A 144,179-nucleotide genomic window follows, 5' to 3' on the forward strand; every position below is an offset into this window, starting at 1 on the left:
GGGTATATAAAGAGGCTATTTCCGGCCAGGAAAGGGTGGCAATAACATACAATATCCGTTTGTTTCTACGAAAAGTGTTCCTCTCTCACATATTTATCGTAATATATTAAGTGGACCAGGAATTAAACCATTATTTTGTATTACCGTAATTAAATTTCCTATAAAAAATTGTTGTTTATTCATTTAAAAAATGTTAAAATTTTGTAGTACCGTTTTTTTTCTCTCCTAAAAATACAAAAAATTAAATTTTATAAATAATTTTTGATGTCCAATAAAAAAAGTATTTGGTTTAAAATGATTTCAAGAACAATGAGCAAATGGGTGTTCAAGTATACATACTGTACCTAAATGCTTAAAATTACTCCCTAAAGTGGAACAGAAAGATGAGTTTCCTGCTGCTGTAATTCATAAATTATCTCACGATAACAATGACATGGGTTTTTAAGGAACCTTTGTGCTTCCTTTCATTATTTTTTTTGCTTTTTATACCTGCTCTGAAGTTACGACATTAATATCATGGCTCTATACATTATCCTAGGAGTACATAATGGGGGTGGAGTTTTAATTTCGTTGAAGTATTTTTTTTACACGAGAAAAACATTTGAACAATAACTATTGTTTTCGCCAAATCCAATTGCCTCGAGCGGGAAAGTTTGTTTTATGTGTGACTACTTTCTCCCATTAAATGGCCGATAAACATTTTCGCTTGCTCAAAGGTTTTCTGCTGAAAGTTGGACGCATCGTTTGGGCTATTATTGCGGGGACTCCTACCCCCTTTTGATCCTGCCGCCCTAATACGAGGCCGCAGTTTTTTCCTATTGTCCGGCAAAAAACACTTATTGGCAACACGCGCTGGGGAAAGCGATATCCACAGCCATTTTTTACGCTTTTTTATTTCCAGAAAGTGGACGACAAATGACCGCCGTTTATTATTTGGATCGCCACTTGGTAGTTATTCCGAGTGGCTCAAGTGGAGGGCGGTGACTTTATTACGTCCACACATCATACCGTGCCTAAGCGATTATAATGATCGTTACGTATCACATTATTATATTTAATATCAATACCGTAGTCATACAGGAGAAAGTGACTAAGTGCATTTTTAACAAAAATGTAATCATTCACAATTTGATATTTTACTAGCTTAATATTGCCCTGAAAAAAATCCCAGAGGATTTTAAACACGGAAGTATAATGTATTGACTTGTTAAAAATGACTAACTGCATCGATGTTAATTTTTTTGCCAAGCAAAAGTGACTTAAATGGCCCTCCTGAACATTTTACGTTTTGTAAGTTGATTTATATTATCCACTGACACTTCGTGATGGAATTGCATTTTAATATATTATTAGATTAAAACCAATATTTTTAGCTTTTCCACTTTATTTTTATTTGACCAGCGACCGGGTTTTTTCGTTACCGAGTCGATGATGTCGGTAACGACGAAACCCGGTCGCTGGTCAAATAAAAATAAAGTGGAAAAGCTAAAAATATTGGTTTTAATCTAATAATATATTTTGTAAGTTGGTCACTTTCTCCTGTACGACTATGATATATTAATAAGAGAACTGATTTTTTTTCAACTTAAGTCGGAATTTTTGTCATGGAGATTTCCAACATTTCAACATTAGAAAAATACTTTTTTAATTCTCGGTTATTGGATAAAAGTTCGTCAGACAATTCCGAGAAAATGTTTCATAACATTTATATTTATCAAACCAGATACGGCGAAGCTTTAACGTAGAAAAGTATAAGTAAAAAAATCCCTGCGATCCGAACTCGAAAGCGATAATGTATCAACATCTATCTATCTATGCTGGAAGGCCACCCTAAGGGGGTGGGGGAGATTGGGAGGGATCAGGAGATGAGGGGACGAGGTGGGTGCAGCGGTCTTCGTAGGGGAGAAGTGGTGATAGGTAAATTCCTTTAATTAATCACGTCCCAATAACCACGCACGCCAACAAGGGTGAATGTATTGGGTGGTAGGAAGGACACGAGGGAAGGACTTGACAAGGGAGATTCTAACATTACTCTGTACGAAAATTTACTCCTAACGGTATGTACAGATATACGCATTGGTATAAAAAATATTAAAGTATGTACTCGTATCTCGTACTGCAGAAAAAAAATTGTATTCACCAAGTAAAATTTAAATTGAAAAAAATACAAGTATGAAGGGTGCCTTTTGATTCCAAAGGAACACATCAATGTTTAAAAATCGGTAAATCATAAATATATGTATTATAAAGTCTTCTTCTGCAAACCCTTATCCGCACCCCAATAGTGCATAGGGCAATGCATCATATAAACGCAGTGTTATCTTAATCGTTAACACATGAAGGAAAGGTGATTAGCCCCATGCTTCAGGTACTAGTCCAGGGTAATATTGAATAAATATTAGAGTGAAAAAATCACTTGTTTAATGAACCTACCCGGAAATTAAACCCAGGATTATTTTCTTTACAGAGAAAAATTAAACAATTTGCAGTTACTTGAAAAATAATTTTCAATGATATTTTTTTTTGTTTAAAACATAAAATTTGGGAAAAAACTACTAACTCACTAATAATTAAGATTCTTTAGAATGCGCGGTGATAAATAATTTTTTATGTTGTATTTTTATCAGTTTAAAACATAGTTTTGGAAAAAGCCTGCCTTCTTATCCCAAATCCTCTCCTTCCCTTAAATCCTACCAGGAGGGCAGAACCTACAATGAGGTGGGGAATTCCATGTTATTCGTATAAACATCGTCAGGTGTTACGCTCTCCTCGATAGATAAACAACATGTTGTCATTGGGACCCCATTGTTTACCAATGTTAACATTGGGTGTAGTTATTATTAGGATACCAGAGCCAATGAGGATGTTTATCATCCCTAATATTATACCACGTGTTTGAATAATTTAAGCACCTCTAAGTTATAATTTTTCTTTGACGTCTATCCATACCGATATAGTTCATATGGCATCGGATTGGATCAACACAATGTTTACTTAATCATTTCTTATATGAAACTCATGTTTTAGCCAAGTTGACATTTTCAATTAACGAAAATCTGTGTTGAAAAGTCGAATGTTGAGCGTATTGTCCTCTCAGGATCTTTAAAAACTATGCTTCTCTGCATGTATGTATGTCCCTACTAGAATCAACATCACACACATACACACACACACACATACACACACACATACACACATACACACATACACACATACACACATACACACATACACACATACATCCTACTACACATCAAAATTTTCTTTTCACATGCATATTTTCTCTCATACATAAATACGTATTTGCTAGATCTACACTAAATATTTTGTACTAACCTTTATGTCTCTGTGGTTAACTATAATTGGCTTGTTTAGTGTTTATTTTTTAATGTTTTGTTTTGTAGTTAACCCCAATACCAAAGACCAATTTTATTTACATGTAAAATTTCTATACCCGTTAATTTATTAAAATTAAGGTCTACAGATATAAGGTGATTAGCAAATTCAGAAAAACTCAAAAAAATAAGAAATGGTATAAGTAAATGAATTTATAAACAAAATTCTTCGCCAGCTTTCATTATTGTCTACGGTTATAGGAGAATTTTTATTGATATCGATATTTTTTATTGAAATCAATTTTGAGTTTTCTATTCAAAATGTTTTGTATCAATTCAATTTTATATCCGTTATCAATAGCAATGTGTTTAACTATAGATAACTCTTCATCGAAATTAATTTTAATTAATGGAATTTAGTAGACTCGAAAAATCAGTATTTCATTTTAACATTAAATGTACCTATTTAAAAAGTAGAGCACTAGAGCGTCCTAAAAAATGGTTTGTCTTTCGTTGGAGTCCTGTTTATTTATTTGTATAATTTTATTTTGGACGTATAGAGAGCGTTTTTTCGTCTTTTTACTCAAATATAAACCTTAAAAATCAACAATACATAAAATATAAGCCATATACAATGCCATTTGTTATTTGCGAGTGGAAAATGTATATTTTTCCAATGAAAGTGATCGGAGACGTCGCTGTTTGTGTATTTGTTTGTTTTTCTCTGAATGTTTAATACGATGTTGCATGTCCGACCTGGCGCCATTGCGCAAACATGTTTTTCCCTCCAATTTTTATCCTCTGCAGCAAACAACAAATACGCTGCAACTGTTCCGCTTATACAGCCTGGTCAAAAGTCATTTCATTTTATTTCTTTCTATCCAATCATGTGGATTGTGAAACTTTTTGTTAAATCTGTAAGAATCGGGTTACCGACATTATCAGACCAGTCTGCATCATCTATCCAGTCTGAATAACTTAATACTGTATAATATATGATTTCTTTTGCATGTTACAAAGAACATCGTGTTTCTTTTTTACAGTACAAGGAACAACATTTTTCCTTTTGCGCGGTATAAAAAATATCACGTTTTCTTTTAGAGTACAAAGGATATCACATTTTATTTCCCATTTCTTGCTCTGACTCTTATCCCCACCAAATAGTGCATAGGGCACTGCATTTTGAATATCCAGTATTAACTTAAACATTAATTAGATGAAAGCAAGATCACCAATCTTGTGCTTTAGGTATAGTAAAAAAATAAAAAATAAATCCCTTAGGATATAATACAAATACATATAATCAGAAATTTCTACCTACAAATCAAACTCAGAACTACATGAATGATTTCTTATCGTTTTAGCCACTACACTATAAAGTTGGACCGAAATTGCATCCTCATTTAATTAATCTTGGTATAGGGGAAATATAATCTAATAACTCAACAGCATTGAATAAAAGACTTCATGGCAAACAAATAAGTCAACCATTTTATTACAGAGATGGACAATTTTTAATAATTTTGTGACATATTCATGGCGCCTGTTTATTATTGCCCCTTTATATAAAATATCTATGTTCATAATAATATATAATTCAGGCATCGCAAATGAACTGGTCGAAGCGTTTATGCAATGGTACAACGGGTTTATTGCAATTTGTAAAAGTTTTAAATTGCATTATCACGGATATGAATTTGCAAAACAGCGAGCGAATAACAAGTTACCGCTTGTTACGGAATCGAGATCAAAATCGAGCAACCTTCATAATTTTATTATTTTCATCATTTTATGCTAGTTGAATTTTTTAGATTTTTCCAATCAAATTGTAACTGCAACATAAATCTAACTTGCACTATTGAAAGACTTTACTAATATAAGAGCTTCGCTTGTTTTTTTTTAAATAAATAAAGAATAAGCCTCTATTTTGATGTTTTTCTAGATGTGAAGAGAAAAAACATCAACAATCAAAATAAATATTTAGCATATGTTTTTACATATTATGTTGGCTAGGATTACCTGGTTTTCAAACCCTTATCACTGCACCGTATAAACGCAGTGTTATCTTGATCGTTAACACATAAAGGGAGTGTGATCAGACCTCCGCTTCAGGTAATATTGAATAAAAATTAGAGTGAAAAATAACTTAAATTTATTTAACTCCCCCTTGGGAATCGAACCCAGGACCTCCTGTACGGTAGCCGATCATGCTGACCATGGAAACTGTCAAACCTGTTTAGGCTTTCTTATTTTGAGCCAAATGTATACAAGCCAAAATAAAAACTTGTTTAATTAAAATCCTTTATGCTACATATTAAAATATTTGTGGAGGTTCTCACCAATAAATTACATTTCCAATATTGCACAAAAAGTCATTTAAATGCAAATCTGATCTGTTTACTCTATTCTATCGAAATGTAATTAAAGTTGCGACAAAATGTGACCAATTCTGTGTTTAACCAATCTGAAATCATTAAATCGCACCGAAACGTATCAATTTTACAAGCAGGAATTCCTGATTATTTAATATCAATTATAATGGAAATGTAACGTTTTGGTGAGGACCTCCACATTTTTGGTACGTAGCTATTTTCCCTTCAGGCATCACGAAAACAATAGTCCCACGCTGTATTAAAGATGTTTTTCTTCCATATCGGACCCTCGAATATTGGCGTACGTAAACACGGCAAAAAATAAAAATAATTGATGCACCCGATGCGCCGGTGCATATCATAACAAAGCAGAGGGGGTGGAAAATGCCCAGTCATCAAAACAGTAAACAGCACTGCACGCCACGAGGGGATGCATTACGGGCGATAATTTTATGCAAGTAATGTTTGCATCTGTGTCTTCTAATGGAAGGTTGCAGTCTTAAACTTAGGTTTAAGACCCAGTATTCAAACTTAATTTATTAACGACATCCGGTCTGTAGTTGACCTGATGAAGAAGTAGTTTTCTTGAAGTGGTATTACACAAAGTAAACTATGAATGATAAGGAGAGTGTTTTATTACCATACCATAGAGATAACAAACAATGTTAATGCTTTTCTATGCAAAATATAAATATAAGCTAACCAGTAAGGTTTGCAATTAACAAACATATCAAAAACCTCCAAACGAAGTTAAAAAAAAATATATAAAACAATAAAAATACAAATAAAATGAACCGTGTTAAAAAAATCGAATTTACTGTAAATGAATTACTATGAAAATATATTAATGCTCAGTAATCATTACGTCACAACTTAATTTTCTCTAAATCCAGGTGACATTTTACGTTATTAATTTTTCATAAAAAACCATTTTTGTATTGAAAAGAATTGTAAAAGTGACGTGGTAACCGGTAAAAAATCTCGGTGAGTGGTTATTTACTAATATTACTAACATTTTTGTAATTAAAATATAAAAGTAAAAATGACTAACTACAAAGTAAATGTATTTTATGTATGAAATGTTAAATGAAACACAGATTTTTTGAGTCTACTAAGTTGTATTTTATTGTTGAAAAAAAACACATCTAAATCAATTTTGTGACAATTGTTTCGCCGAGTTGCGACTTTTTCAAACGAATGTTAGCATTTGTTTGAAAATGCCTTCGTTTAAAAATGCATTCCTTTTGAAAATGCCTCCGTTTGAAAATGCATTCGTTTGAAAATGTCATTACTAGGCGAAAAAAAATATTTTAATGTGGTTTTTAACAATAAAATATAACTCAGTGGATTAAAAAATCAGTGTTTGATTTAACATGTAATACATGAATTGAAATAGAATTCTACAAATTAAACGCCAAATCTTTAAATAAACAAATTAAATGCTTTAAATATGAATATTTTCGAGAATTTATTAACTATCAATTTACATTTTATTTAAAGAAGGGTGCAGGTTTTCAGAGCCTTCCTCCCCCAATGATAAAAGGGTGTGCCATGTTTTGATTCTCCAGATGATGGGCCAATCAATGGATTACTTCTTCCTCTCAGTCCTCGCGCGCCTAACATTTCTGCCAAGTCATCAAAACAGAGCATTCCTTATTTTTCTCTGGCCAATGAACCTGATGAAGGTTTCACGTTTTCATCAAAACAACTCCAAGGAAGATGTGATCTATGAATTCATTCATACAAACGATGGCGTAAGATTTTTTTAGGCCATATATATATATATATATATATATATATATATATATATATATATATATATATATATATATATATATATATATATATATATATATATATATATATATATATATATATATATATATATACATATTTATATATATATATATATATATATATATATATATATATATATATATATATATATATATATATATATATATATATATATATGTATATATATATATATATATATATATATATATATATATATATATATATATATATATATATATATATATATATATATATATATATATATATATATATATATATATATATATATATATATATATATTTATGGATAACATATGTAACAATAATTAATTAAACAATATCCGCTCCCTAGGTGGAGCATATGGAGTCCACAAACTGTCTCCAGGCTTTTCTGTCGGCTGCCAGCTCCTTTGCGTCCTCCCAAGTCAGATCCGCGTCCCGAAGTTCTGACGAGAACTGCCGACGAATTGTCAGCAGTGGTCATAATAAATAAAAATATATTTAATTTTTCGTTAAATACAACCCAAGGTCGCTTTGCTGTGATATATTGTTAATTTTTTTAATAAAACGACAACAAAATTTAGTGCTTGATATTCTGAATGGCATTACTAATGGATTGTACCAACCATATGTATTTTTAGTCCCCCCGACCAATTTTAAATTTATTTATTTGAACACTGAAGTATTTATTTCATTTATAATTATTTAATCTGCATGGATTTACTATGTGGTATCTAAGTAAAATAAAAAAATACCCATTTTACGAAGCCATAAGTATAAGTATTGTTTTTAGGGACTAGTATTTTATACTTATAAAAATAGTTATTTACGGCGCTTGACCAAAAATGTTCCTGTAAGGTTAGAATTATCTTTTTTATTAAAATATCAACAAAAAGCAGTTAAAATTTAAAATAGTTATTATATCATGTTTTCTTGTCAATTTATCACATTTCTGACCTAGACACTCGCTAAAAAAATGCGTAATAGTTATATGTACCATATTATTGGTAAATCAGTAATAGTTATAATTTTATTTTTATAACTCGGTTGAATTTGAACGCCTTTAACGCTTCAAAAGTATGAGTCACACGTCAGTGTTATGATTTGTAGGACTGATTTATACCACAAAAATCAATCTGTTTAAAGCATGCTACGGTTTTCTGAATTTAAAGATTATGTCTGTTTGTTTTCGTTTTATCAGGTGCAAAATATAAGCGCGTCATTATTTGACAAACCATGTAATCTCCCCTCCCTCCGGGTATGCCAACTTTTTTTTTAAATTCGGGGATACATTTAATTAGTATATATGGTATGTTTACATTAAAAAAAACTGAAATGCGGATGGGTTAAGAAAAATAATGAGGTCCGAAAATATCATATAACCCGAAAAATATTATAAGCGTAACATCTCTCCCGTCGATAAAAAATGCAATTTTTCATTTCAGTTTGGAAAACTCTCGTTTTGAAGACAATCGAAAAATCTGTACAACTCGCTCACTCCTTTCAAGAACGTCATAAATCTTAAATCGTCAATTTTCAGTTGTGCATGTTTTCAGAATGCCCAAAAAATGTACTATATCTCAGCGAAAGAGGCATTTTTTTTTCTTTATATTTATCCGCTACAGGGCAGATAGTGATGTTTTTGCATTTTAAATAAAAGATATTGTTAAATTATTTTTTTTTTTAAAACTAAATATTTTTCAAATGAAGAAAAAACCTTCAGGTTTTGCCTTAAAAGATCTGTTGCACAGTAAAAAGTTCAATGTGTGGCTTGATATTTATTTTGAAAACATTGTATTATACTTTTAAACCTTAAAACGTCCTCCTGAAAAATCAAGTTTTTTTTATGACGTTCTTGAAAGGAGTGCGCGAACTGTCCAATACCCTTTGCAACGTTAACTTTTTAATCTTGGGACGTGTTTTGATTGAGGTGCATAATTGGAAACACGCTAAGAGACCGAATAAGCAACACGGAAGTTCGGAAAATATGTATTGTACGGAGGAAATAGACGATAGGATATAGACGACGGCAAAGACGATTCTGGAATGCCTATGTCAATGAAATGCAAGAAAATAGACTAGCCTGAATTGCTCTTCAAGAGTTCCCAGATGGATGAAAACCATCTGGAAGACGACCAAGGCGTGATAGCTGGCAGCCTACATTAGGGATGGATAACATAAAAGACAAATCCGACGATTAATTATAAGTAAGAAGAAGATGAAGAAGCATGACTCCCTATTGTTAAGAAATACATATTTTTACTGATATTAATCTCGTAAATTAATTAATTCTTGTATTATTTGACTTTCATCGAGATATTCAGCAGACGAAGCGAAAAATCAAATCAATATTATCCACCACAATTCCGATTTATCGACTAGGTACGTACAAGTATGCGTAACTCGAGAGACGAGAAACTGAAGATGTCCTAATGTAAGGATGTAGGCGTGTTCTCCGATTGGCTGCTGGGTCGGTAACAAAGTCTAGTAGGCGTGGTCGCCCCATACACCGCCCCCGCCCTCCTCGGGTAGGCGGGACTTATTTAAAACCCCATAAAGGATATCTAATTAAGGATATCATAAAATGAGATATTTAGGTTTTATAAATGTACCTAATATAAAAGCATATATACGTACTAACTATATGTCATCATAAGTGCATATTCTTTATCCTTGGTTGATTTGAAAATTATATCGATAAATATCCATTTGAAAGTTTAGAAAATTGACAGTAATCTATCGTTGTCTAACCAATTTCCTTCTCAATTAAAATATGGAAATCCTTTTTTTTTGTTTTAAATTTTTGACATCTCAACATATATGAAAGTCTGGGGATTTACAGGGCTTGAGATTGTCTTGGGCTTTGATTAAGTGATTACTTTACTTAACCAAGCCTAAGACGGTCGTAAACCCTGTAAATGCACAGACATCCATGTTTTTCTTTATCTATGTTGCGTTGCCATAAAATAATGTTAAATAATAACTCGTTGTTGGAGATAGTTCAGATTAGTGAACAAGTATTTGGACACACTCGAAATGACGTCAAATAAAAAGAATGCGATTGAAAATTCGAATATTCATTTCATTTTTAAAACATTCAACATAAGTAACATACCATAACATTGATTCAATGATATCAAAACACTCTATCAATTTGGTGCTTTTTGACTCCAATTACATCGTGTTACTGTGTCAGACTTGCAAAGTATTACTAAGAATGACTCCAACACCTATTTTGGATGGTTTTGGACAAGTAATGTAGTATTTCAGAAATTTACCTATATGTCAAAGAGTTAAAGTGTTTGGTTGCTGTGTTAAAAGCTGTTGAACTTGCCACATTTTTGCTTATTGAAACTTGCAAATTCAAATTTCAAAGCATTTTGCAGGAAGATGTGGTGCGAGTAAAAAATGATTGATACCTCGGTGGTACATTCAAAGTCATTATAGATGTGATTTTTTTTTTAAAAATTATGCTTTATCTTACTCACGGTATAAACCATTCAAATTAAAAAGTAAAAATTATTACATATAATACAAAAAATATGTCGAGATAAGATTTATTAAGTCTATATAGGTGAGTTTGATATTTTTCGACACAGTTAACGTTTGTAGGTGGATAATCTCTATAGTATACAAAATCGTATTGAATATTGATCTTTACCATACTCCAAAGACGTTTTTTTAAGCAAAGTTCTCATATTCTATGAACTAAATTCATTGCTTATATCAATTTCAACTAGGTGTAGGTAAACAAAATCTCAATTTTATATGTATGATTTAATCCTTCTGCTTGTGATAAATGTATGTACGTTGATAATAACGATTTAAAGTAAATTTGATTAAAGTTTAAATGAATTCTTATATAATTTCAAAAATATATATAAAAATACTTTAAACGTTAAACTAAAAGCGACGTATTGTGCAGTAATATATTTTATACATTCCCAAGGTTTGATTTTGCTAATAAGAAATTGAGTAAAAAAAGCATTCAATTCATATTTACGTTTTACATTTTAACTTTTCATTCACCCATTCTAGGTTTCGAAATAATAAAAAAAATATGTAAAATTAATGATTTCACATTTCATTTACAGATATCTTAAAAATGACGTTTTTTGAGGCGGGAATATGAAAGTCTGGAAATTTACATTTATTTTGTGCGATGAGAAACATTCACCATTTTCTCCATGATTGAACCACGTTTATTTTATTTCTTATTTTTAAATCAGGCGTTTTGCCTTTTAAATAATAATTTTTATTAGTCTTGCATACTTTGATAAATATAAACTTTTTTACTGTCATTAATTGACATTTAAAACACACATAAATTTGTGTGAAATATAACAGTTATTACAGTAGTAATAAAATAATTATCGAAGAATGGTTAATGTTTTAATACAATATTTAATTTAAAACCAGCTTTTGCCTTTGAACTAAATTTCTCATCTTAAAAATAAATTAACAAATTATTGAATAAACATGTATATAAGTTACACGATAGTATGGAGGGAAAACAAATAGCATTAACATTTGTTATACTGTTTAATATTAAACTTAAATAAATAATTTTCAAGTTATGTTTCAAATGTTCGACAAATTGTTGGAATGTTATTTCCATTGAAAATAATAATTTATAACTATACAATATGATGTACTTTCAAATCAGTTATTTGATAGTAGAAAACGGTTTATAGTTATTTTAGAACTATTTTTAAAAAAATGTTTTATTTAATAAATACCACTTTTTCTTAAAATCTACTGTGACACGTGTTTCGATGCATTTTGCATCATTTTCAAACATACGGTATTTGAAAATGATGCGGAATGCATCGAAACACGTGTCACAGTAGATTTTAAGAAATAGTGCTATTTACTAAGTAAAACATTAATTAAAAATGAATAGATATTACCACAATGTGACTGCCGTGTCAATTGATGAAATTTAAAAACTAATTTATAGTATATAAGTATAATATAAGTTTGTATATTAAATTAATAGTTACCATAACATTCCTTATTTAACATTATTTTTTAAATGTTATTTTTATTTAATATAATATTAATTTGACAAATGTTTATTATTTTTATTTCAGTAGGCGTTGTTAAACAGTCGTAGCACCCGAAGACTTCCGAGTTTCTACGTGGGACTTACGAATCACTCTTCTCCCTCTGCGAAATATTGCCACCCACCTATTACCGGCGCTTCATCCCCTTCTGTTACACATTTTCAGTAGCGACGTTTCCACGCTCGCAGCATCACGTGTCTGGGGAGGATTTCAAGATCAACCAAAAAAAAGTTTTCGTAAAACAGAGTGATAAGACTCAGTTGACAGTTGCGGTGATAAGTTTCAGAACAAATATTTTTCATTAATTTATACAATGAACATGAAATAATTTATATTTTGAATGAAAAAAGATCACTTATTTTAATTATCTCGGTAAGTACCTAAATTTAACTATATTTTTTATCTTAAAAAGATTTTGTTTTACAATACAGTCAAACGATTTATAAATATGAGGACATATTGTTTTTATATAGATTTACTGATATTTCTTGGTGGAACAGCATTTTACATAAATTAATTAAGATCCACTAAGTCAGATGATATCGGTTACGACGAAACATAGTCACTGGTCAAATAAAATTAATGTGGAAAAAACAAAAAAACTGTTATTTTATTATATTATTTTTATATTTAATCAATACAATGTTACAAGACATCAAAATTTCTGGACATAATTTTTTTTTTAATATTTTTAATTATAAAACTCATTTTGATTTTAACTAATTTGCTTTTCATTGTATTAATAATAATAATAAAACCCTTTTCCGCACCCCAATGGTGCATAGGGCACTGTGCCATATAACCGCAGTGTTATCTTGATCGTTTACACATGAAGGAAAGGTGATCAGCCATCCGCTTCAGGTACCAGTCCATGGTAATATTGAATAAATATTACAGTGAAAAAATCACTTATATTTTATTTCACCCCCTTGGGAATCGAACCCAAAACGGTAGCCGAGCGTGCTGACCATTACACTACGTAGGCGGACTCATTTCGTTGTATTATTGGGAATATTTAATTTATTTCTTAACTTGCCAACAAGCTTCTATAAATTGAGATAATAATAATACCGCTATATAAATTATTTAAATATTCAATCCAATTTATTAAGGTAATATTTCAATTGTGAGTGTTTTGAGATATTTAAGGCATGTGAATCGAACGAGTGAAGAAAGAACAATAAAAAAATGTGATGATTGTGGTTTGTAATAGAAGCAGGAGAAGACCGAGGAAAACTTAGTATGATCAAGTTTTCAAAACTTGAAAGTGGTCTGGTCTGTGGTCTGTGCCATGAACGTGGAAGAGGCCAAGATTGTTTGCTAAGACAGATTGGTATGGGCTCTGCCGACCCTTGGAAGAGGCCAAGATTGTTTGCTAAGACAGATTGGTATGCGCTCTGCCGACCCTTGCGGAAAGTGCCGTGATGGTTAATTAGTTACTTTATGTTATGAATATGAATAATTAATTAAACTCAATATTGAAGAATAAAAAAATATAAAAAATAAACATCTTCTTTATATTCACTTCAACAACAACTTTTTATCTTAATAACAAAAAAAAATCATCATTAAATGTCTTAATTCATGAAATGACCGTGTTATCTTAAATTCAGATTTATCGTGCAAAACGCGTTAAAGAAATTATCGTATCTGTCGCAAATATCAAATAAAAATTATACGGTTGACCACATTCAAATTTTTGTAATTGTAATATATAATGTTTTGATTTGGTTATCGGATTTTAAATAATTTATTTTAATTTAAGTTGATAGAATTATAACCGGATACATAAAAAAAAACAAACTTTGTGGTACAACATATTGAAATATTGATTACACAATACGTGCATCTTTTGCAAAACTACTGCCAAATATTTTCGAACCTTGACTTGCCTGACTGATATAATTGTGGTTTAAAACAAATATCATATCATAATAAGATAGTAAAAATATTTTTTCCGTTCGAAAAGTGGGTCATGATAATCCATTGCAAATAAAGTTAAAAAAAAACAATTAATGGAGAATAAAATAAAATTTCATTCATTGTACAGAAAATATTATAGCCCAGTATTGAGTCACTTCATTCGCCAGGTGACCACCAGAGGTTACATTTTTGCTCACACAGCACATGTATATAGGATATTTTTTTGATTTTTTAGAATATATATCCAAAAAATGTTTTTATATTTTTTTTAACTCCTAACCTTTTAAAAACTCTTTTCTTTTCAAAACCTTATAATTATTTCTAAGAAAAACTTATTTCTTCAATGCAAACACGGTATTTTAAGAAAAAAGTCAACTACTTAAATGATACCTGGATTTAGAGAAAATCAAGTTGACATTGAACGTATGTTAACATGTATGTTATAATATACTAAATTATTTCACTTATGGTATCGGTATTAACTTTGCAAATTCATCATAATAAGTTTTGAATGGGGAGTTCTCCTAACGATAGTTTAAATTGATACATATGTTGATGGAAGAACTGCTTTCTCGAAACTAGAAGTGTAAATTTAAAACAAAGTATAATTGTTCATTAGAATCAATCAAACCTTTATCTGCACCCCATGGGTCATAGTGCACTGCATCATATAAACGCAGTGTTATCTTGAACGCTAACACACGAAGGAAAGGTGATCAGCCCTCCACTTCAGTTACCAGTCCAGGGTAATATCGAATACATATAAGAGTGAAAAAATCATTTAAATTTGTTTATTGTACTTTAAACGACACAAATAAAATCATCTTCTTCTTTTGGAGTTGAAATGCGATCTCTCGGAAGAATGTGCGACAAAACGATGTATGATAGATGTTCGAATAGTGAAATAAGGAAGGAATGCAAATCTGAGACAAGCATTATCGATAAAATTGAGAAAGGTGTGTTGAGATGGTTTGGACATCTAGAACGAATGAGAGAATAAAAGAACGGTAAAACAAATTTATGAAGCGAATGTTATTGGAAAAAGTAGCAGAGGAAAACTGAGAAAAACTTGGCACGATCAGGTATGCCAAATACTTGAAAGCGGTCAGGTTAGGAGTCGAAACAATCGGTGGGTGTGTATGAGGAGATGCATGAACGTGGAAGAGGCGAGGAATGTTTGCAAAGACAGAGTGATGTGGCGTTCTATTCTCTCTGCCTACCCCTGCAGAGAAGCGGCCTGATGGTAAGTTAGTTAGTAAGTTATCTTCTTCTTTTGTATCAATCCTGTGGATTGGTGTGCAGCAACAAATGACACCTCCTTCGCCACTCAGGTCTATTCTTCGAAACCCTCCTCAATTCTTCATACGTTGAACACCCCATGTTATCATATAAGTCGCAAAGATATTCGCGACGTGAGCGTCCTCTGGCGTTAAATCATAGATAACTAATCAATTTAATCAATCGAAATACAAGCTAATACTCTCCTTATCATTCATCGTTCAATTTGTGTAATACCTATTAAAAACTCTACTTTATGACTACCGGTTTCGGAATGCCCATTCCATCATCCGGTCTGTAGTTGATCTGATGGTGGAATATTTTTCCGAGACCGTTAGTCGTAAAGTAGAGTTTCTAAGTACTATTACTTTAAGTGAACTAGGAATAATAAGGAGAGTGTTATATTACCATACCACAAAGTCAAAATACAATGTAAATGATTTTAATATATAAAATATTATATATATATATATATATATATATATATATATATATATATATATATATATATATATATATATATATAAATATATATATATATATATATATATATATATATATATATATATATATATATATATATATATATATATATATATATATATATATATATATATATATACATATATATACATATATATATATATATATATATATATATATATATATATATATATATATATATATATATATACATATATATATATATATATATATATATATATATATATATATATATATATATATATATATATATATTTATATATATATATATATATATATATATATGTACGCTTGAAAAAAATTTATAGTGCCATGAAACTTATTTTTTCTGCATCAGATTTTTTAATAAATAAAAGTAATAAAATAAATACCGGTTGTCTATTTTAAGTGTTTGTTTGAAACGTAAAATATTGATAATATTATTTTTTATTCTAACTAACTAACTAACTAACCATCACGCCGCTCTCTGAAGGGGTAGGCAGAGAGAATTGAACGCCACACCACTCTGTCTTTGCAAACATTCTTCGCCTCTTCTACATTCATGCATCTCCTCATACATACTCGACGATTATTACAATATTTTTTATTCTCTTTAGTATTAAAATAAAAATAAATAATCTTACTACCGAATTTATTTGACAAGGTATTTCCAAAAGATATCACATCTCGTTTTCATATAAAAAAATGATAAATATAGTTTTCTGCCTCCTGACTTCACCCAATCGTGTAGCAAAAGGTTCAGCATCAAATTTTGAGAGTAACAAAAGTTGTGAGAACTGAAATTATATTATACCTACTACGTTGATAATTATTGGAAACTAATTGATAGACTAATTTTATAAACACAACATTTTGAGTGTGTCAAAATACTTGTTTACAAAATCTGGATTATCTCCAATTACAGGAGTTATTTTCATATTATTTTTTGACATCCCGTAAATGCCCAGACTTCCATATTATTCTTCATCTTTGATGAGATGTCAAAAAATAGTATGAAATTTTATTAATATATATATATATATATATATATATATATATATATATATATATATATATATATATATATATATATATATATATACATGAAGTATATATAATAAATATAGTTTGATTTATGTTTGATCTCAGGGGAGATCAATTATCACGTTACTGCGACGGCGCTTAAAACTCTCAAATGTAAAATTAAAACAGTGATATAAGAAAAGTTGCGACCCCAACCTCATAATTCACCCCTTCTCACGTATCATAAAGCACACGTAGGGCCTATAATTCATGCCACCTCGCCTTAGACCTTTACCGGGGTGAAAAATATCAAATCATCTTTTAAAGTTAACGGGGACGTGGCCATAAAACTCCAGGTATGTCCTTTTGAAATTTGAATTAAACGAAGTCTTGTGAATTCATAGTAATAAAATAAAATAATAATAATAATAATAAATATCATGAAGTTCTTTGAAAAAACACATATTCAAACATGTATAGAGTTTGCGCTTTTGAAAGCTTGGGTGACATAAATACGAGCTTTCATCCTTACTTTAAACTTGTGGAAGAAAGCTTCGAATCTAACAGGATTGCAGAAGGTTGCAGAGATCCCCGCTCAACATGTTTTCAGAATACCTACTTAAAAGCTCTATGGCACATTCGCAAAATGTCATATCAAGAAACGTTTGGCCATAGCGCGAGGGCGAACGATTTCGGACATCTTGATAAATTCCTTTTTGGAAGCTTGTTCTTAGGGTCAACAACTTGAACTCGTATTCCGCTTCGTACAAGTACCGGGATATCGCGAACCTTTAGTATTCCACGTTAGCCGTATCCCGCCAATTTAACCTTCGGCTGTTTATGTTACCCTGGTTTCTACCTCATTGGTAGGATTTGAATAAAATAAGTATGAAGAAACAATATACTTCAATTCCTGGTCCGCCGGTCGTCCTTGAATATTAAATATGTTACGTAGATAGCTAGTTATTCCGTTGTGTATTTTATAAATCAAATTGCTGTATTTTTATATTTGAAATTATAATTATTAATGAATAATGTCGACATAAAATACTACATAGTTTTACAACGGATATATTTTTTAATATTTTTTACGGTATTTTTTATTTAAGATTTAGACTATTTCCGTAGTTCACGATGTAAATTCTATTTCATCCTAATTTTTTAATGCCTTACTTTGTCTTCAGCCTACAATTTATTAAAAATATATATGATATTTTAAAAGTTAATATCACTTACAAACTTTGATATATGATACATGTAAAATTAATATATGTTTTGTGATTAAAATAAAAACGGCAACGTAAATTAATTCATCAGCAATAGTAATTTAAAAAGTTTGTTCATACTTGTATACATTAAGTCAGTTATTAAAAAAAAAATCCATGAACAAATAAAAAGGTCGCAAATTTTTACTTACGTTAATAAAGGTTTTCGTTTATCAGAAATGTACATTTATACTACATATATTAATTGTGAATATCTTTCGTATGTTCTGGTTAAATTATGCAAATGTTTGTGTAAAAATTTAGCAACAAGTATATAATTCATATAAATTTTCAAACCTAGTAAAACGACAAAACGGTCCCATCCCCTTGGTAACAAAGCGATTAAGCCTTTTTATCCGCCAGATTAAATCACGGTCTCGCTGTAAAAATGTTCCAAAATTATTTGCATAATGTAGAATGGGTTCTGGGACATAAATATTCAAAATATTACAAGTTAAACCGCCACAAGCAAAGACATAATCCCGAAAATTAATTCGTTTATCACCCCGAGAGTGTTTTGGGTGCGCATTTATCACCATTATCCCGGGATAAAATCCTCATACTTCAAACCCTATCCAACTTCACTTAATAAATACACGCATGCAAAATAGTATCAGGGTAGCATAAAACTTCGGCGGGTGGAATCGGTACGCCATGCAAAACATGTCTCGGCTTCAGTTTGGCGCCACATGTGACGTAAATATATGCGGTGAAAATATTTATGTCTTCATCAAAACAAATAAAAAATATCTCGTTTTTGTTCTTAAGATAATGATAAATGTTGTTACAATATAGAAAATCCTTTTTTGGAATTTTGTAAAAAAAATATTTAGCCTAATTTTTTCGAGGGGTTTTTCTTTAACACCCACCTGCGTTTACGGTGAAGTTTGCGATGTTTTTTTTTGGATAAATAAATTATTTCACATACCTTTTATTTCCCTGCATGCTGACATTATTTCCCCTACATACGAATATAGATAAAAATACCGTGTAAGTCATTAACGATTACATTTTTTCAACGGAAACCTTTTTGTTTACCCGCTCAGAAAAAAATATTAAAATATTTTTCCCCGAAATTCGTTCATTCCCTTTTTTATCTTTTTCAAATTGAAAGGGTAGATTTTTCAACAAACCAACTTAACGAACTCATTTTTTATGATCATTAGCAAAATTTAGAAGTTTTGAAACGCGTGTAAGAATTATAGCGCAGATTTTAATATTATTTATTATTTTTTATTATTCCCTCTCTAGACTCGGCTATTGTGAAGGTACTAGGGGTTGTAAATTAATATTTGTATAACTTGGTACGCTCCCGCAGCCAAACGATAATACAAGAATATTTAATCAAGTTTCTAGCTTTGACTTAAACTCGTTTCGCGAAATTCATAATTGATGCTTATTAATTAATCAAGGCTTGAACCGCGGTTCAGGATTCACTCTATGAATAATAAATAATTACGAGAGCTGTAATTCGTCATAAAATAAGATACAACAATTCAAAGCAGGAGAAGAATTTTATCCAATATTATTCAAATTTTTACTTTATACAATAAAGTAAAAATAAAAATGTCTATAATTTTAAGTGTAATTTTATAAAATACAAAATAAAGTTTTATGCTCAAAATGTCTGGTTTTGTATGAGATTGGTTTTTCATTCCCGATTTGGAAGGACCCCGACACTGAAATTCGAACAACAACTGTATTAGGAGCGCATGTTTTGTGGAGGGGTATATTGTAAACAGAATTCTACGAAATCGGGTACTGAGCATTCAGAGGGCGCTACAGTGTGTCCTCACGTTTGTAGATGTATAATAAAATCAAATGAAAATGTTTTCCATCTGTGAGTCGATTTGCTTGATAAATTGATAATTTTCTTTGCTTTGTATAGAATTTAATTTTTACTTTTGTTTCAGATACGTTGATTGAAATTATTGGAATATTAAACGGATCCAATCCAAACATAAAATTGTAAGTAAATATCATATTTTATATCAATTGAAGAGCTAATTTATTTTGAACAATAAACAAATAAATTGATACCCAAATAAAATAAGGAATATAATACTAGAATATAAAATTCTGGATATCAAGTAAATAAAATTAATATTACACTCTCCCTTACAATCTTATTAGAAAGCTCACGGGCGAATTGAGTAATCAGTAAAATAAATATTGTGGCACAAAAACGTAGGAGAGGAGAGTTGAAACTTAATTTAGAAAATAAATATTGCCCTAAACAAAACAATTATTGTTTCATCGTCTTTCTTATTATATTATATATGGCATAGATGTTTCTGCTATTAGGGTTTTTGCTTTAGTTTATCATTTAATTCTTGAAAAAAATTCTTGAATTTGAAATAATTATTAAATTTGCTATCCGCTAAATCTTAACTCGTCTGTGAAAATCCAACTTGAGTCTGAAATTTAGAGACTCAACAAACCCATAAAAAAACATTAACTACATTCCCATTAAAAAGATATTCTGCGAAATTCAAACAACAACTGTACCAGGAAAACATAATATTCGAATAGGACTTCTCGCGAATGCTTTTCGCCGACACTACCTAAACCGTTTTCACCAATACTACGTACAAAATGAATATCTTTGTGTGTGTTTGTCCCCGTGTTACTCAACGATTCTCATACCAGTACAATACAGTGGTGGAAATATGCGTCTAGAAAATTAATACGTATTATTAATATTTTTATTATGAAACCCTTTTTTGTATACGTTGATTACTGTCTAATGTGTTTTTGTACCACTTACGTACATACCATAATATTAAAGTTTGTATTTATTTTAATACCTCCTGATTGACGTGATCAAAACAACTTTAATACTTTGTAACGAGAAAATTGTTAATTCACTTCCAGAAAATGCAGGTAGTAAACATGTTTACAATGTCTGGCTGATCGAATACTGCACGCATACAGTCAAACTCGGTAGCGACTTTGTTCCAGCTAACCGGCAATAAGTTCAATACACCCCCAAGCTCATGTTCTCCTGGTTAAAGCGTTCATCTCTTGTGGAACACGTCGTCGAATAAACAAAGCCTGGAAAAAGGCTTTCGTATCGTATTTATTTAACTCAAGGCACAGTCCACTTTCCTAAAAACCAAGTTTCCTAAAAAAATACACAACCATGCGGCCAGACATTAGAAAAACAATTTGGGTAAATTCTTGTTTTATTTCTAGAATATAATAAAAAAGATACGTATATATAACAGTAAAAACTATACCGTTTTCACATAATTATTTTAATAAAATAAATTTTGAAATAATTTTACTTAAATTTAATTTTGATCATTCATTTAATTTAAAATGAAATTTAAATTAAATTAAATTTATGAAATTAAATTCATGTGAATAACAAGAAGGACTTAACTTAGAGATCCTTGTATTGTTTGAAAGTTTTGATGCTCTGTCTATCTTCTCTTAGCCTCCGTGAACTGAAAACTACACAACAACGATACCAGGAGCGCATAAACGAACGGAGGTAAAATGTAAACAAGCAAAATAAGGGTGAATACTAGGGGGTAGAGAGGGGCTGTTGTTGTGTGGTGGGATGCAAGGGGAGATGCTATGTCAAGGTTACTACGAGAAGGAAAGAGAAGGAAGATGTTTGTAGCACTCCCTCTATTTATCACAGGGACAACAGAAGCGTATTATATTATGTGATGTATGGTACATATTAAACATTCTGAATTTTAAAGATAAAAATTACATATAAATTGCCTCATGTTTAGTTCGCATTTATAAATCATTTATAATTATGGAAAAAAATTAAATACATAAAAAGCCATATAAAAACATTGTGGTCTCACTGCTTTGCGGATAATACCGGGATATAAAGATAAAGTTGGTGATTATATCAAATAATGTTTATATTTAAAAAAATGGGAGATGAGAGTTTTTTATGTATATAATGGGCTATATCAGTAAGGGTAAGGGTAGGAAAGTTGATCAATATGATTTTTTTAACCTATGGAATCTTTTGTTTCAGACTTTTGGAGTGAACGTCCTTATTCATTCCCCGCAAATAACAATGAAGAGTATTACCCAGCCTCCACAGAGAACAAAGAAACAAAATCATGCCAATATACCCTGTCCTTTTGAGCAATGTGGAAAATTCACATACGGAAAACTCCCCGATCATTTAACTAAACGCCATGCCTTAACTGGTGAAGAGAGAGAAATAGTAAATGAAAGACAGAGGAAGAGATTTTTCAACGGAGAACTATGTCAAGTAAAGTTTTTGAAAGAATCGGCAATTATGGAATTATGGGGAGACACTTATAATGACCCTAATATTAAAAGGAAAATACACGATGGCTACGCTATGGTAAAGATTCGAATAATACCTATTTCCGCAACGACTAATAGAACAACACCACTTACGGAACAAGATGCCAACATTCTCACTAATTACAACGCGAGAACTGTCACAAAACCGCAGAAAAACGTAAAAAGAAAAAATCAATCCGAGGAAGTTGACGGCGAAAACGATTCCATTATACAGCATGTTACCAAAAGTAAAAGAAGGAGAACATCTTGCGAATCTACTTCTAGTGATGGAGAGGAAAATAATAATTTGGCCCAATCGCCCAACGAAAGCAACGAGATAACAACGGTACCACCTCCTGCGATACGGGAAACGTCTTCCTGTGAATCGGACAGCAGCAATTACTCTTACGAAATAGTTTCCAGACAACCAGAAGCTACCGGAGACGAAAGATTACAAGACTTATTAAATGCAAAATTAGATGATAAGTACAAATACATCATCAACGACATGAAAAAATCCATGACGATGGGGAGAACGCTGAGCTCGAAGAAACAAAGAACCTACCGTACGTACAAGAGGTACGCTAAACGCCTCATCGTGTACCTACAAAAGCAGAACCCTTGCTCCGCTGACGATATCGACGATTTGCTCGGGAAACAAAAATACGTCTCCATGTTTATGGAAGCCATGAACAACTACTTCAAGCCTAAGACAGTGCGGAACTACATCATCGCTTGCATCAAACTGATGGACTCTAGACTTTTCCTCATCGAAACGGATCCACTGTGCAAGGAGAAGGTGGCCCAACTGACTTTAGTATATAATTTGATGCATACTTATCTCGTGGAGTGTATGAAACTATTACCTAAAAAAATCAGACCCTCAAAAGAATTGAATGCAAATTGTATAGCAGAATCAAAAGCAAAGAAGGAATTATTACGAAACGAATATTCAATATTTTGCTAAATAAATTATTTAATCAAATTTTCCGTAAGTTCAAATTCGTGAGCGAAATAAAATCTGTTTTAAATTATTAGGTAGATTGCTTAATTTTGTCAGACAGACATATTTCTCTGCTAAACATTTTGTTAAACCTTTGTCAACTTGTACATGTTAAAGTTAAGTTTTTGTTGTTGTAAATATGTAAATGTAGGTATATTTTGATGAGTGCTCTATGGTAGCTTAAAAATAATAATAAAAAATCAAGCAATAAATATTTCAATTAAAAAAATGTGTATCAAATTTTCGGTATATTTGTAAATTTCTGAACTCAAGCAAATAAAGTTTTAACTGTGTATTACTTTTCTTTATTTTTCCACAAAAATTTTTATTTCTAGGAATCGAAATGTTGATGATTATGTAAATTATTGTAAAAAAATCAATAAAATTAAAAGGGATAAATTATATATAGTATCTTCATATGCATAACTTAACTTACGAATGATATATATTTAGATTTAGTTTTAAAGTTTTACATTATTTTATCAAGTTATTCATACATAAAGTAAGAGAAAAAAATTAAAATGTGTGTTAAATATAATTCGTTATGATTCTTGTTTATAAGTAAATAATTCGTAACTTATGAGTTTATGGTACATGAAATATAAAAATAACACAATATTGCATTATCCTTGTTAAAAGTTTTTATAAATGCATTTATAAATTAAGAATAGTCGCCTCTAATATGGATATCACAATTTGAATAAGTAAAAAGTCGAATCCACATTACAATTTTTTACATGTGAAGCTACAAACGTCTTCTAAATCTGGTTTTATAATAACCTGTGTACATTATAAGAAAAACAATATTCATATACATATGACACATGTTTGAATAATGAAATGCGAAAACAATGTAAGGCTCATTGGCAATAAAAAATAATTAAAGAAAAGAGTATTGAGATGCTGAATTGTGTTAGGAAAGAACATTAAAAATAGTCCATGTGACAATTGTAGTTGGAAGTTGAAGCCGTAAAAACCGACGAATACTTGGCATGATCAAGTGCACCAAATACCTGAAGGGTTCTAACCTTATTAGTAGTCGTAATAATCGGTTGGTACTCGTTTGTATGAGGAGATGCGTGAACATGGAATAAGCGAATAATGTTTGCTAAGTGCGGTGTGGTCTATTCTGTCTGCCTGCCACTGCGGAGAAGTGACGCGATGACAAGTTGGTGAGTTATATAGTGTAGAATATTAGCAACAAATTATATAGGGCGGAACATGTGATTGCAGGATTTAAGGCGTCAAAAAATACATTTAAAATATAATAAAATTCCCCCTTTTGTCGTCGATATTTTTTATGGGTTCTCAAAATCTTCAAAACTAAAACCTACTCAAAAATTATGAATAATCCTTTAAACCGACAAATCTTAGCGAATTCCAGACATTGTTTTTTTTTTTGTCATTATCTTAAAAAACAGGATTTTTTTAAGTAAAGATTTTAAAAAACGTATTGGGTAATTTTTAAATGTTTTGCATGAAAAAACATGAAATAACACAAATTATTCTATTGAAACAATTATGTATGCGTCTATAAAGCAAAAACTCATTTACATTACTGTATAAATAATATATTTTAAAAATATTTATACTTCACATGAAAATAATTTATTAATATATCCATTCATCGTTAAGTATAATATTTATATCTTAATATATAAGTATATATAAATTCATACATATTCGTATAATCTCAAATCGGAAACATAAGCTAGAATTCTCGTTTACATACTACTAGCGCCATCTCGTTTTGAAATTGTAAAACATGTACTAAAACTGTTTTGTGAGGTTCGCATAAATGTTAAGCGTGTGTAAAACCTCACAGGCCTTCGACGCTTTATGTTCTCCTGGTGTTTCGCGTTTTCTTTACCTTCACTTGTTGTTGAAGTGAATTGCGAAATATTTTATTACTTACTGAACTCAAAATCCGAGGCCTTATTTAAATTTTATTGGATATATTTATTTTCATTCCCCCCTCCCTTCTTTTGAAATATAAATGAATAATTAAATTGATGTTTTATTCCTTGTATGTTTTTTTTTATCGATTTCGTAGTTTCGTAGTGTTTTTGTGTATTCTTTAGTTAGTTTTGTTAGTAGGTAAAAATTGACGTCAGTTAGATAAATTCATACCGACCATGCTACCAATTTCCGATCAATGGATTGGCAATACCCGTTACGTTCTATCGACTGATTCGGTTTTTACCAGGATCACATAGCAAACGAGGAGATAACCGATACGAGAATTCATTTCTGATCATCAACTAACTAACCGATATTCTTTTTGACCGGCACTCTTTAAAACCATGAATGTATTAAATAATTTCAAAGAGTAACGATATTCTCATAATGAAGTCATTTACTTATATATATTTGTTAAAAATTGTTTATAAATGATCGTGTTACATATTTTATGAGTGTGTGTGTGTATTGTACTGTTTTCATGAGAAATGCGGTACGATGAAATTCGATCTCCTCAATTTTATGCTTCTCTCGTAGTTGGGATTTCCCATATGAATTGTCAGGTAGTTTTAGAGCGTAGAATTTTTTCAAATATTATTTATTTATTTATTAATAATTTTCTAATTTCATTTTACGAATCACCTGGAATTTCTTGAAAGACTGATTAGTGGAATGAATTTAACATTTGTCTTTTTTCTCGGTAAACAAAAAATTGATCTTACCCTTAATAATATCACGATAATATAAACTCTTGCCACTTTATGAAAAAAAAAACTATTATAAATTGGAGTTTTAATAATAATGTATTTCTTTATTTTTAATTTCAGAAGGAGTGGTTAATTATTTTTACTAATTAGTTCAAAGCGATAGTTGTAAAATAAATATTGAAATACCCTTATCCGCACCCAGTTGGTGCATAGGGCACCAGCCCGAATCGACGCGATACTACATCATATTATATGAAGGTAAGGATATCAAGTTCCATATTCTTCATGGATACCTACAGATGGCGAAATCCCAACCAGTTCCAAACACAGCTGAAAACTTTTTAATTTAATTTAAATGCTCCCATCCTTTAATTAAATTAAAATTAGAATTAAATTATGAAATCAAAGTTTTCTTTCTTCAAGCAATATTCCTCCGGCCTTTTTTGTGGAAGGTAATTTATTAATTACATTTATATTCCATGTAAGTTCGTATATAGTACAAAGCATAATAGTACAACATTTTGGGTGTATCCAAATCCTTGTTCACAAAATAAGGTTTCTCCACTTATAGAAGTTATAGTTTTATATTTGATATCTGAACATACGTGAAAAAGAACTTAAGCGATCATTAAAACTTAAACCAGCCTATGATAGGTCATAAGCTATGTAAATGTCCAGATTTCCCTCTCTATGTTGAGAAGTCAAATATCTAAAATCTGATAAATAATAAAAATCTAAAAGGTCCCTTGAGTCATTTTTTCTTCTTCTTCAAACCCTTATCCGCACTCCAATGATGCATAAGACACTGCATCATATAAACGCAGTGTTGTCATGATCGTCAACACATAAAGAAAATGTGATCATCCCTCCGCTTCAGTTACCAGTCAAGGGTAATATTGAATAAATATTAGAGTGAAAAAATCACTTTTATTTATTTGACCCCCCTGGGAATCGAACCCGGGACCTATAGAACAGTAGCCGAGCGTGCTGACCATTACACTACGGAGGCTGAGACAAATTAGCAAAATTTTATGATTTTTAAAAGTGAACGAATTCGGGGTAAAAGATATAACTGTTATACAGATAGGTAAGCAAATGGACAAGGCATAATAGAAAGGATAAAGAGAATAGCACTGCATACCCGTACTTGTACTAGATTGTGTAATTTCAACGTGCCCTACGTAAAGTGCTCAACTACAATTTTGAGATATTTGGTGTATGCTATCAACTGACCGTTATTTACAAATGTAAAGAAACAAAAAATGGATATCAAATAAATTACGCCTAGTTTTCAGGCGTATAAGACGCTATCTACATCGAATTTTCGAAATGAACTGACCTCCTAAAACGCTAATTACTTTATTTTGACAAAAGCATAAAGTTTTAAAATGATTGAATACATTATTTTATCGTGTTTTTGAATGTATAATACTAGTATAGAATTTTGGATAAAACCGTTAATTAATAAAAAAAAATACATTGAAAAAATCTTCTAAGCTCTCTCTTGTAAAGTAACAAATTTGCAGATAGAGTACTTTACGTACTTTACTCGATTTATACTCTGCTAATGTGTATTAGTCCCTTGTGGTTAAAATAAACCTAGACGTCTTTAATTATTGAGAATAGGCAAACGTTATACTCACAAAACAAAGGAATCGCTCGGGAGATTAACATAAACAATGTATTCTAATTTTGTCTGAACAGTCATTGCTGCCAGAAAGACTATTATAACCTATACTCTCTAAAATTTCATCGCAAAACTATTTGTTAAAGAGAGATTTACATCAGTCCTGTTGAGTGACAAGACTTACTGGAAGATCTTATTTTAAACATAATTATCATTACACGGGCATTTGCAAAAATAAACTGCCAACTTGTCTTTGTAATTTCATTACTTTATTTAAATCCTCGTGAGTAGGCGGAATCTCGACATTTTAGGAATATTTTATTTGCAATGTTAGCATGTTTTTTCACTCTAATATTTATTCAATATTACCCTAGACTGGTGCCTGAAGCGGAGCTTTCCTTCATGTGTTAACGATCAAGATAACACTGCGTTTATATAATGCAGTGCCTTATGCACCATTGAGGTACGTAGAAGGGTTTTTGAATGTTTTGAAAATGTTTGTTAGCATAGCCCGCCCGTTTGATTGCCGTACTGGATTCTCGTGCTCGATTCCAAGCAGGTTCAAAATTAATCAAAGTTATGTTTCACTCTAATATTTATTTAATATTTCCCTGGACTGGTGTACCTGAAGCGTGGGCTGATCGCCTTTCAATCATGTATTGAAAAATCAAGATAACACTGCTTATATACGATGCAGTACCTTATGCACCAGGCGAATGTGGAAGCATAACATAAGCTGAAGACGAAGAAAACTTGATATGAAAAGATTTTCCCTTGAACGAAACACGAAAATTTGTCATATTATTTTTTGACATCTCATCAAAGATGCAGAAGAATATGGAAGTCTGAGCATTTACGGGGCTAGCGACCAAAAGATGTCTCTAATGAAGTTCTAGTGATTCAAGAAACAATGTTTCAAAATTGGTTCATATATATATACATATATATATATAGAACTTACAATAATTTGAGTAGTGTGGTTGTCAATAATAGGTAGAATTGGTGAATGTTACACGTGTGTAAAGTGATCACTTAAACCAGCCTATGACGGTCGTCAGCCCCGTAAATGCCCAGAATTCTATATTCTTCTTCATCTTTGATGAGACATCAAAAAATAAAATGAAAAATACTCCGATAATTGGAGATAATCCTGATTTGTGAACAAGCATTTGGACGCAAAATGTTGTAAATGAAAATTTATAATTTGTTTAAAAAATAAAACACAATCTTAAGGTTCTCTTGTTAAAAAGTGACTTTTTATACGTCATAAAAAAATAATAAATCATGAGGGATAATTTGTAAGAAATTTATAATCCTACCCATTATCAGGTCGGCAAGTTTCGATGAATGTTGCTTTTTTTAAATTTGGCCCTGTGCCTAATTCTGTCCGCCATAACAAGAAGAGAGCAAATCTGTTAATTCCAACATAAAAAAAATATGACTGTACTCACTGACTGTAAAACATATGTTGTATTGAGATTAATTCATCAATAACAACAAAAAATCATGTTAAAATTATTACATGTTGAGTGTGTCCAAATACATGTTTAGAAACCTGGATTATCTCCAATTGTAGGAGTTATTTTTTATATATTTTTTTGACATCTCAACATAGATGAAGAAGAATATGAAAGTCTGGGCATTTACGGAGCTTACGACCATCATAGGTTTGTTGAAGTGATCACTTTACACACGTGTAACATTCACCAATTCTACCCATGATTGACAACCTCACTACTCCAATTCTTGGAACTTCTTTATATATAGTTTAAATCTAATCTAATCTAATTTAAGAGACATCTATGGTGAGATGAAAAAAATACCATGTTTAAATTCATTGATACTATGTTTTTGCAGTGTTTTTTCAGACTCCTAAGGAACTATGGAAAAATTGCAGGATATATATTAATTTTTTATTGTTGTTAAATGTACGGAAACGGTTTTCGTTTATAATAATTCTAACCACATTTCGCACAGTGACGGTAATATACTAAAATATTTTTTAATTCTAACTGGATAAAATTTAAATACAGGGGATAAGAACCACCTTTGTGACTTTAATTGTATGGATTTTTCGTTATAAGGTGATTTTAATTATAATTTGAGAATACTAGTCATGAAAAGTTTCATCAATTGCAGTGGGATTCACCAGTCATTTTGTGGTAATAACTATCCATTTTTAAAAAAATGTTACTAGCAAAATTTCTTATAATCTATTGTGTCATATATTTTAATGCATTTCGTATAAATATCTAACACCGGTGTTTGATAATGTTGCGGAATGCAAAGAATAAAAAAATGGTCTTCAAAAAGTAAAATATAAATTAGAAAATTATTAATGTGAGGGGTTCCTTTATGATTCACAAATAATAAATTGATAAATTATTGACATTATCAAAGAAACAAACCAATGTTTAAAAATCGGTAGGTAAATCATAAATATAGGTATTTTACAGTACAAATAAAAAAATACATTTGAAAACAATGATTCTGAAAAAAAACACGTTTTGTAATTTTGTGAATTTGAAGACCTGAAAAAGAGAAAATCTGTATTGTGACATTCCGTTGAATGTCAATTTTCCAACTATATATTTTTTTTTTTAAATAATTAAAGTAATATGTATTTAAGTTATGTTTTATCAATGCTTGCCATGGTAATTTATTTTTTCTTAAAATAAAACTTATTTATAGAAATGTGAAATAAATGTCTTGCCAAAACTGATTACCTTCCAGAACATTTTCTTTTAAATTACAGAATCCTAGGATCGAGCTGCTTCCAAACAGCATTGTGAAAATAATTAGGTGATTATTCGGTACATTTAGCTAAAACACGGCAAATCGCGTACGTTGGGATTCTCGCAAGGTCTGCCAAAATCCACCCATGACGTTTGCAATGTGAAGTTCACTTCGATCTTGACCTGGTTTTGCACCCAAATCCTAAATAATATTTATGCACCGTAATCCTAAAAGTGTATCATGTAATTGATGTTATCATTAATACATGAAGCTTACTGCAATTAAATCAAATTCAAGTGACAAACTTATTTTGTAAAAAGTGCATATAGGTTATCCTTATCGCCCACTCCTTTCAACAACGTCATATCGCTCACTCCTTTCAAGAACGTCATAAATAAAAAAACTTGATTTTTCAGTAGAACGTTTTTAAAATTTAACAATATAATACAATGTATTAAAAATAAATATCAAGCCACTTATTGAACTTTTTACTGTGCAACAGACTTTTTAGGTAAAACCTGAAGGTTCTTTTCCAATCTGAAAAATATTTATAATATTTAAAAAAATAATTAAAAAATACCTTTTCTTCAAAATGCAAAAACAACACTTTCTGCCCTGTAGCGGGTAAATATTAAGTTTAAAATATGCCACTTTTGCTGTAATATATAGGGTCCGCCATCTAAAGTTTTTTTTTTCAACTAGTGCTTATTTCGTGAATGGTAACATTTAGCTCATGTCTGATGTGACAGATAATTAGTTTTATTCTTCCGCTAAGCGAATATGGTTGTGTTTACGCTTGAACAACGCTGGAAAATATTGCGACATTCGACTTACAGAAGATGCCGATTTTGCCAAAAAAATCATCTTTTCGGATGAAGCTCATTTTGATCTTGGCGGGTATGTAAACAAGCAAAATTGTCGTATTTGGGGCACAAAAAACCCGCACGCATACATTGAAAAGCCGGTACACCCAAAACGAGTCACTGTTTGGTGCGGATTTTGGTCCAGAGGCATAATTGGGCCATTTTTCTTTGAAAATGAGCAAGGAGTGGCCGTTAGTCAATGGCGATCGTTATCGGGCCATGTTGAACGGATTTTTGTTCACAAAAATTGAAGAAGAGGATATTGGCAACATTTGGTTTCAACAGGACGGCGCTACGTGCCACACAGCCGAAGCTACACTCGATGTTTTGCGCCCCATTTTCAAAAAAAAAAAGTTATTTGGCGGACCCTTTAGTACATTTTCTAGGCATTCCGAAAACATGCACAACTGAAAATTGACGATTTTTGATTTATGACGTTCTTGAAAGGAGTGAGCGATATGTCAAAATATTTTATTTTTCAGGAGATCGTATTTAAAGTTTAAGAATATAATAATATGTATAAAAATTAAATATCAAGCCACTTATCGAACTTTATAGTATGCAACAGATCTGTTTAGGTAAAACCTGAAGGTTTTTTATCCATTTGAAAAATATTAAGTACATATATATATATATACATATATATATATATATATATATATATATATATATATATATATATATATATATATATATATATATATATATATATATATATATATATATATATATTTTATATTTATATATATTATGTTTATAAATATATATTTATTTATATATATATATAAAAAATAGTTAAACAATACCTTTTCTTAAAAATGCAATAACAACACTTTCTGCCCTGTATCGGGTAAATGTTAACTTTAAAAAATGCCGCCTTTTCTGAGATATCGTACATTTTCTGGGCATTCCGAAAACATGCACAACTGGAAATTGACGATTTTTGATATATGACGTTGTTGATAGGAGTGAGCGATCTATGTATGCACATTTATATACAGCATATTACCAGTATTTACATTGACCAGTATTTAACAGAAACAACTAAAGAAGAAGTTAATGGTAAATGATGTATGTAAAAATACTACTTTGCATTATTTCTCGTGTACAAAATTGCATTAATCTCAAAAACTATATATGTATTCATTTCTTCTACAACATTATGAGTGTGTTCAAATACTTGTTCACAAATATGATTCACTACACTACACTACACTACTACCATCACGCCGTTTCCCCGCAGGGGTAGGCAGAGAGGATGGAACGCCACACTCTTCTGTCCTGACATACACTCCTCGCCTCCTTCACATCCATACATCTAGTCATACATGCCCTCCGATTACGCAGACTTTTGACACCGCCAGATTTTAGGTTCTGATTGATCTGATCGTGCCAAGTCTTTTTCGGTCGTCCACGTTCTGTTTTCCCTCTCACATTCGCCACATATATTTTCTTAGTCATTCTCTCGCTATCCATTCGCTCCACATGTCCATACCACCGCAAAGAGCTCTTCCTAATCTTTCTAATCTTCCTAATATGATTCATCTCCAATTATAGTAGTTATTTTTCACATTATGTTTTTGACATCTCAACAAAGATGAAGAATATGGAAGTCTGGGCATTTACGGGGCTTACGGCCGGGATTCGGACCTCACATACAAACAAAAGAGTTTCTACCCAATACAAAAAAAAGCTTCCTTCACCTCGCCAATAGACTTCTCTTGTGAAATTCTAGTGATTCAAGTAAAATGTTTCGAAATTGGATCATATATATAGATGTTTCAAGTATTTGAGTAGAGTGGTGGTCAATCATAGGTAGATCAAGTCATAGGCTGGTTTAAGTGATCACTTAAACCAGCCTATGATGGTCGTAAGCCCCGTAAACGCCCAGACTTCCATATTCTTTATTTCTTCTAATTCTATTCAGATCAAATGGTGAATGGGGAGCTGCATATAATCGATACGTTAAGCATTCAGGTACCATTCCAGGGAAGTATTAATCAATCAAATGAACATTTCAGTTAAATGTATCTTCTTAAAAGGCAAGCGATGTTTAACATGAATAACTATAGGAAAAAATCCTTTGTTATTGAAGATAATATATTGCTTCATCGGATCATTTACACTATTTGTAGTAAAATTTACAATAAAGACTGGCAAAGAAATTGGAATCGTTCATTTGTATTCCCGCATCTTTTCTAGTTCCAAAAATTATATTTTTGAATTTTAATCATGGGCAAAATGGTGAACGTTAAATACGTAAAGTAATCATTTAAAGCTTAGACAGGTCGTAAGCCATGTGAATGTCAGATTTCCGATTATCCTTCTCATAAATTGCTATATTTCTCTGGAGACATTTATAATTTTTATCCAATGACCTGCAGTTTCTGAAATCCAGGTTAATTTAATATTGGACAATAGACAAGCCATTAAAAATTCTTTTAAAATGTGATATTGTATAATTAGGAACATGACTTGCATAATGTTTTAGCTAAATGCATGACCTTTCATGTTTTACTTACTAACTGATCTACCCAGCCTTGCCTTGTTCTATGCACTTGATCTGACTATATAAAGGCAGATAATGATTTAAAAATATCGACTGACCATATCTGGACCGTCAATGCAAAGCGTATAGTACTTTGATATAGTGCGCTACATGAATAGATCTACTAATATAAAGCCGCTAGTATAATACAAAGTAATGGTCAAAACGCTTGGTTTATATAATACTACTCCGTAGTGTAATGGTCAAAACGCTTGGCTACCAGACTGGAGATACCGGGCTCGATTTCGATGGTGGGTTTAAATAAATATAAGTGATTTTTCACTCTAGTATTTTTTCAATATTACCCTGGACTAGTTCCCTGAAGCGGAGGGCTAATCACCTTTCTATATTATTTTGAGAAATAAAAAGACTTTGTTTTTTGATCCACTCACATTTTTATTAACAACCAACTAGTTTCGGCAACAACCTGTTACCCTCTTCAGGGTTTATTTATGACTTTTTATTTCTCAAAATAATATATCAATATGATCCACAAAGTTAATGATTTCAATATTCAAAACATGATCACCTTTCGTTCATGTATTAACGATCAAGATAACACTGCGTTTATATGATGCAGTACCCTATGCACCATCGGGTGCGGATGATGGTTTGAATAACGAAGAAATATAAAGCAGTTTAAATCAAAATAATTCACCTTGAATCTCGATAAAATATTTATAACACATACCAAAAGAGTGATTCTTCTTCATTTATGACATTATTCACTCCTCAAAAGTGTTCTTTTTCCCATATCGCTCACTCCTTTCAAGAACGTCATAAATCAAAAATTGTCGATTTTCAGTTATGCATGTTTTCGGAATGCCCAGAAAATGTACTATATCCCAGCAAAAGCGGCATATTTTTAACTTAATATTTACCCGCTACAGGGCAGAAAGTGTTGTTTTTACATTTTGAAGAAAAGGTATTGTTTAATAATTTTTTTGAATATACTTAATATTTTTTAAATGGAGAAAAAACCTTCAGCTTTTACCTAAAAAGATATGTTGCACACTAAAAAGTTGAATAAGTGGCTTGATATTTATTTTTAATACATTGTATTATATTTTTAAACTTTGAAAACGTTCTCCTGAAAAATCAAGTTTTTTGATTTATGACGTTCTTGAAAGGAGTGAGCGATATGTATAAATCATTTAATAATAAATTGCGTTCGAATCTATGGACATCCGAAATTATAAATGAAAATACTCACATAAAAATTTATATCACTGAATCATGAAAGCAAGCATATTTGTTTGATGTTTCATTTGCAAAATATATTTTTTATCTTGCATAATAATAAGTAAGTGGATCAATCATTTTACGGATAAAATAAAATTCTTTATTTACAGCTTCATACAAAAAAAAAAAACACCGACGATTGGTAAACATTATAAATATTTAACAAAAAATCGGTTTAGTTTTTTTGCAATAAGCTATTATAACAAAATATTCGTCTTGTTTAATGAAATGTTTAAAGACAATCAACAAAAAAGTATCTGTCTACTTAGTATCTATCTCTAGAATATTATTGATTTCTTGATCACTCACCGGTCTCGAATCTGCCAAAGAACAAGGTCATACGTAAATCATTTAAAAACTTTTTAAAATAAGTATTATTTTAATAAAAGTGCGATCACCCATTTATCGGTATTTATTAACTTTATTTTTTATTTGTATCAATATTTGATTGAATAAATAAAAGATACATAAAGTAACATAACGACATTCGACAAATGGCAATACATTTGATAGAGTCGCTAGTTAATCGTTATATTAAAATAATTGCCACACATAATTAAAGCATTCCCCAAATTATTTGTTTTAAAAAATACATTACCAAAAAATCTTCACAACCAGTGATTTTAAGGAATACTTTTTAATTTTAGTATTTTTTATGGTAGATAAGTCAAACAATAATTTTTAACTCGCTTAACCTAGAATTAAGAAACCACGGTCCAAAGTCTCGCAGGTGATCATGAAGAAAGGAAGCTAAATTTATACCCAGAATGTTTATGATAATACACTCGACCAAAAGAATTTCAGTTGAGAAATTAAAGGGATTTTCATGGATACTTTAAATCACGATAAATTCTTTACCGAAAAATGAGATATATAAATATATATATATATATATATATATATATATATATATATATATATATATATATATATATATATATATATATATATATATATATATGTATATATATATATATATATATATATATATATATATATATATGTATATATATATATATATATATATATATATATATATATATATATATATATATATATATATATATATATATATATATATATATATATATATAATATATATATATATGTATATATATATAGGTATTATTGCTTGTGTAAGAAAAAAAAATAGAGTCAAACCTAGATATAATAGATCTGGACATAAGATATAATATAGATATAAGAAACATTTTAAAATAAAGCTGGTTCAATGTCAAAAAATCATGAATATAAGACAGACCTTATAAGAGAAAAATATACCGGTCCTCTTGGCTCTGTTAAATCCAGATTCTACTATGTATTACACAGCACCCAATATGTCTCCTGTCTGACACATATATGGCAACACTTTTACAAACATGTATTATTAGCAATATTAATTAATTAAAAAAGAGAAATATTTGTGTTTTTATTATTCACAAAAAAAACATCAATTTCATACTATTTCTCTGAGCCTAAACTGCTCATTATTAGAAATAGGTATCAAATTGTGGTAGAGTGGGTTCGAACCGAGAAACTCTGACCCAAAAGTCCGCAACACTAACCACGGGACCACAACCCGACACAAGTTATTCCAAGTTGTCATAATTCTAGGCCATTTTATGAAGAGCTGAAAAGAAAGTTGATCTGTTTTATGGATGTATAATCATACAAAAAATATATAAATGAATTTAAAAAATAATAAATTTTTGATGTGTTTGACCTGCATGTAAAATCTTCCATTATGCTCGCATTATGCATTATTTTCTTAATCAAAATTTTTTTAAATTTATATTTGAAGCACTAACTTTGTGATTTTCCATTTTATAATTAAAATTTAACCATGTTTTAAAATCATTATAAAAAAGAGGCACACTTTAAAGTGATTTTAAAACAAAGTAACATTTTGACTATTTATATTTTTTATTAAAAAAATAGCTGAAACATTTAACGAAAAAGTTGGCTTTATCACAAATTTTAATAAAACACTTATTTCTCCAATTAATGAGAAATATGTTGCGAAAAGTGTATGGGTGTAGAATGTGGGCAGAATTCTAAGTTTACGAAGCTGAGTAAGCGCAGAAGTCCTGTGACGTCACCGAGTGGTGCTGGATAAAGGCGTGTAGCCTGGAGTCTGGCAACTATCAGGATATCATGAGTAATATTCGTACTTTTCCAGTACTATTCTAACTTGAAATGGTCATTTTATCGGCAGTATGTATGTGCTCCTGGTTGTATTTATCCGGGATCAAAAGATGCCACCCGAACAAAGAGAAAACTAGCAAGAGAAAAGTAAAATAAATAATTATTTGAGGTAGTTTTTGTTTTTTTAAATTCATGTCATTATAAAAAATAAAATAAAAATTTAAACAGTTTGAAAAAAATCATTAAAGATACTAACATATAATAAATTATTGCGATTTTTACCACATTATTTCACGCTGTTTTGTTATAAAAAATTGAACACACGATGAAGTTTATTTTTATAAAATAAATTATTCTTTATTGTTATTTATTTTATTTTTATAATTTAACATAATGCAACAGTGCCGACGTTCCAATATCGTTGAAAAGGCGACACTGCAAACAGAACCTAGCGTCTGCATCGAGTGCATTCGCCTGCACACTATCTACCAAAGCGGAATGCATTATACTATAATACGCATATATAGTAAACTGCAGCAAACTGCATTTTCAACCGATGTATCTCCTCAAACTTCTGCTGCCTTAATTTGCGATTCCTTTTGTGCATTCAAAGGAAACCGAGAGGCCCTCCGAGTTTCCCTTTCAACGGATGTTGTAATGGTTATCAAAGAGAAGGTCGATTACCTTACCGCTTTATGCACTTATATATCTTCGTGTTAAATGCAAGCAATATTGTATATTATTAATAAATGCAATCTGCGAACCTGGCAAGCTCAGATTTGACCGTTTCCTTTGTAGAGAGGAAAGCGCGAGAAATATGTAAATGTTGTTTTTAAAAAATAGAAATATGTGTATTTTTTTTCAAATGTTAATAAATGTTTATTTTAATGTAAAGGTACGGTAAATTATCTTAAATTTAACATAGTCAAAGATAATACGTAGACGAAAATAAAGTTGTTCGATAACAAAAACATAAATAAGTATTTAGAGATTTATTTTTATTTTTATTTCTTTACTTTGCTTATATTACATTTAATACAAACTATTTTTTATATTGAATTTTCATCATATATGTATATATTTACATCTCCTTACATCGTACAACACATTTATTTTTTAAATTCTTTCAGACCATACAATCATACATGGAATCATATATCACAATTTTTGTAAAATATATCAAATTGTTATTCGAACTTTCCAAATAGTAAAGCTTAATTTTACCATCATGTTTTAAATGAGAATTTTATTTTAAATAAGGTTTATTGTATGTATTAGACACTATTTTCTGGTGACTTCTTTCAAACCAAAAATTTTGTAATGTGTGTTATATTTTATTTTAAATAAAACATAATTCAAGGATAGAAATAGTATACATTTGTTCTTTGATATTTATATTTAAATTAATTTTGTAAAATAGAGAAACCGTCGAATTGATAAAATGCTTGTAATTAAATCATATGTGTGCATTCTATTTGAAATAATTAAAGAAACAGCTGTGATAGTTGAATTTTTTGTTTGTTTGTTTCAATTTTAGTACTTTAATTTAAATAAAGAAAACAACCAATAGTTTTTTGTCTCTTACATATTGTATTTGAATTCAATCCCGGCTACAGCACTGCCGCGATCACCAATGGACGGTAAACACAGGGATGAGTGTATATAAAAATAAATACTTGCACAACGCTACCGTGTGTAGCACCACTACTAAGACAGAGCTACAACTTGTTTCCCATACAGTATAAAACAAATGGTTTGACCTAAAACCGGCATTTCATTTCGGTTTATTCAACCAACAAGTTCAAAGCGTCTCCAGGGACTGCCCCTTCATTTGTGTCAAGTGTCAAATAGTATTTCGAGTCACCATGCCTGGTCGTCCGTTGTGGCAGGTATGTGAATAATGTTTTTCTTTTTGTCTCGCGAAAATTGATCTATTGTCACCGTCGACAATGAGATAATAGTGTGGAAAAAGTGTAGTTTGATTTAAATATGCATAAAATAATAACGATGTGTTTTTTTAATCGTCGTTTGTTCCCTGAAAATTTCTGGAAAAATATTGATGAATTGTAGATTTTGTATGGGTATTTATAAAATTGCTTTTATAAAATATGGTGAAAATCAAATACAATGACGAATTTTCGACTTTTTTTATTATGAGGTAAAACAAAAAACATATAAATTAGTTCTCCATTACACACATTGTTAATATTAAACAGAAAAAATATAAATTCCTTAATGTTTAATTGAAATAAAAATATGGTACATATGATTACGTTGTACATACAAAGTGTAAAGTTTGTGGTTTTGTATGTACGTCTGTGCTATTTTGGTTCTTTTATGTCCGCTATAAGAAAATTGGCTGGAACAGTATGGAATATCTTCTGGAGAATGACAATCATAATGTCTTCTATGGTTCGCGCCAAAATTGGACGCAGTGATTCAGCCACTGGCCGCCAGTTGGCATTGAGGTAGGAGTTCGTGCTGTCCTCTGTTGGAAAGGAAACGCATTATTGACATCAACATAAAAAATAAACATTATCATCATATTCCACTTACAAGTGTTATGTTAAACACAAAGTGCATAAGAGCAAATAATACGCTGGTTAACCCAAATATATGGCTTTATAAATATATCTACATAAAAAAAATATTCAGGAGTAAAATAATTTGATGATACTCATTTTGTATAAATCTACCACTGGGGAAAATGAATTATTTCTCTAGTTTGGGAATCTAAATAACAAGAGACGATTTATATGTCAATATTTTTCTTGAAGAAACTTTAATGTTAAGTGCCAATTTCCTATCTAATTACCCAGAAATCAATATGTCGAAGCAACTATTTTCACTTCTAAATATTATCAATGTTGGATAGACAAAACGAGGGTCATTATACGCAAATGGTAAATAATATGCACAACCAACCTAGATAGAATTGAAAATTTTCAAAGATATTCAGGATGTTTGTTTACATTTCGGGAGGAACCGGTTAATGAGTATGCCATCAAAATGTTCCAAAAGTCCAGACTACTTGTAAGTACACATTTTAATAGCCATTCAATATCTAATTAGCCAAATATTGCGAATGCAATCAATTGATTGCTTTCATGTATCTCAATACTTTTTAATAATATTTTAATGAATAATATTTTTTTTTAATAAATTATTTGCTCTATTGGGATAGTATTCATTTACTTCTTTTTACTTCAAGCGAGGGTTTGTTGTTGAACGAACTCATTAATCTCCCCTTTGGAACGCCCAGTTTCGCGCCCTCACCGCTCTCGGCGCTCTCAACTTGAACGTCAAAATACCAGGAGCTCACAACATCGAGGAGGTTGGAAATACAAAATTCACTGATATTCAGCTTGCTCAGCTACTAGCGCCGGCGGCAATGGGTTTCCCTACCGCATGCCAGTGTGATTTTTCCATCAGCCTCTAGATGGCACTAGCATTACTGAATCACGAATTCAAATATGTATGTATGTATTTGCGTATTTCCACAACGTACAGAATTCTCGAGAAGCCGGGTCGAAAATAGGCGAAATATTTATAGACTTGAAGAAGAGTTCTTTTGGCCGATTCCCAAGTAAATTTTGACCACCTACGCTCGCTCTCCTGGCATCGGCAAACGTCATTAAAATATGTTTCCCGCGCCCGATAACTTCAATTTACTCTGTAACGCTTCAATCAACTGCATATAATTTATTATGAGCAAAGCATAAATAAAAACTCGGTTATAACATCCACCACATTATGCTGAAATCTGCCATCTCATATGAATATAAATGCAGCTTCAATTGTGAAAAGGTTTTACGATATTATTATTAACATTAAAAATTGATTTAAAAAAGTGTCGAATGTTTTACATATTATTTTTATATTGTCAAAAATTGATCGTTTATATAATTGCGTATACATATATACTCAAATAAATTACCTAATGCTTTGATACCGTCGAATAAATTGTTCATCCTTAACGTCAATCCTCCAATATTAAATTTTACGTGTGTAGCGGTGACATTAAAAAATGTGAACTCATCTCTTTTATATAATTTCACATCGCTCAGTATATCGATTTCCATATTTGCTGAAAATAAAACAAAATGTTGAACATCAAAGTACTCATGTAATGCATTAACGTGGGTCGAGTAATTTTGATTAATCAAATTATTTTAACTCTCAAAAGGGAATTTCCTTGAACAACAAATAATTTTCATAACCTAAATTCTCTTTTCTTATTTACTTTCAAAACAAAGTTTTCAAACAAAATGGCCAGCCAATACACAATTTGTACATGAGTCTACCAGGCTAGCAGACAGCAGGAGCAGAGAGAGAGATAAGGAAATCTAGTTACAAAGAAGCGGGAAATATAATTTGCTAGAGAGCGCATGCTAGCTACTGACGACATTCCTGACGTTAGTGCTCCGGTAACGGAATATGCGCAAGGCGTCTCAGTATCAGAGCATCATAACAGTAAAGAGATGACATGGAAAATCTAACAAAATACAAGTTCTTTACAACACTCGTGGAGTTACCAGTATCACTATCAGAATTCAGAATGCGTTTAAGTACTTAGTGATAACTTGCGAAACAAACAACATTTTTCGTCTAATTGTCGTCATGTAAAATATAATTATTATATTAATGGTCATACGATAATAATTGTACTAAAATATAGTAATCAATACATGAAAATTAAAGAAATAATTGTACAAAAAGTTAATTTGATTATAAAAAATATTAGGTTCACTGGTACCATCATCACGACACGGCACGGCGAGTATAAATGCATTGAACATCTACTTGCCTGTGACCTAAATAACTTCAATAAATTACTCAAGTGTTACAAACATAAGTAAACATATTTTATTTTATTTCTATTTTACTTACTCGGTTCAAACCAGCATTTCCCCCTACCAAGTAAGGGTACCAAAAGAATTTTCCCTCTAAGATTGTATGTACCTTCGATTCTTAAATGTGGAATTTTGATTCTGGTGAAAAAGTCGTACGTTTTGCTGTCCACCCTGAAGCAAATTAAACTTTAAGTTAAAATTTTGTAAATTTGGACATGCCTTTATTAACTTTTATTTGCCTTTATTTAAAGGCTGTATAGTTGAATAAAAACATATTATAGTTAGAAAAGGGTAAAAGTTACATATAAACAACGTATAAAGAGTAAGCAGTACGTAAATACATTAACATAATAAACGTTAATTTTTTATTATTAATTTTAAATATTTATTATTTAGTGTTAAGTATTTAATGAGTTATATATTTTTAATAGTGGTATTTACAAAGTAAAACATAAATTAAAATGGAGACATATTTACCACAAAGTGATTGCTGAATCAATTAATGAAGTTATAATATTTTATAAAATAGGTAAAACGTTATGTTTTACCTATTTTCTTATGTAATATATTTTTACGTTATACATTTACATATATGTAATATATTTTTCGATATTTTATATGTAATATATTTTTACGTAATTAAGAATAACGTACATTAGAAATAATAACCATAACACGTATAGTAACAAAAATGGGATTGGATACGGCATATCTCTCCGTGGAATTTATATAAAATATTTTCTTCGTTTATGACATTTTAAAAATGTCCCCAAAAACAATTTGAAAAACGGCAGAGCAAATGTCTGCTAATTCTTACAGTAAAACTACTGATAAAGAAAGGATATTTTATTTTATTTTTTCACACTACATTTTAAATTGAGTTTTTCGTCAAAGTTTACATAAATCAAATTTTCTACTGTTTCAAATATTTCACTAAGTATTTCATACCAATAAACAATTTAATGAAAAGTAATATCAAATGAGATACTGTTAAAAATAAAATATTTGGAAGATTGGTTTAAGTATTAACATTAATTAGGACACACGTAAATGAAGTGAAAATATGTTATCAATGTTTGGTGGGGAGTTGCTACCAGTTTATTTGTTAAATATAACTTATTTATAATTTCTGAATATTACTGTACAGGATCTCCCGAATAAAGGTGAAAATTTTTCACTACGGGCAAACAAAAGTACTCACATTATTTATATGAATTTAATAGTCATGTGTAATCAAATCGGAAATTAACGGTAATTAATTGTATTTACATATTTAATTAGCTATGTTGAAATTTAAAAATTAATAATGGATACAATATATTCTAACATACTGAAAGACAAAACGATAAAATTTTGCAGCCAAATTTAATTATGGCAATAACATCATGTAACAAAACATGGATTTGTGCTTTAACATTAAATATGAGTTTTAAGGAAATCATTACTTATTTTCAAAATTTACTTAAAAACGTGTATGCTATTTTTACCATTGAAGCATTTGAAATAAGTCAATCGTATTATTCTAATCAACGTAATACTTACTCACTAATAAGAACCTTCGTATTTCCAAAACCCTTAACAGTGACGTCATCAAGGGCTGCATTGACACTTACAGGCCCTTCTCCTTGTAAAATCCTTATTTTGGGAACTTTTAGTGGGTCCAGTTGCGAAATACCAATTTCAGGAATTCCTAAAATATTTAGTAACATGTTTATTATTTTTTTATTTGTCCGCCTCCGTAGTGTAATGGTCAGCACGCTCGACTACCGTTCTGGAGGTACCGGGTTCGATTCACAAGGGGGGTAAAATAAATATAAGTGATTTTTTCACTGTAATATTTATTCAATATTATTACCCTGGACTGGTACCTGAAGCGGAGGGCTGATCACCTTTCCTTCATGTGTAAACGATCAAGATAACACTGCGTTTATATGACGCAGTGCCCTATGCATCATTGGGGTGCGGATAAGGGTTTTAGTTTTAGTTAGTTATTATTTTTCAATTTTCTGTTCTTTTGATTTCCAAAGATTGCAAAAATTGCTTTAGAATCTAATAAAGATAAATGATGCTGTTTAATTTAGTACGCTTAAAAAAAGAAGATCTTTATTTTGTCCTTTCGTTTATTGGGTGCAAAATTAAACGAGATTTTTTATAAATACGCATTTGATTCAATTGGCATTTAAATCGTTATTGCTTCGGCACAAATGTTTTTAATTTTTTTTATACTTAAAGTACCTCATTATATATTCATTAATAAATAATAACCTTTGCCAATAATTCATTCGTTAACTTCAGTTTCCTTCTGTATTTATACATATGTATATGTATACAGGTCGATTAATTTTAATCCAGGGTTAGTCCGTCATGTCGAGGAATTCCATTTCTTCGTCTCCTCTACCTATCATATTTATTTTTATCAAAGTAAATCGATGACGGAAAAATAAAGTTTTTTTGCATAAATGAATGTTTGAGACAAATAAAGCAGCGTGAGGAAAATGCTCAAATCGTCGAGTATTTACGCAATTTTCCCCACGGCGACTAGCAGCGGGTTAAAAGTTCATTTATAAACTTTATCGATGTCATATCTCAGAAATGTAGTTCTTAAAATAACAAGCAGATATTAGTCGAATATCGTCAACTGTTATGTGCTAGTATTTTATCCAAGACGACATTTCTTAGATCCGTTATAAAAAACGACTACGTTCCATTAGAATATAGAAGCGTTCTTAAAATCGACTTAGGATTTTTGAAATTATGTAAAAAAGATTACATAATTTACAGCCTCAAATATTAATAAAAAAGTGTATTAATCTTTTTTACTCGCACGTTAAAAGACTACGAACAGTTTTGAATTTTTAATGAGAAAAGGGAATCCTTATAAAAATATTAGAAAATTAAACAGCGGAAAATAGAGGGAATGTAAATGCTTAAATCTTTTAAAATACATAAATGTTTGTATATTTCTGCGTACAGATTATGATAGTTATGACATTCGGGGAACAATGATGTATGGATTGCTGGTATAATAGAAATTTAAAAGTATTTTGTTTCGGTTAGTTTATATAATATTACAATAATATTTTGAACAAAAGTTAGTAATTCATTTCATTTTTACCATCTTTTAATTTATCGAATATTCCTTGCACAGCTTCTCTTGAACAGTCTCCAAAATGTGGATTACTTTTATAGCATGTTTTTATGAAATTAGCTGGAATAAAAAAGAACACTTTAATCTAAATAAATGTATAAAATCCCACTTTTATCTATGATTAATTATTTGGTTTATCTTTATAACTTTAAATAAAAACCAATTTTTTTAATGTTGGTTGTTAGTTTACTTAATCAATATTTTGTAGTTTTTTTAAAGAATTTCAAATCTCTAAAAACGGAAAAAATATCATTTTTAGGAGTATGTCTTTCCTTTCTTATGATACCTTAGTTACTGTCAATCAATATCAAACACGTCACATAATTGCTTAGCATCACATATACAACAACAAAAAACAAACAAAAACTACATAAAAAACAACATACGCTCTGCCTGAGGAGCCAACTAATACGTATATATGTAATATGTACTTTAATATGTTAATAATTATAAATATATTAAATTATAAATATAGCCTAATATAATAAAATATTTTTGAACTGGATAAGTGTCACTATAAACAAACATATCGTTGCTCTCCTTACTGACTGTATCCACATTTACACAAAAATTATAAGTGTGTTTTTATGTTGACGCTGCATTACCATTTAATTAATATATGTATAAATTTATTCATTTTGTCGATGTGGAGTACAAAGAAGTAAATCAAACCTTGTATTGACTGGATAATTATTATTAAAAACACGTTTTTTAGGGTGCAATGTTTGCTAAATAGTAAAAAAAATATACGTATGATACAAAATAAGCACGCTAAGAAATGCTAAAAATAATTTATTTATTGTAACTGCAGTGATAGAATTCCATACTGAATTGTTGGGTAATTTATCCAAAATTAAGCACGGTTATTGGATTGAATTCTACTTATATTTACATTTTATCATTTATTTGTAAATAAAAGTAGAATTCAATTCAATAACTAATTAATTTAATTTTGGATATATTACCCAACAACTAAAAATAATTGTTTCCACAAAATATCAGCTTTATTAGTTAGCGAGGAAAACGTCGGTTATACATTAAAATTTTTGAATATTAAGGAAATGGGAAAATGAGTTTATAAATATTTCTCGTTATTGTAGATTTATCGAATAACTTCCGAGTATATTGTTTGATGATGGCGGCAGATATGAAAAAATACTTACGCTTTTCTCGAAAATATTTTTCGCTCGCCTCTGTAAAACACAGTAAAATAAACACAGACGCTATTTCCAGGAAAAACATTTTTAATGTATTTTTAACTTCCACTGGCCGTTGCTATGTTTCCTTCTTTTCTTCTAACTCAATAAAATGGGCGGCTCGTGAAATATAATACTCAAAAAATGCCAATTTTATCACTGTGAGGAAATAACTTAAGAACTTTGGAAAAGCACCATGTTTGAAGGACTGCCTAGGCTTTACTAATATCAGGTTTTACTCCGCAGTGCAAAATTGTAGAATGTAAAATTATGTAATACAACCTCCATTGAAATTGCATGTAGACAAAGCAGGGACGAACTGCAACGCCTTTCTTACCGGGGAAATTCTATTTTATATTCGTACAGGTATAAAATTACGAATCCGCCACTGATCTAAATCAGGTTTAATATTGACTCAACATGTATGTACTATATATATATATATATATATATATATATATATATATATATATATATATATATATATATATATATATATATATATATATATATATATATATATATATATATATATATATATATATATATATATATATATATATATATATATATATATATATATCAAACATACATAATAACTGTATTTTATATTTTTTTCATGTAGTGGTTTCACGTTTATCTTTTATATCCCAGATGATCGAAATAAAGAAAAGCGTTTTGTTTTCACATCAATATTTACGTATGAATATTTTTACTCTGGACACTTAATCGTTGTGAGATCAATGATCAAATTTAGACTACATAGATACGAAATATTACTACATGAGCTATTGCATGAAACTTGAGTGTCAGAAGAATATAAAATTATGTACCATGCATACACAATACTAACAGAGAATCTAAAGAATAGTTTTTTAAAGATTCATTTTCTAAGTCGAATATCATTTTGGTGAAAACTGTGCTGAACGGTACACATCACAAATAATTTTAACTGTCTTCTCAAATCTAGCCTCAGTATATTTTGATTCTTAAGAATGTTAAGTGAAGCAAAACAACTGTAGGAAGATAGCCTTCAACGCCTAGTCGAGCTAGTACACAATTCCGTACCTTAAGGTGCAGATACTTCAATATATTTAGGTTAATTCATATGTTAGTTATCCATGTACTTGCACACAATGACAAAGGATCATTGTGTAATAAGATTTCATCATTGTGAACATAATACAAGTAATTGACCCTCACAAATGTAACCAAGAGTGCATTTTAACATTATTCCAGAATGTAGATGTTCTTTTGAAGAATTTACCTTCAGATATATGTGTACTTATAATTCTAACTACATACCAGTATTTACAAATAGTGAGAGTGAGATGATCTTTAAAAAAAAACTAAAAAAACGCATTTGTTTGCTAAATCGTTTCCACTATCTCCTGTTCCCCAATTTTAATCACACTGTAGCACCCTTGAGGTAGGATTTTCCGAAAGTGGAGCTATATATTTTAAAAAAAAAAGGAAAAGAGAAATTTCTTTAATGTTTTTCGCAGATACTTTGTGGCACATTTTATAAACTTTATAAAATCAAACAACTTTGTTTTAACCACTTTTTTTATTATTAGTACCCTTCAACCAACCGGTTTCGACAAGAACCTTGTCATCACCAGGGTTTATTAAATTCTAAAACATTAAAATACGCATGGTTAATTACATTCCCTTACCAAAAACTTCCACACTCCGTACACCATATGAAAATATGATTTAAAAAATATTATTCAAAAATATGATTTAAAAACTCCTAAATGTTATTTTTATTGTGCATTGCGTAGCAACTCCAAATAAATAAAGAGAAATATGTATTAGTTACTATTTACAAACGAACTCAATTTCATACTATTTCTGTGAGCATAAGCGGATCTTTATTAGAAATAGGTATCAAATTGTCATAGAGTGGGTTCGAACCAAGAATCTCTGACTTGAGAGTCCGCGACACTTACAACGGGACCACAACCCGACACGATATAAATTATCCAAATGTATTATTATAAATTATACACACACATCAGAGCAAAAAGTTAACTTTTAGGAATTTAATAGTAATTCAGCAAAAACAAAAACAAAAAAGCGCTCCCCTATACTGTATCTATCTCTCATATTGTGTTTTAATTAATGTAATGTAATTAAAGTAATGATACATGTAATATTCAACGATACAATATATTAAAAACCAGTTACCTCTCTAATAGAGTATACTGCTTATGTTAACGATTATTTTTCTTGGCCATCTGTAGATTTTCACGGATGTTCAGACGTATTTTTTGGGTTATTAAACCATTTATCTGTACCGATGATGCTAGAAGCTTTTCCGAAAGATTGTGAACGTGAAAGTAAGATGTTATTTTCTACACAATAAATAAACCTGAATACGCTTATACGATTCTTGCAAGCTATTCATGGTAATATACGAGTATTATTATGCCCTTAATTAAAATACGTGTGAAAAAAAGCGGAAAAGTATATTTTTCCTTTCAGTAAAGAGTTAATCAGCTGTGTACAACCTGAATCTGATTTCCGTATGCAATTATTTGGACTGATTACATGCTCGCAGCTACATGCTGCGTAAATACTTGTGTACTTAAACTTACTTGCGGAGAAAGTTAATGCTGTATGACAGTGGTCCCCAACCTTTTTATACCAGCAAACCAGTCAAAGTTTGATAATTTTGAGAGGGGAACGTTGGTTGTTGATATTTTAGATGATTTTGTTTTATTTTTATGTTATTTTATTTGTGAATTTAACATACAAAAATCGAGTTATTCACATATACGAGTATGATAAAACAAGTACTTGTACCAATTACAAAATTCCTAAATAACTAACCATCACGCCGCTTCCCCACAGGAGTACGCAGAGAGTATTCTCTGGTATTGGTATTGGTATGGTGTTCAATAGAACACCACACCAATCTGTCTTTGCACACAATCTTCGCCTCTTCTAGATACATACATCTTTTCAAACATACACGCCGATTATTCTAACTTCTGACCTGACCACTTTCAAGTATTTAAAATACATGATTATACCAAGTTTTACTCGGTCTTCTTCTGCTTCTATTATCAATCACATTCGCCTGAAATGCGTAAAAATACCTGGGACAAGAGTAAAGGGGGAAGTCAGAAAAATATTGAGATGTCAAAAATGTCAAAAAAATGTAAATTGGAGAAAACCCAGATTTGTGAATAACTATTTGGACACACTTAAATGTTGTGAATTAAAATTTTTCATTGGAGATGTTCGATTTTTTTAAGTGTAATTTTAATTTGTAAGCACTGTCTTGGACGGCTCAGTACCATTTAATCCACGGACCGGTACCGCTCTACGACCCGGAGGTTGAGAACCACTCCTGTATTGCACTTCATACTTGTAACAACACTTGCACGAGGGTAATGCAAAACCACTGAACTGCTCTTACATATGTGCAATCGATTAGTATTAAGAAAACGTAATTTAAATACAAATATGTTATTTGAAGATAATGGTCCCATTTTTTCTGCGGCCATGTTTATTTTAGGCGTATTCTATACCGTAATATTATCAATAATTTATTTTATTGATTTCATACAGAAAAAAAATTATTTCAACATAATCAAGAAAAGTGTGTTGAGATGTGAATCAAATGTTTGAATAAAGAAGGTTTGGGCATGTGAATCAAATGAATGAAAAAAGAATACTAAAATAAATTTATGAGGCAAATGTAGTTGGTAATAGAAGCGGAGGAAGACCGAGGAAAACGTGGTCAAGTAATTTAAAAAATTAAAAGTGGCCAGGTCAGAAGTGCAAAATATGGAAATGGAATAATCGGCGAGTATGATGAGGAAGAGGCGAATATTGTTTGCAGATAGATTGGTGGGGTGTTTTATTCTCTTTGCCTACCCCTGCGGGGAAGTGGTGTGGTGGTTATAGCTTAAAAAATATCCTTTGAATATCAAAAGTAAATAATCGTTTTAAAGTAGGTATGTTTATAATAAATCTAGAATTTCGCTTCCTTTCTACAAAATATTATGTCAACATCTTACAAGCTATTTCATGGCAAAGTTTCTCGATATCTCTCACCATTCGCTTTGATATATCAAAAGACTTAAGTAGACAACTTAATTTTTTGACATCACTATCTCAAACAACTTTGTAATCTCCCTGTTTTTGAAATTTTATCAAATCGTCAAGGAAAGTATATTTATTATACGAGTAGACCGATGTGAACACATCTTTTATAACCCGTAATATCAGAATTCTTACATATTTATTCAACACAATTTTACTAGATGACTAAATAATATAAGATTCGGTGCAGCATTTGTATTCTGAAGAACTTCTTTATATTTTTTTGTTGCTGTATTTTCAATACTGGTTCGATCAAAAATTTATTTAAATTTAAAAACCTTTTTACTTTATATCTAACCTTATACCGATGACTTAATTGTTATACAATCGATAATCAACTGTTCATCATATCATCCCCTGCTATGATCCCTTACATTTCTCCTTCTCAACTCCTTACCTGAACCTACTTTGCAAGCCCTCCTTGTTTTTATCATTTTACAATTTCATAAATATTCCTCTTCTTTTTTTCTTACCGTTATTGGCACCCATTGATCCATAGGATACTGCATCATATCGACGCTCATATTGGCATTAAAGGAACATAACGGTAATAATTACACAGAACGGGGATCTTATAAAACAAGAATGAAAAACAATAATTCTTCTTATTTTTTTAACATCTCAACAAATATAAAGAAGAATATGGAAGACTGGGCTTTTACGGGGATTACGACCATCTCACGAATAGATGTCTCTAGTGAAATTCTAGTGATTCAAGAACAATGTAACGAAATTGGATCATATATATAGAACTTGGGTAGTATGGTTGTTACACACGTGTAAAGTGATCACTTAAACCAGCCTATGACGGTCGTAAGCCCCGTAAATGCCCAGATTTCCATATTTTTCTCCATCTTTGTTGAGATATCAAAAAATAATATGAAACATCACTCCTATAATTGGAGATAATCCAGATTTGTGAACAAGTATTTAGTCACACTCAAAATGTTGTAAATAATACTTCTTTTTATCGTTGTTGTTAATATTGCAGAATAAATGGATAATACCCATTAAAAGAGATCCAAAAGTTACTTTTAAAAAGGGTCCAATTTTAATCGTTAAATAATCATTCATCGTAAGATAATCATCAACCCTTAATCAATTCTCAAAATTTTCCTTTAATATGTAAACGAAGACAAAGAAATGTGTAATTTTTTTCAGTTATTTTACATACTTAGTGAAATAATTAATCAAACATCGTATAAACTAGGATTAAAAGAGCTATTAATAATTGAATAACAGAAGTGAGTACATTTAAACTAGATCTTATCATTCGCCCATATCATCCACGATTGCATGGCTAATGATAAACAAATAATGTAAAACAAGTTTCAATAAAAATAAACAAGTTTTGTTAAATGTGCCCTAGGCACGGGAAATCCCAGTGAGGAGACATAACTGTGGACTTTAATTTTGAAATATGTAAACGATTTTTTTTAAATAAAACAGATAACATATAACTATTAAATATTTCATGTACGTGTGGTTTGTACTCCTTTACTCCCTTATTATACAAAATAAACTTGTCCATAAAATATTTTTCAAACTACATTGAAGCATTATATAACTAATTATTAAATGGTTTAATATACAATTATTATACAAATATATTTGGGTTTTTTTTCTGGGGATGTTAATAAAACTGAATAAAGAGTTAATGTGCAATGTATGTTGTTATCATAACAATTGCAATTTTTATTAGAAAATATAGTTTGTACAAATCATTATAATTACAGTTTTTAATTTGATATGTTGATAGTAATATCAAAACAATTTTCTACAAATTATTAATGTTTTAGACGGTTAGGTATATGTATACAAATAATCTACCGTTTTTTATGTTCAAAATGTAGAAAAAGTTGTGTTAAAAAAATATACATTGTGTTGGAAAAGGGAAAATAACTTTTAGATTATATTGCTCAAAGTACTAAATATTTGGCTGTAAATAGTGTTAATAAAAATATATTTCTCAGCGATGGAAATATATGCGTTATAAAATATTTTATCCATGTATGTTTACTCAGGCACAATATATATTTTAAAGTGTTGAATCAGATTGGGAAAAAAGGCACTAGGGGTTAGTGATAATTGTTTATTTGCAAAAACTGGAGTAGTGGTGTAAGAGTATTGATTTATGTGTGTGAAAATTATTTATATTCCCTTTTGTGTTACCGTGTATAATGTTTGTGTAGATTAACGCGTGTTTGTGTGTTTGTGAATTTGTGTTTGTGTATTTGTGTGTTTGTGTATTTGTGTGTGCGTGTGTGTGTGTGTGTGTGTGTGTGTGTGTGTGCGCGTGCGTGCGTGCGCGTGTGTGTGTGTGTGTGTGTGTGTGTGTGTGTGTGTGCGTGTGTGTGCGTGTATGTGTGGGTGTGTGTGTTCGTGTATAATTGTGTTTTCATGTGAAGTCTGTAAATGAATGTGTATTTATGTTCGTGTGAGTGCAAATATGTGATTGTGTTATGATATAAAGTGCATAATTAAATGTGTATTTGTGTTGGTGTGAGTGTATGTGTGTTAGTGTATGTGTTTTTGTGAGACATTATGTATAAAAGTCTTTTCGTGTGAAGTGTAATGTGTAAATGTATGTGTAGTAATGTTTTTGTGTAACTTAATGTGTAATTGTGCTTGTGTGAGAGTGTATGTGTCATTGTGTTTTAATGTTTGTGTTTATTTAAAAGTACATGTCAAATATGCATTCATGAGTGTTTTCATGTAAATTAATGCGTATTCTGCGTGTACAAAAGTAAATATTGTATTTGTGTCAAATGTATGTGTATTTTTTTGTAAGTGATATTATGTGGCTTTAAGTTCAAAACAAATGGTAAAGAAAGGGTTAAGGTGCTGTTAATTTCAAATTTAATAAAAAAATAATATGACGTGCATTAGGAGTTTAAAATTAATGATAAACTATACATAAATATATATATCTTTACAAAATATGTAAGAATAAATGAAAATATTTTTTTTTTTAATAATATTGCCTTACCAAATAGAAGGTGTGTTTTCTGTGATGATTGTGTATCCTATTTTGAGAATGTAATAAAAATAAAAGTAAATTTTTCGGTTCATTTTTTTAAACGTGTAATTATAATATATCAAACGATTTATTGGCTGTAAGAAAATAAGTGAATGATTTGTTTTGGTAGTGCATTCTCAAAAAATATAAATAATTTATTTGAAAATATATGTCATGCAGCAAATGTGTGGTGCCTGTTGTAAAAAAAACTCGTTTGTGTACTGTCAATGTGTAAAATAGAACAGATTTATTATAATAAAATATAGAATAAAGCTATCATAACAATAAAAAGCAAGATTAATATATAATATAGTGTAGGAGTAGCTTAAAAGTTAATGGTAAAGAATAAAGTTATCAGGAGTGCATGAGATTCTACATGTGGCGGGTGTTGCCAAAGCCTCCGTGGCCAGATTGCGAAGCGCCTTTGTTGAATCCCATTTGAAGGTTCATTTGACCTTCAGACGCGCGGAGCTGCTCTTCTGTGAAGGTTCGCTCGTTCTTATCCGCCATCTTGGGTCCCAGTCTTGGTCCCGTGTATTCTGGGTGCTTTTGTGTCTGTGAACGAAGAATAACAAACAATTCTAATAATCCACTATACTATGCATAAAGCTGAGAATAGAAATGTTTAAATGCTATATTTAGCATTTATTTTCAAATAACATTTCGAGTGTAATAACAAAAAAATCGTTTTATTTCTTTGTATATCATTATTAACGTTCAAAATTAGAATAACAGTAGCCAGTATGTATAGTTGATCGATGTTTCTAAATTACTGTGGCAGCTTTTCTAAGCATTTGTATACCCAATTAAGTTTTCAACAAGTTTCAAGTCATTCAGTAGGCGTTACGAGTGGGGGAAGAAACTGTTAGAAATTATGTAAAAGTAAATTTATAAATACTTACGATTCTGGCAAGTGAATAAAGACATAATGTAACTTGGACGATATTTCGGCGCTCGAATAAATCAGCCGTCTGGAATATCTCCTCCTCCGGTACACCGTATTTCTTAATGGCGGCCTGAAATCTAAACAAAACAGAAATAGGTACTTTATTAAAATCTGAGACTTTGTTTACAAAAAACAACGGAAAGCTTTTAATCCCCCTTATATTACACAAACAACTGCGTATCTGAATTTAAAACATAATTCATGATACTTGAGATATATTTTGAAAGAAATCTCCCTCTAAAAATTCTGAAATAATTCAATAGTTTTTGTGTAATGATCGAATTCGTTTATACCTTTGAACGTTCTCCATCAACTGGAAGTTAGTTCCCTTTTCTTGGATTTTCTTGATTGAGCCGGGGGCAATTTTGTTGATGAGTTTGCACAGAACGATTCCATCCCGCAGAACATCTTCGTAAGGGGTGCCAGGAAGGGGTTCTCCAAGAACTTCGTAAATCCAGCACAACACCTCCTTTTCCTGATCCAAACTGCGAATCTGCAAGATTCATTAATAATTATCAAAAATACCATCCGTTTTCGATCGACGATTACCAGCTTACTTTTCAAATTTACTGTAATACGAGTACATCTCGGAAAATATATTTGACTTTATTTTCATTTGTAACCGTTGCACACGAATGTATTTTTATGTTAGATTTGTCTAAAACTGTATTATGCCTTTGGAACGGAACACTGTCACGTATCGCGCGGGTGTAAAAGCTTCAGGAAATTTATTACAGATATTTAACGTTCCCAGAATAGTTCTGAAAATGCAAGACTTTAGTTTAATGAGCGACACAGCGTATGTCATAAAGTGGGAAGTTTTCCTCTTTACTCTTTCCGTTCACTCCTTGTTAAACGCGTTTTTACTGAAAGAACGGATTATTTCATCTCTCGAAATATCCCCTAAGCAGATGATATCACTGCTAAACTAGAGACCGATTCGAACGCTGTAAACAATAATATACGTCAATAGGATGTTAGTAAACTACTGAAATAAAACCGTTTTATGTTAGTGGGGCGATTTTCATAAACAATGATCGTAATTCTCACTTTATCTGTTATCGTTTTACATGAATGTGTTGGGTTTTGAAATATACTTAACTTATTATTTATAACAGTATATTATCCGTTAATTTTTAAAAAGAACTTTCATAGTATAAACATATTAATCTATAATTAAGCGATAACATTGTATGGCAAGTAATTAATTCGAATTGTTTTATAAAAAAAGAATTTCATTATTATATTTCATGGTTTTTAGTGTTATATTGAGATTGAGTATTTTTTTATGGTGTTGGCGAAACACGACAAAGTGTAAATATAAAAAGTTTTTCATTCATTTCATTAATGAATTAATATGACTACAATATTAAACTACAACTGTGTTAATTGAAATTAATTTTAAGCTTATTAGACTGTATTTGTATATAAACATATGCTTAATTTTCTTAAAATATATCTATAAATCAATATTTTTGTAACAAAATTATAAAAATATGTATGTTACAGATTAGTTTTTTAAGAAAACTCTTTTTTTTAAAATAAACTATAAAATCACTAATTAATAATAATCAAGAATAAAGACAAGTTTCACGATATTTTATGATTATGCACAAGATGGTGTAATTGTTAGATGGATGGCACTTGAAAACATACCGGCATTTTGGTAAACTTGACTGATGGTATACAAACAAGATAACACCACCGAACTAGGATGCTCCGCGGCTGTCGTTTAACTGTCGCAAGAAAGCTTGCGTCGAGCTTTTTGCTTGGGCGTCCCAACGCCGACGCGACGCCTCAAGTAGTGGGGAGACGCCCCAACAACTTTGTTGTTTTTAACAGTTATGTCAGCATTGAAAAAACATTTGGTTAAATTTTATGACCTCACTTAAACTTACTTATAGGAAGTTGTGCGTTACAGACAATTGTTAATCGTAAAATAATAACTGTCTAACAAAAATTATTTATTGAGTGATATGATTTCAAATTGATTTTTTTGTTGCTTTTATTCTTATTTAATAATAATTTTTGTGAGAAATGGTTTCATGATATGAAGTCAAAATCCGTTATTTTTTTTCTCTCTCAATATCCCTTTCTATAATTTACAAAATATTGAAAATATTTTTAGTTACCATAGGTTTTTAGTAAAGATTTGTGTCATCGATGTATTACAAAACATTTATTTTAATTGACAGATTTATTTATTCATAGCTCTTAAAAATAATTGTATATATTTTTTTTTGTTTAAAATTCACATTTTTTCACATCTTTGGCATCTAAATTATTAATCTCGTAATATAATCCTATCCTTATAAAACTTCAGGAAACGTTCAATAAAATTGACAAAAAAAACGTCAGTATAAATTCATTGATATGCATCATTACCATTGGGAAAGTATTTTTAAAATGTATTTGTGAATTTTTGTATTTTTTAAAAATAAAAAATCAAAGTAAACGAATTGTATTTAACACAACAATTTTGAGTAGAAAAAGTGAGAAGCCAGGAGCACAGAAGTCAGATTTTAGTGAGACTTAACGAATCTCAATTACGTATTAAAATTTAACATTTTAAAATAATTATAAGGCTGTCTTCATCTACAGGCTGAATGTGTAAGTCTAAAATATACATTTTTCTACGGATATGTCATATGTTATTTTAAATGAACGTTTATATAAATGATGATTAATAGGATTTTTTCCTTGGTAATTTATGTGTACCAAACGAATAAGTGAAGCTTAAAATAGACATTGAAATGGTAAATATAAAAATAGTTTTACTCCACGCGATCTAATTTTTGGCATCCATTAGCCCGTGTAGGTGAACGAAAAAAGGGAAAGATTAAATCTTTAAAGTTTAGACAGTGATGCAAAATGGCGTGTAATTTGGAAACACCTCTCATAAACTTGATGGATTTTTTGTTACATAATTATGTAAACCAAATATTATTTTCGTTGCTAAGTCATTAGCTGATTTATTAAACGATTTCATTAAGTATCTTTTATAAATATATGTACAAAAATATAAATCAATTTTAGTACGATAAGTAATATAAAATATTGCATTGATAATGTTAAAATTTACAAAGAAAAAATACAGTCGTTATATTTTAATTTTATACAGCATCATTCAATATTTATATGATTGTATTTAGAGAATAATATAGTAATCGAAAAAAAAACTTTAAAATACATTTTATTAAAGTTTTTAAAGTGGTTGCCAATGTCATTTAAAATATGTCGTTCATATCTTTTTAAATATGAATAAATAATAAATGTAAATGGAAAAGTAGTTGTTAATATAAAATGGTGTACATTTGAAAAATGTTTTAAAATAAAATCCAGTTAACTTTATAAAGATTTCTTAAAATACATAGAAAAACAAAAAAAATATTGAATAATATATTTTTTAAAACCGATAATTTTAAATTGATTTTTATTATAAAATCATTTGAATCAGATCGGAACTAAAATAAATATTATCATAAATTTGATAATCTTATAATGCATATCACTATCGCAAAAATATTTATATATTCGTATACCTATACGTAGGTACATACATGTTTACAATGACACACATTGTAATGCATTTTTTTCTTCTTAGTAATCCATTTTTAATGTAATTTTAACAAATAAAATTGAACAATTAAATAAAAAGCTTTACTTCAATTTCTGAAATATAAAAATAAATGTGTGCTATTTCATTGATAAACGAATTTATTTATTTAACTCAGTAAATAACTTAAGCCCGATAAATATTGGTGTTTCCTCGGCCTCGTGCCAACGTATCTATAAAAATATACCCTCCTAACGACTAGTGAGTTTTTGGAATTAGTGTGAAACTCGATAAATAGTATGCTGGAGCTCTGAATTTGGATGATTTATTCGCTAGACTTGTACTAAAAACAGCTTTATATGTGACACGTGGTCGCATTAGTTTTAATGGTTGGTTTTGTAACAGAGTACATCCGATAACATCTTCACAAAAATAATATTCTGAACTACCAGGCGATTTATATTATTTCTCGTTCGGGTAGTTTTGGCGATAATACAATATTAAGCAATTATCATATTTGAATCGAGAAATTGTGAACCAACCTGACATTATCAGAGTAGATTGTGTTTTACATCAGGAATTGATTTAGAACTGAAATTAGGGGATTTTACGTATTATTACGTAGTTTATCGAAATATCTGTGTAAAATAACAAAAAAAATATTACATTGAAGCATTTATTTTATGGTTCAAACAAACAAAAAAAATACGTTTTATTTTATGTTTATACAACATAATTCACTAACATGCTTGCAAATACTTATATTTAAAGAATAATTTAGAAAAAAATTAGAAAACATATATTTTCAACATTTTATAAATGAGATTGTAATATAATGGTACAATATTATAAAATCAACTAAACATTTTATCCTGTATATTTTTGATAGTTAATTGAAAACATGAAATTTATTTGGTAATATTTAAACATTCTGAGAAAAAGCGTTCAAACAAACAAAATAAAACTAAAAATGCTTGATCATACTAGGAGTTTTACCTAACGTCCAACTGATTTTGAAATCTAGCTACGGCTTATGCAATACTGCTTATCATGTCCCTACTCAGGCTTCAAATTTTTATGTTTTCTGGCCTATGCCAACTCGTGAGTGGATTTACTCTTTATGTTTAAAGTTAAAATTATTTATTATTATATTATTTATTTAAATACTAGGAGTTAAACTCGCGACGAAGTTCCGTTTGCAAGACTAATAATACCTGTTCTATGAGGCCCACATTTAAATGAATATCCTCTTAGTTAACTGTGGTTTATTGTGGTTTTTCCTGAAGGGAATCGCGGTGCCATTTAAACATTATATTTTTTTATGAAGAGCAAAGTTTTCGAAATTGTCGCAGGTAGCATGTGGCCAGTCAAATAATTTTGTTATAGTGAATAAATATGTCAAAACATGTAATAAATCACGACACTTGGCAGCTACGACGATGTCACAACTGATGAGATGAGTTGTTACTTTGTGACATTACATGGCATTATCAAATATTATATTATTTCGAATATAAAATTTTGGCACTTATATTCAGTTTTAAATATAAGTATTATCCACAACCTCTATCAAATATATGACTGTCCGCCTCTACAGTGTAGTGGTTATCATATTTAGCTACCATATCTAGTATGGTTTCGCTACCTAGAAGGGTAGCGAAACCATACTGGATACGGTAGCCAAAAAAACCCACATAATAAATATGTGGGTTTTTTACTCTAATGTATATTTAATATTACCCTAGACTGATCATCTCCCCTTCATCTAATTGACGATCAAATAAACTTTGCGTCAAATTTATGCAGTGCCCTATGCACCATTGGGTGCGGATAAGGATCGATTGCAGTAGTACATCAAATGTATGGTAAAGTATCAAAAATGATTGGTCAGTTAATTCAGGTAGTGTTGAAATTATTTTATGTAAGAAACACTGCCTGAATACATAAATTAATGGGTTTCCTAAAGCTTAAAAGGAAAATAACTGTTACATAAAATAAAATTTCATCTCAAAATAAACGCAATTATTTTTGAAATACACAATTTTTTAATGAATGTTTTAGCTGTGGGTCGACAATTTATCAAGCTTTTTATGAAAACCTGGAACCAATTAAGTTTCTTCTTCTCTCATGCTGTATATATAATATTAAGATTAATTTACGAGTGAAATTCCCTATTATGCTCTATACCCTTTTCTCAATATATTTGGTAAATAGTATAGAATAGCCTGGGAATCAAATCTGGGAATCAAATACGGCTCGGTAGCTAAACGCGCTAACCGCTACACAACATATTATATTGAAAAACTATTATTTTTGTTGGATAGTCGTAATGTATTGTGGTGCATAGTGGTAATTCTCAAATATTACAGAAATTTTGTAGATATCTCATAATTGCAAAAAATTAAGGCCTTACTCGCAATAATATCATTCAGTGAGCGTCCGGCAATGCGTAGAGCCGGAAAAAAAATTGCGTGACCTGATTTTTTTTAGAATTTATTTTGAAAAAAATATATTTGTATTTTATTAAACTCCTTACTTTACATTTTCATAACTTTTTCCTTTTCAAAACCATCTTTTAACAAAATAAAATCAATCCATAAAAAATGTTTTCAAAAAAATATAAATAACGTCAAATGTTACCAGGGTTTTAAGAAAATTAAGTTGTGATTGATCGAATACTGGGCCTTAATAAGGGAGTAATTTGCGCTATTCAATATATTACTTTACTAATAATTTTAATTGGGGCCTTTTTCCATGTAACGCAGTGGAACGGCTTTCCGGCACCTTTTTTCACTGATATATATTTTTAAAATTTTCATCAATATATTTTTACACGAAACAATGTTTGCGCTTACGAAATTATAATCTTTATTTATATAATTCTTCAAAATGATAAAATATGGTATTGTATTGAATAATTTTTTTAATAAAAGCTTGACATTAAGTGAGTTACGGGACCTTTTATGTTTAAAAAAAAGCCCTGGTTATAATGAAATATCCATTTACGACGTCGATTATCTAATGTCGTGTGCAAATATCTTAATTTCTGCATGCAAAGTTGCTCTATGGCCAAAAGCTGAATGGCGAATTCCCCGATTCGTGTAGGCGGGCGGGAAAACCCTAACTGAAACTGAGAAGCTTCTACACATAATGATTTACGGCAACACCACGTCCGACGTCCAAATTGAGCACTGCAGTCCTTGACTTATATAGCTACTGTTTGCATATTATTATTATAATTGGCAATGGCGCAATGTTTTATATCTGAAGACGCCTGGAGAATGAAAATCAAATATTTATAGATAGCGATGCCGGTTTGGCTACGATTCAGAAATCGATTCCTATAACACATCTCCATACTCTCGCATGTATTCGTTTTCCAATATTTTCTATCAGGTTTACATGTTATGTTACAAAGAACTTTATTTGACATAAAATTATATTTAAACATTATAAATAATATTTATATCTACAACATTTCGAGTGTGTCGAAATACTTGTTCACAAAATCTGGATTATCTTTAATTACAGGAGTTATTTTCATATTATTTTTTTCTGACGTCTCATCAAAGATGAAGAAGAATATGGAAGTCTGGGCATTTACGGGGCTGACGACCGTCATAGGCTGTTTCAAGTGATCACTTTACACACGTGTAACATTCACCAATTCTACCCATTATTGACAACCACACTACTCAAATTCTTGGAAGTTCTAAATATATTTATGAACAAATTTAAATGTAAATGCCCAGACTTCCATATTCTTCTTCATCTTTGATGAGTGAATGATGTCAAAAAAAATAATACGAAAATAACTCCTGTAATTGGAGATAATCCAGATTTTTTGAACAAGTGTTTGGACACACTCAAAATGTTGTAAATATAAATATTATTTATTATATCGGATACTGGATATGAAACATGTACTCGTATATGGAAGTGTTTTTAACCTATGGGCAAGTGACTCTGAATTCTAGCTACAGCTTATGCAACTTATCGTAACCCTACATAGGCTTCAACTTTTTAAGTTTTATACTCTACTCGTGAGTGGATTTACTCTTTATGTTTAAAGTTACTATAATTTTATGTAATTCATAAGTGAAAATTCTAGGCAAAAACATGTCTCAAATGTTCAATAATGGACAGAATGATGAACGTTACACAAGTGTATAAATTGATCGCTTAAGCCAGCCAAATGCCTGGTCAAAAGCCCTGTAAAGCTCAAGCTTTTACATACCTAAGCATAAGCAGTTTATGTGCAGAGGAAAGGAAAAATATTTCAACTAACTTAACCAACACCAAATTATTATTTTGAGATTTTTTTTTAAAACATGATTAGTGTTTTCGATTTGCAAAAGTCTAAAATATTTAATAAATATTTGTGAATGTAAATAAATTTTGTAACTGATTATTTTTTCCTGTTTTCCTGTGCCAAAAAATAATTGAAAAGAAAGATTTTCTTAGATACATTTACCACTTAATTAGTTGCAGTGAACGCGGTTTAATAAAAAGATAATTAAGTCGTCAGAAATAAAAATAAAACTCATTTGATAAAAAATTTCTGAGTTCTTAAATAAACAAAGGATAACACTTTTCATGAAATGACCAATAATTGGTTTTAGAGGCTTGTCTGAAGGTGGGAATGAAAAAATATATCTGACAAAAATTTAAAATCTCTATAGAATTTCGTTTGAAATTGAATGTTTGTATTTATTTAGGAGTCTCGGCCAATGACATTAAAATTTAGAAGTGTTATTTGTAAATGATTTTTCATTCCTATTAAGAATCCTCGAATGCCAAGATCTCCCCCTAACGCGCGCTATAATCCATCACCGAGACAGTATAATCATCCACTCGCGCTGCGTGTCACTTGCAAAGACGTTTCAAATGAAAGTAACAGAGAATCTTCATTAGAACTGTGAGGAAACATGGTCCTGAAATGAAATCTGGCTCCGTTCCCAACGTTCAACGCTTACAGCCCCTTGAACGTTAGAAAAATTACGTCAGAACCAATTCGGATTTATGTATGTAAACAAGTACCTAATATACACTAAACTATAACAAATTTATATCCGATAATGATGAATTTTGAACCTTAATTTAAACCTTATTCCAAACTTTGAGGTTTAAAAGCCTCTAGGGTTCATATAGCATATACATGATACAAAAGAAAATGAAAATATACATAGTGAGAACATAACATAAAAAATATTATTGTACAAAAAAAACACTAAAAATAAAAGAAAACTGCAGATATTTATAAATAAAATGTAAATATTTAAATAGGTTTAAAAATATATACATATGTATATATATATATATATATATATATATATATATATATATATATATATATATATATATATATATATATATATATATATATATATATATATATATATATATATATATATATATATATATATATATATATATATATATATATATATATATATATATATGTATATATATAATTCATCTTTATTCTAAGCCTTGAGGTAAGTGATCAAGCCTCTAAAACGCTGAATTGTATTGTATAAAACATACAATATATAAGGTACAATTTTTTTTTTAAAGTTACACAATTTAAATTTAAATAAGTTTGTAAGTAAATAACACTACTCAATTTTTTGGAACTCCTAGATATATTATTACTCTCATGATACAGTAGATTTGTGAACAAGTATTTAGACACACTCAAAATATTGTGAAATTAATTACTTATTAATCATACAACAGATCCAATTATAAATAGAACAAAAAAGATATGTAGGTACTGTTTAGTTTTCAGATTTTGTATATTTCTTAAATAATAAATTCTGTTGTAAAATATTACACTTAAATTAGTAAAAGACAAATAGATATAATGTAATGAAACATTTACAATAGTATTTTTATGTGCCAAGAAGAATGACAGACCTACAAGATATATAGTATTGTATTGTAGTATACATGGAGACTAAAATATATATTCATCGTCTCATTCAGAAATAACACCTGTTCGCAGTGTGCGTATCCAACGAAAATCGGTGATAAGCTGATTACAACTCTCGTATCTCCAATTAGTTAAACATGTGTTTATCTTATCCTGTCATATTGCGGATGTTGTAAATCCATCAAGATTTCATGATGGAAACCAGACTTTATCAGAGCAGAATGAGTCAAGGACGCATAGTGATATGATTATTAATTAACAATCAGATAGGCAGAGAGAATGGAACGCCACAATTATCTGTAAACTCATGTCTTTGTAAACAATTTTCGCCTAATCCACACTCATGCATCTCCTCATACATTCTTCTTTTTCTGACCCTTATCCGCGCCCAATGGTGCATAGGGCACTGCATCGTATAGAAACAGTGTTATCTTGATCGTTAAATACACGAAGGAAAGGTGATCAGCCTTCCGCTTCAGGTACCAGTCCAGGGTCATATTAAATATATATTAGACTGAAAAATAACTAATATTTATTTTGACCCTCTTGGGAAGTGAACCCGGGACCTCCAGCATGGTAGCCAAGCGCGCTAATCACTACACTATGGAGGCGGATAAATATCATACATACCTGCCGATTTATCCAACTTCTGACCTGACTATTCAAGCATTTGAAATGCTTGATCATGCCAAGTTTTCTTTGGTCTTTCTCTGCTTTTATTACCAACTCCAGTCGCATCATAATTTTGTTTTACTGTTCTTTATTCACTAATTCTATTTACATACCCAAAACATCTCAACGCACCTTTTTTAATTGTATCGATAATGCTTATCTCAACCTTGCATACTTTTCTTTTATCACCATTCAAACATAAATATATCACACATAGTTTAAATATGAAAATGTCAACAACTTCTTCATTCATGTTGAGAAATCAATAAAAAGCTTGACAACACTCTCTTATTATTCATACCCTCCTCCGTACCCAATGATGCATAGGGAACTGCGTATAATTGATGCATTGTTCTATTGATCGTTAGTTATATGAAAGTAAAGGGATCAGTAAAAAATGATGAAATCAGTGAATAAAAATTTGGAAACATTTAAAATAGTTAAACTAAGAATGTGAAATTTACGTTATTATTGATCATTAAGGCGTAGTTTTCTAGTGGTAATTTTAGCTTCTGGTAGATGTTTTCTGTTTTAAAAAAAAGCTAAGCGGCAGCTTTAAAGGGAATCATAGATTTATATCTGACATTTCTACCGCCTGGCGACATTTTATGTGTTTCTGGAGTGTGTTATAAGAGCTGTTTCCATTTTGAATTATAAAATATTAACTTTACTAATCCTATTACAATTCTAGAATGTTTGAAACGTGTTTATTGACTTAGATAATTTTCTGGGCCAACGAGTTTATAAACAGATAATTCAGTCGTATCTATATTTTATTTTAATGTTTATGTGTATGCTGAAAAGTTTGAATTTGTGAAAAATACAATTAAAAAGATATTACTCAATTAGTGCCGAAAATTCTATATTGTTTTAAAATTCTATCTGAAATAAGAAGAACATATACTTATAAACAATTTCTCATATTTTTGTATAAATTATTCCTGTTTTGTCTGCCTCCGTGGTTAGGGTGTTCAGTCGCCATGGTGTATGTCCGTGATTCAATTCCCAAGGGAGGTCTAAATAAATATAGGTGACTTTTTACTACAATATTTATTTATTATCTATCACTGTTTGTGTTCGTCTTAAATTGTATTTTGTTTTTTATTTTTGGAAACATTGTTTTTTATTTATTTTTTTGTTTTTTTCTTATTGTTTTTATTTTATTAAAAGTAAAAGAGGTACTGAGGGGATCCCGAGGGGTGGGGACGAAGTGTCGGCCTCTGTCCGTACATCCTCCTCCCCCCTCATTAATTGAATAGAGCATTATTTATTTCTTCAGAAATATTTTGAAGATTTTCCTCTATGTGCAGCTGACAGAGAGTCCCTCAGGACTCTATAACTGCTGCGGGTGGATGCCGGGCTCAGATTAAAAAAATATATATATATATCACCCTGGATCAGTATCTGAAGCGCAGGAATGATAGTCTTGATATATGGAATGATAGTCCTTCAAAAATTGGCGATCTATGTAACACTGAGTCCATGTGATGCAGTGCCTTATGCTCCATTATTACGAATATGAAAAGATCCCTATTTTAACTTAATGAAAACGCTTTTCTCAATTCAAATATCTTCTTACTATGAAAGACATACCAACATTTTTTTGAGTGAGCGTAATATTCGTATACTAACTATATGGTATATATATATATATATATATATATATATATATATATATATATATATATATATATATATATATATATATATATATATATATATATAACATACATAAATACATACATACATGTATAATATTACTTTATTAAAGTGAGTTTATGTGTGTATACGTACCACTAGATTACTAGATGGTAAATATTTCAGCGCCAACATGAAAAATTCCTCGGATGAACCACTAATGCTTAACCCCGGTCAATAAAGCTCCCGAATTATTATTGTATGTTACACCACCCAGAGCTAACAGCTGTATCCAAATGCTTGAAAGTTTTTATGTTTCCTAAACACATTTTTGATCTCGCCTCGTGAAATCGTGAAATCGAGACCGTGAAAAGGCAACTTACTCATCAATCTTAACTTACGAATAAAGAAAGGTGTTTTTTTCTCCTCCGTTAATAATTTGTTAATTTTGATTTATTGTTGTAAGAATTCTTCAATATTGCATACCACCTTGTCTGTTGAAACTGGAAAATGTACAACTGTTAATTAGAAATTATGAATTAGGAATAAATGAAATTGGATAAAAATTTATTCGTATTCGTATATTATACATACTATGCAGTTACACCAATAAATTTCAGTGCAAAACTTATGTATTTTACATTCAATCGTATTAAAGTTTTTAAAATTGTTTATTTTTCATTCAACATTTTCAATCCATGAATGTATTTTCTTTTGTCTAGTATTCTAGATAAAACAATATTTAGATTTTATGTTATTATACACAATGCAGTAACACTTATAAATATTAAAATATTTCACGTTCAATCGCACTCGGGATTTTAAATCGACTATATTCAGTTATTACTTTATTATATACCATAAAGTTACACCAATAAATGTCAGTACAAAACATATATAATTCACATTCAACCGTACTCAGTTTTTAAATCGTTTATTTTGTGTTGAACATTTTCAATCAATGGATTTCTTCTCTATTTTCTAGTGTTCTGGAAAGAGGGAGCCTGAGCAGGAGATGGAAGCCCAAAGGTGGATCGAGACTGTCATCGGGGAAAGATTTCCTCCGGTGGCCTTCGAGGATGCTCTCCGCGACGGTATCGTCCTGTGCAAGCTGATGAACAGACTCCAGCCTGGCATCATCACCAAGATCAACGTCACCGGCGGTGACTACAAGATGATGGACAACCTCAGCCAGTAATAGCATATAATAATTTCAAACATATCAAAAATAGAATAAAATAACAACTATGTAATTTTTTCCACGTGAATTTTATTTGACCAGCAACCAGATTTCCCGGTTGCTGGTCAAACAAATTTCATTTGGAAAAAGTTACAAAGTTTTTATTCAATTTTATAAAATGCACCAAGAAATGTCAGAACAAAACTTAAAACATCAAAAATAATTGTGTCCTTACATTTTTATAATATTTTTAACATTTTGAGTATGTCCAAATACATGTTCGCAAATCTTGGTTTCTCTAATTATTATTTTACATTTTTCTGATTTTTTCTAAAAACACAAATGTTTTTGGACACACTCAAAATGTAGTGAATGAAATAATGTTACCGGGGGCGACTACAAGATGATAGACAACCTCCGCCAGTAATAGCATATGATAATTTAAAATACATAAAAATGTGTCAGGTTGTGGTCCCGTGGTTAGCGTCGCGGAATCTTGAGTCAGAATTTCTCGGCTCGAACCCGCTCTTCCACAATTCGATACCTATTTCTAATAATGAGCCGCTTAGGCTCGTAGAAAACGATGTGAAATTGAAGTATTTTTGAAAATAATAAAAACATAAGTAAGTATAAGTATATATTTTTTTAATAACAAAAAAATGTAAACGTACATTTCATTAATATTTTCAACATTTTCAGTGTGCCCACATACTTATTCTCAAATCTGGGTTTCTCCGCTTTTTGTTTGTTATTTTACATTTTTTAATTTTTTTTTTGTAAAAACACAAGGACACACTCAAAATGTTGTGAATGAAATAAATGGTCAAAGTTTAAGCCGCATAAGAATTTAAAATCAGGTTTTCAGGCATTTCCCAGTATGTAAAGTAATCAGGGTTTGGATGTTGCATTACAAACAAAATGTTCTCTGCTAAATAAAATCCTAATCTAAATCCAAACATTGAACGTCATGAAATTGATCATATATGTAGGTATGACTTCCTAAAATTTGAGTAGTGTGGTTGTGTTAAATACAAAAGTGCACGTAAAATAGACAAAATTTACAATTAAAATAAAGAATAATTAAGTTTATTGGAATGTTTAAAAAAAAATAAACTAACATACTAATCGTGCCAACTACTGTTTGCATTCGACATAAAAATAGTTTCTTAAAAATTTTCATCCCCTTTCATCTTTCTCCAGATAAAAGTAAGAATTTCAATCCGGAAAACTTTATCTTAGTTTTTTGGCTACTTCCCAACAATACAAAATTTAGTTCAACCATATATTATTTTTCATTCCGAGAATTTTTTAAAAACTAAATTGTAACTGAATAATATAGTATATGTAGGTTGATAAATCACATCCGCTGTCTTAATTCGCTAAATGTATTATTTTTGGCAATTACCCTCGAGAAATTAACCACATTTTTAATGTGTTATAATAATAAAACAGAGCGAAAATATAGTGACTTGGTAAATTTAAATTATATAATGCATAAATATTTAATACATATGACCTAATTTTTTCCAAAGATACGTCGGTATACCTTATTCCAAACATCGCAAAAGAAAATCAAATGACCATAAATATGGAAAACATTTAAAATAAATTTCAAATGAAACAGTTTTCAATTGAAGTATTTTAAATATTGCATAGTTAAAGTTATTTATATTTTACTGCATCTATTTTATTTATTGTTTCGGCATTCACTTTGTGGTGAGACATAATTAAATTCTAAATTCTAAATTCCACTTGAGTTTATTTTATTATGACGTCTTGTTTCGGAAGCTATGCTTCCATCTTCAGGTCTGAATATAAAGTTTTTATTTTTAGACCTGAAGATGGAAGCATGGCTTCCGATACTAGTGTTTTTCAATTTTATTTTAGGTAACATAAATTGAATACATTTATTTTAATCACAATTTAAAACATATTTAGAACAATTTTTTTGCAGAGACCCACCAATCCACCTTGTGTGTCTTGTCGGTGGAGTTATTTTTTAATACATTTTTTATTGTTTTTAACGATTTTAACCATAAGGTTGCATATTATATATTATATACACACAAAAAAGAGAGAAAAAAAGAATATAAGTATTTTACAAAATTTTAATAAAATAATCAGTAATAAGTAAGTTTTAATAAAATAATCTCAAAAAAAACAAGTGTTTTTCTTTTACAATATTAAAATTTATATCTACATATTAAAAACACTTGGTGGCAATTGAAAGCCAAAATGGATTGATTTATTATGACTCCGTACTTTTTTGGACATGCATACAATTTATACATACGTTTTTTTTTTAACAATCAAAATTTAAATACAGACTTTTATTATTCCAGGTTCCAGAAGGCATGCGTGAAGTATGGCGTCCCTGATGTAGACTTGTTTCAAACCACCGATCTGTGGGACAGGAAGAACATATCACTCGTAACCACTACAATTTTCGCCATCGGTAGAACTGTAAGTGATTGTTTTATGTACATTTTAAGGTAAAAATGTGTATAATACATAAATATCTGTCACTGCTTACTACCTTACAAATTTAAATATTATATATTTCAATCATTATGTTCTCCTGTAAGATTTTTTTACTAAAAATAGCTAATGCCGAGATATGTAAAGCGTTATTTAGTGATTACATATTCTTCCAACCCTTATCCACACCCAATGGTGCATAGGGCACTGCATTGTATCGACGCAGTGCTATCTTGATCGTTATTTACACGCGCTTCAGGGACCAGTCCAGGGTAATATTATATAAGTATTATAGTGTAAAATCACTTATATTTATTTTAACCCCCGTCCCCATGGGAATCAAATTCGGGACCTCCAGCATAGTAGCTAAATACGCTAACCATTACACAACAGAGGCGGATTGCAGAGTGATTACATAGATTTTGCAACATAAATTTAAAAAAAAAACCTTTTACATTCTTAGACAAACTACTCTCGTGAATCTTTTTAACCTGTTCTCACCAATGCGCAATGACGAAAATAATGGAAAAATAACGAAATATCCCAAAAACTTGGTTTTATTATTGGTTTTCCTTTAGGTTACAACGTACGTAGAGGATGAAGGTTAATTTTAAAATGAGAAAGCGAATTACTTCTTAGTCCGACGAAATAACTCATAATTAATAATTCCGCAGTCAAAAGGCAAAATTACTATTTCGACCAAAGCATTAAAAAAAAAACATAATTTATATTTTTTAATTTGCAGGCCTACAAGCACCCTGAATGGCGCGGTCCTTGGCTGGGGCCCAAACCTTCCGAAGAGAACAAGAGGGATTTCACAGAGGACCAGCTAAGAGCCGGAGAGGGCATGATAGGTCTCCAGGCCGGAACTAACAAGGGTGCTTCCCAAGCTGGACAAAGCTTCGGGGCTTCCAGAAAGATCATCCTTGGAAAGTAAAATGAAACAGGAGCAAAAAAAATATCGTTAATAGTCAAAGAATTAACCAAATAATAAATTGTTTGTCAAATATTATTTTATCATACACATATTGTAAACAGCGTATATTAATTAGATTACGAACATTCTATATCAACAGTGGTTTTTCTATTTATACAATATTTATATATCTAAATATATAGATTTGTAAAATGTAAAGATTTGTTACCTTGCACTTATAAAATCAAATTTTCTAATTATCTTCAATATTTATATAAACCACCCCAATTTTATTAATTCTCTATTAAATGCATGCGTCTCTAGGTATTTTTTGTTGTTAATATCCTATACTTCTTTGACTCGAAGCTTTAAATAAGTTTTCTATATTCAAGTAATTTTATTTTTCTAATGTGATTTAAAACGTAGTCATAAGCTATATATGTAAAATATATTTTCATATACTATGTAGTTTTATTTATATTTCTAATTTTACAAGTTAAGATTGAATATTATTACATAAATTATACTTTTACTGATAGATTTTATAATCATACGGCCTTTGCATGATCCAAATACATTGTCAATATAATTTTCAAATAATTTATTTCAAGTTACCATACCATAAAAAAATTAAATATATGCATACAATAATAAATGCGTTTTATTTACAAAATTAAACTTATGTTGATGTCTATTGTATTGATTTATTTATTAACCAATTGGAGGACACTTCATATTTCAATTTAGATCGCAATATGATGCATGCAAAATGTTGTAAGGATCATTTTCATTTTCTTCAATTTAATAACAACATATCGCTCACTCCTTTCAAGAACGTCATAAATCAAAAAACTTGATTTTTCAGGAGAACGTTTTTAAAGCTTAAAAATATAACACAATGTATTGAAAATAAATATCAAGCCACTTATTGAACTTTTTACTGTGTTACAGATCTTTTTAGGTAAAACCTGTCTATTGTATTGATTTATTTATTAACCAATTGGAGGACACTTCATATTTCAATTTAGATCGCAATATGATGCATGCAAAATGTTGTAAGGATCATTTTCATTTTCTTCAATTTAATAACAACATATCGCTCACTCCTTTCAAGAACGTCATAAATCAAAAAACTTGATTTTTCAGGAGAACGTTTTTAAAGCTTAAAAATATAACACAATGTATTGAAAATAAATATCAAGCCACTTATTGAACTTTTTACTGTGTTACAGATCTTTTTAGGTAAAACCTGGATGTTTTTTCTCCATTTGAAAAATATTTAGTATTTATAAAAAAATAATTAAACAATACCTTTTCTTCAAAATGCAAAAACAACATTTTGTAGCCCTGTAGCGGGTGAATATTATGTTAAAAATATGCCGCTTTTGCTGGTATATAGTACATTTTTTGGGCATTCCGAAAACATGCACAACTGAAAATTGACGATTTTTGATTTATGACGTTCTTGAAAGGAGTGAGCGATATGTGGTCGTCAAGGTCAAAATCAACGTGCTGTGACCAGCTGTAAAATAGAAGTGTATAATTCGGAAATGGAAATCTGTAGACGTTTAAATGATTCATGTAAGAAGCGTAGTAAATAACAAACTTTATATTATTTTGAGAAATAAAAGATTTTGTTTTTTGAACCACTCACATTTTTATTCAAAATCAACTAGTTTTGGCAACAACCTGTTGCCCTCTTCAGGGTTTATTTTATGACATAGCCTTTAGTCTTAAAAGACTTAGTCATAAAATAAACCCTGAAAATGGCAACAGGTTGTTGCCGAAACTAATTGGTTTTTAATAAAAATGTGAGTGGATCAAAAAACAAAGTCTTTTTATTTCTCAAAATAATATATCACTGTAATCCACAAGATTAATGCTTTCAATATTCAAAATACAAAAAAAAAACTATATACTTAACTTTAAGCAATGGTCATAAGGTGAGTTATAGTAAGATTTAAACCAATTAAGCGAGTTGTGATCAACGGTAAAAAAATAAAACATTTTTATATACTTACGTACTTATGTATTTATATATGAGTACTCCACTTGCAAACGGTCTCTCAATTTTTTTTAACCAATGGCGGCAATCGGTTGAAGATTAAATTTTCTACCGATTTGCGCTTTTTTGAGAATTTTTTCTAAGTGAACTGTCGATCGAGCGATTTTTGCAAGAGTATTGATTTTTGTATTCCATTTTATTCCTAGCTTAACGAGTTTTGGCAGATAATGTTGAATATGGACATTAATATTTTTAAATTTCTACCGATTGGCGCCATTGACTAAACTTATTTTTTAAGATAATGTTTGTATGTGGACTTCTCATTTATACAAAACAATTTATTATTATTATTTTTGTTTCTATTCACCCCAGCAATGGGTGATTAGAAATAATACAGAAATTTGACTTTATTCCACTATCCTCAGAGATAATTTTAATATTTTTCTGATTTTTTTTTTATCAAAAACAAAATTACCGTTGCGGTTCCGTGGTTAGTGTTGTGGGCTTTTGAGTCAGAGTTTCTCGGTTCGAACCCACTCTACCATAATTTGATACCTATTTGTAATAATGAGCCTCTTAGGCTCACAGAAAAAGTATAAAATTGAAGTATTTTTCTTTTGCCCATATAAAACTACTAAAATTTCAAACGTTGTATATTTTCTGACCGAGAAAAACCTCTCAAAATGCCAGCGGAAAATTTGCTTGTTCGAGAGGGCTACCGTGAATATTTGCGCGGCAACTGGCAACTTTCTAGACTGGCAACACTGGTGTAAAAGTTTGTTGGGAATTGCTGATTGTTCAAGATTTCGACAATATTATGAAAACAACAAATTCGTTACCGTCTTCTTGTCAAATAAAATTATACCTCCAACTGTAAAAATCGCAAATGATTTAACTTTTCGATGAATAATGCCTCATCCATTGGGTTTAGCCAGTTCAGCTGTCGACGAATCTCAAGGTTAGTCAACACGATTTGACACTTGACACCAAATATCAACGAAAATATTATCATTTTTGAAGCAAAACAAATGTGGTGTTTCTAACATAACCAGTGATATTATTATCCTTATGCTTGATAGTTACAATATATTTGTGAATATGGTTATTTGATGTATTTTACAATATAATTTAAATAGCGTGAACTGACTGCACATATTTCAATTGAACAACTCTTAGTACTGAAATGAAACTTGATTACGGCAACTTTGGACGTATTTACTATAGAGTTATAGCTTTTTATTCGAGACAGGAAAGATGGAACTAAATTATACATTTGTATTTTTTTAACACTTGATACAGCATCAGCCAGCCCACTTGGACTATAATAGCCATATGATTTGAAAAAAACAATACAAAAAATGTTTTAAATTTTTGTTGAATACAGGGTAAATATTCTTTAATCCGCTCATAGCTATATCATGTATTTAAGAATTGTCTGTTTGATAATAAATTGGAATTCCTGTCGAAGTAATGTACAAGTCTTAAAGTGGAGACTGACCGGAGCATTTCGTCGTAACATAACATGTTACGATGCGAGCATTCAGGTAGTCAGTACAGCGAGCCGAACGCTCCATCCATAGTTTCGGATGCTCGCCGCGAGCAATGTTATGACGTTATGTTACGACGAAATGCTCCAGTCAGTCTCCACCTTTGAGTAATGTACAAGTCTTAAGTAGGTATGCATATATTTTTTTATGCAGTCAAAACATATGTTTCAAGGTTTTAATTTGTGGTGAAAATAACTGAAATATTTTTGTTATCACCACAAAACAATATCAGAATACATGTGCAGTGGACCTATTGAAATAAACTATGAATCCGGGATTATGAAGTCAACACACAAGGAGATATGATTGAGTAAAGATCGCCCTCCCAATCTGCATAAGCATTTGTAGGTTAAAATTTAAAAAAAGGATACATGTTTTACATGTTAAAAAAATGAATTTATTAAAAAAAAATCTAAGCTGAATGAAAGTTTTCTATCTTTCAAAGAGTATGCATGCTTCTGAAAATGAAGGTATAGGCAGCGGCTCCTCTTCATCAACATCGACCTCTTCTGCTGTATCTGCCAACCTTGTATCACACAAGGTTTCAATAGTTTCTATCCCACACTTGAAATATTGACATTGAACGTAACAAAATTGAGAATTTGTTTAATTTTAAAAACACAGACCTAATAAATCATATAAGCAGCGTAATTCAAACGATGAATGCGGTAAAATGGTGATTGAGAAACGATTGATGCGATCTATTTTTGTATGAAATGAATTCGGGGTAGGAGAAATAAACGACTAATGATTATATATTGTAACTTCAGACAGTTGGTAGAATTCCATATTGAATTGTTGGGTAACATATCCAAAATTAAACAAGGTTTATTTGGTTGAATTCTTCATTTATTTATGTATATTTTAATGCGTGACGCGTTTTGTTTCGACACTCGCGAGTGTTTGATAATGTCCTAAGAAGACGAAACGTGTCACGTATTAAAATATACATAAATAAATGTAGAATTCAACCAAATACACCTTGTTTAATTTTGGATATATTACCCAACGATTAATGATTATTCGAGGAACGATAGATAGAGGTTTCACTGTATTCGATTACAACCGTACGATTGTGTCTGCTCTAGGTGAAGTCAGAAGCAACTGTGAGAGTGTGTGCAGCGATGGCTCGGGTACCACGGTCCAAGCGTCGGCAGGAGGAAAGCCTCGCATGGATGTGGTGTGCGTCATCGACATCAACCAGTCGGAGAACTTGCCTCACAGAAAGAAAGCGCTTGAAGAAGTGCAGCAAGCTACCGAGTTAGCCAATGCAAACACACACCATATTCAGGTCAGCTTTTTTTAAATATTTTTTTTAATATTGCTGCTGTCTTTAGACTATACACCACGTGGGCTTCTTGGGCTTCCAGATATCTTTCGAGCTCTGCTTCTTTTGTCATCCACCCAGTATCGCGGTGGTCTTATGACTTTGCATTTTTTATTTATTCATTATTAAAACCCTTATCTGCACCCGATGGTGCATAGGGCACTGCATCATATAAATGTAGTGTTATCTTGATTGTTAACATATGAAGGAAAGGTGATCAGCCCTCCGCATCAGGCGCCAGCCCAGTGTAATATTGAATATTAGGGTGAAAAATCACTTATATCTGTCCGCCTCTGTAGTGTAATGGTCAGCACGCTCGGGCTACCGTTCGGCTACCTACTGGTGGTACTTTAGAAATGAAAAAGTTCCCCGCCCCTGGCATTAACTATCACATTCCCTTTGTGTAAAAATTATCATCTCTGTTGATAAATATTTTAAGTATTTTTAAGTATATTGTAACAATTTGTTTGGTATATAAATAAATATTTAAAAAAAAATGCAAATGAAACAGTGAAAATCTTTTACAAAAACTATTTATTGAACAACAATTAAGCCAATATGTTGTCTATTCTAGTCCAATCTATTGCATTTTAAGTGGTATTACAGAAAGTGAACACTGAATGATAAGGAGAGTGTTATATTATCATACCACAAAGTTAACAATGCTTTTAAATTACAGTAGTTGACCTGCCCGAGTTTGTCTGCTTGTACAATATAAATTAAAAGTACATCTTTTTATTTTCAGTTTGAAAAATTAGATTTTGGCGAAACAAATGTGCTGGATACATTTTACAATGCCGATGTTGCTGTTGTTGATTTGAGCTTACAATTCCAACAAAGTTCCCTGTTTTATCATCTCGGTGTGAGGGAGAGTTTTGGAATGAAAGAAAACATTCTGCTTTATAATGATTGTGACACAGAAGCTACGCTACGTTTAAAGGTATGTAACATATTTTTGCTGGGCAGATTCCAAAACTAATTTGTCCAAGTAGCGAGTTTTTATAAAAATATTTTGGGTAAACTAAATAATTTGAACTTAAAAATTTGAATAATATGCATGATAAATTGAATAGTATCTTTTTTATAGACGGCAAAAATATTTAAAACATCAAAGATATTAAAAACATTGTAAATATCAATACATTATCAGATTGCCTTTTATCTTTTGCGTGTCTTGTGTCTATTTGGATAGTATTTAATATCAAATTGGGATGAAATAGATTGAATAAGATGTTATTCAAAATAATATTATTTATTTTTTGCAGCTGTCATGTGGAACATATACCTTTGTGTCTTACAAAATGGTGGACACGGGAATGTGTGTTATCACAAATCCGGCTGCCGCCAAATACAAAGGAGAAGACTATACGGACCCCAAACAATATCTTACCCTTAAACTACGCCAGATCTTCCAAGATGTAGAAGTACAGTCCAAGTAAGAGAATCTTGCTTCTTTTTGTTCTCTTTTAATTAAAAGTATATTGCGAAAATGACCCCTTTCCATTTATGAGATTGGATTTCATTGGTCCATAATTTGTTTGGCAGAATTTTAATTGTGTTGATTTGTACGAGTATATTAAATGTAAAAAATATGGATTGGTAATCATTCTTCTTCTTCTGTGTGTGTCATGTCAGGTCCCACTAACGTCGACTATCTCTTGAGAGTAATGGTCCTTGTCTTGGGCAGCTCTTAACAGCGCCTCGATGGTTTTGATCCCCATCCAATCGCGTATAATTCGTACATTAATTGCATCATAATTGAAACAAATTGAGCTGATTCATTTATAGATATTCTAGGAAGAATTGATGCTTTTTTCTATTTCCAATATGCAATTGATGTTTTATTATTAATTATTGTGACTTACCTTTATACATATGTAGTGTAACCGTGCGGCTTTTAAATGTGTTTTGTTATTTTTCACTAATATGTATATAGTTATTGAAAGTATTTTTTATTTCTTGAATGCTTGATTTAAAAAAAAATAATTTAAACTTATTTGTATTTCCATTGAAATATTCTTTCATTAATTGAAAGTCACTTTGTAGTATGTAATACCAATCCATTTTTAATTAAATTTTACGTGGTTAATACCACTATTTTTTTAAATTTATTGGGACACGTGTTTCGATGCATTTTGCATAATTTTCAAACACCGTATATGTACGTATATTTCAAATACGGTGTTTCAAAATTATGCAGAATGCATCGAAACACGTGTCACTATTGATTTTATGAAATAGTGGTATTTACCAATTAAAACTTAAGTTAAAATTACAAAAATTCTAAGCAAATTACTTAATTAGTACATCTTTTGGTTTGCGTAATCTACGGTGCAATTAATGTAAGCCACAATAAGCTTAATTTGGTTACCCTAATAAATACTTAACACTATTATGCACACAGTTTCTACTTTTGGATGCATATAAAATTACTTGTGATGTATGTAAAAATTCATTTGATTTACTTTTCAGAGCGCACATGCACGAGAAATTCTTGACTGACCTCAGGAAGGCCCGTGACACGTTCTCGGGACCCGACCTTGCCAAGATCCTTCACAATATGCGTAAGAGACTCGATGACCCCAACGTGTTGAACGGAGAAGTAGTTCTCAATATGCTGATATCTTTCCGAGAGATCCAAGACTATGATGCGATGGTGCAGTTGGTGAATGACTTGAAGACCATCCCAAACCGAAAAAACTATGCCAATGTTCCTGCCATTAGATACCTTTATGCCTTTGCTTTAAATAGGTAATAATAATAACTTATGTCTTATTTTACTTTCAAAAGTTTTTTTGTTGTTTTTATTATCTAATGAAAAATTTATTGAAATGATCAGAATTTCATGTTTTTTTTTATTATAGCAAAAATTGAATTATTGTAGTTTGAATAATTTTTTTTTCTTTTTTTTCTTTTTACTAAAATATTAATATTAATATCTTTTCCAAGCATTTCAATTTCAAACCATTTTCGAAAATTTTATGTAGCCCGTAATTAAAATAGGTTGTGATAGAGTTTTGTTCTTTGTTTCAGAGTTAGTTCAGTTGTTAAAGGGTTTTAAGTATAAATATATTTTTATTTTTGCTTTGCAGAAGAAATAAACAGGGTGACCGTGAAACTGCTTTAAAAGTTTGCGTAAGAGCTTTGGAAAAGAGAGAGAATCATTTTCCGGACATGCTGTGTCTATGTGGACGCATTTACAAAGACAAGTTTGTAGAATCTCAACACACTGATATGGAGAGTTTGAATCAAGCCATTCATTGGTTAGTATCTCTTTATTACAGGACTGTTTCTTTTTAACGTTTTTTAATTTTAAATTAATATAAAAAAATAAATATGAAAAAATATTTTTAGGTATAGAAAAGGGTTTGAGGTGCAGCCAAATGAATATGCCGGAATTAACTTGGCCACACTTTTAGTAATAGCTGGAAATGAGTTTTATAAATCTGAAGAATTACAACATGTTGGTGAGTCTCATTATTTGATAAACTTTTTGTTTTCCAATTTTAATATATTTCAGAAGGTTATTTAACCGGATCAACGCGGCTCGCATAACCGTATGTGTTTTCATAAAACATGCCCCATGCAACCGTATGTGTTTTTACTTTGCTCCAAGTTTCGAACCTCAGTTCAACTTGGAGGGATTTTTTCATGGTGTGCAACTTTGGACAAAATAATATGTCAATCCTTGACCTTATGACATCTGTTGAAATATCTGACTAATAATTTGTAACATCACAAGGATAAATAAAAGAACAAATCCCTGATTTTTCTTGCCCACACGATGCGTGCTTTGATTTATTTATGTTACGATCTTATTTGTTTTTATTACGATATATTTCAAGAATAATGTGACACAAGTGTGTTATAGAGTACCGAAAAGGCACAATGAATCCCATTGAACGTTTTTGTTTAGGAAAATAAATCGTTTTTTAACTAAATACATGATTAATAAAAGTAATGATTTAAAAAACCGCAAAATACCGCTGCGCACGGTGGTCTCTTAAGAACAAAGTTAACGTGGTTGAAAGGTTAAAAACCAAAGAGTGTAAAGATCCTCGTTACTGGCACTTCAGGTAGATTGGTTTAGTCAATATCGATTTACGACTAGTCCATTAATTATATCAGTATAATTTTGTTGTTGTGTAATTGAATGTACAGTTCATTTTAAACTATTCCTTTTTTGTCAAAGGTTTTTTTTTTTTTTTTTTAACTTTTAAAGATGAAAATAAATTAGAAAAAAGTTAAAATATTGTCAGTTATTGGCAGCCTAGACTATTGGGAATGTGCGCGTGTGTTAATGCAATAAGCAAACACGTTAATACAAAATCATCATAGCTAATATGGAATATATTATGTTTTGATATGTATCTAGTATCACATCATATTTACATATGAAATCAGTAGAGCCGATAACTGTAGGTGTCAACAACACCCCTGTTTACTTTACACTGTTTTTGTATGTTTGTGCCGTACCAATTTTTTTATATGATAATAATTATAATGTCTCTAATCAATGCTTCTTTCAGGTATGGTTTTAAACAATTTGATCGGAAAGAAAGGAAGTCTGTCATCACTGAAGGAATATTGGGATGTAGCAACATTTTTTGAAATATCCGTTTTAGCTCAGGACTACTCAAAAGCTATTCAGGCTTCAGAATACATGTTCAAGTTAAAACCTCCAAATTGGTATCTGAAATCTACCATCGGAAATATTACACTGATTGATAGGTGAGTGAAATAAAATTTTTATTATTTTTATTTATTTTATCAAGACACTGGATTATTGAACCCAATATTTTAATATATCATAGGTGTTTTAACTTGAGATAAGCAACAAAGCATCCATCATTTTTATACAAAATAAGATTTAAGTCTGAGTATTCCAGGGCTTACGACCTGGCATCTGGCTGGCTCAACGGGCACCATTCTGCCTATTACATATTGAACATCCATATTGCATTAATTTTTGAAAAATGTACAAATGCACTATTAGGGTGAAATATTACCTAATTTGGCAATCACTATCCTAGAGTATGCATTCACTTTTGTTTTGTATTTACGTAATCTCGGTATTTGGACCATTTTTTATTTTGGTTTGAACAACAATATGTGAGACGAAATTGTCTTTGTCGTATTTTCAATTGATTTTCATTTATTGAAGATTCCGTAAACACGAAGACATGGAAGCTTCCCCTGAAGAGCAGGTTTTCCAATTTTGGATGGACTTTTTTGTGGAAGCAGCTAAACCGACTATAGATAGTAACAGTATAAGGTTTCCTGTAAGTACTGTTTTTTTTTTTTACCATGAATTGAATATTGGAAATTAAAACACATTCTTCAACCCTTATCCGCACCTGATTGCTGTATAGGGCACTGCATCATATAAACGCAGTGTTATTTTGCTAAGCTTATCTTTAAAATAAATTGCTAATGGTCCCTTGTAAGGTATCGTATTCCACAGGCATATTGGGGAATAGCTATAACACAGGTATTGAGTAGGCAGCATTTGGTCTTTACTGAGTATGATTTTGATCTCTAGATAGCCTTTGTACTATTGAATACTGTTAAGTCCTAAACCTACTCCTAGTTATTGATGAATACTGCCATTTTATGGATAGAGTTATTATTATGTGCATACTTGATATTCCATTTTACTGATTGGATCTATGTATATTGAATATCAACATTGCATTGATTGATTTTTTTAAAGCCTAAAATTTTTTCAAAGTTATAATATCCTTTTAATTGATATTTTTTTTAGATGCTAATTCTGGAAGCTGGAAAAGTACTAATGCCAAGTTACGCAAACGTTAATTTAGGAGCCGAAGAGAAGTCTTTGCAAGTATGGAATTTGTGTTTGGAATCCCTTAAAGGGGAGTGCAGGCAGGTCCACGACTGGCTCTTTACAGCTAATAATATCCGAAGTCTCAGGTTGGTTATTTTTCAAGTGGAATTTTTAACCCACTTCGGACGGGAAAGGTTCTACCCATTCGGTCGATTGATGCTTAAGGACGGATATGGCATTTTTACCTTCTGCGCCAGCCTCATTTCAAAGGCAGAAGACAATATTATATACCAATCCCTTTGTTTAGGTCTTAACTATGTGTACATAATTATCAAATCCCGTAGCCAGCGATCCGCAGGCATATAAAATACCTGTCTGAAATGTGTTAACAGCGTCAAGTGGAAAGAAATAAAACTGTGTACACAGGACAATAATAATGAAAATTTGTGATTTTTGCCATGAAGATCCCGAAATTGACTTTTCATGATAAATTATTCACTGCGTGCCAAATTCATTGACCTATGCATATGCACCATTGCATGCATATATGGGTCGGAAGATGAAGAAATTCATGGAGAAAGTATTCATAAATTTTATTTTGTTTTCAGTTTATACAAGAAAGACGAACGTTGCCTTTTCCTATACGTCCATCAGAACTCTGACGACTTCCAAATGTTTTTGCCGTCAGTCCAGTGCAGACAGAGATTCTACGATTTAATACTAGAGATGACCGCAGATCAGGAAGGGATGGTCACCGATCTAGACATCGAAACATCAACAGACCAAATCAAAGTATGACATAAAAAATTTCACTTCTTACTTGAAAAAAAAAGAAATGTATGAAATATATGAAATCTATTAAATTGATAAATATATTAAAATAAAGTAGGATTCGAACTTCACGTACTAATAAAAGAGTTTCTGCTTAATAAAAAGCTTCTTTACATCTCACCAATAGATATCTCTAGTGAAGTTCTAGTGATTCAAGAACAAGGTTTCTAAATTGGTTCATATATATATATATATATATATATATATATATATATATATATATATATATATATATATATATATATATATATATATATATATATATATATATATATATATATATATATATATATATATATATATATATATATATATATATATATATATATATATATATATATATATATATATATATATATATATATATATATATATATATATATATATATATATATATATATATATATATATATATATATATATATATATATATATATATATATATATATATATATATATATATATATATATATATATATATATATATATATATATATATATATATATATATATATATATATATATATATATATATATATATATATATATATATATATATATATATATATATATATATATATATATATATATATATATATATATATATAGAACTTCCAAAAATTTTAGTAGTGTGGATGTCAATAATGGGTAGAATTTGTGAATGTTACACGTGTGTAAAGTGATGACCAACCAGCCTATGATGATCGTCAGCCCCGTAAATGCCCAGACTTCCATATTCTTCTTCATCTTTGATGAGATGTCAAAAAATAATATGAAAATAACTCCTGTAATTGGAGATAATCCAGATTTTGTGAACAAGTATTTTGACACAGTCAAAATGTTGTAAAAAAACTTATTATTCATATCTCGATGTTATGGAAATAAAATAAAGTATTTCAAAAATATTCATATGATTCGATTTATGAAAACAACAGTCGACAAAAAAATCTTATGCTAATTAATTCTGCAATAAAATAAATGAAATATTCATGTATTATAGCTTTAAATTAAGTATTTAGATTGGAGATAGTTAATATGACACGTGTGTATTTTGTAAGACAATCAGTCTTGTCATAGCATTGTCCCTCAATTGTCTCCGCGATAAGCCAAGCAGTTTGTGGGCTTTTCAACAAACACACCCGTTTACTTTTGCATAATACCCGCGTTTCTTGGGAAAATAATTCATTAATTTTACGCGCCGTTCAGGCATTACGGAACGTGTAATGTCAGAAAACGTCTCGTAACTTAAGAGAGTTTATAAGGTGACATGTGAAAAGACAATTTGTTCATTTTCACGTGGAGCATTATCCGCCTACTTTATGGAGAGGGGGATTGTAAGCACTAGAAAAGCTGCCTTAATTTCCTGGACGGCTTATGAAAACGATTATTTTTGCCTAGAACTTTCACAAATGAATTACATGAAATTATAGTAACTATAAACATAAAAAGTAAATCCACTCACAAGAAGGCATAGGCTATGAAACTTATAAAGTTAAAGCCTGAGTAGGGACATGATAAACGGTGTTGCATAAGCCGTAGCTAGATTTCAGAGTCACTTGGACGTTAAGTAATTAAAAAAAAAATAGACGGGTTATGTGCTCCTAATAAATTTTTCATTATGCGAAATTGAGAATACTGGCTATTTGAGACGGTAATCAGCAAAAGACAAAAAATTCAATCAATTTACCTATTTTCAGTATGAGTATGAATTAGACGATATGAACAAGAGAATAGTTCTGGGACGGGGTACGTACGGGATCGTGTACGCTGCTCGGGACCTCAACACCCAAGTCAGAATAGCCGTTAAGGAAATACCGGAAAAGAACCTTGGGGACGTTCAACCATTACACGAAGAGATCAAGCTACACTCGCAACTGAGACACAGAAATATTGTACAGGTTAGATATGTATTTATAACAACCTATTTTTTTATTTACGCTATAGATTCTATCCTGCAAAAACTGTGTACATATCGCTCACTCCTTTCAAGAACAAATCGACAATTTTCAATATGCATATTTTCGGAATGCCCAGAAAATATACTATATCCCAGCAAAAGAAGCATATTTTTAACTTAATATATACCCGCTACAGGGCAGAAAGTATTGTTTATGCATTTTGAAGAAAAGGTATTGTTTAATTATTTTTTTTAATTTACTAAATATTTTTCAAATGGAGAAAAAACATTCAGGTTTTACATAAAAAGATCTGTTGCACAGTAAAAAGTTCAATAAGTGGCTTGATATTTATTTTTAATGCATTGTATTATATTTTTAAACTTTAAAAACGTTCTCCTGAAAAATCAAGTTTTTTGATTTATGACGTTCTTGAAAGGAGTGAGCGATGTGGATACAAGGATGCAAAGAAAAAAATGTATGTCTAACAGAGTAAGCATGTTAGAAGTGAAATTTTACCATTTCTTAAAATTTTATAACTTTTAAGTGTATGATATTGTTGTTCATGATGAAGTAATACTTTTGATTTTGTTTTTTGCCATTTTAAACAGCATAATGGGACTTAAATTCTCACACCTCTTGTAACTTTAATATCTAATATAATAATAATGGTTTTTATTCCTTGACTAAGCGGTGGGTGCGATCCTTAGTCAGCCATATTTTGTTTACAACTACATATACAGTTTTATAAAAAAAAATAACAAAATGAAATTGTGTAAAAAAAACATACTTAAAGTATTAGGGTAGTAATAATAATATGAAAATAAATACTACTGGAGAGAAAATGAAATCAGATCAGCTTGCCGGCAATCGCAACCCTGAAGTTCAGTGCTGCCGTATGTCCAGCCCCCATCTGTGCTCCACAAGCAGTTTTATGATGAGGTTGGAGCTCTTCATAAGCCTCTCCCAGAAGCCCGCCATTCTTATGTCTTATTAGACCATAAGAGTGGCTGAAGCAAACGTACCACTCGCATTAAATTTGAATTTTATATGCATTAGAATTAAACTGAGTTACATCAAAATATGCCCTCATAAGTATTAGATTCTGTTCTGCAAAAATATAAAAAATCAACCATTAAAATGTGTATGGCTTTTCTGTTATAAATATACATTCCTTATTTATTGAATTATTCCAGTACCTTGGGTCAGTTTCTGAAGGAAATTTCTTCAAGATATTTATGGAGCAAGTCCCTGGAGGTTCCTTGTCTGCACTTTTGAGTTCTAAATGGGGACCTTTGAAAGAAAATGAATCCACTATCTCGTATTACACAAAGCAGATCTTAGAAGGTTAGCAGGTTTTATTTTACACTTTTTTTTTGGCACAAAAAGTGGTACCCAAAACTCAATTCCTCTCAACCAAATGCTGACATTGTAATGTTTTTTGGCTTAACACATGGCAAATTCTTCTTAGTATTGACATCTATGGATGTAATCCTGGAGGAATATATCCTTTTGTACATTTACATGATCAAATTAGGCTAGTTGATCTCTGTGGCCAGCACAATCAGGCAAAACATATCTACATCTCGCTCAATCCTGGAGGAATATATCCTTTTGTACATTTACATGATAGAATTAGGCTAGTTGATCTCTGACCAGCACAATCAGGCAAAACATGTGTACATCTCGCTCAATCCTGGAGGAAAATATCCTTTTGTACATTTACATGATAAAATTAGTCTAGTTGATCTCTGTGGCCAGCACAATCAGGCAAAACATATCTACATCTCGCTCGCATCGCATATCGTGATAGTTAATTGATAGCTTGTCTTTGAGAGTAAGTGAGATGCACAGTAAATATTTTTGTTTTGAAGTAATTAAATATTATGTTTCGTATGTTGTCTTTTTTAAAGCTTAAATGAATAATTTACGATTTAAATGATTTGTAACTTATAATTAATAATATGTAATCAGTTGATAATTGCGCTGCATAGTGAAAATATCTCAACTGAATTGCAATCATCTGTTGATCGGGTTAAAATTACTACATAGGGTGCCAGTGCCATCCGCATATGTTTTAATAATGTTGTCCAGGCTTAATTTTGTATTTGTTTTCAACAGGATTAAAATACCTTCATGACCAGAAAATTGTCCATCGTGACATCAAAGGTGACAACGTGTTGGTAAACACCTACAGCGGTGTGGTGAAGATTTCCGACTTTGGGACATCGAAGAGGCTGGCAGGATTGTGCCCGTCCACAGAAACTTTTACGGGAACTCTCCAGTACATGGCTCCGGAAGTCATAGACAAAGGGCAGAGGGGCTATGGAGCACCGGTAAATAAATCAACTTAAATTTGATACATTCTTCATCTGGAATAAGCTGTAATTTATTAAAATCACAGAACCAAGAATCACGTCTTCGTCGTCTGACATTTTAACTACGAATGCAAAGTTGCAAAGATTCATACAGATTTTGTGTTATTGATTCTATACAAATTAAATACAGATTTCTAGACTGTAATTCAGATTTTTTGGTGTGACATGTGGCAATACTGAGCACCCTTGTGCTCATAACACCTTGTGAGCACCTTTGTTTGGCCACAAACGAGCACTGATCGCGGTCAGTCAGCAATGCCGTAACGTCAAAACGTAACATGCTCGCCGCGAGCGATGTTCCGATGTTACGTTACAACAAAATGCTCCGGTCAGTCTTCACCCTTACAGTTATTCTGATTTTTTTAAACATCCATATATCTTTATGTGTTTATGACCATTCATATCTGAGATCGAGTGCCATCTGTTGAACTTTTTGTGAAGTAACATAGCTACATCTTTATTAATGAATGTTCTACTGATCTAAATTTTATGTACAAATAAAAAAAAGTAACTTTTGTGACTCTGTTAAGATATCTTTAATACAATAATTATCCCATTAAATTCTATTTTTCTGCAAATTGATTTTGACATATTTTAAATAACATTTTTAGAGATATTTGATATTTGCAAAAGGTGTTTTAAAATTTTTGTATTTGTTAGCATAATAAAGCATATTTTTCAAGTAGTAGAGATATTATGTGCCATGGTTTCAACAACAAAAAGAGATTTCCATTTAAATTTGTTGCTATTTGAGATGTGATTTTTTTGCTCTAATCATTTACCCTTAAACAAGAAAAAAAATGGCCTGTTTTATTATTAAATTAAAGTATACTTTTTTTCTTCACAATTTTGTTGTATACATATTACCTTAAATCTAAGAACCATCTGCCCAACACCAAGTTTTTCGTTCAATTTCTCTACATGACACTAAACCTGCTTTTTCTTTTAAAATGGTCCACACAACTTCTTTATATCTTCTGTTTTCCCCTCCATTATGCTAATAATAACATTTTTGTTTCCTTGAAAGTCTTATTTTTTTTAACATCCTTTAACCTTCTACATATACAGGCGGATATCTGGTCCTTGGGCTGCACAATAGTTGAAATGGCAACGGGAAAACCTCCTTTCATAGAACTAGGCTCACCGCAAGCAGCACTATTTAAGGTAAATCATAAGTATACTAAATCTCACTATACCGTTATAAATTTTTTGCCCACAAATAAATGGTTTGTGCGTATTGTCCGCCTCCGTAGTGTAATGGTCAGCACGCTCGGCTACCGTTCTGGAGGTCCCGGGTTCGATTCCAAAGAGGGGTAAAATAAATATAAGTGATTTTTTCACTGTGATATTCATTCAATATTACCCTGGACTGGTACCTGAAGCGGAGGGCTGATCACCTTTCCTTCATGTGTAAACGATCAAGATAACACTGCGTTTATATGACGCAGTGCCCTATGCACCATGCGGATAAGGGTTTTATTATATTATAAGAATATATTATTTCGCTTAGTTTCATACAGTTTGTTTCAAAGTATGTTTAAATTCTTCTTATTCAATTCTTTACCTACGGTGCATTTGGTACACAGTTTACGTAGCGCACAGTGTGGTATACAAGATTTTCACCCTAATTTTTAAGACTGAGTTTTAACATTGATTTTGGCTTTCAACATACTTACTCTTCATTTTATTGACAGTTGTGGAACATTCCAAAATGTGTCCATTTCTATAGTCATGATAAAATTGAGTTGATCGGAAAGGCTACTGTAATCGGGAAAAATATATCCGCATCTTATATCGTTTGCGACAAAAATCATGAAAGTGACATGAGCGCTTGTATTGAAGAGAGAGAAAAAGAGAGATAGATAAAATAAAAATATTTTTGTTTGTGAGTAATTACATTGTAAATTTACACAGATAATAAATAATTTACATTCTTAAACTGTAAATAGATGGTTTATTTTCTAAATAATTTATAACGGACTTACATAATTATAATTTTATCAAAATGATCATTATTAATTGTCAACTGATTTAAAGATTGTTCGGGTAAATCTATATAATAAATATTTTACTCCCCCTATGAAATATTCTTTTAGATGTAAATATATTCATTTAATGAAAAAAAGTTTTTACGTGCGTAAAACTACAAAATTACATTTTAATTATTACCGCACATTATAAGTTCGCCTCCGTAGTGTAATGGTCAGCACGCTCGCCTTCCGTTCTGGAGGTCCTGGGTTCGATTCCCAGGGGGGGTAAAATAAATATAAGTGATTTTTTCACTGTAATATTCATTTAATATTACCCTGGACTGGTACCTGAAGCGGAGGGCTGATCACCTTTCCTTCACGTGTAAACGATCAAAATAACACTGCGTTTATATGAAGCAGTGCCCTATGCACCATTTGGTGCGGATAAGGGTTTTATTATCTTTTATTATTTAAAACTACATATGTAAATTTTTTTTTTAAATTTGGTAAACAGAAAAAAAAAATCTTTTTAACAAATTATGGTATCAACCATGCAATAAATGAAGAGATAACGAATGCACACTCAAGTATTTGTAATTAGACATCTTAGGGTGGCACTACTAGAACATGTCATAAACATGTTTTAAACACACCGTGTACAAGCGATGCGTGAATGTAATTTGTTCATTCCAACTGTCCGCGACAGGAATACAACCAACAAAATAAAATTCTTATTAATGCAATAGTTATTAAATCAGGATATTTCATTTTCATGATTTTTTGTTCTATTGGTGTAGGTCGGATATTATAAAGCACATCCGGAAATCCCAAGTGAAATGTCCCAGCGGGCCAAGTCATTTATTCTCCGATGCTTCATACCAGATCCAGAAAAGCGGGGAACGGCTGCTGAACTTCTCGAAGATCCCTTCCTTTCAGAGTAAGTTACCATACTTTTTGATTCTTACTGTCCGCTCGTGTTTATTTTACCTCTGATTTATATTTACAAAAAAAACATAATAACTGGAGGTAAAACAATTGTGAATTCACTGTAGTCTCGATTCTTGTAATTCTTAGTGAACAAATATGGGACTCTGCACTTGTTATTTTTACATTTTTGACATCTTAACATAGATAAAGGAGAATACGGAAGTCTGAGCATTTACAGTGCTTACCTGTCAAAGGCTGGTTAAGTGATCACTTTACACATGTGTAACATTCACCATTCTACCCATGATTGACAAACATCTACTTTATTAGAGAGGTAGAAACATTATACATATTTGAAATGTTTTGTATATTTACCAACTATTTTGTATTATTTAAATATTTTTTGTGTAAAAATCAAAAAATTCAATAAAAAAATGGGATCTTGTATACACATCAGGCGCTGTGGCGTAGTTGGGTAGACGCTCAACTGTGAAACTGGCATTGCGGGTTCGATTCCCGCCAGTTGCAAGATGAAATCAAGATATGTTTATTTTCAATTGGTCTGGGTGTTTGTGATGTATTTTTCGCATTTACCTCTATTCTCACTATCCTACCTGCAGACAAGCCTCTAAAATAGAAGCTTTACGGGTTATTCCTTTGAAAAAAAATCTTGATAAAAGGGTCTCTGCTAAATAAAAGCTTTCCTATCCAACCATACATAGCTATTATAAACTGAATGATAAAGCGTCATTAGATTGATGATATATGTATGAGTTCCTAAAACTTACGTACTGTTAACAATTTAACCTTTCCAGGAGTACAATAATTGATGTCGGACTTTCTCTGGGGAGTGAGTTTTTTTTTAATATTAAATATGTATTTTTTTTTAAATAAAATCTTTGTATTATGAATATAGAAATTATGTAAAAATCATTTTAATAAAAAAATAAAGCTCACTATCTCTAGGTTTTATTTTATGACAAAGTCAAATACAAATATCCACAGATCGCTCACTCCTTTCAAGAACGTCATAAATCAAAATACTTGATTTTTCAGGAGAACGATTTTAAAGTTTAAAAATATAACACAATGTATTAAAAATAAATATCAAGCCACTTATTGAACTTTCTACTGTGCAACAGATCTTTTTAGGTAAAACCTGAAGGTTTTTTCTACATATGAAAAATATTTAATTTATTTATAAAAATAATTAAACAATACATTTTCTTCAAAATGCAAAAAAAAAAATTCCGCGCTGTAGCGGGTAAATATTATGTTAAAAATATGCCTCTTTTGCTGGGATATAGTACATTTTATGGGCATTCCGAAAACATGCACAACTGAAAATTGACGATTTTTGATTTATGACGTTCTTGAAAGGAGTGAGCGAGATGTCATTACTATACAAATTACATCATACCAACTGACAGATAGACTTCGACGTTCATTAACGTCGATACTCCTTTGAGGAAAATTCGCACCGACGTTTATTTACGTCCATACTCCCGGAAAGGTTAATTCCTAATTGGCAAAATATTTCAGAAAGAAAAAGGCATCTACTCGTTTGGCTGCCGGTCCAAATGACTTCAGTCGAAGCATCTCAGTTCCCGCAACGAGTGTGCTGAACTTGAAAACCACCCCATCCAGCCAGCCGTGTACCCCCTCCACTAATGTTCCTTCTTCACCGGAAATTGAGTAAGTCAAACTGAAAGCAACAAAATTAACAGACTCCATCAGGTATTCAGAAAGTGGTTGTGATCTCGAGTAATACTGATGCTGAAATGCAGCATCCATTCATTTTCACCATTTGCCATTATTTTGCATCCATAAACATCAATCATGGCATGAATTTAATTATTGATATCAATATATAAATATTTTTCTCTCTTCTTATTAGTTTATACATATAGAATTTCTGCAAAGACGTGGTGATTTTGAAAGCAAACATAAATATTTATTGTAACTGCAGACAGTTGGTAGAATTCCATATTGAATTGTTGGGTAATATATCCAAAATTAAACACAGTTTATTTGGTTGAATTCTACATTTATTTATGTATATTTTAATATGTGACGCATGTTGGCGTGTTTTATAATGTCCTAAGAAGACGAAACGCGTCACGTATTAAATTATACATAAATAAATGTAGAATTCAACCAAATAAACTGTGTTTAATTTTGGATATTTTACCCAACAATTAAACATAAATTTATTTTTAATTAGTAAACCATTATTCAATAGTTTTACTTGGAGATTTATTTACCTGAATGATCATTTTAAAATCTAATCCATGATAACAAATTAAAATATGCAGGCATTGATAAAAGTTTTTTTTTTTTAAATGCAACTATTCTACATTCTAACCCTTATATCCTTATAAGATGTCATTAATAAAGATATTATTTTGACAATTAAGTATTCAAATGTAGGTATAGTTCCTGCCACTTACATATAATTTGTAACAATAATAATCAATTGTAAATGTATTGTCTTTTTATTGTTTGACTTGCTTTTTATTAAATTAAAAATTTAATAACAGTGTTACTTGTTTCGATAATCTCGATTTGTATATACTAAAAATAATAAATTAAAAAGCGTAATATTTATCTTGTGGTGTCTTTTTAACAGTTTTACGATTATAATAATAACTTATTGACAGACATAATATTTGCGTTAAAAATAGTGCACAAAAGTTATTTACGAAGCAGAAAGCCAGATTTAATACAAATAATAAAAAAGTGTTTTATTATTATCATTTAGTGTTTTAAAGAAATTTAATACATATTTGAAAAATGTACAATTGCAAATTTAGGGTATGACAACTACATACATAATATTTTCTTTAAAAATAAGCACATTATTTTAGGTATATTATCACTAAACAAGAAAAGCAAACATTATTTATTATATTTTCTAATTTGATTTACATGTAAAATTGTCTATTTAAATCATTATTTCACTAACTGTAATTACTCACCATATTATACCAAAAACTTGATTTTTGTAAAATGTTTGATAATATTGCAAAAAGAATACATAATTGTTTTTTTTTAAATATGAACATTAAAAAAGACTTGAATTATCGTCATACGTGGGATGTTATTTTAAAACGTATTTGTAATTTGGCTTTCTTGCTTTCTTATGAGACTTATTGTCATCTCCTTTCATTAGGTGTTGCGCCGAAAGAATAATTTATGTTGCCATGGCAGGTCTAGGTAATTTTATAAAATAATTATTCAATAGAAAATATATTTTATTTTTACATATTTATTTCAAAAAAAATATTTTTTACATTTTGGAAATTTTTAACAAAATTTCAATGGAAATTAATAAATATTTAACAATGAACAGGCTTTGTTGATTTGTTATTAATTGTCTTGTTAAGTTCAAGATTATGGGTTATGAGTTAAATTCTCAACTCCATCAATAAAACCATTGTTTTGTCTTATGTATTGGGTATTTTTAAAGTGCTCTCAGAAGGTACATTGTCTGTTTAATAATCAAATTGAATAATTAGAAGTTGTAAGTTAACTCAAATTAAATTCCTACAAAATATACACTTCATAAATCACAATGCGGGAAATTGCTTCAATTAGGGAACTTATCTATATTAATGTAAATGTAACTTTTTTCAAAATCTCAAATCTTCTTAATTTATCTACCAATGAAATTTTTTTATATAAATTTATTTTTAAAAAAAACAGCTTATTCAAAATCTCAAATCTTCTAAAGTTATTTACTGATTTGCTTTGAAATTGTAACCTGCGACGTGTGTTTTTGTCTGTGACAGATAATTTTTATTTTTTTTGAAAAACATTGATTTTTTAACTTATTGGCAGGGCCATCTGTTGAACATGATAGCAAAACACGCAAGACTTAACATTACTCATGGTGGACAGCATGTTTTTTTTGACAGCTACTAGAATATTATATACTCACAAGTATGTATTGTGAAATTAAATATATTAGAAATATGTGTTATGTTTTTTCTTTGTTTTTCATTTAACTAGACTGAGCCACAGAAACGCATAGCCAGGAGCAGCTAGTTCTATTTAAAAAAAAAATTGGTAAAAAAAAAGTTCATTTTTAAAATATAATAATATGCACATGACTTTTGGGTCAAGTAAGAAAGCATATATGTAATGAGTTATCCAGTTGTAGTAATTACCCCGCAATATGTAATTATTGTTGAATATTTGTTTATTTATGCATGTTTCCATGGTTAATATAGTTCCCGCTTGTTTGATTTCCGCTTGACATTAATACCCCCGTAATATGGGCGCATATTAAATTTTCTGTTTTCCCCTTCTCCCATTTGTTTTGTTTTTGCAAGTGTAGAATCACAATGGCCACTCGATCCATCCCCGCGCCCAGCCGCCTCGCCTCATCTCTGCTTTCTCCGATACAAATACACTCTCCGTCTCTGTCATACAGCAGGTAACGTGCACAAGTACTCCGCCATTACACTTGAGAGGTTTCTACCGTCGCATGAATGTTGTGTACCGATCCGGAAAATACATACATATTTGTCTTATACTGTACAGTACAACCTCAGGTTACAAACAGAAGTCTTGAGGAAAGAATGTGTCATTTTGCAAACAAAATTTCGAGTTCTGTTACTTCTTCTTGAACCTCGGGAAGATCATTGCGAAAGAACTAGAACTGTTCATAATGAGCAGTAAAAGATGTTGGAGGAAAAAATAGATACTTCATATATGGATAAGGAAGCTAGAATGTTTCTAGATCTTTGTTTAATTAAATACATATTGTAGTCATACAGGAGAAAGTGACCAAGTGCATTTTTTACAAAAACGTGATCATTGACTATTTGATATCTTACTAGCTTAATATTGCCCTGAAAAAAATCCCAAAGTATTTTAAACTTGGAAGTATAATACATTGACTTGTTGAAAATGAATAACTGCATTGATTTTTATTTTCTTACCAAGCAAAAGTGACTTAAATGGCCCTCTCGAACATTTTACGTTTTGTTAGTTGGTCACTTTCTCCTGTACGACTACGATATATGCAAAATGAAATTAATAGCAAATTTTTTTTGAAACTTAGCACTCCAAAATCTTTTTTGTTGTGTTGTTAATCTATCAAATGATAATGTTTTTTTTATTTAAGTTTTACTTAGTGTATATTATTATTTATTAAAATCTATTGTGACATGTTTCGATGCATTCCGCATCATTTTCAAACACCCTATGTGATGCTAGGTCTACATTTTGGAGTTGTTTCTTTGGTATATATTGAAGGAGGAAGAGGGGGTAGGAGCTGTTTCTTATTTTTATTTATTTTTTATCAGTGGGAACATTGACAATAGGGTAATTTGGTAGAGTACAAACAGTTTTACCGAATAAAAGTTTGTAACCTGAGGTTCCACGGTATCACTTAAAAATATTGATTAGCTGTCATTACACATATGTATTTTACTATGCGATTAATGCTGTCCATGCAAATGTTGAAATAAACCGCCTAAAAAACTGGCGGACAGGGTGCGTAAACTTATTAAAAAGGACCATGTATTTGACCGTGGGACAAGAAGTGTTCATGCCTTTTTTGAAAAGGCACACTAATAGAACGTAATTCGCTCCCTAAAATTCATATCTAAGGACATTCCACTAAGCCGAGCCAATAATAGCCTCATATAATTGCTCATTTAAAAATAAATGTCCTCAAAACAATTTTTTGGGTGCTTAAGTCAGTGACTTTCCTCATCGCTCGCATGTTAATCAGCTTGCCTATCGACCTATTGCAAACACACGTTCCCGGTCAGTTTGTGGGACAGTCCATTGCCGGTTGCATGTTCATCTATCAACTGCGAGATTATAATATGAATAAAGTTAACATTTGCCCAAGTACCTACTTTAAGAAATAAAACAAAAAACTTGACATCCGTAAATGCAATACTTGATCAAAATATCCACGCTGGCAACATAAAAATCCCAGGCAAAATGTTCATATTTGTGTAAAGGTGGAGACTGACCGGAGCATTTCGTCGTAACGTAACACGTTACGATGTGAACATTCAGGCAGTCAGTACACCGAGCCGAGCGCTCCATCCATAGTTTCGGATGCTCACTTATGCTCGCCGCAAGCGATGTTATGACGTTATGTTTGAACAAAATGCTCTGGTCAGACTCCACCTAAATATTCTGGCTTATGAATGACCGTGACAATGGAATAGTTCTTGATTTGTAATTCTTTGAAAGGGTTTTGTCATTGGAATGGCTTAGTGGTATGGCATTGCAGTTAACCTCATACAAATGCCGCATAAAGATTGAGCAAAATTTATTAGAATCTGAAACATATATTTTTTTACATCAACCAAATGCATGTTAAAGCTAGAATGCGGCATGCTCACACTGCCATATTATTTCAATAGGGTATTTGACCTTTTTGGACAACCTGATAAAAAAATTAAAAAAACTTTTCCAAGGAGGTCCTAAATTTTTGCAACAAAAAAGATGGCAATTCTTAGATACCCCTCATACCAAATCTTCATAAAGCTAAACATTTCCACTACATTTAGGAAATTTCTATTGGTAAACATATTCCATACCTCATATTAATGGAATATAGTAAATTAGTAACAAAATCTACTTTTAAATGCAATTTTTTATGTTGTATTAACAATGGTATATGTATTTAAAATATTATATACATTATATTTTAACCACATATTTTAAAATATGTGTAGGTTTTTTCCTACGCACGGTAAGACCACTAAAAAGGAAAACAGATATCACAAATTTACAACAGATATCACAATTTTTTCTGGGTTATTATCGAGTTTGATAACCGAGTAGTTCAAATAACTTGACCACACCCTGGCAGGCTTGAAAAAACTTCAGTTTTTGTAAAGTTGGCTGGTTAATTTTCATTGTAGACAGCTTTATGCCTTCATAAAGTCTTTCTGAGGTCTGTCTTATCAAATTACTGTACACTTTGTATTCCTTCATTTTCATTTTCAGGTAGTAAAGGCTTATAAGTAAAATGCAGTAAATGAAGAAATATTTTTCCTTTATGTAAGGGTATTTAAGGCAATTTATTCTCCGTTGAATTCTCAAATGCAATACAATTCAAAGTATAGTACTGCATTTTCTGAGGAAACACTCTTATATATACTTTTTTAGCCACATTCCCGGTAACCTGGCATTTTCACAAAATTGGCCACCCTTCGGTCCACATAAGGTTTTCAGGACTACTGTATATTAATTGCCATAGACATAAATTTTTTTGACTGTTGAGTGCTATGTGCTAGAAAATAGGAGTGGTTTGTGACAGAGTGGGGAATCAAACCCTCAACCTTAATTCCAAACTTCGTGACACCGTTGCAAGATCGCAACCCGATTTGGATACATCAGAGGTTAATGAAGTCAAAACATATTATAAATTGAGCAAATTATCTTTCGAATGGCTTGGTTGTTAGTGATAGTGGGAATAAATAATATTATATTCCAATTTAGCCAATTATTCATTTGATTGTTAGTCCAACAGCTCTCTGGCAAAATGTTTGAATTTTTTTCTTCTTTTTTAGTTGACAGCTTTTCAAGAATGTTATAGCCGAGATTATTTGTTCCAACATGCCGCTTGTGTTATTCCTGTATTGCTCAGTAACATTTGTCGAGTATTTTACTTACATTTATGTTTTAACCAATTTACAAAACTAATAAATTATATTGTGTTATGAGTTCATATTTCAAATAGAAAAAGAATAACCATAGTACGTTTGCTATATTTAAAAAAAATTAACTGCTTGTTTTATTTTATTAAATTGACCGATTTATTGACATGTTTCAGTACAATATGCAGTACACCTCCCATAGAAACGGACAGTGAAGGGTCCCATAATGGTATGGCCATTACAAGACGAAGTTCATCAGGAGGTCTGCTATCACCAGAAGTAAGGACAGGCAGAATTTATGCTATAATATTAAATAAATCAGAATCTTTCGTCACCCTTTTGTCACATTTGTTTAAAAATATCCAAAATTATTAATATATTAGATATCTTTAAAAGGTGAACAAAAGTAACTGAAATACATAGACTCAAAGTCTGTCTGACAATCCGGAACTCTTAACACATTGTTTGCAGGAGACACTTAAAAGCGTCTCTTACATACTGTTGGTAGACAGCGGGAGATGCTTATAAGCGTTCTATTTGCTTACTATTGGTAGAACGCGAGAGATGCCATAAAACATTGTACAGATCGGAATTGGGTTTACGGTTACTTGTGATTAGTATACTGAGGGTAGGGTGATAGACTGTCTGAGCATAATTAGGGCCGGGGTTGATGAAAAAAACCACCCAACAACAATGTGCTCATTGTTCCCACAGTCCGTCGCTTGCTTCTCTTATGCGTAACACCGGCACTGGTTTCTAGTTTTAATTTACTTAGTTGCTCATTCAATGAAGTGTTCTACGTCATAAACCCAATCCATGAAATACATTGATCAGATTGAAGAATAACTGGAAAGAAATCAAATATTGCCACCAGTATTGCAAGAGCATAAACTAATTTTTAATGCTAGAATTAATCGTATTTACATTTTACAATCTCTTGTGTCATTACCATTTTTATTTATTAATATGAATATTTTTATTCATCACAATGAATCTTTGTGTTCTGCTTTGATAATATTTTTGATAAAGTCTGGTAGAGTAGTAGACTTTAGTAAAAGACAATACCAATGAATTCAAAACAGCAAAAAGTTGAAGTATATAGAAATCTGCAGTCACTACCAGTCTGTTCTACCCAGAGATGAACAAGAAAAAAAGAGGTATAGAACACTCCCACAACATAAGACTCCTGGGTTACTTAAAATATACAAGTCATAAATATTAAGGGATTACAGATTGTTGTATTCTTACAATTTTTGTTACTAAAAAATGTATCAATGATACAAGAGATCATAAAAAGTAGAGGGTTGTTTGCTCCGGGGAAAATGGAGTATGTGTACTCGTACTTGCAATATTGGTGAAAATATTTTTTTCACGGATTGCGGCAGTAAATATGTATTTACAATTCTAAATAAGTACCTGTCTATTTCATTTATCCAGGTGGAAATTATGACATCATCTGGAACCCGATCTTCGACTGTTGTCGGCACAAACCTCGGTGACAGCGAGCAAGATGGATTCTATCTTCTGAAGAAGGACTCCCAGCGCAGGACTACGCTGTGTCGTGTCCTGGAACAAGACAGGAGTAAAATCTGCAACCAGTGGATGAGAAGCATCCAGCAGGATGTGAACTGCACCTTGTTAACTAAGGTAATATTAAGTACAACATCAAATACTGCACCCTGTGTAAAAGGGCCCAAGTTCCACTCTGATTTTTGGAATTTGTAATGCGATAATTTTTAAAATTTTGTGAATTAGTATGAATCAACCTTTCCCGTACTGATCACCCAAAGATTACACCTAATCTGAAGCGGGGTACCAAAAGACCCTAATTCATATTTGAATGGAAATCATAGTAACTCAGAGTTGCAGAGTCACATATTCCACATCCTTTCGAGCGCGCTGTCAAGTGTCGACTAAGCGAGAGCGAGACGATAAGCGAAAGGCCAGAAATCGGAATATCAAACAATAGCAGAGTAATCTAATTGTCTCACTCTCTCCTTGTTGTAATATCACATTTATTAGAGTGAAAGAAATAATATGTTGCTAGCAGACAAAAAACTAATGTCCTGATATATAAGTACGTAGAACTTGCGGTACCGACTTATTGTGCTTTTTATAAAAAACAATGTTTTGAAACATTTAATGATTTGAAATTATAAAAATAAGAAAGGGAAAATTTTCTTTAATATTATTTTTGAGCTACTTACTCGATATTACAAAAAATATGGACTAAGTAGCTCTTATAATACTAAAGTTATCAAATTAAAATTCATATATGGGGGATTTTGATCTCCATGGCTAGGTTAATCAATCATACCTCATTTCCAGCTGCACTTGGAGCCTTTGATGGGGGCGCTCAAGGAGTACATCATGCATCAAGACCGGGAGTGTCTGGAGAGGGTTATCACCTCCCTGAAGGAGGAGCTGGACTTCGACTCGGACGCCATCAACCAGCTGCACCTCGCCATCTACCAGTTCCAGGAGGCTGTCAACGTCATACTGCGCATGCACAGCATCAAGCCTCACTGGATGTTCGCCTTGGATAACCTCGTGAGGAATGCCGTTCAGGCAGCCATTACAGTCTTGTCGCCAGGTAAATAAATATGCTACATAATTCATTGAAAAAATATCAAATTAGTAATATTTTTTTAATTAATAAGGGTCGGGTTGTGGTCCTGTAGTTAGTGTCGCGGACTCTTGAGTCAAAGTTTCTCTGTTCGAACCCGCTCTACCACAATTTCATTTCTATTTCTAGTAATGATCCGCTTAGGCTCACAGAAATAGTATAAAATTGAAGTATTTTTGTAAATAATAAAAACACATATATATCTCTGTAACCTTTAACTGCCGGCACGTACATGTATGGCGGTACCCAGCACACTGCAAATTTTACTACAAAAATAAAACTTTCTAAACATATCGTTATTGAAAGTGTAATAATGTTTATTTATAAAACTTACCAAATAAATGAAGAGCGCGCCAGTTGTGCAGTCATTTATCCATAATCATAAAATTAATTGTTCATGGTGCAGAGTTGTCACAAAATTTGTCATAGAAAATATAAAAACTTGATTATATGTCAAAAGTAATTGTTTGTGTTCGTTTAATATTAAAAGTATACACACACACACACACTATGATTTGAAAAAATTAAAAATCATCAGAGTCGACACTAAAATCACTGTCATCAGATTCGACAGTGACGGCAACTCGGGGATTATTGGACAATCCTGAGCGTCATCAGTTGTTCCGACGACAAAGCTCTCTTTAATTTAATTTTATGTAAAAACTAATTTGGTTTCAATTCTAAGTATGCAAAGATATTATTAATAGATTCACTATGCGTTCAATATATTTGTACATTTTAAATAATTGATTTTCTTTACTAAAATCCCATTTAAAACGGCGCGTCTTAAGACGTAATTTTGTATGAGCGGCGCTCCGTTCACAGAAAATTATGCGTCTTAAGACGCTTTTGGCAGTTAACTGGCTAAGCATCAAACGACCGAACGGGTAGAAATACCTTTCCCGTCCTAAGTGTGTTAATAAAGCAATCTTTTTCCCTTTTTTAGAACTGGGAGCCAATTTGGCCGGTCAGGATGCAGCCGTAGCGGGTCGCGAAGAGGGGGGGATACCCAGCAAAGGAGGGGCAGCTAGGAGGGGGGAAGGGGACTGTCCCTCCGCCATCAACTCAGTCAGTTCCAACAATACCAACAACAGCCTGCTCAGGGGAGCCCTGGAAAACCAGGTCATACAGCAGCTGAGGGCTGATAATCACAGGTTACATATTTTTTATTTATTACCACGTCCAAGCCAGACCTGCACCCCGTAGTTTGGACCACTGCTTGCATTGTAAATGATGGTTAACTCTTTTTCTATGTTCATAACATGTATAGATTTGTCAAATACAGCTACAGGTGTTGCATACTTAAACCATGGATATGTTGAAAAAATTCAACACTCTATTATAATTTAATTTATACATTTTATACACAGTCTTTGTATCACAAGGTTGTATAAATATATTAATTGGTTTGGCATTAACATTGGAATAACATGAAGATTTTAATAAAAAATTAAAAACACTTTAAACATACGTTTATTATAAATTGCTGTAATATTTATATTTTCACCTGTTGATAAGAAAATTTATCGTTCTCAAAAGTAGTCGTGTTTACATTAATAAACAAACTCGAAAGTGGTCTTATACGGGGTGTATATAATAATGTTATAAATATACTGTTAACAGGCACCGTGGCGTAGTTGGGTAGACGCTCAACTGCGAAACTAGCATCGCAGGTTCGATTCCCACCAATTGCAAAATGAATTTCAGAAAGATTTATTTTCAATTGGTCTGGGTGTTTGTGATGTATTTTTCGCATTTACTTTCCTTATCCTTACTATCCTACCTGCAGACAAGCATCTAAAATAGACGCTTTGCGGGTAATTAATTTATTTAAAAAAATCTTTTTCCATTTCAATGTCGATTTATTTAATTTGAATTCTTAGTAATGTATTTATTGTATTTTTATTTTATATGATAATTTTACAGACTGGTACAAGAAATGATGACCAGCGAACAAGCATACCAATCCCTCATCAAGCAAATCCTCGAGGAACACAAATCCAGATTCCAACTGATGTCAGATCTTTGCCAGCAGCTAACACAAGTGGATAGTCTAGTCAAAAAGGGGTTAGTTCAAATGTCTTCCTTGCAATATTGTTTAATTCATTATGTGTATGAGATATGTCTTCATCTTCTGACCTCCCTCTATGTCAGTGGTGGGCAAATTTATTAGCCAAAGAGCCAAATATGCACATACAACGATCAAAAAATTATTGAGAGATCAAAAAATTATTTAACTCATTCTTCTTCTTCTCCATCTTATTCCTCATTGCTGAGGGTTGTGACCCTTGCAGAAGCAATGACTCTTCTCCAGTTATCCCTTGACTGCGCTGCACGTAGCGCTCCAACCACTGAGGTGCCTGCTGCTGCCTTAATTTGATCGGTCCATCGTGTGGGGGATCTTCCTCTCCCTCTCTTTCCCTCCAGGCTACCGATCGAGATTTGTGCACTGATTGCCGTGAATAGCTGTAAGCCAAAAACCGAACCAAGTAATGACTCATTTGAAAAAAGTCACCATTTAATTCGGTTTTTTAATTCAACTGTCCATCTCCACTCTGCACCATTGTAGATTGGTGTTGACATATTAGAAAAAAAATTTTTATTAATGTATGTACATATTTTTGTTCTATTTGTAGACATGAAAACTCCACCCCTACTAGTCCCAAGAAGGAAGAGATTTACAAACCACGGATAGATGTTAGACTGTCCGAGTGGTTGAAGGATCACGGGGTAACACAACAGGCTATAGATATAATTACTTCGGAAGAGTATACTCTGGAAGACTTCTTGGCTCACATCCAAAGAGAAGATCTGAAGAAAATGCAGCTAAAGTAAGCGTGTCATAATGAAAATATTAGATTAAAGTTTGTACTGACATTTGTAGTTTTTTCTACTTCTATTTTATTTGACCAGTGACGAGGATTCCGTCATTACTGACATTATCAAACTAGTCTGTCATCACCAGCCTGATAATGTCGGTAATGATGAAAAGTAGAAAAAAATATATAGGAACTATTTTACAGTACTATAATAGTATCATAGTGTATAACTAGGATACTACATATTACAGTGCTACAAAACTATTTTATTATAATTAAAATACTTTTGAAGTGCCATATATTAGTATTGTAACTAGGATACTATTATAGCGCTACAATATAATCCAAATTGCACACATATCTTCTTTGTATTGTAATGTAACTAGGATATTATTGTAGCGCTACAATAGAATCCCAATTGCACATATATCTTCTTCGTATTGTAATTAGGATACTATTGTAGCACTAAAATAGAATCCCAGTTGCACACATATCGCTCACTCCTTTCAAGAACGTCAAAAATAAAAAAACTTGATTTTTCATGAGAACGTTTTTAAAGTTTAAAAATATAATACAATGTATTAAAAATAAATATCAAGCCACTTATTGAACTTTTTACTGTGCAACTGTACAGATCTTTTTATGTAAAACCTGAATGTTTTTTCTCCATTTGAAAAATATTTACATAGTATATTTAAAAAATAATTAAACAATACCTTTTCTTCAAAATGCAAAAACAATACTTTCTGCCCTGTAGCGGGTAAATATTAAGTTAAAAATATCCCGCTTTTGCTGGGATATAGTACATTTTCGGCGCATTTTGAAAACATGCACAACTGAAAATTGACGATTTTTGATTTATGACGTTCTTGAAAGGAGTGAGCGACATATCTTCTTTGTATTGTAATATGTATAACTAGGATACTATTGTAGCGCTACAATAGAATCCCAATTGCACATATTCTCTTCTCGTAGTATTAACTATTTGATTTTTCTAAATATTTAGAGGTGGCGTTGAATTACGCATATGGCGAGCTCTAGTGGAGCACAGATTTCTCGACGAACCGAACAAGCGGTCCAAGAGCCACCACCGGAGGGAGAGCGGCAGCGAGGTGGACACGGACCCGGCCAGCACGATGGTCGTGGTGGAGTGCCAGAAGTGCACCTCCAGCAACGGGGGCCCGCCCCCCTCCAAGGGGGCCCTGGACCTCGGCAGCCAGGACGAGAGCGCGGAGGACTACAGCGGCAGCGGAATTATCAACCTATGACTATCTCCCGGATGGTGCAGTCTTCAGTAATTCTATAACATTTATTTTTAAAAATTTTGCGTTTAATTTGTAGAACTCCATTTTAATTTACAATATGTATTAAATGTTAAATTGAACAGTGATTTTTTTAAGTCTACTAAATTGTATTTTATCGTTAAAAAAACACATAAAAATTAATTTTGTGACAATTGTTTCGCCTAGTTATGGCATTTTCAAAAGATTTAATCTTCACATCCGTTTGAAAATGCCATAACTAGGCGAAACAATTGTCACAAAATTGATTTTTTTTGGTTTTTCTACAATAAAATACAACTGAGTAGACTCATAAAAACAGTGTTTGATTTTACATTTAATGTATAAATTCTATATCAATCTATTGGTATAAATAATAATCATAATAAGGGTATTATCACTAACAAATCATTACGTTGGCCTCAATGTAACTTGGTATTTTTCAACATTTTGAGTGTGTCCAAATACTTGTTCACAAATCTGGATTATCTCCAATTTACAGGAGTTATTTTTCATATTATTTTTTAACATCTCAACAAAGACAAAAAGTGATCACTTAAACCAACGTATGCCCAGACTTTCATATTCTTCTTCATCTTTGTTGGTATTTTTCTACCAAAAAATCAATATTATAGTTAAATCTCAGATTTTGAAATCTACCTATCCATATGTGACTTGAAATGCAATGACTAATGAAAAAATTACAATATTTTCTTCTTATGATCCCTATCCACACCTAATCGGCTGTCCAAACTCTAAACACAGTAAGGGACATTTTTTATGTAGTACGTTATTTTTGCATTTTTGGAATAAGTAGATTCTACTTAGTCCAAAAATGCAAATAAAACGTACTTCAAAAAAATGTCCCTTACTGTGTTTTAAGTTTGGACAGCCGTAATAGTGCATGTATATTGTATGTCAGAGCGATACAGATTTAGCTTATATTTCTTACACTTCTGATTCTTGGATATGAAAGTGGAATATATTTGATAGCATAGGAATGATGTAAGTGAAGCTAATGTGAGTAAGGAATAGAACGTTACATACATATATAGAAAGTATGCAGCAGGAGAACAACGGCAATGGCTAGGGTATTTCAAGGTTCCATACCTGTACTCCCACAATCTTGTGTAATTTGGACACAGTCATGTGTACAGGTCACTTAATTTTATAACACACATAAGAAATGCTGTCTCATTTACTTTGTCATGCAAATTTAAAATTCAACAGGAAAATAACACGTTTCATCTGGGCCAGTGACCAAATATTATAAAAAAATCTCAAGACGATGTACTATTCTGTTTGAAATTTTCTTACACTTAAATTGTGCTGACAACATTTGTAATGTCATTGCGAGTTGTCGGTCAGACTTGAGATCGTTTCTTAGACTTGGCTATCTATGAGCTCCATTACTCAACTCCTACTGTGTAGTTTGTGGACCATATTCAAATGAAATCTCTTTTGGACTCATTCTAACGCCATCGGTACTAAGTTACGCAATATGACGCCAAGCAACTAGATTGAAGTTTTACTAATGGAAACTAAAAGATATCTTATATAGACTGTGAAAATTATGAAATTCCTTCTGAGTAATAATACGCTTTTGTTTGTTGTTCAATTGACTAGTTGTTTTCATTGTTGTTTAGTGTTGTGTCAAATGCTTGGCCTCACAAATTTTAATTAATTATTAGGGTTGCTTTAAACCCTATGGTCTCACCACAACCGTTTGTAACATACTAAAAAATAAAAATGTAATAAATGTGTAAATCGAAGCATCGTAAAATATTATTTTATGATGCTTGGATTTCCAGTTTGATTTGTATTCAAGTTGAGATTTCTATAATATACATTTATATAATTATGTTAGATTACACCGTAGCCACATTGACACAGCATTAATAGCAAAAAAACTGCAATATTTTACAAATATTTTTCCGCATCACTCTGATCAACTAATGAAGTTGCTTAATAAGAACTAAAAAAAATTGACACAATTTATTTTCCAGTCACATTGACGTTTGAGATTTTTTTGTCCAATAAACCACATAATGCTTATAATCATTCTCCGATTGACATTTAAAATGCTATAAAAATGTCTTTATTTTTTCTCAATTTATTGTGTTGAATTTGAAATAGACTGATAATGCATTCATTTTCATAAATAGATTTTTATTTTAGTAAAACATATAAAAATTATACATACATTCATTAAAAGCTTGTTTATTTGAAATAAAAGCAAACAAAAAAATACACATTTGAATAAGCAAATAATATAATTTTTTTACTCATTTCCATATAAAAAAAAAACTGATAAGCAGTGTTCAACATTGCTTATTTGAAAATATTAAGAAAAACAATTGTTTTTAAAAAATTTCCACTTCTATCAAAAGGTTTATACAAATATCTTAATTTCAAAAGTTTATTTTTGTGAATTTCAAATTAACAAGCTTTTTATTTACCAAAAAATTATGAAACAAACGGCAAAAAGTTTCAATAGAAAAAAAACTTAATAATATCTCGTATTCAACAAAAATATTTAAAATCAATTTTTGTCTTCCTAATGCTGGTACATATATCTTTTGATTATTTCTACTAAATTCTATTAAAAAGACTCACCATCCTAAAATTAATTGTATTTTTACTATGTATAGAATAATATTGTTTCTTTTGGATTTGAATCCTGATTTAATAGTGCCTTGAATTATATTAAAAATAGACTGATGAGTTTTGGCACAAATTGAATATATAATTTTAAATCTGTTAATACATATAACATTGTAAAATTATTTTATTTACAACATAAATTTTATTTTTAAAAGCCATTTTAGATACCTTATAATTGAAAATTAACATAATAAATATGATATACTATGTATATTGTAGTTTTAAAGTAATGATAATGAATCTATGTTTGATCCTAACAAAATCTAGTAAACTAATTATGTATAATTTTATTTAACTTAGGGTAAGTTCTGAGATTTCTAGTAATATTGTTTAGTTTATATTCAGGCTTCTTTTGAAGGCAATTTTGAAGTTATTAAGTTTTAGTATAGTTTTACACAAGATTAAAGAACTCCCTAAACAGTCAAATATTGGTATTTTTAAGCAAAGTATGCATACTGTCATCTCATAATACCAACTAAACAGAATGGCAGAATTAATTCATTTGTATAAACACCTCTCACATCCATAAAAAAATAGTGAAATCGTCAACGTTCATTATATTCATAGAATATTACTAAATACTGTCAGTTGAAAGGTAAAACTTATGTGCCATACAGTTAGTATGCCTTTATAAGAACATTGGAAAGCATTTAGTACAGTAAAACCTCGTTTTTATGTTTCTCATTTTGTACATTTACCACTTTTTATACTCATTTCACTTCCTCGACATCAGTCAAGAAAAATTGGTTTAAACAATGTTGAAAATAACCTGGTGGCATTTATAATAAATTTCTCTCCATTGAAATCATCTTTTCAGTCATATTTTTGTTTCATAACCTGACAATCATGTTTTTCTTAAAGATATAAGTTTGGAGAAATGTTTGATCACAAGAAATAATATAAGTATAAAAAAACTTAAAAAAATAAGTCACTTAGTGTACAGCTGTGAAAATACCGCTTTAAACATTTAATACCTATATGGAATGGTACCCCTGATTATCAATCTCGTTTTATACACATTTTTATAATTATTTTACGTATTTGGAAGCATAATATAATGAGTATCTAGTTACAATCAAATCTATGGTTATTTCTACTTAAACTCCCTGGAAAATAGAATATCTTTCATCTTAAATGAATACACTAAATGTTTGATAAATTGGTGCTATATTTTGGTATTATATTTTACTATTGGTTAAATTTTATTTTTATGCAATAAAATATATACCTCCATGTGAATTTGACAATGAAATTGTATGAAAATGGAAAACGTGGCCTTATTTAAATTTGCCTTAATACCGCCTTTACTTGTTGATTGGAAATGTATTAAAAACTTGCTGATACGTATAACATTGACGTCCATAATGAGAGCCTTATGAAACGTTGTATTGATATATATGTACCAACGCGTTAATTTTACTTTTATAATACTGTTGTTTATTACAATTTATATTATTTTATCTTTTAAATATAATTTTTTTAGTATGGTGCAATAAATTATTATCTTTTAAATGCCCATAATTTTTATTTCAATATGGCATAAAAAAAAAAAAATCTGCAATAACAGTTTTGATTTTCACAACATTATTTGGCTGTAATTTTTTTAAATTAAAGTGTCTAATTTTTATAGCAGCTACATTATTTTGTGATAAAATAAAATGTATGTTAAAAAATGCACAAAAGTGTGATAATTAATTTTCATAATTATATTTTTCCGCTGATAACTAAGGATTAAAATGTTTGAGATTGAAAATATAAAAACTTAATTTTTTTAATGAAAAATATCTTAGTTTTGAATAGCACAAATGAATACGATTTTTTCGTTTAATTATGCTAGATGAAATAAAGATACTGTGCAAATTAAAATAAATAAACCGTTTATATCTGAATACGTAGTTTGTTAGTTTCTAATGGTAGGGACTGACCAAAGCCATTTCGTCGTAACGTGACACGTTACGTTGCGAGCATTCGTATAGTCAGTACAGCGAGCCGAGAGCTCCATCCGTAGTTTCAGGCGCTGCGAGTGAAATTACGACGTTACGTTACGACTAAATGCTCCGGTCAGTCCTTACCTTAAGGCACACTTAGTCTTTAAAAGTTTACTTCACTTCTGTTGTAAAAATTCTGAAATTAATGCGCAACAAAGAGAGAGGAAGTTATTTTTATAATATTTAAAAAATGGAGTTGTGCTTCCATAAAATGATCTTCTATTTTGCAAAGTGAATATGATAGTTACATATGTCTACCATTGTTTTCCTGTATGAGGGGCATAAAAGTAGCCTATTTTCTATAATTGATATATTGCGATTGTTTTTGCCTAGAATTTTCACTCATGAATTACACGAAATTATAGTAACTTTAAACATAAAGAGTAAATCCACTCACGAGTAGGCATAGGCTATGAAACTTAAAAAGTTGAAGCCTGAGTAGGGTCATGATAAGCGGTGTTGTATAAGCCGTAGTTAGATTTCAGAGTCACCTGGACTTTAGGTAATTAAAAAAAATTGATATATTTGAGTTTTTGCTTGATAATTGTTGTAAGATCTGTATATTATACAGAATTGGAAAAACAAAGTATGAATATGCCTACAATGATTAAAGAAAACACTTGTTTTTTACCACTTGAGTTTTATTAAAGACTACATGTTTCAGAAGTTAAACTTCCATCATTCAGGTCTGTATAATAACTATTATAATAGTTATTATACAGACCTGAATGATGGAAGTTTAACTTCTGAAACATGTAGTCTTTAATAAAACTCAAGTGGTAAAAAACAAGTGTTTTCTTTAATCATTGTAATATGTCTTACCACAAAGTTAATGCCGAAACAATAAATAAGAATATGCCTGGCCTGTTTGTTAAATGATATAATCTTATAATCTAACTATTTACAAAAAATCTTTGAAAATATTTTTGAATGTTTAAAAAAAAGTTTCTTGTTACGGCAAAGGTATGATTATTGCGAAAAAGTAGTTTTGATTTTATTCAGTATGAGATATTTCTTGTAAAATAAAATAAAAAAATACAACTTCTAGTTAAACATACGTTTATTTTAATAAACATAGTAATATTTTTGATAATCTATTGTTATTAATACAGAAATTAACTACAAATTAAACTGACACATGCTCACCCTTTCAACGTCATATACATATCAAAAAACTTGATTTTTCAGGAGATCGTTTTTAAAGTTTAAAAATATTAAAAATAAATATCAAGCCGCTTATTGAACTTTTTACTGTGCAACAGATCTTTTTAGGTAAAACCCGAATGTTTTTTCTCCGTTTGAAAAATATTTAGTGTATTTAAAAAAAATATTAAACAATACCTTCTCTTCAAAATGCAAAAACAACACATTCTGCCCTGTAGCGCGTAAATATTAAGCTAAAAATATGCCACTTTTGCTGGGATATAGTACAATTTCTGGGCATTTCAAAAACATGCACAACTGAAAATTGACGATTTTTGATGCATATATGACGTTGAAAGAAGTGAGCGACATGGTGTCTCAATTTTTTACTGTAACATCGTTATCGCATTATTATAGTGTCTAATAAATAAAAATGAAAAAAATACAGGCTTCTGAAAGGAAAAGGTACAAATTATTTATGTAAAATTAGTCAGAATGTGGTTTAAATACTTTAAATTTTCTCAAAAAACTAATTTATAAGAAAGTTATGCAATTTCTCGCAAAATGCCTCCTTAGATAAATGAATTTATTGCAGTACAGGATAATTATTTTTTTTTATAAATATGTATATGTAATTTCAATAGTTAAGTTCTTTTAACAAAAATAAAAACTAATCATCACTTTAGTACCTAAATAAAATATTTTCATTTAATCAAAATGGATTAATTAATGTTTGTTTTATCTTAATTGTAAAATAAGAAATAAATACCAATGCAATTAGAATTATGTTTTTTATTTATTTTTATGAATATCGTCTTTTATTATGCTCATAGTACGCTGGTGATTTGTATCACTGGTTCCACCACCTTTCTTGGAAATGTACTCTGACAGGGTGGAAAAACATTTATACACAAAAAAGACCTGGATAAATATATCGTAGTCATACAGGAGAAAGTGAATAAGTGCATTTGTTTACAAAAACGTGATCTTTGACTGTCTGATATCTTACTAGCTTTAATATTGCCCTGAAAAAATCCGAAAGTGATTTAAAATTTTGAGTGTAATATATATAGTCTTGTTAAAAATCAATAATTACTAATGTTTATTTTCTTGCCAAGCAAAAGTGACTTAAATGGCCCTCCTGAACATTTTATGTTTTGTTAGTTGGTCACTTTCTCCTGTACGACTACGATATATCTAACTAACTAACCATCAACATTTTGAGTGTGTCCAAACACTTGTTCACAAATCTGGAATATCTCCAATTATGGCAGTATTTTTCATCCTACTAGTGAAGTTCTAGTGATTCAAGAACAATGTTTCAAAATTGGTTCATATATATAGAACTTCCAAGAATTTGAGTAGTGTGGTTGTCAATAATGGGTAGAATTGATGAATGTTACACGTGTGTAAAGTGATCACTTAAACCAGCCTATGACGGTCATCAGCCCCGTAAATGCCCAGACTTCCATATTCTTCTTCATCTTTGATGAGATGTCAAAAAATAATACGAACTAACCATCACGCCGCTGCTCCGCAGGGGTGGGTAGAGAGAATGGAATGCCTCGCCAATATGTCTTTGCAAACAATTTTCGTCGCTTCCACATTGATGCGTTTCTTCTAACGTACCTACCCTTTGATTATTCTGACCCTTGACCTGACCACTTTTAAGTATGTGAAGTACTTGATCATGCCAAGTTTTCCTCGGTATTCTTCGTTTCTATTACCAACCACACCAGACTCATATTTATCAATCATTCGTATCGCACGTCCAAACCATCTCAGCCTTGCATTATTTCCTTATATCACATGTTGAGAGATTTTTTAGGCAACTAATAAATATTTTTAAAAAACCCACTCTCCCACAATTTGATACCTGTTTTAGTAATGAGCTGCTAAGAGTCACGAAAATGCTATGAAATATTTGTGGATATAATACAACTACAAATAAATCTCTTTTAAAAAAAAAACCACTACTGTATCCAACAATCTAGAGCGCAGGACTGATCACATCGCTAATTATTATTGGTCATTATCCGCAACAATGGTGCATAGGGCACTATACCAAATTGATACAATCTTTTGTTGATAGTTATATGAAGGCGCTACAGTCTAGGGTTAAATAAATATTATAGTTAAAAAATACTATTTTTATTTTTTTAAATCCCCCCTCCCTGGGAATCAATTAGAGATCTCCAACTTGATAGCCAAACAATTACACTTCATGTAATGGGCGAATATTCAAACCGATAAAGTACCCTATGTACCATTGTTCGCAAATACGGTGGGAAGATTGCTGTGAGAAGCGAGAATTACTGGACCAACTTAGAAATCCTCAAGGGTTTTAGCGCTCCATATAAGTTATACGTTATCCGCCTAATTAATACACCTACCTATAATATACGTAATCTACGTTTATAAAATACATTCAAACAAACATAATAATCTCGAAACAGCTCCAGACTTAAGTGCGTCGTATATTGCAGCAAATACTATCGTTGGTACTACAACCCAACAAAGATAATGCCACATAATCTCCACCGCTAGGGGTGGAAAATTTATTGAGTATGCATTATCATAAAATGGCGGAAACTCGAAGTCAAAATCGAAATTTTTTTGTACAAAAAGTTAAATTATTTTTGCGTTATCAACATGTTTGTGACATCCAATGGTCAACCAAAATAAAAACGCTATAAAATAATAAGAACAACTGATATTGTCGCCTTATAACTGACTGGTATATGTATTGAACATAATAATTTCTAACGTTCTCCTGTTGAAACTAACACGAATTTCAATCAATATATGTCGTTGAATTATCCATAGTGATGAGGCAGCAATATCGGGTTGCCTTAAAGAAAAAACTGAAAGAATAAATGCGTGAATATTGAGAGAAAAGTAAACATATACAAGACATCTGTAAGATTGATGGGCACATAAGGGATAGAGACCAGAGCAGACACAGCGAGAAACAAATCTCTTCTAAGAACTTCAGATATTAGGAAATTGAGGTGCATAACCGAAAACACGTTGAGAGACCAAATAAGGAACACGGAAATTCGGAAAATATGTAGCACGGAGGATATAGCCAGATGGGAAATAAGACGTTTCTGGAATGCCTATGTCAATAGAATGCAAGAAAATTGACTGGCCCAAATTACTCTTCAAGGGAATCCAGATGGACCTGGCAGTCCACATTAAAAGAGACGGATAACGGATCGTCGGATCCATGAGAAGGAAGAAGAAGAATAGGGGTTTATACATATCGCTCACTCCTATCAAGAATGTCATAAATCAAAAATCGTCAATTTTCAGTTGTTCATGTTTTCGGAATGCCCAGAAAATGTACTTTATCCCAGCAAAAGAAGCATATTTTTAACTTAATAATTACCCGTCACAGGGCAGAAAATGTTATTTTTGCATTTTGAAGAACAGGTATTGTTTAATTATTTTTTTAAATATACTTAATATTTTTCAAATAGTGAAAAAAAAATCTGGTTTTACCTAAAAAGATCTGTTATAAGTTCAATAAATTGCTTGATATTTATTTTTAATACATACACTGTGTTATATTTTTAAACTTTAAAAACGATCTCCGGAAAAATCAAGTTTTTTTTTATTTATGAATTTATATATATATATATATATATATATATATATATATATATATATATATATATATATATATATATATATATATATATATATATATATATATATATATATATATATATATATATATATATATATATATATATATATATATATATATATATATATATATATATATATATATATATATATATATATATATATATATATATATATATATATATATATATATATATATATATATATATATATATATATATATATATATATATATATATATATATATATATATATATATATATATATATATATATATATATATATATATATTAGGTCGCTTAGGCTCACAGAAATAGTATGAAATTGAAGTATTTTTGTAAATAATAAAAACACAAATATTTCTCTTTTATAATACATAAAAAATATATTTTCATACATACACGCCGATTACTCCGATTCCTGACTTGAATACTTTCAAGTATTTGAAAAAATTGATCATGCCAAGTTTTCCTCGGTTTTCCTCTGCTTCTATTACCAACCACATGTGTCCTTTAAACTTGTTTAACTATTATTTCTTCATTCACTTGATTAACATACCCAAACCATCTAAACACACCATATTGTATTATACATATAAAAAACATACCATTTACCTATACATATGTAAATATGCCATATACCATATACATATTTATTTACAAGGTTTTGTAATAATATATTCAAATTAAATTAATACGTACATATGTATGTACTCGCACATAATAGGCATTACCTATGTTTTTATTTGTGGTATAATTAAAACTCCTTTGTAGGCTATAATAATACATGTAAAACACTTATCTTGCCTAAACAAAAATTATAAATATCGCAGTCATACAGGAGAAAGCGACCAAGTGCATTGTTTAAAAAAAACGTGATGATTGACTATTTGATATCTTACTAGCTTAATACTGCCCTAAAAAATTCCGAAATAATTTTAAACTTGGAAGTATAATATATTGACTGGGTAAAAATGACTAACTGCATTGATGTTTACTTTCTTGCCAAACTAAAGTGATTTAAATTGCCCTCCTGAACATTTTACGTTTTGGTAGTTGGTCACTTTCTCCTGTACGACTACGATATGACCAGTTGAGAAAATATAAAAATTTGTTTTAAAAAATGGAAAGGTTTTTTTTACTCTGATTCTCCTACCTTTCATAATTCAATGTTTGAACATTAATTACTGTTAGTATATGAAATCATGAAACAAAACCAAACAATGTAAGAATTCTCGATGACACTTGTATCTACCCCTTAAATGACAAAGGGGTGCTGTTTTCGGATGTGACTTTATCTTTCTTCGCGCGCCCTTTCGCGCCCTACAACCCCCAACTGCCTAACTGGCGTCCAATCTTCCGACGCATCAATCATCCGTCCGAAATGTCACTTAGACCTCTTCATTCAGCGCTCCATTATGAATTATAAGCGGCATTTGTTACTCCTTTCGCAGATTAAAAAATACATTAGGCCCCTTGTGACATCCACCTGTTTTGGATAGTATATTTTTGTATACACCCCTGGTAGCATTTATGTCGGAAAACCGAAGATTGATATATTTATGTTTGAGAGCATACTTCTGCTATATTAGCATTGGTAATGTTTAAAATAATAAAATGGGATTGGAAAAATTCAAGAGCTTTTCCGAACAGCTCAGGATAAGGAAGCCTTAGTCATGATAATCTTCATCATCCGGAAGACAGAATGAAGAGACAATACGTACACCTACCTTTATACAATAATATATACAGGGTCCTTTATAAAGGTATGTACATAATGCGCATTTCTGAAAAAAAAAGATTTATTGATCGCACCGGTACAAATGCTTTAAATTCTTCTAATATAGGTATATATTTTGAAACAAATACACTCAAAAACTTATTTCAATCTCTTGTCTTAATTTTTGGCGTATATTTAGTGCACAATGTAGCGTGTTTAGCTATTGTGTACGCGGTCTCGAGTTCGATTACCGCTTAGAGTACACGGCCGCGGTACACATTGCAATTTGGGCAGATAGTTTTCCAATTTATAAAATTGTTTCACGTGTTGATGAGACCATCTGTAGTTTACGAAACTTGTCTTGTTAATATTAATACGTTTTATTTTATATTTAAAACTATCCCACAAAGCCCAATCAATACATAATACTTTGTCATATATTTTGACAATTTTATCTCAGTCATATGGAATACATCACTGGCAGTACTACAGTCCAACAGTTGACCCTCTTGCAGTTAGGAAGGTCGTAAATCACGAACCAGATTGTGCGCGTGGAGATCGAATAAAAATTGAATCATTTATTAAAAATATTAACGTTTTAAATTTTTCAACTCCCTCAACATGTTTCCCTTGTGGTTTGAATATTTTTCTGATGAAATTTGAATTTTGTGCGTTTCTAATATTGGATATACCTGTTTCCAATGTGTTGAACTTTTACTAGTAGACATCGATATCATTGTGTAAAATTATAAAATATGCCAAAAATTGTAAGAACGCAGAATTTTATTTGACCAGCAACCAGGTTTCGTCGTTACCGACATCACCAATCTGATGATGTCGGTTACGACTAAACCCGGTTTCTGGTCAAATAAAATTCATATGGAAAAATTACGTTCTTGTTATTTTATAGTTATATAGTTGTGTCGGGTTGTGGTCCTATGATTAGTTTTCATATGATTAGTGTTGATAAGAGTTTATCGTTTCAAACCCACCTTACTACAAGTTGATACCTATTTCTTATAATGAGCCGTTTAGGCTCACATAAATAGTATAAAATTGAAATATTTGCGTAAATAATAAAAATACAAATATTTCACAAAAATGTAATACTGCACAAAATCTAGAATACCTTATTTTTAATACAACCTTGAGGCGATTTTTCATGAAAATGGCTTTATAAAAATTAGCCACATTCATTATACATAATTATATTGACTTGTGGTTGGCGCGTTCGGCTACCGTGCTGGTGGTCTCGGATACCTACGGGGGTAAAAATGAATAAATTATATTTTTTACGCTAATATTTATTTTTAATTACCCGGAAGCGGTGTCGTGCACAGAGTTTTTAATCAGGGCAGGCAGTAGGATTTGTTATGGATAAGGCCTATGCCTTAGCCTACTATGGGCACTGGTCGTGTTTCTATATGGAACGCGAGTAATTCACGGCTCTGCCCTCAGCTTAGGGCTGATCACACTTCCTTCATGTATTTAACGATCAATATAACACTGCCTGATTACAATGCAGTGCCCTTTGCATCATTAAGTGTGGATGAGGGTTAGGAAAAATACTGAATCAGGATTTTATTTATATATATTTCATAATATCGCTCACTCCTTTCAAGAACGTCATAAATAAAAAAAAACTTGATTTTTCAGGAGACCGTTTTAAAATTTTAAAAATATAACACAAATATCAAGCCACTTATTGAACTTTTTACTGTTTAACAGATCTTTTTAGGTAAAACCTAACTGTTTTTTCTCCATTTGAAAAATATTCAGTTTATTTTTAAAAAAATTACTTAAACAATACATTTTCTTCAAAATGCAAAACAACACTCTCTGACCTGTAGCGGGTAAATATTAAGTAAAAAATATGCCTCTTTTGCTGGGATATAGTACATTTTCTGGGCATTCCGAAAACATGCACAACTGAAAATTTACGATTTTTGATTTATGACGTTCTTGAAAGGAGTGAGCGATATGTATTAATTTATTTTTAAATTTTCCAAGAAACTAAAAGAAGTTTTTTTTACACTATTTTTAACCAAAATACTTATTGCACAAAAATTAAATCTTCTTGTAAAAAATTATAATTGGATTTACGGATGGTTATTATTTTCCTCTGGAAATATACCTTAGTTGATTTGTTTGGTTGGAAAAGGGATTGTTTGAAGATATAATTCACATACCATTGCGAATTTGGAAAACGTGATTTATAATTGGAAATTTATTAATGAACTACTTGTAACAAGGCATCAACTACCTTCCACTATTAAGGTTTCAGTAATCTCGAGAAACTAATTATAAGAGCGAACACGAGTACCTGCTATGTGTACTTCACTTTCTAGGGGTGGAAATTTATCTAAAGCTCCGCCATGTGTGGCGTAATGCGGGTGAGGTGACGTCACTTCACGACGAAACAACCCCAGGTACAATATGATAAATAAATAAGTAAATGTTACATTTTTGGCATCTTTGACACTTTCCCCCCTTCAGACTCAGCCTATTGACACCTTTTTTCTTTAATATTTTTTTATCCCTCATTATCATCATCATATTATAATCCATATCAGTATAAGCACCATTGAGGTAGTATTTTAGAAAAATGGCGCCTTAAAAATTATTCCAGACTATTATTATTATTATTATCTCAACATAGAAGAAGAATATATCTGTCAAAGACTGGTCAAGTGATCACTTTACACACGTATAACATTAACAATTCTACCTATGATTGACAACCAAACTACTCTAATTTTGGATGTCATAGATGAACCATCTTATGACGTTCTATGATTGAGTTCACAAAAGTTATCTATGGTTGGATAAATCCAAACTTTTATTTAGCAGAGACCCTTTATTTGTATGCAAGATATATGATTTCTTCTATGTTGAGATGTCAAATAATATACCACAAAGTCTCCTGATATGGGAATATGAAAATGGAGCTGTAATTTTTATTTATTTATGCTTAATATATCTACAGAGAATTCTCTTTAATTATTTTTTTATTTTATTTATTTTTAAACATATCATTTTCAAAATAATCTGCTTTAAGTGAAAAAATGTACCTTGCAAAAATACTCAAAAAATTATTGCAGTGGTCGGAGAACTTTTATATTAAAAGGTCCCAGTCTATGACTGGGTAAAAAAATCAGTCTTAAAATTTTTATTTGATAAGTGAGTAAAAGTTCGTTGAATTTGTTTTTTAAATAAATGATATTTTTTCATCTAATAAAATATAAGCATGTACATGTCTGTAAACAAAGCAATTAAATGTTATTAATCACTTCAAATTATTAAGTGATAAAAAACACTATTAATTATTCACCTGACTTTTGTAACTGTTGTTACTTTCAATAAATATATAATTTAAAAAAAATAAACAAAATACTTATTTCATCATGATATTTTGTTGATGGGTAAATCAAAATGTTATAGTGGGTAATTCAATTACTCGTTTTATTACGAATCATTGTATTATTTTGATCTTTGGATAGCGATTGACAGCTTTTCACATGGCGATAAATACGTATGAGGTATAGCATTGTGCATAAATTTGGCATTATGTATCGTATCTCGTATCTCCACTCACACCGAGGCTTAACCGCCACCCGCCAGGTAACTAGCGAATGACTTATGTCTATGAACTTGAGACATAGGCTCCTATTCTCGTCCCAATTCCCATACGAATATAATATTTAACTTAAAAGCCCTGTCTCCTTACAATATATGAGGAAAAATTCGGCATGTATTTCACCTATGTTCAAAATAAATAAGCTAAATGCTTCACCAATCGCTCAACTGATGGCATAACAATCGGACACATTTCACGAATAAATCGAATACCTTACCGGTATGCAGAAGGATCTAAGACTATTGCATATATACAGGTTTTAAGAAAAAATGCAATAGCATCCATATTCAATAATGGGCAGAATGGTGGACGTTACATAAGTGTATAAGCTTAAACCAGTCAAATGACAGGCCGTAAGTCCTGGGATGCTCAGACTTCTATCACCTTTCATAAAAAACGCAATATTAGACACATTAAAAAAGAAAATAGATATTTTTAATTAAAGTTTTATTGAGTAAATACCACAATTTCTTCAAATCTATTATGACACGTGTTTCGATGCATTCCGCATCATTTTCAAATACCATATTTTACGGTATTTGAACGATAATTATTTGATTATATAAATTTACAATAATGAAATCACGGCTGTTCAATTATTTAAATTACTTGAGCGTGATTAGGTCAGGAGTCGGAATAATTGGCTGTAATGTGTGAAGGGATGAATGAATGTGGAAGAGGCAAATAATGTTTACGAAGTCAGAGAGATGTAACGTTCTTTTTTCACTGCCTACCCCTGCAGCGTGATGCTTAGTTATGTTTGAATAGTAAAAAAAAAATTAATCACCATTAATTATTATATCTTACCCAAGGTAGACGACTCCCGGGCAGATCACCAAATAGATGGATTGACAGCTGGGAATCGATATCGCGGGAGGCTAATCCCTCTTAAAAACAGGCCACAAGGCTTATATCAAGAAGAAGAAAAAAAGAAGAAGAGAAAGACAATTAATTGGAATAAATCCTCATTATTTCAATTTTCACGCAGTCTTGAATAATCGTTGTCGAGTCGAGGCGGTTGATTTATTCTTTGAATTCAATCTTAATTTTATACTTGTGAATAATATAGCTCGTTATTAGGATGAATCGCCTCACTTATTTTATTAGCTTCCCTTGTTAAAGCAGTAAGCCACTTACGCTAGACGGTGGAGAGAAACTATTGTTATTTTCTTGTCGTAAATTAATATATTCTAGCGGTCGGGGGTGGGGGTGACTTATTAACTACTCAAATGCCAGGTTAATTGGAGAAAGTTTAAAAACACTAAAACCCAACATTTTATTTTACCAGTAAGTTTTAATGGAATTGACAGTGTAGTCGTGAGGTACATTCACTATCAACATAAACTAAGCGCCCTCGAGATACTATTTTACGAAAATGAAGCTATATATAATCTAACCAAAAGTATTATTATTATAGAATTCTTCTTCGTCAAACCCTTACCTACAGGTAACACCCAATGATGCATAGGGCACTGCATAATATAAAAGCAGTGTTATCTTGATCGTTAACACAGGGGAAAGGTGATTAGTCCAGCACACTTCAGGTACCAGTCCGGGGTAATATTGAAAAAATTAAAGAGTGAAAAGTCACTTATATTTATTAAACCCCCCTCTAGGAATCGAACCCGGGACCTTAATTACGATAACCGACCATTCAACTACAGAGGTGGACAATTATAGAATACACACCATATATATGGGGAATTTTTGGAACAGGTAGATGAATTCGTATATTTGAAATGTATGTTTTCTAGGGATAGAAAGATTGATTAAAATATAGAAAGGAGAGTAAATGCTAGGAACAGAGTTAATGGTGAGCTAAAATCAGTCATGGCAAATAAAAACCTTTCAGCGAAAGCTAAACTGGCAGTGCACAATAAAGTCCTGGTTCCAACACAAATGTGAAGTGAAGCAAGGAGTTGGCAAAAGAATGATAAAAGTAGACTGAATATAGCCGAAATGCGTTCTCTCAGATGAATGTGCGGCAAAACGATGTATGAATGATGTTGGAATGGTAATATAAGGAATGAATGCAAGGTTGAGATAAGCATTATCAATAAATTTAAGAAATGTTTTTTGTAATGGTTTGGTATGGTAACCAAATGAGTAAAGAAAGAAGATTAAAATAAATTTTATTAATAGTATGTATAATAGAAAATAATAAAGAGCAGGTAGAAATGTCTGCCTCAGTGGGATATTGCTTAGTGCGTTCAGCTATCATTCTGGAGGTTCGATTGCAAGGGAGGTTAAAAAATATCATAGATTTTTCACACTAATATTTATTTAATATCAACCTAGACTAAGTGCAGGATTGATCACCTTTCAATCATGTAAGTAACGATCAAGATAACACTACATCAAAACGATGCAGTGCTTTATTCACCATTGAGTGTAAGTAAGGATTCAATGAAGAAGGTTGAAAAAGTAGAATAGCCGCAATAGCCAGGACACAACGGTTTTAAGTCAGTTGTAAAAAATACCCTTATGTGTGTCCGATACTTTTTCACTCATTATTTTTTTATTCTACGCTATGCATTAGGTGTGAAGGGGTTAGAAAGGTTTTTTTTTATAATTTAGGATACGAAAAGAAAATTAAAGAAGAAATGTAGAATTTGGATGTACTTGCTTACTTACTTTGATTACTTATCTACACTAAGTGCAGATAAAAAAGCATGCAAAAAATATTTTTTTTTGTAATATTTTTATAGTTAAAGCTTTCAAAGATATATATTGCTGTAAAGTGCTTCTTATGACATTATACCGTGAGGTGTAATATATAAAGCTCTCTTCTTTGCCTAGAAACAGTGATAATAATTGTTTTTCACTAAGAGTGAAACAAATTTTTGGTTCGTTGCCAAATCCTTAATTCAATGGATTCTTGAACATCGGTCGTGCACATATATTTATATGTACATATTAATATAATACTATTATTATATTTTGTGGAACAATTGTAACATCCACAAATATATTTTTAGGTCTGATAAAAACCTATTTTATTTTAACTCATGTTAAAATCGTTTAAAAACAAATATTTTTGACACAAAATTTATAACGATAATATCATTGAAAAACATTTATTCGTCACAAAGGATTTTATGACAAAATTAGTTTATTTTTGAAATATTGAAAATTTTTTCCTTAAATATATTTTAAAATATATTTTCAACGGTTCGAATTTTTCTTAATTTGTACTTTTGGAGTAATGGTTAGCGGGTTTAGCTATTCGATTCCCAGGGGGGAGTCAAAATAAATATTAGTGATTTTTCATTCTAATATTTATTTAACACTCCGTCAATACGATGCAGTGACCTATGCACATTTAAGTGTGGATAGGGAAGATAGAAGGTACTTTAAAAATTAGATAATTTATTAATTCGTGTTCTTTTTCATGTATAAAAATGCATTATAATCGTATTTTTACCCTTTTTGCAGAAAAAACGTTCAGTCTAGGGGTAAGAAACTTGTTATTATTAAAAAAGCTGTGTTTTATTTTCCCGATATGTTTTCTTTGAAAGAGTTTCAAGTGACTTGAAATCCTTTATATTCGATTCAAATCTTATTTATGTTAGTAACTTTTCCAATAACGGAATAATTTCTGCATTCCTTAACATCGAAATCTTCTCATATGTGTGCGTAAAGTTTTTTACTCTGTAGAAATGTTTCCCAAGATTTTCAGAGCTTACTCACGCGAATAAGGGCTCTCTTTGTATCGAAACAGGAATAATAAAGGTATATTTTATTTTTCCTTCTTTAAGATGTTTATATACTCGTTCAAAGAAAAACTACATCCGTTAGCGGAACGGAAATGGGATTACAAAATGTCTAGCTACAAAGAAATTCATGTACCTCCTCATTTTACATATTGCTTTTTTTTATATGTTGGTATATCAATTGAGGTACTTTTTTATAGTAATGATAAATGAGTTTTGTAAGCAAATTTCTTTTTTTTTTAAATTACAATTTATGTTAGAGTAAGGTTACACACACACTCACACTCATATAGTATACTTAACAAAAATACTTGGTAAAAAAACAGTACCAATGTAATCTATGATAATTACCAAAAAAAGAGGAAAATAAATAATAAATCAGTAGTTTGACCTTAAATTTAACTATGTAAATAACTTCTAAAAATAATGTTTTATTAAACATATGCATGAAGATCCATTTTGTTTTCACATATGTACCTACCTACTATATCCTTTGAATCTAGCCCATATTATTACATACCATATATATCTAAAAAATTACGAATATTTTTCTTCAACTTACATGATTATTTGACTTACACGATTTTTTCACATTTTCTTGTCGCTAGAATATAAACATACACAATTTATAAGAAGTTTTGTTGACATAATATTTTCGTAATAAAATGAAGAATTTTATATTTTTGACAAATATTAGTAAAATTCTATATTTTAACGATAACAAAGCTTATTTTTTGCTCAGTAAACAATAGACGTTGAATTAAATTTTACATTCAAAAAACGAGTTTTCGTATGATTTTCCATGGTTATATTGCACATTGTGGGTTATGTTTGTTTTCATATGCATAAACTTGTACATTTGCTCAACAATACTGAGCACTACTCTCTACTTAAATATGGTAAATAATGTGATTTTAGTAATCACTGAATGTTATTTGTTTTCATACCCGTCTTGACTTCGAAAGCTTTGTATAAATTCAGACATAAAATCTAACAAGGAACAATATGTTCTATAGGTACTGTACTGAATATAATATTTATGTACGTAGCAAAGTCCCGAATGTAGACATTAAAGTGTATGCTAATTTTCTCTATGCAAGTGTTCTCGCAGACGATTAGAATATTAATATCGCGACCCTCTGACGTACTGGATGCAAATTTTTCCAATTAGACACGTGAATTATTAAGTTAAAACATTCACCCCTCTTTGTAAGTACTATACTATTTGTTGCGGATTGGTGTGTTGACAGCAATATATGATACATCGATATTTGTTGTGATGAAATACAGTGGAACCTCTCATAACGAGCATAATCTGTTCCAGAATCTTACTCGTTAAACTAAAAAAAATTGTTTTGACCAGCGCCCAATCTCAGATCACAAATAAATGTCGTGAAAAAGGGACTTGCCCTTTATCTGTAACGCGTTGCTCGTTAATGGAGCAACTTTACCAGATTTTTATTTCTCGTTATGCGAATTACTCGTTATAAGAGGTTCCACTGTACAGAGTATTTTTTTTCTAATATCAAAATGTGTATATAGGTATATTTTATACAGAAATTTTCGTGTTTACATCGAAACTAGTCGTGTTTACATCGAATAACTCAAATATGGTGTTTTACTAAAGTTAATCTTTTTATATTTAAATCATCATGCTTTTATATAAAGTTAATGCTAAACCAATAAAAAATATTCTGATTACTCTAGGTAAAATCTAAATTTTTCATGAGAACAACTCACTACCGTTCTTTGTACTGTTTTAAAACTTTCGAAGTACCTTATCATTATTTTATTATTGAAATACACGACTCAGTTCTGCAAATAATAAATAATCAAATATATTGAGATGGACGAGTGTAAGACTTATATTTACAGTTTTGATACATATTACGTTAGGTACCTTTTTTCTATCATCTATATCAATATTAATAATATTTATAAAATTGTCTTGTGATTCTTGCTGTGTTAAGTTGAGTTGAATTTAATACTAGAAACGAGAGAAGACAGAACCGGCGACAGGAAATTAAAAATCTTGGGCTCTATTGTGACGAGCATATTCAGCTGACTAAATATTTGCGAGAACATGAACCCAAAAAGTAGTGTTCGTGAAATGAATTGTCGCTTTGACAACTTATTCCTATTTAAGTTCTACCTGCAGACAACAATCTTAAATAAAATCATTGTGGGTTATTCCTCAAAAAAAAGTTTAAAAAAAAAGGTTTTTTGGGTAGTGAGTTTCCTAAGCGACACCTTCAATAACGAATGCCTGCTCACCTCAATAGAGCCATAAATATAAATCGAGCTTTTTCGTTAATTAAAGTAACAAGATAGCTTTCACATTAATTTTCTTTGTTTTTGAAGTTTAATTAGTATCGTTGTTGCACTTAATAATGATTTTCTTCTAATTTATGTTCCTCGGTACGAAGTGTAGATACATACATATTTTAATAAAAGAGTAGCTGAATAGAAACCGTGTCTACTGTACAAGTTTTAGTACACAATGTACATTTAGGTACACCCTCGAGACTTTAAGGTAAAATATTACCGCCAGAGGACCAACTAGAAATAATTACACCCTTTAGGTAAACTAAACCGTGCATTATTACCTTGTTAAAAGTGAAAGTAAACAGGAATGAACGTCTGAGATATTTTATACGTGTTTTAATGAAAATAGTGTTATAATTGAAATGTAACAAAAATTGTTTTATTAAATGCTTCATTTCAAATAAGATCGGAGAGTTACATATTGGGAAAACACGATAAATTAATAATAATGAAATGATATATTCAGTCACAAATGATATTTTCATTTATCTGAAGTGTGATCTCGCATGACTACATATGCACTCGTATATAATATGTACGAGTACATCGAAAATCTCGATTGGAATTACAGTGAAAAAATAATGTCATTGATTGATCCGGCAGTCACTTTGTGGTAAAAGCTATCCATTTTTAATTTAAGTTTTACTTAAGAAATACCACTTTTTAAAATAGTGGTATTTAATAAGTAAAATAAAAAAAATGTTAACTGAGTGGGGAGATAATTTTTACTTCACTTCTGAGCTTTTATTTCTAACGATTATGGTATTTTGATACCGATATCCATCAGTAATAATATGAAGTTAATGATACCAAAAATAAAATTAATGAATATTTGTTATTTACCAAATATAAGTTAAGATAAAGGTATCGACACTACGTAGATAGAACATTATTTTTTACTAAAATTTCACGATAGAAATGTACTTATTGTGAAAAGCTTACTATTAATACTCACGGGTATTATTGGTACAATTTTCATCTCATAACAATGAAATACGTATATGTTCTGTGCTGCCTGTTATGTATGTGAAATCACATTTTACATCAAAGACGCACTAACACGGTTTCATTTGCAATTACTACCGTTAATGTATGATAATTGATTAATTCCCAGTTATAATATATTTGCGGAATACGTATTTATGCGACCGCAATTCGGCTGCAAGGAATTCTAATCAGTTTCATGTGAGTACGTGGGGTTGGCGCTCTATACGGACAAATAAATATACAGCATGTAAATCTACCAGGGGTGGATAGCGGGGAAGGAGATATGAGTTTGTTACTATGAAAACCGGGCGAGGCACTAGTGACTACAAATATAACTTTGCGTGATATTTGCCAACAACACTAAACGAAGTAAGTAGGCAAAACTTATGCGCTCCGGGTAGTACAAATAATCATGAGTATATTCCAAAAATTTGGGTTGTTTCATTGATTGCGTTTGACTAAATACCGCTCCTTGAAATAACATAAATCAGAATATTCAATCGCATTGAAATATTATTCTTCGATTGTGTAAAATAATATTTTAATTAACTATGAAATATCCTTTTATTTCTCAATGTAATATCCTTTTTCGTGCATAAACATCTTGTCACAAAAGCGTTTAAAAAAATCAGGAATAGATTCGGAGCTCACTTTGTGATAATATTTATCCTTTTTATTTAAATTTCAGTTGGTAAAAAATACCAATATTTCTGAAAATCAATTGTGAAACGTATTTCGATGCATTCAGCATCAATTTCAAACACCATGTGTGATTTTAGATTTAAGTCCTTGGGATGTTGACTAGGATTTTTTTATTTTCAGTGGGAACATAGATAATGGGGGTTGAGGAGGCTTTAGTAATTAAAATATTGTTATATGTGGGTTTTATTATTATATTTATTTTTACGACTTTCTTTTGTTGCAAAACGATGCTATTTATTACTTTTCGTTTTAGTAATTTATGGACTTTTGACGTTATTGTTATTTTATTTGTGGTTATTGTATTTGTGAAATATAAAAGTTAGCATATTTTGAGAAATTAATGCATAAACAGTGATTTAAAAAAATATATTTATACATGTACTTACATAATAAAGTAATATAAATGATTTGAGTTTGTTAAACTGAAAAATAAAAACAAGAAAAGGTTTAAATAAAAGTAAGCTGTAACTAAAGCGAACGTCTCAAAACACTTTAAAACATTTCATTAAATATGAGAATAGTTTGCTGAGATTATTCCGTATTTATATTTGTTTCAACAAAGTAAATATCTTTAACCCTGGCTAGTTCGAATTGTTTCCGAACATTCTTTGCTCAAACTCGAGATGTCTGAAATAAATCTGGTACCAACTTCAGTCGGTACAATCACACTAATTGCTTTTATACATCCTACCTTGAAAATGTATTGCAGTGAGAGTTGAAAACTTTCCAGTGGAATTGATAATTGTGTGGTACGTGAATTGAAGCATTCTGTTCACTGTCTTTTGTTCTTCCTCGGTAAGATTTTATATCAGAATTATGCAAATTGCTGAAGCAGTGTGTTTATTTGTCTTTGAAAGAACCTTAAGGGACATTGAATGAAGCTTTAGTACTTGTTCGGATTTAATTCGCTTAAAATATATTTAAATGTTTGCCGAATTCGTCCTATTGCGATGTTTAACAGAACTTTTCTTTAAAACGTTTTTATGATTTCTTTAACGATTGTTTGTTGAGAATTACGAATGCCAATTTAAAGAATGTTTCGCAGTAAATATTTGCGAGAAATTTATAAATTCGCTGAAAAAATCAGTTCATTGATGAAATACGAACCGTCAAATAAGGAAAAAATTACAAATGAGTATTTCTGTCAATAATTAAGGCAGTTTTTTTATTGATTTCAAATTAATTTTGTGGAATAACATAATAGTTTTAAAAGAAATATATGTAAGACCACTTTAAGTTTCATAATGTGAACACGAATATTTTCGAGGACATCGATGATTTTCGAATTAAGTCGTATTAACATTTTAAATCAACATTTTTTTTGACTTAGCACCTTAAATCGAATGTTACGTACAAAAGTTGTATGAAACAAGTTGTGTTTTATTTTTATATTTAAATAGTTAAGGTTTACGCATATTACGAAATAAAAGTTAATGCAATGAATTTATTAATTTATATAATTCTCTTTTCTCTTCCATTTTCTATTCCACTAAGCAGTAATATAATTTATTAATAGATTTATATTACCACTGACACTTCGTGATGGAATTGCATTTTTAATATATTATTAGAATAAAACCAATATTTTCAGCTTTTCCACTTTTTTTATATTTTTATAATTTTTATAATTTACATTTCAGAGAACTTCGGACTTCCCCCGGACAACCGCAGCGTAGTGGAGGGAGCCGTCAACCAGCAGTTCCTGATACTTCGTTACATAATTTAAATTCATTCACAAAAAATGCAAATCTAATATAACTTTATATAAAATCGTGTTCTCAATACAAAAAACCTTTATAAAAAATATTTTTAATATCGTACAATACTTAAATTCACTCAAATTAAATTAATTTCTCAATAAAATTATATAAAATCATGGTTATCAACTCCTGCCTTGTTTTATGTGTAACATAACAATTTGTATAGCCTCCCACCAGTCTGATGATCTTTTTGATGATTGATTTCGTCAGTAACGACGAAACCCGGTCGCTAGTCAAATAAAAAAAGTGGAAAAGCTAAAAATATTGGTTTTAATCTAATAATATAATATAATTTATGTCCGCCTCCGTAGTGTAATGGTCAGCACGCTCGGCTACCGTTCTGGAGGACCCGGGTTCGATTCCCAGGGGGGGTAAGAATAAATATGTGATTTTTTCACTGTAATATTTATTCAATATTACCCTGGACTGGTACTTGAAGCGGAGGGCTGATCACCTTTCCTTCATGTGTAAACGATCAAGATAACACTGCGTTTATATGACGCAGTGCCCTATGCACCATTGGGGTGCGGATAAGGGTTTTATTATTATTATTATTATTGAAAGAAATATAAACCACTCCTAGATTAAAAATCTAGACCGCAGGATTTCAAACAATTAACAGTTGATGAATTCACAGGTCATATGATTTGATTCACTTTTTAATACACATGATTAATAATTAATATTTAACCATTTTAATGAATATCATAATGTAAATTTATATACATCTTTCTTGCAATGATCCACAAGTGCTGTGGAGTTGTTTATCTTCAACCTTAATGGAAATATGGTGTCATCATATAAGGGGTGATGTTTGCTCCTAGTAAATACTAACGCATCCCAATACAGGCGTGTGTTAGTCAAATTATAATAAAGTGGGGGTACATACGTATTGTTACATACTAATTGCATAGAGAAATCTGAATTATTTTAAAGTCAATTAGTCATCGTCACCGCCCTAATTTGTGGAGTAGTTAATTCTAAGGTTAAGCACTTTTTAAAATATACATTATTTAAGATTCCAACTTATACTTAAATTAATTTTTATTTTATGAGTAAGATTTCTACGTTTATTACAAATGTAAATTTTAAGATGAAAATCCCTGAATGAGAGAGTCTAATTTTTTAGGGATTATCATATAGTTTACTCTTTTTTTATAGAAATGGTACATTGATTGTAATAATAAACTTATAAACGTAAATCATAACAATTTATGTACTTTCGCTTTGAAAAACAAAACTTTGCAATAAACCACTGAATAAGTGCATTAATATATTTTTACTGTAAAGTTAAAATACAATATAAAATCGATGGGTTGAGATATTATTCATATTTTTAAAAATCATTTCAAAAGTGTTAACTTCAGTTAGTTCATTATATTTTATTTACATGGTTTATGAAAATCTAGAACATTTTTTTCTATTTAAAAGTTAATTCTAATGTATGGAAACGAAATGAACTAGCATTTCTAAAAGAACTTTTATACTTACACTATATCTTTGAACTAATAATTTTAGGGGATGTTTTAAAAAATTGTATTTTATGAGTATCTATTTCGTCATCATTTTTTAATAAGATAATAATGAAAACATATTTATCATAATTCTGGTGAAAATAGAGGTTTTCCCTACTGTATTTCTTTAGTCTAATCAGGACTAGAAACCAGGGTAGCATGTGTTACGCCAGCTATCCCAAATCATTTAGTAAGCGAAGAAAATTAAAGGGGTTCCAATATTCTCCGCTAAGACAATGAGGTCGCTATATTGAGAATGCGGTTCATCTGTAGGAGTGTATTTAGTATATACATAATATAACCATGACTTGTTGATGGCTAAGTGCGCAGAAGAGAGAGGGGGTGGGGGTGAAAGGAGGAGGGGTAAAGTCTATTGTTGTTCCCTTGCAATCAAACTGGAGTGAAGTCTACAGAACGCTACTAATTTGAATAAAATGTGGGATAAATTAAGACGGGGAAGGTATAAGGCCTGTCAGGGCAGTTCTGAAACAAGGGCGGAGAGCTTCCATTTAAATCCAACATAAATATTCTTGAACAGCAGTAATTATTTCTAGATTACAACCTTTCACATTTAGATTAAACACGAAATTTTATCACAGACAATCCTAGTTTAAAAAGCACCTCATTTAACGATCACTCATACTTTCGACAGTTATCGTACGCCTACCAATACTCCCCTAATATTAAAGTAGAGTTTAGCAAGTTTGGTTGTCATACATGCGGTTCCATGTTCGATACCCTGTGTGAGTCACTATTTATATATATAATTTCATTTTACATTGGTATATTTTTAATGTGGTTTACAAAGAAGCAGGGGTTAATTTATTAGATTTCATCTAAAACTTATGGTGTACACTTGCTTTCTGAAAACTGCTGTAAAAAACTTTTATATGTCAATATTATCTGTCACACTCTTGAGATACCAGTCATGGTAATATTTATCTGTCTTAGTCATTCTCTCCTTATCCAATCGTTCCATGTGTCCATACTATCTTAAAAAACTTTCCTTATTTTTTTCAATAACCCTAGTTCAGCCTTACATCCTTTATTAATATCTTAATTTTGTCTATTCTGTCATACATAGATTTTCCACACATTCGTTTGAGGTAATGCATTTCAACGGTGTTCACTCTGTTTTCATCCTTCTTTTGGCAATGTTTCGCTTTCACAAATCAGTGTTGGTTCACTAACTCCGTTATGAACTGCCAGTTTAGCCTTCTAGGGACAAATTTTTATTTGCAAACATTCTTTTCAATGCAACATTTTTTATATTCCCAGCATTCACCCTTCTCTCAATATCTTTATCAACTTTTCCATTCCTTGAGAACATGCTTCCTAGATATAAAAATTCTTACAATTGTTCCAGACATTTATCATATACATCTTACATTATGTTACATCTTTCTCTCTTTCTTTTTGTAATTAACGACAAAAGTATAAACCATAACGTATTAATATCGATCAAAAGCTAAAAATAACACATACAAAATAAACTCATTATTTTGGTAAAATATCTGATAAATACACCTTACATCTCAAATGAGTGGGAGGTAGGGTAAATGCCACGCTCATTTTATATAAAACAATGAAACACAAATTCATTTTATTTTAAGCTAGGGTAATTCACCCATTTTAACCTTCTTCTCAGAAGGTATGTTAAAACCCTTCCAATGGTTGTCTTTCTTCTGCACACAAAAGGGCAATATTTGTCTTTTATAATTGAAACATGTTCAGAAATCGGATATCTTGCATATGATCGCGTTGGAAAAGGCGACAGCAAAATGCTTTATTGAATCGAGTCCGTCGCAAATATTCGTCTAATATCACTTGATAGGGGAGGTGTGCGAGTATGTAACTTTATACTGAGCACTTCGGTAAAGAAGCAATATTGTGTGGAAAGTATGCCTGGTACTCGAGACTTTATACAATTTCATGTTAACGATACTATAAAATTGTAACGTGGGTATAAAATACATCTTGTTATAACGCTAACGAGCACAAAGTAAAGTAATAATTGCGTACCTATTTCATAAAGCATTTTGTACAGTATAATGTAGCGTAATTTAAAATATCCGTTATAAAAAAAATATATGTACTTTTTTACATTTGGTAGGTATTAACTTTATGAAATATCACGATGATTTGATCAAACACGTGTATAAGACCAGTTTTTGAGTTTATTCATGTAAACACGCTTAGTTTCGAGCACTATAGATGTTCTCATCAACAAATAAAAATACAAACTTGTCAGATTGTATTTTCACTTGTTGACGTATTGCTTTAAATTTAAACTTGTTAACTTGTATTTTCACTTACTGATGAGAACATCTGTAGTAAAACTAGTCTTGTTTACATTAAAAAACTTAAGTGGTGTTATACAGTTAGCATTTAATATCTTTAAATTAAAAGTGTTATTTAAAAATTTTAACAATTTATAATATAAAACGCATTTTATTTTTGTATCTTAAAAAAATGAGTTTAAATAATTTTCAAGCAATATATTACGAATATTAGATGATTCGAATACTGTTTATAAGAATTTAAAATGGAAATTTTGAATAATGCACGAAAAATCTTAAAAGTTAATCTTAAAAGTGGTTTTTTACAAGTGTTTTATCTTAACATTTAAAACATTTCAAATATTGTAAAATTCAATAATATTTACATGTGCATAAATATTTATCAATATTTATTACCCTGTTTATATATATATAAGACACAACCTCAGCATATCCTTTCCCTTAGTACGCCGAACTTCTCGTCCTTCGCAAGTCCCAGGTGGTCCTCCACCATTCTCAGGATTACTTAAGGAATGCAATACGGGAGAGGATTTGGATTTACGGATGCAGCGGCTATTTGACTTGCTTTATTTTACGCCCAGCGGATAACTTTTATGCCAGATCGGATTGCAAGCGAATGGAATAACTTCTGGATTAGGGAATGGGGAATTGGTGTAGAAAAAAGTCACATATATTGCTATTATTCCGATACTTCGAAAACTTTCATCATTATTCTTGAAATATATTCATATTTATGCATTGTGTAATACAAATGAATAGTAAAAACAAATTAATTAATAAGTTAAACGCTTTAAGGGTATACAACAAAAGACAGAATTCAATCAACACTATCAAACCTTTAAAACTAAATTTAAAAATCATATAAGACTCACCTCTACCTAGACTCCATACCAAGGAATATTTTTATTATTTTTAATTTTTTTTTAATAAAAAAAAATTAATTGTAAAACGAACTCCCTCTCTAAACATAAGTTTCTATTTTATTAGAGAGGTAGAAATGTTATATTTGAAATGTTTTGTATATTTACTAACTACATATTTTGTATTATTTAAATGTGTATTTTGTTAAAAAAACATTTCAATAAAAAAACACGTCCTTCAACGACGGATTTTTCAAAATAATGAATATTAAATATGTTTTTGGAATACATACGAAAAATATTTTTTGTATTTTTTTCTCGTTATCTTTCAATAAATCTTTTGTTTTCAAAACCATATATTATTTCGAATAAAAAAATTTTTACAAATTTTTAAAATGGTGTTTTGAGAAAAAATCAATTATGTAAAATGTTTACCTGGATTTAGAGAAAATTAATTTGTGACTTAAGTAGAAAAGAGGCAAATAACACCTCAATAGCTTAAACGAATTACATGTACCTACTCGTAAAGTAGGAGAGACAACGACAAGACAACGTCAGTCTCGCTTGAAAACCCTATTCGTTTAATGATTCGTCGAAACATATTACTACCAGAAAATAATATCGACGGATAATATTGCTTGGTGAATACCACTATTTCTTGAAATCGATTGTGACACGTGTTTCGATGCATTTCGCATAATTTCAAACACTGTATGTGAAGCTTAGTCTAAATTTTTGACATTCGATATGAATGCAATTTAAATTAAATATGGATAGATAATACCGCAAAGTACACGATGAATCAATTAATAAGTAAAAGCTCGTGTGTTTTGTAATATTTATAAAAGAATATTGCTGTTGAATCTTTTCAAATAAAAATATTTCATTTCATTTTTATTCTATTTAGAAATTTGAGTATATCAAATCAAAATTATGTTAAATTTTGATACATCAAAAGTGAACTTTTAAAAGTTACCTTTTTAAAACATCAGCTTGCGTATTATGTTTTATCAAAGTAATGTAAAATTATTATATTTTAAAAGTTATTTAAAATGCCTCTTTGATCTTTCCATAGAGTAAAGATTAGTACATTCAGTACAAAATAAAGTGCATACACGAAATTATGTATCTTTACATATTTTTTAAAGGAATAACCCGCAAAGCGTCTATTTCATATGCTTGTCTGCAGGTAGGATAGTCAGGATAGGGAAGGTAAATGTGAAAAATACATCACAAACACTCAGACCAATTGAAAATAAATATTTCTTGAATTCATTTTGCAATTGGCGGAAACCGAACCCGCGATGTCAGTTTCGCAGTCAAGCGTCTACCCAACTACGCCATGGCGCCTGTGCAATGACATTGACATTGACCTATGACCATTGCATATTTTTTGCAATGGAAAAATGTTGGAATAGATTATTACTTTATTAAGGGAGAAACGGGTGATGTTTTAATTATATTTTACATAGATATGTGTAATTTATAGCATTAACAAGTATTTTAAAGATTTTAAAATATAACTTTGTTTTAAAATAATTTTAAAACCAAGTAATATCTAATTTAATTATGAAATGGGAAATCACAATGTGATTGCTTCAAAAATCAATTTTAATATTTTTAAAGAGCTTAGAATGATCTCGCGGATAAACATTTTTCACTTTCTTCCTAATATATTTACTAAATTGATTTTAAAAATAAATTAATGTGCATATTCTAATCCAGTACCGCCAGTGGCGGGGCTGAATAACGAGGATTTGTGTGTTTCTAATTAAGTGACTAACACATGTGACACGATATACCATTTCATAAAGTCACTTTGGTGCGCTTACCCCGCCACATGCAAATCCTTCTGGGACTCTGGTACTTATATTTCAGCAGTGCGGGGAACTTTCAGACAATTATTTATTACTGAGACCGCGGAATAATCAAAAGTCTTAGAGAAACAATAGCGGGTGGATCTTCTGCGATCCTGGTAGCATTCTTACTTTAACTGCTGTAAGGAGAAAGTTAAACTGAGACTTAAGTGATGTTTTTATTTCTTACTGAAGTGGTTTAAGAAACTTTAGAAGAAAAACAAACAAAATGGGGAAAAATTCACATTTTTACCAAGTAAAAAATGTTTTGGTATTTCTACTAGGAATACTATTTATAATATTATAAACAAAGGTATAGTTGTATTTGAAATTTAATAAATTAGTGTATTAAAATGATATTTTTAAAATATTTATTAGTTTCATACTTACTTAATACAACATATTGAAAAAATTAAATAAGATAATATTGAATAATAAAATGATTTTTCAATCTAATATTTATTCAATACTACCCTGGACTGGTGCCTGGAAGCGGAGGGCTGATCACCTTTCCTTTGTGTGTTAACGACCAAGATAACACTGTGATTGTATTATGCAGTGCCCAATGCACCATTGGGGTGCGGAAAAGGGTTTAAATTGAATTGAATTAATAGAACATTCTTTATTTGTTTAGATGATAAAAAATCTATATTATATATTTTAGTGATTTAAAAAAATGCACTAGCAGCAGTATACACGGGTTTGAAGTATTTAAAAAATATATATAATGCCTCTCTCATCGACTGATGGGTTAAAGTAATGGTATCCGTGATCAAATGTGTGGCGTAACTATTTATAATTTATTGAAACAATATTAACTTAGAAACTTCATTATTGATCAAATTTTAGTAGTTTAAATATGCTAACACGATAACTCTTCACATATAAATATTACTTACACAACGCATGTTACCTCAACTGTTCATATATAGCATGTACATCAACAATGCACGAATGCGCGATAAGTTCTTATTCTATCAATTTGTATAGTTGTTGATACGTCGCTCTCTAGTGCTCCAATGTAAAGTTCTCTTTCTCCTTCTTTCTACATATCATTTTTCTCTCTCGTGTAACGGAATGTGCCCAAAAACCTGATGCGTCTTTTAAAATTCTCTCTTAATTCTCGTTCAATTATCCATTATTGAGTTACCGTTTAAGAATAAATTAATTTCAATTCAAAAGGAAACTGTACCCAGAAAACGGGATTAAAAATACTATAAATTTAAGGAGTTGTTTGCTTGTTCTGGAATAGTCGATTTCGAAAATCGATATACATATATACAGCCCTCATCATTACTTTCCTTTACCTATCCCATCTCTACAGATGAACTAAACAAATCCAATTTTACTGTTCCATTAAAAACTATCGGAGGTAAATAGCTTTCCCAGCATTTGATGTTACCTATAAAGAGTAGTACGCAGAGAACTGAAGGCAGGTGGTCGATAATGAAAAGTCCCTTGCTGTACGTACAATATATAGGTATACCCCGTAGTCACAGACCCGGATTTTCTTAAAAATGCACAAGTATTCTCGATTTATTTAGATTAATGGAAAAAACATGATGTACAAATTGAAAAAAAAAACAAACAATACTGCTAAAATAAATATAAGTATTTGATTTGCGAATAAGGATTTGGACGCATCCAAAATATTGGTTTTATTTATTTATTATATTTATTTCATCCTAGAAAAAAAAATCGTTTAATACACATTTATTATCCTTTCATCAGTTTTCTATTTCATGATTACTAATTACTACAATAGTATTTAGTAATCATGAAATTCAGGAAACAAAATTTTTATCTGATATTTTAATCCGATTCTGGAATAGTGAACCTTTTCACACGCTCCCCTATAAGCCATTAATCCTTTACCTAGCCTACCTTACTTCTGGGTAAGCCTGTAGGCATTGGTAATAATAATTCTGTGAAATATTATTTGTAATTCGATTTAAATAGGTAGTAGAGTGAAATGAATAACTGGAACTTTGCATTATTATAGGTCATTAAAAATGTAATATTAATTCACGAATAAGCATAAATTTTACACGGATTATAAGGAATTCAACACGTATTTTTATAAGTGTTTCTGCTACCCTTACAGTAATTATTGTCATAGTATTGTAGTATGTTCCTTTCAAGTTGGAAAAATCTATTTAAAAAATATTGTTTTATTATATCGATTATTGATATTTTACTATAATTGAGATGTTTTTTCAACTAAAATTTCAAGGCAAAAAATATATACTTTCACGAATTTTACGTACGTGAAAATTAGAATTTTATTACATTGATTTTTCTGAAAAATAAAAAGCTTATATTTTTCAGTACAGAATCCTTCAAATTAAGTATTTTTAAAGCTTCATCACTCGTTGAAGTACATTTTGAGATATTTAGTGTACGTTATCAACTGAACGTTATCTAAAAATGTTGATAAAAAAAATATATATAAAATAAATTACGCATAGTTTTCAGGCGTATAAGACGCTATCTACATCGAATTTTCGAAATGAACTGAACTTCTAAAACACTAACTGCTTAATTTAGACAAAGCACAAAGTTTTAAAACGATTTAATACATTATTTAACCGTGTTTTTGAATTCATAATACTTGTTATGAATTCCAGATAAAACCGTTAATTAATAAAAAAAATACGTTGAAAAAATCTTCTAAGCTGTCTCCTCTAAAGTAACAGATTTGCAGATAGAGTACTTTACGTAGGGGCCATCGCACTGTCACAACATTATTAAATATGTAAGTAAATTGAATTGTCCCCCTCGGTAGTCATTTGGTTATCGTGCTGGAGGTCCCGGGTTCGATTCCTAGGCAGGTCAAAATAAATAACAGTTATTTTTCAGTCTAATACTTACTATACGTATATAATATGAGTGTAAGCATGTATTTTTTTTAAACAAAAAAGGTCCCAGAACTCACTTCAAGTCAAGCTTTTACTGAAAAAAATATAATAAAATATCCTTTAAATAAATTTTAAAGCTTTTTTTCCCATTATTATGACGAATTAATTGATTGATTCTTTTAATTGATTTTGAAAATTAATTAAAAAAATGAAAATTGAAAAAAAAAAAAAATATATATATATATATATATATATATATATATATATATATATATATATATATATATATATATATATATATATATATATATATATATATATATATTTATATATATATATATATATATGTATATATATGTATATATATATATATATATATATATATATATATATATATATATATATATATATATATATATATATATATATATATATATATATATATATATATATATATATATATATATATATATATAAATATTTATATATATATATATACATATATTTATATATATACATATATATATATATATATATATATATATATATATATATATATATATATATATATATATATATATATATATATATATATATCCGTGAAAAAAGATGCCAGAATGCCATTCTGTTGCGTTACAGGGAATTTTTATTAAATAAATGATTTGACTCTCTAACATTTATTTAATATTACCCTGGACTGGTACCCTTAACCTAAAGCGTAGGTGTAATAACCTTGCCTTTATGCAAGTAACGATCAAAATAACACTGCGTCAATACAATGCAGTTCGCTATGCACCATTGGGTGCGGATAAGGGTTAGAATAAGTAAGTATGGTTGTATATAAGTATAAATGATACACGAACATTTTTGATTTGAAAAAGAACTTGATTTGAAAATATTTAATACTTGTGTTTCGTGCTCTGTCGATTCGAAGTAATATATCATAGTCCTCTTATCTATTGTATGAACGGACACATATCAAATTTAACGGTGGTGTTTTCAAGAGAAAATAGAAAGTAGTACCTATGACTTGAGACATTAAGGTTTCTATTTGAAAAGCAATAAATTTTTACTATTCAGATCCCCTTCGAAGAGGATTACGACCGCCCATTCCTACTGAGGTCCCTCAGTCAGGGTGACCAACATTTAGCGTTAGAAACTCCATATATCAGAATTATTTATCAATAAATATATGGCTGTAAAATTATTTGAATTTTTACATTCATGGTTATCAAATTAACATATATTTTGTAATAAATTACACATTTAAGTTGAAAAGAAAAGTCGATTATGATTTTGAAGGTTAAAATTGGTTCTAGAAGGGATAAAATGTTAACCAATCCTTCCCCAAAAGGGAGTTATTAATCCTGATTACAAAATCAGTGTATCTTTTTTGATTTACAAACTGACTAACATGCTATTTTTATATCGTCTAACACGTTGATTGCCGACCTGAAAAGCTGGATTTCATAAACTTCAAGTTTTATTTTAATTTTGTTTAACTGTGCTTTAACTTGTAAAGTTAACTTTGTAAAAGTATATCTTTAGTTTTAATACTATCTAAGTAGGTTTAATATAATGTAAATAATTATCACGCGTATACGCGTGACCGGCAATCAAGGTGTTTAAAGTAAATAAGTTCTTTGAAAAGCGATTCTCAAAAGATAAAATTTTATCTGTTATGACTGTTGAAGTTTGCCTTCCTAGACTACATTTATTAATTATTCTTTAAAAATACGAGTTTAAATTAATTGAATCCTTCGATTTCATAGTTTTTCCTACAGTTTCAAACTAGCACGTATTAAAACGTGTAATGAAAATATAATTAACATTACATAAATTACATTCCGTATTTTCAATCCTTTTAACATGTTTTTCTTTTATAAGCTACCGTTTTCTGTGTATATGTAACATATTTGTTTTCGGTGTATAGTTACTTTGTTAATATCATCAACTCAAAACTAAATCGATTTAACCCCATATGGATTTTAATAAAAAAATTGAAAAAATGACGCAACGTCACACCACTTTACCTTTGTCCAAATCTATAGCGTGTTTATCCGGATAGAAACATGAAATATCTGTTGTTTGTTTTTGTGCTCCTGATATAATAAGGGATATCTATTCATCTTATTTCTTATTGGATCTCACGATAAGTATTTACAATATGAACGATATAATTAATATTATCTGGATGACAAAAATATTTTCAAACAAATGTTGAAGTAGTTTATAAAATAAGATTTTATTTATGCTCGTATAATATTCTTATTGAAGACAAACGAAGGATTAGCATATTATCGCCCAACTACAATACAATTAATGGTATGAATTAATAGACCACGGCAAAAAAAACGAAAGAAATGTTGTTTCTAAACTTTGTGGCTTTTGGTTCCTGGATATTTTATTCAAATGGCCAGAAAATTAGGTTACGCAAAAAGAATGTACGTATATTGATAATAATCGTTAAATCAAATTAAAGTTCAAAAGATAAACATACATGCTTAGTGAGGCTTTAGAGGTTTTAAAAGTGTGTATATATATATATATATATATATATATATATATATATATATATATATATATATATATATATATATATATATATATATATATATATATATATATATATATTTATATATATATATATATATATATATATATATATATATATATATATATATATATATATATATATATATATATATATATATATATATATATACATATATACATATTATTTTATTATTATTTTTTATTATTATTCCTTTTGTTCTATATTATGTATTCTATTAAACATTGTTTTTTCGACATAGTGGTCTGAATATTGTATATTTGATAGATAAATAGAGGCAAACAAGAAGATGAATAAATTAATCACAGAGACCCATTAAAATCTTTAAAAACTTTCCAATGACTCACCTATCAATCTTAATTTGCATTTGCAATTATTTTGGGGGAGGAAATATATTGAAAAGGCGTATCCTGCGATCCCTTTTTTCTTTTCTCTTTGTCCTTCGAGAAAGTTGGAAAAGTGACAGACACTGATTCCATTAAACAATTGCTTCTTTTATTTCATTAGTAACGTATCGGAAAAGTTTTCCAAAGGACGCATTATATTTAGATGCTTTTCTTGTAAAAGATACTTCAATAAACAAACAAAACACTGAGAGTATTATTTTAATTATTTTATTTTATTTGTTCGGAAATTGTACATCTTTATATTAAAAAAACATATTTAAAAAAATAGTTACATTACAATCATTAACATTACATTACATAAACAAAAATAGTTTTATTAATAATAATAAAGACAATTAAACAATTCCACGTTTATATTTAAATTATGAGAAAAAAAAAACTTGACGGTAAATCTAGTGTTTGGAAAATTAAAAATATCTTTATCTACTTATTTATTTTCACATAACAAATTACAACATTTTGAGTGTGTCCAAATACTTGTTCACAAAATCTGGATTATCTCCAATTACAGGAGTTATTTTCATATTATTTTTTGACATCTCATCAAAGATGAAGAAGAATATGGAAGTCTGGGCATTTACGGGGCTTACGACCGTCATAGGCTGGTTTAAGTGATCACTTTACACACGTGTAACATTCACCAATTCTACCCATTATTGACAACCACACTACTCAAATTCTTGGAAGTTCTATATATATGAACCAATTTAGAAACCTTGTTCATGAATCACTAGAACTTCACTAGAGACATCTATTGGTGAGATGTAAAGAAGCTTTTTATTAAGCAGAAACTCTTATATTAGTATGTGAGATCCGAATCCTGGATTATAATCACACACATGAGAAACGCCAGAAAATACCATTTTCAATTTTATTATTAAGCTTATAATTTGACCAGATAATTTATTTACAACATTTTGAGTGTGTCCAAATACTTGTTCACAAAATCTGGATTATCTCCAATTACAGGAGTTATTTTCATATTATAATCCAGGATTCGGATCTCACATACTAACATAAGAGTTTCTGCTTAATAAAAAGCTTCTTTACATCTCACCAATAGATGTCTCTAGTGAAGTTCTAGTGATTCATGAACAAGGTTTCTAAATTGGTTCATATATATAGAACTTCCAAGAATTTGAGTAGTGTGGTTGTCAATAATGGGTAGAATTGGTAAATGTTACACGTGTGTAAAGTGATCACTTAAACCAGCCTATGACGGTCGTAAGCCTCGTAAATGCCCAGACTTACATATTCTTCTTCATCTTTGATGAGATGTCAAAAAATAATATAACAAATTACGATTAGGATTCTCCGTGTTGAGGGCACAATTTAAAATATAAGAATTAAAAACAAAATTATAGTTTATACATTCACGAAGCAACATAAGAATGCAAATTAATGTACAAAGTACTTAGTTTTTTCTCAAAATGCTTATCAAAAACCAATTTGCATTTGAGACAGTTTATCATTTAATAAATTTTTAAACATATTTATGTTAAATTAAAAAAGATAACAATAAGTTCATAAATTCGTAAAAAAACTTATTTTTCATTATGATGTATTTGTTGAAAACTTTAGAATTTTATCAGCCTTTTTTTTTGCTTTTCAAGACCGTTTTCTTTGTTATCCATTTACGGCTTCTAGAAAAATCTAGATTATTTTGATGACATAGAGTTTTATTATTTATTAAAATTCTAAGAAAATATGACAATAATTGAAGCGAAAACCCGTCGTCTACAATTCTTTACAACGATCTAAGTGCTTTTTGATTATTATTATATCAAATTTAAAAAAAAAAAACATATTTTTATTTTTGACTATAAATTCGACATTGAAGTATAAAGGTATACGAGTGGGCAATATTGATTTTTCTACAGACAATAAAAATAAAAATTATTTTAAATACCTTAAAATATATATGAAGAAACGTAGAGAGCTACTTGTAAACCTTAAAGTAGATTTTTAATACAAAATTGTTTCGTTACTAGAAACTTTAATATCATTTTTCGTACAAATTTACTAAATGTTTCCTTTGTCGAGGGAATTCTTTGAGAGAGGTAGCTGAGATGAGATATTTAGTGATTGTTTATATTCCTCCTATATTTTAAGAATGAAATAATTTTGTATAATTATTAGTTAACGTTTACATAAGCATTTGAATGTTAAAATGTATGTACTTGCTGGTAAAAAAATTAAGTTTTCTATTGAAATTTCTTGGTGGAACTGCATTTTATAGAATAAAATAACAACTATGTGTTTTTTTCATATAAATTTTATTTGACCAGCAACCAGTTTTTGTCGTAACCAACATCATAAGACTGGTGTCATCATATTTGTTAGTATATAATTAAAAAAATATCATCACTTTTGTTCCTCATTTTCATATTGTAATAACTTTAATCATGCAAATTTTCGCTAGGAATTCTTATACTCATCTAACACTTTATCATTTCACGTACTTACCGACTGGCGTTTTGTTACTCTTATTCAGAAAGACTCATTCTTATTAACGTATCTTTCAAGTAACATATTATATTTTACGACAAAGTATCTTCTTCTTTTTCTTCATGAGCCCTCTATCATCCACTGCTGGATAGGCCTCTTCCCTTCGTCAGAGAGATCGCATTTCTACTACATTCAGTATATTTTCATCCTGTTTTTTCTTCAACTCCACGCTTCACTTCCATATATTAGAGTTTGAATAATAATAATAGTAGGTACTAGTATGAATAATCAAATTTTAATTATTCTTTACTCTTTTAAAAATAATATTTTTTATTTTTTCATTAATTAATTCAGCAGTCACTTTGTGGTATAATTTATCCATTTTTATATTAATTTTATATAGTAAATACCATTATTTCTTAAAATCTATTGACATGTGTTTCAATGCATTCCGCATCATTTTCAAACACCCTATGTGAAGCTAATTCTATTTTTTGGTTAAAAAGAAATAAATGAATATAATAACATTTTCAAGATTATTAAATTGTCTTGTAACCCTTATCCGCACCCAATGGTGCATAGGGCACTGCATCGTATAAAACAGTGTTCTCTTGATCGTTAAATACATGAAAGAAAGGTGATCAGCCTTCCGCTTCAGGTACTAGTCCAGGGTCATATCAAATAAATATTAGACTGAAAAATCACTAATATTTATTTTGACCCTCATGGAAATCGA

At 30.4% G+C, this 144,179-nt stretch overlaps 5 protein-coding genes and 1 non-coding gene across 7 annotated transcripts; 4 read left to right on the forward strand and 2 right to left on the reverse strand.

Moving 5' to 3' along the window:
• The first annotated feature begins 12,733 nt into the window (after positions 1–12,733).
• Positions 12,734–24,122, forward strand: LOC148308510 (uncharacterized). Its single transcript, XM_088261565.1, has 3 exons — positions 12,734–12,942; positions 20,456–20,510; positions 22,546–24,122. The coding sequence occupies exon 3, from the start codon at positions 22,588–22,590 to the stop codon at positions 23,791–23,793; it is 1,206 nt and encodes a 401-aa protein (XP_088117691.1). The 5' UTR covers positions 12,734–12,942; positions 20,456–20,510; positions 22,546–22,587; the 3' UTR covers positions 23,794–24,122.
• Positions 24,123–39,427: 15,305 nt separating this feature from the next.
• LOC148308511 (muscle-specific protein 20-like) lies at positions 39,428–71,964 on the forward strand. The gene is made up of 4 exons (XM_088261564.1): positions 39,428–39,545; positions 67,721–67,929; positions 70,258–70,378; positions 71,139–71,964. The coding sequence occupies exons 1-4, from the start codon at positions 39,522–39,524 to the stop codon at positions 71,328–71,330; spliced, it is 546 nt and encodes a 181-aa protein (XP_088117690.1). The 5' UTR covers positions 39,428–39,521; the 3' UTR covers positions 71,331–71,964.
• LOC148308512 (protein takeout-like) lies at positions 39,873–46,899 on the reverse strand. The gene is made up of 6 exons (XM_088261563.1): positions 46,821–46,899; positions 45,625–45,717; positions 44,052–44,199; positions 42,547–42,680; positions 41,594–41,743; positions 39,873–40,144 (listed from the first exon to the last, which is right to left on the reverse strand). The coding sequence occupies exons 1-6, from the start codon at positions 46,897–46,899 to the stop codon at positions 39,978–39,980; spliced, it is 771 nt and encodes a 256-aa protein (XP_088117689.1). The 3' UTR covers positions 39,873–39,977.
• Positions 54,202–56,672, reverse strand: LOC148308513 (myophilin-like). Its single transcript, XM_088261562.1, has 4 exons — positions 56,591–56,672; positions 55,228–55,427; positions 54,891–55,011; positions 54,202–54,543 (listed from the first exon to the last, which is right to left on the reverse strand). Exons 1-4 carry the CDS (start codon positions 56,594–56,596, stop codon positions 54,361–54,363), a joined length of 510 nt encoding a protein of 169 aa, XP_088117688.1. The 5' UTR covers positions 56,597–56,672; the 3' UTR covers positions 54,202–54,360.
• A 2,110-nt stretch (positions 71,965–74,074) lies between the features above and the next one.
• On the forward strand, positions 74,075–104,378 carry LOC148308514 (mitogen-activated protein kinase kinase kinase 15-like). 2 transcript variants are annotated; one of them, XM_088261556.1, is made up of 25 exons: positions 74,075–74,272; positions 75,950–76,152; positions 76,934–77,128; positions 77,454–77,623; positions 78,661–78,939; positions 79,281–79,451; positions 79,543–79,655; positions 80,718–80,919; positions 81,353–81,470; positions 81,953–82,122; positions 82,585–82,768; positions 84,505–84,705; positions 85,899–86,049; positions 86,824–87,038; positions 88,149–88,244; positions 89,848–89,987; positions 91,520–91,672; positions 94,317–94,415; positions 97,788–97,890; positions 99,049–99,258; positions 99,940–100,204; positions 101,184–101,391; positions 102,164–102,304; positions 102,874–103,068; positions 104,063–104,378. In XM_088261556.1, the coding sequence occupies exons 1-25, from the start codon at positions 74,224–74,226 to the stop codon at positions 104,322–104,324; spliced, it is 4,293 nt and encodes a 1,430-aa protein (XP_088117682.1). In that variant the 5' UTR covers positions 74,075–74,223; the 3' UTR covers positions 104,325–104,378. The 2 variants fall into 2 exon arrangements, with proteins under 2 accessions (XP_088117682.1, XP_088117683.1); XM_088261557.1 differs by lacking the exon at positions 94,317–94,415 and having other exon boundaries at positions 74,076–74,272.
• On the forward strand, positions 89,266–89,338 carry TRNAG-UCC (transfer RNA glycine (anticodon UCC)). The gene has a single exon. It is a non-coding gene; the product is annotated as a tRNA-Gly (tRNA).
• Positions 104,379–144,179: the final 39,801 nt, after the last annotated feature.

Source organism: Brachycentrus maculatus, unplaced genomic scaffold, assembly GCF_059751285.1.
Source record: "Brachycentrus maculatus isolate JH-2025_06_01 unplaced genomic scaffold, ASM5975128v1 h1tg000158l, whole genome shotgun sequence".
NCBI lineage: Eukaryota > Metazoa > Arthropoda > Insecta > Trichoptera > Brachycentridae > Brachycentrus > Brachycentrus maculatus.

What these genes read in the sequence shown, in the direction of transcription:
- LOC148308510 (XM_088261565.1), top strand. Translation starts at nt 22,588, where the DNA reads ATGAAGAGTATTACCCAGCCTCCACAGAGAACAAAGAAACAAAATCAT.
- LOC148308511 (XM_088261564.1), top strand. Translation starts at nt 39,522, where the DNA reads ATGCCTGGTCGTCCGTTGTGGCAG. An exon ending in CTGGTCGTCCGTTGTGGCAG is followed by an intron (nt 39,546 to 67,720) that starts GTATGTGAATAA and finishes TCTATTTTCTAG; the next exon opens with TGTTCTGGAAAGAGGGAGCC. An exon ending in ATGATGGACAACCTCAGCCA is followed by an intron (nt 67,930 to 70,257) that starts GTAATAGCATAT and finishes TTATTATTCCAG; the next exon opens with GTTCCAGAAGGCATGCGTGA.
- LOC148308512 (XM_088261563.1), bottom strand. Translation starts at nt 46,899, where the DNA reads ATGTTTTTCCTGGAAATAGCGTCTGTGTTTATTTTACTGTGTTTTACA. An exon ending in AAAATATTTTCGAGAAAAGC is followed by an intron (nt 45,718 to 46,820) that starts GTAAGTATTTTT and finishes TTTTTATTCCAG; the next exon opens with CTAATTTCATAAAAACATGC. An exon ending in GAAATGCTGGTTTGAACCGA is followed by an intron (nt 41,744 to 42,546) that starts GTAAGTAAAATA and finishes TTTTATTTTCAG; the next exon opens with CAAATATGGAAATCGATATA.
- LOC148308513 (XM_088261562.1), bottom strand. An exon ending in TTGATGGAGAACGTTCAAAG is followed by an intron (nt 55,012 to 55,227) that starts GTATAAACGAAT and finishes TGTTTTGTTTAG; the next exon opens with ATTTCAGGCCGCCATTAAGA. An exon ending in TTTATTCACTTGCCAGAATC is followed by an intron (nt 54,544 to 54,890) that starts GTAAGTATTTAT and finishes CTTCGTTCACAG; the next exon opens with ACACAAAAGCACCCAGAATA.
- LOC148308514 (XM_088261556.1), top strand. Translation starts at nt 74,224, where the DNA reads ATGCCTCATCCATTGGGTTTAGCCAGTTCAGCTGTCGACGAATCTCAA. An exon ending in TATGCCTTTGCTTTAAATAG is followed by an intron (nt 78,940 to 79,280) that starts GTAATAATAATA and finishes TTTGCTTTGCAG; the next exon opens with AAGAAATAAACAGGGTGACC. An exon ending in CGCAAGCAGCACTATTTAAG is followed by an intron (nt 88,245 to 89,847) that starts GTAAATCATAAG and finishes CTATTGGTGTAG; the next exon opens with GTCGGATATTATAAAGCACA.